At 43.0% G+C, this 107,956-nt stretch overlaps 1 protein-coding gene and 1 long non-coding RNA gene across 2 annotated transcripts; one reads left to right on the top strand and one right to left on the bottom strand.

The window, feature by feature from the left end:
* Positions 1–34,989: 34,989 nt before the first annotated feature.
* On the top strand, positions 34,990–97,382 carry LOC106610666 (uncharacterized). Its single transcript, XR_001329946.2, has 3 exons — positions 34,990–35,118; positions 95,852–95,898; positions 96,011–97,382. It is a non-coding gene; the product is annotated as an uncharacterized lncRNA (long non-coding RNA).
* Positions 36,414–45,593, bottom strand: ythdf2 (YTH N6-methyladenosine RNA binding protein F2). The gene is made up of 6 exons (XM_014210108.2): positions 45,374–45,593; positions 45,127–45,151; positions 43,701–43,777; positions 41,453–43,081; positions 39,173–39,241; positions 36,414–37,628 (listed from the first exon to the last, which is right to left on the bottom strand). Exons 1-6 carry the CDS (start codon positions 45,398–45,400, stop codon positions 37,605–37,607), a joined length of 1,851 nt encoding a protein of 616 aa, XP_014065583.1. The 5' UTR covers positions 45,401–45,593; the 3' UTR covers positions 36,414–37,604.
* Positions 97,383–107,956: the final 10,574 nt, after the last annotated feature.

Below are 107,956 nucleotides of genomic sequence, written 5' to 3' on the forward strand. Positions count from 1 at the left end.
CCCGGATCTATAGAGAGGGGGAGAGCCCGTTGGCCCTCCCCAAACTTGAACCCAATCGACCCGTGCTAAGAATGGCCCGGCTAAGCCACTCTTGCCCTACATACACAGGGCAGATTACGCCCTGTGCATAATCCCACAGACACCAGAGGCATGTGCCACTGTCACCACTCCTCACCCTGCTGCCGACACACACACCCACATGGACACAGGCACACACATATATACACACACATGGAAGCACACACACACGCACCCACCATACACACACACCGACACTCCCCCCTCCCCACGTCTCTTTCTTCCCTAGCAACTCCCTCCCCAGATACCCCGCCCTGGTTTTAACCTACAGGCTGGTTTCCTCACCTAAACCCTGCACGGAGCACCAGTACTGGGATTAGGGTTAATCTGGACCTTGTGTCATCCAATATCCCATCCCTCCCTCCTCAACCCCATCCCTCCCTCCTCTTTGGAAAGAGGCTTTGGGTGAAATCCTTTTTAGTGACTCACTCCCCTCTCCTCACACAGACTCTGAGCCTGCTGTTAGGGTCAACTTTTCCTCCCAGGCCAAGCCAATCACTGTACAGCTGACCCGCTCTAGTAGAAATCATACAGGACATGATACAAATAGTAGATGGATTTCTTATCTGTATGAAATACACACAGACCATGGGATTTTGTGCACAAACTATGATGATTGTGTGGTAAAATGTTGCACCAACTTAAATACCATGTGGGTTTAATACCACAGAATGAGTGTGTGTGTGTGTGTGTGTGTGTGTGTGTGTGTGTGTGTGTGTGTGTGTGTGTGTGTGTGTGTGTGTGTGTGTGCGTGCGTGCGTGCGTGTGTGTCTGCTTGTGTACACAATTCCGATGGACCACACATACCAAGGAATTTCAATGGTCTAGAAATTCCTCCTGCACCCAAACTGCCCAACCCCCAGCGCCCATTACCCATCCATCCTTCCATGCTCTCTCCGTACGATCGCCCCTGGGACAGAGGAACCTGCTAGGCCTGAGTAAGAAGAAGGAAGTGCACAGTGATGTGGGGAGGAGAAAAGAGGAGAAGAGAGAGAGGGAGCTACAAAAGACTATATCGTCCTTTTTGGTATTTTTGTCTTCGGAAATAAATTGCAAATTCACCCTGAAGCAGAGCTCCGCATTGAGTTGGTAGCGAGGGTGAGAGAGAGAGAGAGAGAGAGAGAGAGAGAGAGAGAGAGCCAGAGAGAGAGAGAGAGAGAGAGAGAAAGAAGGAGAGAGAGAGAGAGAGAGAGAGAGAGAGAGAGAGAGAGAGAGAGAGAGAGAGAGGATGTAGGCCAGTGTTTTTGTGTTCAATTCTTTAGGGGCAGAAGAAGAAATACCCTTGAGCTTGAACACTCATAGTAAAAAATGAGAGAATCTCTATAGTGGAATCCCTACAGAGAGGGGGAGATGAAAGTGTATCATAAAATACTAATGGATTGGGGCTCATCATACCAATGCAGCAAAACAGTACCAATCAAATGCAGTTGACCCAAAGACATTCCAAATCCACCAGCTCAGATGTTCATACAGTATAGCGAGATAGTTTGTGCAACTACCGTTATTGAGAAGTAGGAAATGACAAACATATGAAAGACTTTGAGGAAAAAGCAGAGCGAGCGATAGGACAAGGGAGGAGAGGGATGAGCATGGATGGACAGAGAGAGATAGATAGTTAATGGATGAAAATTATTTGCCGTCATGTGGAGTCTGATTCCAATCAATCAGGGTCGACCGTGTCCCCAGTGCCCTCTCCGCTTTTCTCCTCTCCTCTCCTCAGGACTGGTAAACGGTATAGTGGAAGGAGCCTCAATCTATCACACACACATGCACACACACACACACACACATTCGCACACACACAAACATGCACACGCGAGCATGTACAAACGTACACACACGTGCACAAACTCACACACTGTACAATCACACACACGCACACACACACACACACACACACACACACACACACACACACACACACACACACACACACACACACACACACACACACACACACAAACATGCACACGCGAGCATGTACAAACGTACACACACGTGCACAAACTCACACACTGTACAATCACACACACACACACACACACACACACACACACACACACACACACACACACACACACACACACACACACACACACACACACACACACACACACACACACACACACACACACACACAGAGAGAGAGAGAAAAATAAACAATACTCATCCTAACAGTAAAAGACACATGCAGCCCTGTGCTATAGACTGCAGCATATGCCTCATTCCCTCAGTGCATGATTATTCACACATGCATGACACGCATAGTGATGGTACATGGTCACATGACCACATCTTCTGTACAATATCCAGTAGTGGATTCAGGGATTTCAGGCCTACTACCGTATGACTGTACAGTACATCCCCTTCATTGCAAGATGCCAAAATACACAATCGCAGGGTGAAACTGTACCATCCCTGTGTGACTGGTAGATACTGTACACTCTGGTTTTGTTTCTCCGCCACCTATCACACCGTGACATTCATTCATATCTGTAGCTAATAAATGATATGTACAGTAGGCTTTTGTTTTGGTTTAGCCAAGACATGCCCCATGTCGCTCTAAAATTAGCCTAGTAGAGCATACTCTTGAACAATATAGGCCTACTATATTTTAAAAACACATTAGCATACTTGAAAACCACTGTCGGTGGTAGCTACTGGCAGCACACCCAGCGCTTTTATGTTATGGCTTTTTAAAAACGAACAGTCATAAAAACAGCATCTCCAATACCAACTGGTGCAGACCTAACTGAGTTATCAATGTTATGTGGGCCATTGAATTAAGCGGCGCTTATTATAAAAAAATTACCACTTTTCTTTGTGCTTCACTAGGCTGCAAAATTGATTTACCTTATCCCCACAATCACGATGACATATTGTTATTATTAGTAGTAGGGACGTTATTCTATGTTTAACTCCGAAAAGACATCCTCCATGAACCATGTATTGTAATTACAAATTTTATACATACCGTTTTATGGAAAAGGTATAATGTATTGCCTATGCATAACAATGTAAGCTGTAATTGCACAACAATTTCTAGATAATATATGCCATTTAGCAGACGCTTTTATCCAAAGCTACTTACGTGTATGTGTGTGTATGTGTGCATACAGTACATTTTACTATGGGTGGTCAGAGAAACCAAGGCCACTACCTAGGCTTTACAAGCGCCAGGCTCTACCAACTAAGCTACAAAGGACCAGACAAACAATCGAAAATGTTATTTCAGCATTTTGAAAAAGCTGATAATACATTTAAATGATTAAATATTTTTATTCAACGCATAATCAAATCCTGTGCATTTGTCAATTTTTTTACACAGATTCTTTAATATTATGTAATTACACTTGTGCCGATAATATCAATAACCTTATAATAACATCAGTTATTGGCACAAATGTAATTCCGTATGATATTGTCCAGCAGAATAATACTGAATAATACGTGAAGATTAGAAAATGGTGCAAAATCACAAGTAGGTCACTAAGCGATTTATTTGAGAAAAAAGAGAGGGGATGGAAGAGAGAGAGGAGGGGGGGGGAATTGGGTCATGCTGAATGCAGAATGATGCAGAGGCAGAGAGAAGTTTGGGGAAGCTCTCTCAGAGATGCGATATGTGTCAGTCAAGCGGTTGGTCCCCCTCAACATCAGTGGTGTGTATTCGATAGGAACCAAACTAAACCGAACAGAACAAAACCAGGAGGGATCTACCTCAACAGAAACTCTCGATCTCGTAGCAAAAGGTTTTCCATTTTGAAACATTTTGCTACGGCCTGCATTATTGAAGACACCCCAGTATCCTCTCTGAGCGTTGTGTTACGGCGTGATTGGGCAGGGGAGGTCTTTCTCACCTTAATGCAGGGGAGAAGCTGTGTAAGATTTAGCTAGCTGTGTGGAGACCATTTAGGCCACTATAAGCAGATACGGATGCTATAATCACCAGCTCCAGACTGGTAGTAGTGTAGCCTATTTCTACTATCTGGTGTCTGTATCTTCATCTTTTTCTTCCATGTTAACAGTGAATAGCTTTAAGAGTAAAACCCAAACCCAAGTGGGACCAAGTGGCACATTAAACTGTCCTCTAAAAATATTTACTATTTGATAAGTACGAACGAACACACACACACACACACACACACACACACACACACACACACACACACACACACACACACACACACACACACACACACACACACACACACACACACACACACACACACACACACACACACACACACACACACACACACCACTCAGTCAGTCTGTAACTCTAGTGCTCTCGCTAATGAAACTGAAACTGATATTCTGGTCATTGGAGCACATCAGTGTCTAACCCACTGAGAGTCAAGGTCATCGATCTGTCCACAATGAACGGCTCTATCACGCACTGGAATTGAAATGAGTGTGCGCACGCACGCACACGCACACGCACATACGCACATTACCATACGCACACACACACACACACACACACACTATATCAAAACTGAAAAGGCATAGCTATTTTCCCCTGTTTGATATAGACTGCGGCTGCTTAGCTCTGTAGTTAAAAATACAATAGAGATGCGTCTCCCGTTCTAGTGTGTTTGTTTAAATCAGTGAAATCTTCAACACTATGTGTATGTATGTCATTGTGTGTGTGTGTATGTGTGTGTGTGTGTGTGTGTGCGTGTGCGTGTGCGTGCGTGTGCGTGTGTGTGTGTGTGTGCGTGCGTGTTTACGAGGAGCTGTGTGTGTGTGTGCAAACAGAGCTCACCATGAGTAGGCGGTGCACACGTGTGTTCGTGCTCCAGCAGACACAATACCACATGCTGCCATCAGCCATTTTGCCGAGCTGCTCTATGGCGTATGCCAGATAGAGGAACACGGCTACTCTCACCTCCCCCCTCCTACCGTACTGCTCGCTTCAAACACACAAACACACATACAGTACACACACACATCACACATGCTTTATTCATACATACACACACACACAGACACATTTACATTCTGCACACACACTCACAAACCCACACGCTTTAAAATGTCGTCCTATCCACCTACACATCCATCTGTATCAGACATCATAGCAGAATGTGACATAGCGTATAATGCAAGGCCATTCCCATTGTACTCTCCAGTCAGATACAGCTAGTCGAGCTTATTTGGGCAAGGGGACAGTGCACAGCGTCTGTCAATGCATTAGTGATGTCGATAAAGCTTCTGTATTTGCATTGCCATATAGGCTCATAGATGTGTAGTCCAGAATCATCTGCAATCAGTACAACTACAAAACTTGATAACATAATTTGACATTTCTTTATGGATATAAATAAATAATTTGCTGGCCTGTTGTTAAACTGAAAGATTAATATCAAAAAGCTAAGTTTTTCATGCAGGAGAGCATAAGGAATAGTATCTAGGATGAGTTGAGAAAATATTTACGTTAATATTTGTACAGCACAAGCCACATGAACTGCAGTTTGATTGGCACAATACTATAGCTAATACAGAGCCTTCAGAAGGTATTCATACCCCTTGACTTCTTCCACATTTTGTTGTGTTACAGCCTGAATTCAAAATGTATTTTCTCATCCAATATAAACACAATATCCCGTCATGACAAAGTGAAAACATGTTGTTAGAAATGTTTGCAAATTTACTGAAAATGAAATCAAGACATATCTCACACCCCTGAATCAATACTTTGTAGAAGCACATTTGGCAGTGATTACAGCGGTGAGTCTTTCTGGGTGAGTCTCTAAGAGAAAGACATAAATATCTCATTTACAAAAGTATTCACACCCCTTTGCTATGACACTCCAAATTGAGCTCAGGTTGATCCAATTTCCTTTGATCATACTTGACATGTCACTACAACTTGATTGGAGAGTCCACCTGTGGTCAGTTCAATTGTTTGGACAGGATTTAGAAAGAAACACATCGGTTTATATAAGATACCACAGTTGACAGTGCATGTCAGAGCAGAAACTATACCATGAAGTGCAAGGAACTGTCCATAGATCTCTGAGATAGAATTGTGATGAGGCATATATCTGGGGAAGTGTCCAAGAGCACAGTGGTCTCCATCATCAGGAAATTGAAAAAATATGGAACTTCCTAGACTCTGCTTAGAGCTGGCCGTCTGACCAAACTGAGCAACCGGGCAAGAAGGACCTTGGTCAGGGAGGTGACCAAGAACCCAATGACCACTCTGAAAGAACTGAGTTCCTTGACTGAGATGGGAGAACTTGCCAGAAGGACAACAGTCTCTACAGCACTTTACCAATATGGGCTTTATGGGAGAGTGTCAGACGAAAGCCAATCCTGAGAAAAAGGAACATGATAGCACTCCTGGAGTTTGAAAAAAGGCACCTGAAAGACTCTGAAAGCATAAGGCAAATGATTATGTGGTCTGATGTTACAAAAACGTTACTCTTTGGCCTGAATGCAAAGCACTATGTCTGGAGAAAACCAGGCACAGCTCATCACCCGTCTAACACCATCCCTGCCGTAAAGCATGGTGGTGGCAGCATCATGCTATGGGAATTATTTTCAGAGGCAGGGACTGAGAGACTGGTAAGGATAGAGGGAACAATGAATAAAGCCAAATACAGGCAAATCCTTGATGAGAACCTGCTTTAGAGTGTAAATGTCCTTAAACTGGGGTAAAGATTTACGTTCCAACAAGACAATGACCCCAAGCATACAGCCAAACGATGGTGGAATGGCTTCAGAACAAGAATGTGAAAGTCCAGCCAAAGCCCAGACTTGAATCCAATTGAAAATCTGTGTTAAGACTTGAAGATTGCTGTCCACCGCCACTCCCCGTCTAACTTCACAGAGTTTGAGAAAAACTGCAAGGAAGAATGGGAGAAAATCCAGAAATCCAGATGTGAAAAGCTGATACAGACATACCCAAGACGACTCAAAGCTATAATCGACACTAAAGGTGACTCTACAAAGTATTGACTCAGGGGTGTGAATACTTACATAAATTAGATATCAGTATTTAATTTTCAATAAATCTGCAAAAATGTCTAAAAACATGTTTTCACTTTATGGGGTATTGTGTGTAGATGGGTGAGATTTTTTGGGGTTGTAATCAATTTTGAATTTAGGCTATAACACAACAAAATGTGGAATAAGTCAAGGGGTATGAATGCTTTCTGAAGGCACTGTAGATTAACGTCAAATCTGTCGCAAAATCAACATGTAATATTAAACTATAGACCTATTTGCTGAAAGGATGCAATCACACAATAATGGTTTAGCTTTACATAACATCTTTATATATAACCATGGGCATTTAACATGCATTCATTTCCTTAACGGCTTAGAGCCAACAGATTTCCTAAAATACTACAGGATTTCACAAAAAACAGTTGTCATGTCAAGATGAAGAAACAAAAAAGAAATAAAAAGAGCCACATACAGGATTATAAATATATTCAATTAAATGAAAAGGGCGCTTACAAAATAATTGTTTTGGAATAGAACACAGACAGGTGTCTAGCTATGCCAGCAGCTGCCCACAAAAAAAAACATGTGATTCATAAAATGAATTAAATAAAATCTGTTCTTCCTACGAGTAGTCGATTACTTACAAAATGGCTGACAGAAATAGACTGAAATCTGTGTAATGCCACATTAACACGTATAACAGGGGCTGGAGAAGCACCAGTCATTTGTAATGAGACCATAATCCGGCCCAAATGCTGCCTATGTGCTAATCTCTCCATCAGATTACCAAACCAGTTAAAATGGAGGAGGTGATAGCAGGGAGATGTGAAAGAGAAAAATACCAAATCTCCTCCTCCTCCTCTATGTAACACACACACACACACACACACGGGCTCTTACACACACACATACACACACACGTACGCAAGCATGTGCACGTGCACACGTATACACACAACACACACACACACACACAGACACACACACGTGTGTAGGCCACATTATGTAGGCCACGTTATGTAAGTCAGACACACACACGCACACACACACACAAAGTATTTACCCAACAAAGTCCTTTGTAAACATACACCTCTCGCTGACATGCATTCACACACCTAAATTAGAGAATGCACATATTTACTCTCTTCATAAAATGGAATAAGAATGGCTAAAACGCTCTTCAAAAACCAACACATTTGAACTTGGACATCAAATAATCCAATGCTCAGTCCCCTTCTTAACAACTTCCAAAAAAACACATGCTTTCCCTATCAGCCCACTCCAAACCTCGAGGCAACATTACAGTGTTGTTCATGTGAAAAGTCCTCAACGTTCCCTGTGCTTCGCAGCTATTCCATGTGTGACTTGATACGTTCACCATTAAAACCTGACGGCGTCTGACTGCAAGGCCGCTCAGAATCTCCTTTAGATCTTACCGTCATCTTTCTCGATACCGGTGTGTGTGTGCAATGTGTAGCGTATGTTTATGTGTTCGTGTTTCTGCACACACGTATAAGTGTGTGTGTGTGTGTGTGTGTGTGTGTGTGTGTGTGTGTGTGTGTGTGTGTGTGTGTGTGTGTGTGTGTGTGTGTGTGTGTGTGTGTGTGTGTGTGTGTGTGTGTGAATACGAGTAAAATGGAGAGTGATTGAGAGAGTGAAAACAGTAGTGAGCTTTCTCTACCTTATATCTCCGTTTCCTAAAGATTCGACCCCTGGTGACAGCCTGAGGAGAAACATAGAATACAGCTTCTCACAAAATTACATAGAATAAAACAAAATGGTGGTGGCTGAAGAAGCAGTTGAATTTGCTTTAATATCTACCTCACAGTTACAGGCTCTCTTTAGGGACGATGCGATATTTTCAACGGCACAAATTAGAAGTCATTTCATTTAATCGAAATACACGCAATTCAGCGTGATGAGGAGAGATTTTCTCCTTGCCAAAAATGTAGATCAAAGGCTGTGGGGGAAATGTGTCTCAAATTGCTACGGGGCAAAAAAGCATGCCGTTTAGCCTGCACAGGGTCGACATATTCTTCGAACATATCACACTACCAATGACCAAACAAATACTGCTTTTTCCACCACCACCACCTTCACACATCAACTGTTCATTACATGTGGAAGGAATCGTGGATGTTTGTTCTGTTTGCATGTGTCTATATGCAGAAATCAAAATAAATTGTTCAAATAGTCAAAGGGTGGCTATTTGAAGAATGTCAAATATAAAAGTGTTTAACACTGTTTGGGTTATTACATGATTCCATATGTGTTATTTCATAGTTTTGATGTCTTCACTATTGTTCCACAATGTAGAAAATAGTAAAAAATAAAGAAAAACCCTTGAATGAGTAGGTGTTCTAAAACTTTTGACCGGTAGTGTACATCACGCAAAGCAGCCACAACTGTCAGTAAGAGTGTCCATGATTGAGTCTTTGAATGAAGAGATTGAGATAAAACTGTCCAGTTTGAGTGTTTGTTGCAGCTCGTTCCAGTCGCTAGCTAAAAGGTGCTTTACAAATGTAATAAACATGCAACAATTTCAAAGATTTTACTGAGTTACAGTTCATATAAGGAAATCAGTCAATTGAAATAAATTCATTTGGCCCTAATCTATGGATTTTACATGACTAGGCAAGGGTGCATACATGAGTGGGCCTTGGAGGGAATAGGCCCACTCACTTGGCAGCCAGGCCCACCCATTGGGGAGCCAGGCCCAGCAAATCAGAAGTTTTCCCCCACAAAATGACTTTATTACAGACATAAATACTCCTCAGCACCGGCTCCCCTCGCCATCCTGCAGGTTAAGAAGGCGGATGTGGAGGTCCTGAGCTGGCGTGGTTACAAGTGGTCTGTGATTGTGAGGCCGGTTGGACGTACTGCCAAATTCTCTAAAACGACATTGGTAGAGCTTATGGTAGAGAAATTAACATTCAATTCTCTGGCAACAGTTCTGGTGGACATTGTTGTAGTCAGCATGCCAATTGCACGCTCCCTCAAAACTTGAGACATCTGTGGCATTGTGTTGTGTGACAAAACGGCACGTTTCGTATTGTCCCCAGCACAAGGTGCACCTGTGTAATGATCATGTTGTTTAATCAGCTTCTTGATATGCTACACCTGTCAGGTTTATCTTGGCAAAGGAAAAATGCTCACTAACAGGGATGTAAGCAAAATTGCGCACAACATTTGAGAGAAATAAGCTTTTTGTGTGTATGTTACATTTCTTGGATCTTTTATTTCAGCTCATGGAACATGGGACGAACACTTTACATGTTGCGTTTATGATTTTGTTCAGTGTATTATTTATTATAATACAGCAAATGAAGTAAACAAGCAGCTGTTGCTGGATATGCACCGCTGCAATATATCATTTCTAAGGACGGGAAAATCTTACTACATTTGCACACACTGTACATAGATTTTTCTATTGTGTACGTTTGTTTATCCCATGTGTAACTCTGTGTTGTTGTTTTTGACGCACTGCTTTGCTTTATCTTGGCCAGGTCGCAGTTGTAAATGAGAACTTGTCTTCAACTGGCCTACCTGGTTAAATAAAGGTGAAATAAAAAAAATACAAACATTTAAAAAAGGGAAAATGTCAAGAAGGCCTTGTTCATCAGTGCATTGGTGTTTGGCACAAAAATGTATATCATTTATTCAAATGTGCTGCATTGCCTGTCTGATACGAAATACGATACCTTTTAGGCATATTCTCAGCCTGGTCTGTTTTTTGGGGAATTAATGGACAATAAGGCTTCACACTAAAAACAAGTCCCCCCGACCAATTATGAAAATATATAGAGTTATAACACAATTACATTGGAGCAATTCCGCGGTAACACAATGACACAGAGATGTTTCACTTTAAAAGTATGCCCAACAAAAAACATTGATTTCAAAGTTAAACAAACAATACACTTTTTCCAAAAACTCTGTGAAATATCTACTCTAAAATAAGATTCAAAGATGTCTGCAGAAACGTGTCAGCTATGATGTGACACCTTGAGTTTGAAAAATAAATCTCTTTTGGATATGGAACTACACTAAGGGAAGTGGATTAACAACCGGTAACAGAATGATGGTAACAGAATGACACCATGGGTCCCTGATCTGTATTATACAAAAATGCATAATTATGAATGTCATTCTCTTCATTGTGATGTATCCTGAATAGGTACACAAAGGTAGAAAAATGGAATATCCTCCTTTGCATGTTTGAGTATTATTCTACACACTGGCTATCATTCGCCCCCCAAAAAGACACAATTTGGTTGGTTCAGACTGGACCAAATCTGTACCACTCATAGATAGCTATGTTTCACAATTGTGTAGTAATTCTGGTATTAGATTTACATGTTTTAACCACTTAATAAATCATAAACCAAATTGCTATCAGTAATAACGCTGTACCTAATTGGTAGGTCTACCTTTACTTGTTACTTCTGTGAACTTTCATTATCCTCCCTCCTCATGAGGGATAGAAATGTGAAAATATCTTAAAGATACGTGGGGTTTTGGTAACAGAATGACAAGACACTAGGCAATAGTTCTTAAAATTACAGAAGGCAAATCATTTCTGCAAAACTAAATATAAATGTTGATATTAGTTGGCAAGGGTGTTTACTTCAACATTATTGTGTTTTGATGTATTTATAATACCTTTTAAGACTTCTGTTAGATGTTTACTAAGACACCTTTTCCATCTGTTTGACCAGATATGAAAGCCTTTGCTTATTCCTAATATTTTGGATGGAAAATGGTTGAAAAATGTATCTATGCCTTAATTTCTCAGATATATAGACTCTTAGCTTTCATTTAACACCCAATTTCATGTGCTCCTATGAACTTCACATGGTATTGGTCATGGGGCTTTTTACATGGAAACGCCCATCGCTAATATGGATATTTAGGATTGACAAAATACTACATAACAGTGGATCCGTAAATGGGGAATCTTGGCCACTATTTTCGAGCTACGGTTTAGCACGGTCCAAAACAATGTGCTAGTAACTGATGTATTAGGATGAACAGAGCAAGGAGCAAATAGCTGAGAGGGAGGGATGGAGAGAGGGAATGAGTGAGGGGGGGAAGGGAGGTGGTGGTGCCCAAGCAGATCGGGGAGCTGCCTGCCCCCCTCTCACCCTCCCTGCCAGCCTGCAGCCGGCTGCCTGTTTCCCGTGATCAGCTGATCGGCGTGGATGATGGAGCGAGCAAGGGTTCAGAGGTCATCCCCTTGCATTGTCAGACGTCCCCGTCCCCCGTCCCCTGTCCCCACCACACACACACACACACACTCCCCTCTGCAACATTTACATACATTTAACAACATTGCGTGCGCCCCCCTGTCGCCCCCGCCTTTAATAATCACTGGGGCTCGGAGTGTGTGTTTCCAGGAAAGAGAGGGTCTCTCCCCCCCAGCTTTAGCATAGCATTAGGGCCTACCGAACACCACCAACCCCCCGTGCCTGTGTAATCCCTGCCAGCTGGCCCCGTTGGCTAATCCCTCAGCACAGATCAGCTGGGCCACGCATCTCAACCCGGACGGGACAGGGACAGGGGCAGATAGGGGCGGGACTGTGTGCGTGGAGTGAGGGTGGGGGTGGTGTCGAAACAGAGAGCATAAATTGAAGCCCCATGCCTAGGCTGCGTGCAGTGTGTGTGTGTGTGTGTGTGTGTGTGTGTGTGTGTGTGTGTGTGTGTGTGTGTGTGTGTGTGTGTGTGTATGTATGTGTGTGTGTGTGTGTGTGATTGTGTGTGAGCGAGTCGCCTGTACCTCTGTTTCCCTCCTCTTCCCTTGGATCCTTATACATATATACCTTTCTCTGGGTTTATATATGTATATATATGTATATTTTATATTTTGGGCATTTTTTCTCTTGGTTTGTCTTGTGAGCAGAAACCAAATGGATTTTTTTGGCAGGGAGAATTGGGGAGGATTTTTGTGTTTTTAGGGGGGTAACGACTGAAATCTCCCCATCGTCCCCTTTCCTAGCCTTTCCCTTCTAACCCTGACTGTATGCGTGACACCTGCCTGCATCCCATCCCCTCAAACCCCCTCCAGCAGCACCCTGCACCCTGCACCCCTACCCCAGCCCCCGTGCACCCCTCTACTCCCGTCCCAGATGGTGCTTCACAGGACGGAGATGCGCCACAATTGAAGGACCCAAGGATATGGAGGAAATACTCTGCTCGCTGACAATTTTTTTCTCCATTAGGATATTATCTGAAGCGACAGTGTTCTTCTTGTGTCTGATATTCAATCTAAACTCAAGGGAATCGAGCACACTGGTCAAGATTTAAAGAAAAAGGAATTGTATATTATCACTAAGTGCCTCTGCAGATATGGACGTATGAGAGTCTTGGCGTATTCGCACCATTCTCATTTTGGTTTGATATCACATGTATTTACTCATTTATTTATTTATTTGTGTGTATGTAGTCATTTCATTGAGTATGGTGCTTTAAAGTATCTTGGTATTTCACTTTTGCGTTTTTCTTTCTGTAAATGTCTTTAAGAGCTATACATGCTTGCGCAAGGAGAGAGAGATAGAAAGAGAGCGAGAGAGTGAGGGAGAGAGAGACGAGATGGAGGGAGGGAATAGGATGGAGAGAGAGAGAGCCACACAGCTGTAACTAACTGTGATAGAGAAATGCTTGGTGTGGGTCTAACAGCTTACGAACACCTTTACATGAACCACAGGCTACAATCCTATCGCTAAGGATAATGGATATAGCTTATAGCTTAGCATCTCTGTCTAGCCATTTCATATACAGTGTGTGTTGTCATCCTTTGTTTTGCTACTACGAGCAAGGTCTGACTGCAGGAATGAACTAGCAAGCAGGTACCAGGGCTGCTCTCTAGCTGTATGATACAAAAAAAGGTACATTTCTCTCTCTCTCTGGTGCATGATTTACTGTAGCAGTAGCATGCTAAAATAGTATTTGTAATTCCATATGAATGTTTCTTTGACTGTGAATGGATGTTTTTTTCTGTACGGGTGTTGTAGGAATTGCTTCTTCACATACATACACATATGCATACACCCACCATCACACTCACCACATATGTTGCAGGCAGCAGCATAGGCATACATATAGATGTTGTATCTCTGCATGTGTGTGTGTGTGTGTGTGTGTGTGTGTGTGTGTGTGTGTGTGTATAGTAGCGAGTCCATGTTTCCTCCGTGTTCCAAGGGGCTGCATGTATGTATGTGTGCGTGGGATTATCTTGTGAGGCGCTTCCGACTTGCAAAAAGGACGTCGCATAACAGCACCAGAGCCAAGAGGAAGAGAAGGACAGGTGAGGAAGAGAGGAGAGCGGGATGAGAGTTGATGGACTAAAACAGAGAGGACGGACTAGAAGCTCTAGGTCAAGCACAGTCGGGCACGTACAGGGGGTGCAAGACTACAGGGGGTGGAAGACTCTACAGGGGGTGCAAGACTCTACATGCAGGCATCTACATGCAGACAAGACTCTACGCAGGACTGAGAAGAGAAGAGGGGCGGAAAGAAGAGCGAATGTAAAGCAAAAAGACCAACTGAGAGAAAGGGATAGTAAGCGATAGGGACGTAGCCTAGGAAGACAGGACGAAAGGGAGAAGAGGAGAAGGTTGGAACTTGGGTTTGAGCTCTTTGTGTTCACAGTGGACCTTGATTTAATTTCAATACAATTAAGGCACGCGGTGAATGCCAAGAGAGAAGCCATGGACGTCACACACTTACTCACCTGAACCAAAGATAAAGAGATAGGCGAGAGAGAGAGAGAGAGAGAGAGAGAGAGAGAGAGAGAGAGAGAGAGAGAGATACGTACGTAGACCACCGCCATGGCCAAGTGGACAGAGGGATCATGCCAGGGTAGCCGCGGACCATGTGGCGAGAAGTAGAAATCAAATGGCAGTGTTTATGCATGTGTGCACATGCCTCCAAGGTACATGTGTCCCATCTGAGAGAGAGAGAGAGAGAGAGAGAGAGAGAGAGAGAGAGAGAAAGATAGGTACACCCAAATTATGCCTTATAGCTTCCGTGTTCCAACTAGAACGAATTCTCACCGGATTCTGAATGACAGCAGGGTAGCCTAGACAACTGTGGCCCTAGCTGTTGGGACACTTATAGTTGAAAGAATTTAGTAAACCAGTGCAGTACCGAAATTGATTTAAAGGAGAACTGGTTGGTGAATCTATTTATGTTTGGCTGATAGAAACTTATCTCCAGCTAAAGCCTATGCAGGTATCTGCCCATATCCTTGCAAGTTAAATCCCACTCAGCAGATATGCCCTTGCATTTTGGATTATGAAATACTGAAATTATAACCTCTATTTTTGTAAGTATCCTTAATAAAGCAGCAACATCGAGAGAAACACTAGTGTTTGTTACATTTTGTACATTTTTCAAATGCCAAATTGGACATGGTTCCAAGAAAGCAAAAGCCTGGAAAGGTCTTATTTATTATTTCCCAATTCAATGCATAAATACATTTCAAAATATAACTGACATGCAAAAAGACAGAGATTGAGGGGTGAAATGATATGAAAATGTTGCAGGCGAAGCCATTCACATAAGCGATGCCAAAACAAGCAAAATCAGATATCAAATGGTAGGCTACAAAACATTTTCATGTACACATATTTTGTGACCTTTAATATCATCAGTAGCCTACGAATTACAATATGTTTTTGCATTTAGGCCTACCTGTGATCAAAAAGCCACGTAGAAGGTCGATATTTGTGAGACGCCAGACAGACAGAAAATATAATCGAACCTTCATCTGCATGCATGAGATTAGATTAAATCTAAATACGTGATAGCATACAATTCCATTATAAATGTGTGCTTTATTTAAAATGGTAAGCAATTTAAATAAGCATGTTCAAATGATCAAATCAGGAAAAAAATTGGTATTTAAGATTGTCCTGACCAATTTATATAAAAACAATATCTAAAGAAATCCACACACACTCTATTTCACATGCACGCACACACACACACACGCACACATGCACACACACATACACACTTGGAGTATATGCAGTATAAGCAAATTCAAAGGAAACTGGAGAGTGTGTCATTTTACAGTGTTTTCTCTCTTTTTCAGATCTTAAACGTTAAAATCTTTTTATTTTTGACTTTAAAAAAAATGTAACCTTTATTTAACTAGGCAAGTCAGTTCAGAACAAATTCTTATTTACAATGACGGCCAACTGTGCGCCACCCTATTGGACTCCCAATCACGGCCGGATGTGATACAGTCTGGATAATTGTCTGGACCAACATAAAAACAATACTTAAAGTATTCCACAAACACTCACACACACACTCACACACACACACACACACACACACACACACACACACACACACACACACACACACACACACACACACACACACACACACACACACACACACACACACACACACACACACACACACACACACACACACACTCCTAGAGTATATCATACAACATCAAAAAAAAATCCAATGCAAGTCAATGGTCTGCTTCAGTATTCTCCCTCTTTCTCTAATATACCGGTACTCTAGGAGTGTGTGAGCGAGTGTGCGTGAATTTCTTTAGATATTGTTTTTATATATATTGGTCCAGACAATTATTAAGATTTGAACATGTTTAAGATCTGTGAAAGAGAGAAAATCTGTAAAATGACTCTTTCCAGTCTCCATTGAATTTGCTTATATTGCATATACAGCATGTGTGTGTGAGAGTGTAGATTTCTATATAAGTATTCACACCCTTTTACTTTTTCAAAATGTTTCTTAAATTGAGATTTTGTGTCACTGGCCAACACACAACAACCCATAATGTCAAAGTGGAATTATGTTTAACGAAATCTTTACAGATTAATTAAAAATGAAAAGCTGAAATGTCTTGAGTCAATAATTATTCAATCTCTTTGTTATGGCAAGCCTAAACAGAGCTTGCCAGCTTGTAGTCTTAAAACCCAGAAATAACCTCTGATTCGTTCAGCCTTCCCTATGGGAAAAATGAACGTGGAAAGAATATGGTTTTGGAATAAACGCTGGAAATAAGGTCTGATTTTAACACAGGTTTAGGAGATGTTATACTTTTGGTTTTAAGCGATAATAGCAATCAGTTAAATGACATTTATGAATTAGGAAGCCTTTATGTGATTTATGTGTTTTTTATTATTACATAATTCTTCAAAATTCACAAAAAGTGATGTTAACTGATGATTATCTCATAGAACAAAACGTATAAGATCTCCTAAGATTGTGTTTAACGCAGACTTTATTTTCGGCGTTTATCCAAAAACCCTACAAAAACTGCATTAATTTTCCTCATATGCTTTGTCCAACGAACCATGGCGGAGTTAGTGCCTACAGAAAGATGCCATTACTGTTTCTCTCTATAAATTCAGGAGTAAAAATGTGCTTAACAAGTCACATAATACGTTGCAGGGACTCAATAACAGTGTTTAACATTATTTTTGAATGACTACCTCAACTCTGTACCCCACACATCTGTAAAATCCCTCAGTCGAGCAGTGAATTTCAAACACAGATTCAACCACAAAGATCAGAGAAGTTTTCCAATGCCTTGCAAATAAGGGCACCTACTGGTAATGGGTAAAAAAAAATAAAAAAAATACAGACATTGAATATCCCTTTGAGCATGGTGAAGCACTTTGGATGGTGTATCAATACACCCAGTCACTACAAAGATACAAGCTTCCTTCCTAACTCAGTTGCCTGAGAGGAAGGAAACCACTGAGGGATTTCACAATGAGGCCAATGGTGACTTTAAAACAGATACAGAGTTTAATGGCTGTGATAGTAGAAAACTGAGGATGGATCGAAACAACATTGTAGTTACTCTACAATACTAACCTAAATAACAGAGTAAAAAGAAGGAAGCCCTTACAGAATAAAAATATTCCAAAACATGCATCCTGCATCCCAATCCAATTCGCATAGCTCCCCAACAGATCCACAGATGCCGCAATCTCAATTGCACTCCACACTGCCCTTTTCCACCTGGACCTGCATGAGAATGCTGTTCATTTAATACAGCTCAGCGTTCAACACCATAGTGCCCTCAAAGCTCATCACTAAGCTAAGGACCCTGGGACTAAACACATCCCTCTGCAACAAGCTCCTGTACTTCCTGACTGGCCACCCCAGGTGGTAAGGGTAGGCAACAACACATCTGCCACGCTGATCCTCAACACCGGGGCCCCTCAGGGGAGTGTGCTTAGGCCCCTCCTGTAGTCCCTGTTCACCCATGACTGCATGACCAAACACCACTCCAACACCAACATTAAGTTTGCAGTTGACACAACAGTGGTTGGCCTGATCAACGACAACGATGAGATAGCCTATAGAGAGATCAGAGACCTTGCAGTGTGGTGCCAGGACAACTACATCTCCCATATTGTGATCAAGACAAAGGAGCTGATCATGGACTACTGGAAAAGGAGGGCCGAGCACACCCCCATTCACATCGACGGGGCTGTAGTGGAGTGAGTTGAGAGCTTCAAGTTCCTTGGTTTCCACATCACCAACAAACTATCATGGTCCAAACACACCCAGACAGCTGTGAAGAGGGCACGATAATGCCTATTCCCCCTCAGGAGACTAAAAAGATTTGGCATGGGTCCTCAGATCCTCATAAAGTTCTACAGCTGCACCATCGAGAGCATCCTGACTGCTTGCATCACTGTCTAGTATGGCAACTGCTCGGCATCTGACTACAAGGCGCTACAGATGGTAGTGCGTACGGCCCAGTACATCACTGGGGCCAAGCTTCCTGCCATCCAGGACGTCTATACCAGGCGGTGTCAGAGGAAGGCCCTAAAAATTGTCAAAGACTCCGGCAACCCTAGTCATAGACTATTCTCTTTGCTACCGCACTGCAAGCGGTACTGGAGGGCCAAGTCTAGGTCCAAAAGGCTCCTTAACAGCTTCTTCCCTTGAGCCATAAGACTGCTGAATATTTAATCAAATGGCTACCCGGACTATTTGCATTTTTCATATTATTTCATATTTTCAAGCATGGTAGGCCTGTCATTGGCAAGGACTCTGGAGTTTTTTAGGATAAAAATCAATGGAAGGGAGCTAATCACAGGCAAAAGTCTAGAGGAAAATCTGGTTCAATGGGAGACAAAATCACCTTTCAGCAGGACAATAACCTAAAACACAAGGCCAAATATTACTGGAGTTGCTTACCAAGAGGACATTGAATGTTCCTGTATGGCCTAGTTACAGTTTTGACTTAATCGTCTAGAAAATCTATGGCAAGACTTGAAAATGGCTGTCTAGCAATGATCACCAACCAACTTGACAGAGCTTGAATAATTAAAAGAATTCTAATTTGCGAATATTGTACAATCCAGGTGTGTAAAGCTCTTAGAGACTTACCCAGAAAGACTCACAGCTGTAATCGCTGCCAAAGGTGAATCTAACATGTATTGACTAAGGTGTGTGAATATTTATGTAAATTAGATATTTATGTATTTCATTTTCAATAAAATTGCTAACATTTCTAAAACATCTTTGCACTTTGCCATTATGGGTATTGTGTGTAGAAAAAAAATCCACTTCAATCAGTGTAGATAACGGGAAGACAGGTTAAAGAAGGATTTTTAAGCCTTGAGACAATTGAGATATGGATTGTGTATGTGTGCCATTCAGAGGGTGAATGGACAAGACAAAAGATTTTAAGTACCTTTGAATGGGGTATAGTAGTAGGTGCTAGGCGCATCGGTTCGAGTGTGTCAAGGACTGTAACACTGCTGGGATTTTCACGCTTAACAGTTCCCTGTGTGTATTAATAATGGTCCACTGCCCAAAGGACATCCAGTCAACTTGACACAACTGTGGGAAGCGTTGGAGTCAGCATGGGCCAGCATCCTTGTGGAATGCTTTCAACACCTTGTAGAGTCCATGCCCCAACGAATTGCCCCAACGAATTGAGGCTGTTCTGAGGGCAAAAGGGGGTGCAGCTCAATATTAAGAAGGTGTTCCTAATGTGTTGTACACACAGTGTTGTACACACAGTATTCAGACCCCTTGACTTAAAATTAAAATGCATTACAGCCTTATTCTAAAATGCGACACTCCTCATCCACGCCCCATGAGAGGATCTGCAGAAAAGAATGGGAGAAACTCCCCAAAAAGCTTGTAGCGTCATACCCAAGAGGACTCGAGGCTTTAGTCATTGCCAAAGGTGCTTCAACAAAGTAAAGGGTCTGAATACTTATGTAAATATGACATTTCAGTTTTTTTATTTGTAAGAAATTAGCAAAAATGGAATACTTTCTGAAGTGGAAAGTATTCAGACCCCTTGACTTTTTCCACATTTTTCTACGTTACAGCCTCATTCTAAAATTAATTAAATCGTTTTTTTTTTACCTCATCAATCGACACACAATACCCCATAATGAAAAAGCGAAAACAGGTTTTTAGAATTTTTTGCACATTTATGAAAAATTTTAAACAGAAATTCAGACCCTTTGCTATTAGACTCGAAATTTAGCTCAGGTGCATCCTGTTTCCAGTGATCATTCTTGAGACGTTTCTACAACTTGATTGGAGTCCACCTGTGGTCAAGTCAATTGATTGAACATCATTTGGAAAGGCACACACCTGTCTATATAAGGTCCCACAGTTGATGGTGCATGTAAGAGCAAAATTCAAGCCATGAGGTTGAAGGAATTGTCCGTAGCGCTCCGAGACAGGATTGTGTCGAGGCACAGATCTGGGGAAGGGTAACAAAAAATGTCTGCAGCATTGAAGGTACCCAAGAACACAGTGGCCTCCATCATTCTTAAATGGAAAAAGTTTGGAACCACCAAGACTCTTCCTAGAGCTGGCCACCCGGCCAAACTGAGCAATTGGGGGAGAAGGGCCTTGGTCAGGGAGGTGACCAAGAACCCGATGGCCATTCTGACACAGCTCTAGAGTTCCTCTGTGGACATGGGAGAACCTTCCAAGAGGACAACCATCTCTGCAGCACTCCACCAATCAGGCCTTTATGGTAGAGTGGCCAGACGGAAGCCACTCCTCAGTAAAAGGCATATGACACAGCCCGCTTGGAGTTTGCCAAAAGGCACCTAAAGACTCTAAGACCATGATTTTCATGAGAAGCCAAAATTGAACTCTTTGGCCTGAATGCCAAGCGTCACATCTGGAGGAAACCTGGCACCATCCCTATGGTGAATCATGGTGGTGGCAGCATTATGCTGTGGGGATGTTTTTCAGCAGCAGGGACTGGGAGACTAGTCAGGATCGAGGCAAAGATGAACGGAGCAATGTACAGAGAGATCTTTGATGAAAACCTGCTCCAGATCGCTCAAGACCTCAGGAAGGTTCACCTTCCAACAGGACAACGACCCTAAGCACACAGCCAAGACAACGGAGGAGTGGCTTCAGGACAAGTCTCTGAATGTCCTTGAGTGGCCCAGCCAGAGCCCGAACTCGATCGAACATCTGTGGAGGGACCTGAAAATAGCCGTGCAACAAGGCTCTCCATCCAACCTGACAGAGCTTGAGAGGATCTGCAGAGAAGAATGGGAGAATCTCCCCAAATACAGGTGTTCCAAGCTTGTAGCGTCATACCCAAGAAGACTCAAGGCTGTAGTGGCTGCCAAAGGTGCTTCAACAAAGTACTGAGTAAAGGGTCTGAATACTTATGCAAATGTGATATTTCAGTTTTTGTAATTAATTTTATATTTCAAAAAAAAAAAATTTGCTTTGTCATTATAGGGTACTGTGTGTAGATTGATGAAGAGGGAAAAAACGATGTAATCAATTTTAGAATAAGGCTGTAACATAACAAAATGTGGAAAAAGTCAAGGGATCAGAATACTTTCCGAAGGCACTGTATATATTGAACCAGGCAATATATATACCAAAAATGTAAGATCTGAACATGTTTAAGATCTGAGAAAGAGAGAAAACATGAAATTACTCCCTCCCCAGTCTCCGTTGACTTGCATTGGATTTGCTTATACTGCATATACTCTAGAGCTGTGTGTGTGGATTTCTTTAGATATTGTTTTCATATGTATATATATTGGTCCGGAAAATCTATATAACAAAAATGATTAGGATCGGATCATTTGAACATGTATTCTCATGACTTGATTCGTAAAATGTGTAGAAAACAGTAAACCCCATGTGTCCAAAAACTATAGTACAACAACAAAAATTCGGAAATGTTTTCCACTAATTGTTCTTTTGACAATTCACATCAAATGTTTTCATAAAAAAAGACCAATTAGTGAAAATAAGATCAGAAGTGGGCTGCCTGTCTAAACACAGCTTTAGATGATCAGATAAAGGCCTATTGACACAGCACAGTGGGTCAACTGAACGTCAGCATATCGTGCTATTAGGGATTTCCCTCACCAATGCAAAACTAAAGGATAAGGATGATATTTGAAGATAAGGTCTCATGGGACAGAGGACCATTATTTGCCTAAATGCAACAATACAAGTAGCCTAGGGCACAAATAGAATATAGTTTTTGTTACAATCTTCAATAGCCTATATATCATAAATATTACATCCAGGTTAATACTTCTAATAGTGTCTTCAAAATCAAAACAAAATTGGCTTAAAAAATAACCTTGATAGGCCATTGGTTTTGATGAAGTTGCTTAGCCCAGAAGAATCGTGATGAAAATTAAGATAGGCCTTGTCGAATTTGCGATAAAGCAGAATATAAGTGAAGTGTGACGTTTAAAATCACAAAAATTGCCCTAAATAATTAAGAATGAATTGAATTGTAATAATGAAATATAGCTTTGAGAATATATTGGAGATGTAACATCCTATTTTCAGTTCTCCTATACGTTCTAATCAAATACTATGTCATATCTTCGTTTTTTTTTTTTTACTTTTGAAGAAAAAATGTTGTAGATTACTGAATCTACAACACCAAAATGTTATCAAGCCAAGGTCTATTCTTACACGAAGAAAAAAGTATAATTTAGTGATATAAATAAGGTTCGGGGTTAGACATGACGAAGCGTTACTAATGGAAGAAGTAGATGGATGCCTTTATGATAATCAGGGACACGTGTCGTTGCTGAGTGCAAAAAGAACTCGCGCGTTAAAAAGGACTATTGACTAAACAGCTATAAAATCTTCTCACCTGACCTTGTTTTAAAAAGTAAAAATAAGAATGCACCTTGACTTATGAGTTATTTAAACATTTCATAACAACCACTTATTTTACAATGTTTATTTGCAACAACAAAAAAGTTTAGCATATTCAATAGAGATCAATCAGAAAATGTTTTTTTTTTTAAGATGGTCTCTGATAGCCTACAATTGATTTTAGAAAGATTGACCCTTCAACCAAAGAACCATATAAGTAAACGTGAGTTTTTTCATTTCCAGATTTTGGATTGAATTATAATTTCTCTGTAATGTCCAGAGTTCTCAACTAACAAGGACATGTATTGTCTATAAACGTATAGTCTGTATTTAATATCAAGACTAAGCTATAGATAAACGGAGATACTGTATATGGTTTCAAAACAGAGATAGGCCTATATGGTTCTTTGTAGCATGGGTTGGCTATGTGGATAACTTGGATTTTCTTTTGTGTCTTATGTCATTAAAATGTTTGTAGTTCTGTACCTGTCTGTTAATGTTATGTATTTTTCGATTTTATGTAGTTCTGTCCTTCAGCTGTAATTGTCAATTAATATGTATTATTTCATGTTTTGTGTTTTGTGTGGACCCAAGTAAGAGTAACTGCAGCTTTGGCTGTAGCGAATGGGGATCCTAATAAAATACTAAATACCATGTCACAATTTAACAAATAAATAGCAACCATGATGAAGCAGTTTTGTTTACTTCATGATTTGAGAACACACACAAACACACACAATAAACTATCGCCATCATAGAGATGGTAAGAAAGGAAAGCCCCTTTAAGAGGACAACCCCTAAGAGGAAATATTCAACCAAATAAAATTCCATAACCTACAAGAATATGAGAAAAAGTGGTGCATGTATAGCTAAAATAGTTTGAGAAAAAAAAGAAAGGACAGCGCAAAGAGAGGGGCACAAAGGCACCCTGGTAGGCTCAGTAGGAGCAGTAGTAATAATTTGACAGAGGAAGAAGTGAACGTGGCAGCTTTTACCACAGGCTAGGTTTTTCTTATGCATACTGCTTTATTCTTTATTATGTGCTCTTAAGATATGAGTGCAGACCTTCCCCACTTCAATTCTCCCATCTTCCCCCATCACTCCCTATGGTCCCATTTCCTTTATTTTCCTTCATCTTCTCATTGGGCCCCGTTCCCTCTCTCTTTCATTGCCTTTCATTTGCATCCCACAAGGGGCCAAGGGGTCCCCAGAGAAGCGCAGATAAGGGTCATCGAAGGCCCCCTCGGGCTACATGTTTCACGCACCAACCGTAGACTCCTCGACACGTGTCACCAACCCCCACCCACTCTCACCCTTTCCCAATAAGCCCCCACCCCCTCACAAGTAACCTCAATCCATCAGTGAGACTGGAGAACGTTGCAGACTAGTCTCTCATTGACCACTGTAGATGAGTGATTATTCATGGCTGATATCATGAGCCTATGGTGAAAATGTGTCATCAAGAACGTCATCAAACGGAATAAGGTGAAAGCGTTGGTGCCTTTAATGCAGATGCACTATGTAGCTACATGGTTTAGGCTCACGTTAGCCAATGAGAGTGCTGACAGGCAGCACACTTGCATTGGAACCAACATCCTCTTGCTTCCTTGCTCACCATAATCCACACAGTCAGATGTGCCATTGTCATTGTAAGACACCTAGGGGAATCCCAAGAAACTGCTTTCCTGTATAGAATGAAAGAAGGCAATACACAGACAAGTTCAAATAAATCATAGGCACATATTCACACATACAGTATGTGGTCAATATTTGTTTCCAGGGCTATTTCTCAAAGCTTGTGTGTGTGTGTGTGTGTGTGTGTGTGTGTGTGTGTGTGTGTGTGTGTGTGTGTTGACTGTATGGTTTGTAATAACGTCATATGATAGCTCAATCCGTGGTGAACAATTCAGAAGTGAAAAGAGACATATTCAGTAGCCTACAGGCCCCAACATCCCTGTACTTTTATACATACTAGGGCGGCAGGTATCAAAAAGGTTGCTGGTTCGAATCCCTGAGCTGACTAGGTAAAAAATCTGCCGATGTGCCCTTGAGCAAGGCACTTAACCCTATTTGCTCCTGTGTATTGCTCTGGATAAGAGTGTCTGCTAAATGACTCAAAGGTAAAATTGTACTGCACTCAAACCACATTATCTGAACTCCTATTTCATGTCTTAATTTGTAATACTCATGATTTCATAAAGTGGAAAATGTTGGCCTGACTGCTGCATGGCCATAGAGAATACATGGCTAAGGCTGTTTCATCTCCATCACTCGCAGTTCTTCTGAGCCAGCTACAGGGCATCAGTACTGTACCAATATTGTGTATAAACCCTGGATGACTGACAGGGGGCGCTCTATTGAAGCCACAGCGCAGCCATCTTGGTACCGCTCCATGGTAAATAATATTTTTGAAGTTATAGAAATGCATTTATTAATGTCTACATTTGTTTTTGACACGTTAATACTACTACAGACACATTAATGCATACTTTTAAATTAGAGTATGTGAGCTAAACATAACAATTTAAAATGAAAAAATATATTGAAAAAATGTCTGGGTGGGGAAGCAGCAATCAGCAGTAGAAACAATAACAAAGGGGCCTCCACACCCCTGGTTCGGTAAAAGCTGAGGGATGGGGCTGGAGAAATGTAATCACTCTCAAATTCATAGACAGAGCTACAGATGCAAGGATTGATCATCCATGATATAAACATTATGATTATTAACCATGTTTTGAGGCTATATAGTGTTTGTTTACAAACACTGGAGTAAAACAAGCTTCTATTTTGGGTCCTGATAGGGTACGACAGTTGAGCTAAGTTCATGGGTCATTTCTAAGTTATATTCTTCAAGAATCAATGGGTACATTAATTTATAAGTCCAAAAATCAGTGTAGCAAATGCTGATTGCCCCTGTAAAGTATGTACTAATGTTATTTTTACTAGGGAAGTCAGTTAAGAACAAATTCTTATTTATAATGACGGTCTAGGAACAGTGGGTTAACTGCCTTGTACAGGGGTAGACCGACAGATTTGTACCTTGTCAGCTCGGGGATTCAATCTAACAACCTTTCGGTTACTGGCCCAAAGCTCTAACCACTAGGCTACCTACCGAAACTGTCTCCAATACAATAAAAATATGCTTAATTGCAGAGTGACATTATACATAGTGGTCGGCAATTCATTGATCAGAACGGTCTCCAATAAATTATATTTTGCCGCCACCCAGTGGCCATTATGTATATTTTCACCCACCATTTTCTATGCATTTCACCCGATTAGAGGCTGTACCATAGAATTGTCAAGATAGACATTGCATCATTGTATCTGTCCCATTAGGTGACTGTGAGAGCATGGACAGCACCATTGAGGCCATCTCCATTTTTAAGTAGTAAATGTTATTATTTTACTACTTCTATGAGCTGGCAAACAAACTGAGCATAACCCATAGGAAGTCACCCAGTTGACTACTTCAAAAGGGTGAAAGTCCTCAATTGTCATGCCCATGCTAAAACGGCTTTTGGGTACTAGAGCCCTCTATCTATCTCTAAAAACTGAATGATTCTGAACACTATCCCAAATCACAACTTCTGCAGACAAGTTTCAAATTCTCACTGAAGTTTCTAGCCACAAGCTAGCTGGGAAGGGCTCATCAGGGGTCCTCACTAGCTTCCATAGCCACAAAGTCATAATTATGGCTAAACCCCACCCATTTCTACAATTTCTCAAGTAAAAATTTGATTTAAAACCGAACCCTAACCATAACCTTAACGACACTGCTAACCTTATGCTTAGCCCTAAGATTACATTTAGACCAAAAACCAATGTTTACCTTGTGGCTGTGGAAGCTAGTGGAAACCCTCATCAGGATGACTGACTGAACCAAATCCGTTTGTCTCCACACTTTCTCAGCTGTGCAATATACAGTGAGCTCCAAAAGTATTAGGCCAGTGAGACATAGCCTACACGGTGCACTCTTATATATACATATAAATAAAGACATCGCATACAGTGCAATCCGGAATCCTTGGGACGTCCCTACCCTAAACCCTAACCTTACCTTAACCATAACTATAAACCTTACCCAACCCCAACCTTCACTCTTACCACAACCATTTTAAATGTCAACTTCAATGGGGTAGAGACATCCCAAGGATCCTGAGTAGCACGGATCGATTTCTATTAGAGAAGCAGTTTCTGCCTATGTTCATACTGTACTGTCTTTGGTAATACGCCATGAAAGTACTTCCTACTTCCTGTTGCAAGTTCCGTACCATTTTTCAATGGGCTTCAAGCCTATATAATATAATTCATAAAACAGCGGTCATTTAAGATTCACTACATTACCAAAAGTATATGGACACCTGCTCGTCGAACATTCCAAAATCATGGGTATTAATATAGAGTTGGCATGGGGGGCATTGTCATGCTGAAACAGAAAAGGGCCTTCCCCAAACTGTTTCCACAAAGTTGGAAGGACAGAATCATCTAGAATGTCATTGTATGCTGTAGCTTTAAGATTTCCTTCACTGAAACTAAGGAACATAGCCCAAACCATGAAAAACAGCCCCAGACCATTATTCCTCCTCCACCAAACTTTACAGTTGGCACTATGCATTGGGTCAGGTAGCGTTCTCCTGGCATCCACCAAACCCAGATTTGTCTGTCGGACTGCCAGATGGTGAAGCGTGATTCATCACTCCAGAGAATGCATTTCCACTGCTCCAGAGTCCAATGGCGAAGAGCATTACACCACTCCAGCCGACGCTTGGCATTGCGCATGGTGATCTTAGGCTTTTGTGCAACTGCTCGGTCACTGAAACCCAATCCATGAAGCTCCCCAAGAACAGTTCTTGTGCTGACATGGCTTCCAGAGGCAGTTTGGAACTTGGTAGTGAGTGTTGCAACCAAGGACAGACGATTTTTACTTGCTACGTGCTTCAGCACTCTGCGATCCCGTTCTGTGAGATTGTGTGGCCTACCACTTTGCAGCTGAGCCGTTGTTGCTCCTAGACATATCCACTTCACAATAACAGCACTTACAGTTGACCAGGGCAGCTCTAGCAGGGCAGAAATTTGATGGACTGACTTGTTGGAAAGGTGGCATCCTATGACGGTGCCACGTTGAAAGTCACTGAGCTGTTCAGTAAGGCAATTCTACTGCCATTGTTAGTATATGGAGATTGTATGTCTGTGTGCTCGATTTTAGATTTTATACACCTGTCAGCAACGGGTGTGGCTGAAATAGCCGAATCGACTAATTTGAAGGGGAGTCCACATACTTTTGGATATATAGTGTGTATACCGTGCCTTCAGAAATTATTCATACCACTTGAATTATTCCACATTTTGATGTTACAGCCTGAAATCAAAATGGATTGAATAGATTTTTATTCTCACCCATCTACACACAATACCTCCATATTGACAAAGTGAAAACATGTTTTTAGATATTTTGCAAATTTAGTGAAAATGAAATACAGAAATATCAAATTTACATAAGTATTCACACTCTTGAGTCAATACATGATAGAATCACCTCTGGCAGCGGTTACAGCTGTGAGTCTTTCTGGGTAAGTCTCTAAGAGCTTTGCAAACCTGGATTGTACAATATTTTCCCACTATTCTTTAAAACATTCTTCAAGCTGTGTCAAATTGGTTGTTGATCATTGCTAGCTAGATAACCAATTTAGATTTTCAAGCAGATTTAAGTCAAAACTATAACTCTATCAATAACTATATCAAGGAACATTCACTGTCTTCTTAATAAGCAATTCCAGGGTAGTTTTGGCCTTCGGTTTTAGGTTATTATCCTGCTGAAAGGTTGATCAATCTTCCAGTGTCTGGTGGGAAGCAGACTGAACCAGGTTAATCTCTTGGATTTTGCCTGTGTTTAGCTACATTCCGTTTCTTTCTTTCTTTATCCTGAAAATCTCCCCAGTCCTTAACGATTACAAGAATACCCATAACATACAGTGCATTTGGAAAATATTCAGAGCCTTTACTTTTTTCACATTTTGTGACGTTACAGCCTTATTCTAAAATGCATGAAATAGTTTTTTTCCCTCATCAATCTACACCCAATTCACTATTATGACAAAGCATAAAAACAGAAAAATCACATTTACATAAGTATTCAGACACTTTACTCAGTACTTTGTTGAAGCACCTTTGTCAGCGATTACAGCCTTGAGTCTTCTTGGGTATGATGCTAAGCTTGGTGCATTTATTTTTGGGGAGTTTCTCCCATTCTTCTCTGCAGACCCTCTCAAGCTATGTCAGGTTGGATTGGAAGCGTCGCTGCACAGCTATTTTCAGGTCTCTCCAGAGATGTTCGATTGGACTCTGGCTGGCCCACTCAAGGACATTTAGAGACTTCCCCCTTCCTGCGTTGTCTTGGCTTTGTGCTTAGGGTTGTTGGAAGGTCAACCTTCGCCCCAGTCTGATTTCCTGAGGTTTTCATCAAGGATGTCTCTGTACTTTGCTACTTTCATCTTTCCCTCGATCCTGAGTCGTCTCCCAGTCTCTGCCGCTGAAAAACATCAGGTTCTTCACCTCCCTGACCAAGGCCCTTCTCCCCCGATTGCTCAGTTTGGCCGGGCGGCCAGCTCTAGGAAGTCTTGGTGGTTCCAAACTTCATCCATTTAAGAATGACGGAGTCCACTGTGTTCTTGGGGACCTTCAATGCTGCAGAAATGTGTTGTTAGCCTTCCCCAGATCTGTGCCTTCGACACAATCCTGTCTCGGAGCTCTACGGACAATTCCTTCAACCTCATGGCTTGGTTATTGCTCTGACATGCACTGTCAACTGCGGGACCATATATAGACAGGTGTGTGTCTTTCCAATCATTCCCAATCAGTTGAATTTACCACATGTGGGCTCCAATTAAGTTGTAGAAAAATCTCAAGGATGATCAATGGAAACAGGATGCACCTGAGTCTCATATCAAAGGGTCTGAATAATGATGCAAATTATGTTTTTTATTTTTTTATTTAGAATAAATTTGCTAAAACAATATATATATACAGTTGAAGTCAGAAGTTTACATACACCTTAGCCAAATACATTTAAACTCAGTTTTTCACAATTCCTGACATTTAATCCTAGTAAAAATTCCCTGTTTTAGGTCAGTTAGGATCACACCTTAATTTTAAGAATGTGAAATGTCAGAATAATAGTAGAGAGAATGATTTATTTCAGCTTTTCTTTCTTTCATCACATTCCCAGTGGGTCAGAAGTTTACATACACTCAATTAGTATTTGGTAGCATTGCCTTTAAATTGTTTAACTTGGGTCAAACCTTTTGGGTAGCCTTCCACAAGCTTCCCACAATAAGTTGGGTGAATTTTGGCCCATTCCTCCTGACAGAGCTGGTGTAACTGAGTCAGGTTTGTAGGCCTCCTTGCTCGCACACGCTTTTTCAGTTTTCTATAGGATTGAGGTCAGGGCTTCGTGATGGCCACTCCAATACCTTGCCTTTGTTGTCCTTAAGCCATTTTGCCAGAACTTTGGAAGTATGCTTGGGGTCATTGTCCATTTGGAAGACCCATTTGCGACCAAGCTTTAACTTCCTGACTGATGTCTTGGGATGCTGCTTCAATATATCCACATAATTTTCCTTCCTCATGAAGCCATCTATTTTGTGAAGTGCACCAGTCCCTCCTGCAGCAAAGCACCCCCACAACATGATGCTGTCACCCCCGTGCTTCACGGTTGGGATGGTGTTCTTCAGCTTACAAACCTCCCCCTTTTTCCTCCAAACATAACAATGGTCATTATGGCCAAACAGTTCTATTTTTGTTTCATCAGACCAGAGGACATTTCTCGAAAAAGTACAATATTTGTCCCCATGTACAGTTGCAAACCGTAGTCTGGCTTTTTTACGGCGGTTTTGGAGCAGTGGCTTCTTCATTGATGTACGGCCTTTCAGGTTATATGGATATAGGACTCGTTTTACTGTGGATATAGATACTTTTGTACCTGTTTCTTCCAGCATCTTCACAAGGTCCTTTGTTGTTGTTCTGGGGTTGATTTGCACTTTTCACACCAAAGTACGTTCATCTCTAGGAGACAGAACGCGTCTCCTTCCTGAGCGGTATGACAGCTGCGTGGTCCCATGGTGTTTATACTTGCGCACTATCGTTTGTACAGATGAACGTGGTACCTTCAGGCATTTGGATATTGCTCCCAAGGATGAACCAGACTTGTGGAGGTCTACAATTTTTTTCTTAGATCTTGGCTGATTTCTTTTGATTTTCCCACAATGTCAAGCAAAGAGGCACTGAGTTTGAAGGTAAGCCTTGAAATACATCCACAGGTACACCTCCAATTGACTCAAATGATGTCAATTAGCCTATCAGAAGCTTCTAAAGCCATAACGTCATTTTCTGGAATTTTCCAAGCTGTTTAAAGGCACAGTCAACTTATTGTATGTAAACTTCTAACCCACTGGAATTGTGACACAGTGAATTATAAGTGAAATAGTCTGTCTGTGTACAATTGTTGGAAAAGTTACTTGTGTCATTCACAAAGTAGATGTCCTAACCGACTTGCCAAAACTATAGTTTGTTAACAAGAAATTTGTGGGGTGGTTGAAAAACAAGTTTTAATGACTCCAACCTAAGTGTATATAAACTTCAGACTTAAACTGTATATGTTTTCGCATAGTCATTATGGGGTATTGTGTGTAGATTGATGAGGATTATTATTCTTTTTTAATCCATTTTAGAATAAGGCTGTAACATAACAAAATGTGGAAAAAGTCAAGGGGTCTGAATACTTTCTGAATGAACTGTAATGCAGCCACCACTATGCTTGAAAATACAGAGAGTGGTACTCAGTAATGTTTTGTATTGGATTTCCCCCTAGCATAACACTTTGTAATCAGGAAAAAAAGGGAATTGCTTTGCCACATTTTTTGCAGTATTACTTTAGTGCCTTGTTGCAAAGAGGATGCACGTTTTGGAATATTTTCATTCTGTACAGGCTTCCTTCTTTTCACTCTGTCAATTAGGTTAGTATTGTGGAGTAACTACAATGTTGTTGATCCATCCTCAGTTTTCTGCTATCACAGCCATTAAATTCTGTAGCTGTTTTAAAATCACAATTGGCCTCATGGGGAAATCCCTGAGTGGTTTCCTTCCTCTCTGGCAACTGAGTTAGGAAGGACGCCTGTATCTTTGTAGTGACTGGGTGTATTGATACACAATCCAAAGTGTAATTAATAACTTCACCATGCTAAAAGGGACATTCAATGTCTGCTTTTTGTATTTTTTACCACTCTACCAATAGGTGCCCTTCTTTGCAAAGCATTGGAAAACCTCCCTAAATGTTGTGGTTCAATCTGTGTTTAAATTCACTGCTCGGCAGAGGGACCTTGCAGATAATTGTATGTGTGGGGTACAGAGATGAGGTAGTCATTCAAAAATCATGTTAAACACTGTTATTGCACACAATGAGTCCATGCCATTTATGTGACTTGTTAAGCACATTTTAACTCCTGAACGTATTTAGGCTTGCCATAACAAAGGGGTTGAATACTTGTCTCAAAACATTTCAGCTTTTCATTTTTAATTAATTTGGGAAAATTTCAAAAAACATGATTCCACTATGACATTATGGGGTGTTGTTTGTAGGCCAGTGACAAAGCATCTCAATTTGATCCATTTAAATTCAGGATGTAACACAACAAAATGTGGGGAAAGTCAAGGGGTGTGAATACTTTTAAATTATATTTGTTTATTTATTTGCTCATACCCGATGCCTTTTATCAAAATATTTCACGTTCAAGAAGTATGACATCACCGAAAGTTAGAGAAGTCTATTGAACTACAACTCTTGCAGCCTTCTTAGCCTGCTCGAGTTGAGGACTCACAGGGTGGTAAAACCTGTTAGTTACAGGCCGTTTGATGTGCTTTATATGAAATTAAAGCGTTGTTTTTACTGAACGTTGCCAGGCGGTACTTTTTGAGAATGCAAAAAAAAATACTTTTTTTGTGGACTGGCAATGTGTAGAAAGTGAGACATATACACTTGGTTGGAGCTGTAGTTCATGAGTGTAGTTCTAATGAAAAAGTGGTAACTTTAGATGGAGGTTATGTATTTTTCTGAATTTCATTTAGCTAATTTCAATAAATTACCAGAATTTTCTAAAAACATGTTTTCACTTTGTCATTATGGGGTATTGTGTGTAGTTGTAGAAAGGGAGTGAGCAGTAGATTATATTTTTTTACATTTTGACATGACTTATTATCCCTCTTTTGAGGCATATTTTGAGGGGTATATGGAGGGGTATTTTGAAAACACAGTATAAGTGAAAGGATAAGTGGAAAACTATTTAACTCATATTATAATTAATTATAGGTCATATTTCGTAGAAATCTGGAAACACTGGAGAGTTACTTTAAAGGTCGAATTTGGCCAAAAAGCTAAAACAGCTTTAAACTGTATAACTGATCAATGCACCATCATACCAGGTCATTTAATGCTCAATTTTTTTAGTATGAAAAAGATATTTGGCTACGGAAGTGCAATTTATTACAAATCTCTACAGCTTCCGTCCAAAAACAAATCCTGTGAAATAACAACACATACTGTTACATACTGAGTTACTGCAGCGAATCCCAAACTCGGTCCTCGGGACACCAAGGGTGCACGTTTGGGTTTTTGGCCTAACACTACACAGCTGATTCAAATGATCAAAGCTTGATGATTAGTATTTATTTGAATTAGTGGTGTAGTGCTAGGGCAAAAACCAAAATGTGCAACCCTTGGGGTCCCAAGGTCAGAGTTTGGGAAACCCTGAGTTACTGGTTAGTTACAGGTGACTAGCTTTGCTAATGAACTAGCTACTTTGGTCTTGGTGCGCATGACCAGAATGACACATTGATGAACCACCAAACCACACCCCATTTCTGTTCGAAAATTGAGTAAGAGGACTGCTTTTTGTGCCCAAAAGTCAACCGTTAAAGCTAATTTCCTGCAATTCTACACATTTTGCCAATGCTTATGACATGTTCGTATGCTATCTGGGGGGCCCCAGACCTCCAGGGGATTTTAAGTATTTTTGGGGCGGCCGAATCGACCTGTTCTAAATATTGGGGGGGGGGGGAAGAACATGTCCCCACATCCCCTGTGACAATTTTGCCTATGATTTGAAGCCCAGGGCGCGTTCGAGTGGTAAGGCTAAAGCAACCGACTATAGACGAAAGTCGAGGAGTGAAGTTGGGGGAGGTGCATCTGCGACGAAAGTCGTCGTTATCCAACAGCAAGGATCAGACCATCATGGCAGTGTTGCCATTGTTTATACAAGTTTTCTTTATAATAATAATAATCATCTCTCTAACCCACTTATCAAAGCTTCACAAACTGAAATTGAATGTGTAGATGTATGTGTAAAAACGGTCCTCTTTCTCAATTTTCGAACAGAAATGGGGTGTGGTTTGGCGGTTCATCGTTGCGTCATTCTGGTCATGCTCGTCGCGACCGTAGTAGCTCGTTCAATCACTTAAAAAAAAAAAAATTAAGTTCATGCAGTCGACATGTAGGCACATCGGACAAATTTGTGCCCCATAATGCAACACTTTTAAAGGCGGTGTCACATCGAGTCACCGACCTGACAAAACTGATTTGCTTGAACGTGCCCCCATTCTTAGCCTACAAAAAAAAAATCAAGAACTACCACTTTCCTAACGTATTATCCTGCCGCGTTCACGTTGAATAACTCGGGAGCGCGGAGTTAAAATGAACCAAAGTTATATGCGTAGAGCTTCCTATCGGGTGATTCTGGTACCTCCCAAGTGGGAAACTCTGGATTTGACTCTTACACCCAGGTTAGCAAGTCGGAAATGTCAGTTTCAAACATTACGTGAACACGGCACTACTGCGCAATGATTCCGTGGTAGCAAACCATTCACGTAAACGCATGAGATCAGGCGACTTGCGAGGTTAGTGAATATGCTCTTGTACCCAATTTTCTTTTAACATAAACAATGCACACAAAGGCCGTGGTTACGGACCGTTCCAATTCAGATCTCATGACAAGTTATTTTACCAATAATTGGACAAAAGATCTGAATTGGGCTGCTAAATAGGCTACATCAGGAAGTGTTAAAGGCTAGAAGCATAATCCGACCCGTGAGCTGAATGGATGGGTCGGTGAGGTATCGCTCCTCTGACAAAGAGGAGTCTTGATTTTCAGATTCATCACCAGTATGTGTTGAGGACACCTACATGATGGGACTCGCATTGAGAATACATTTAGTGACAATAGACAAAATATTTATCAAAAATAATTGGTATGCAAAACCTATAGAAGGAAGATTACTTCACTGGAGGTAAAAAAAATGATCTAACACTGTCAAATTCATTCCACAGACGGCTGGGTATTTGTGGGTTTTCACTCCACCCTTGTCCTTGATGGATGAATTAAAGGTCACTAATTAGTAAGGAACTCCCCTCACTTGGTTGTCTTGACACTCGGCCAGCCGTGGAATGAGTTTGACACCCTTGATCTAACACATAGGTTGGAGAGCACTTGGTCTTTTACCTTTTTGAACTGACATCTGGGTCTTTAACACTGTCAGAATAGTTTTCACATCATTTGAGTATGGTAATCATTGATCTAACATGTTTTGATAAGCAAGACTTCCAGCAGGCCAATGTTTTACAGGTCAAATTTGACAGATCAGTGATAACGTCAAGGTAAGACTGATTCATTTTCAGTGTTTGAAGTAATATAATTATGGCTAAATGAGAACTCATTTCAAGGGCCATAATGTGAGTGATGAGTTAAACGTAGCATACTGATGATCCTAAACAAAGTCCGGGTGACCCTGCACTTAAGGGAATTCAAGATACGGAAAGCATGTTTCTCATGTCTGTGCTAATGCAATACACCGGTTGTTTTTCTAATATATACAACAGCAAGACGGCATCATAAAATAAGCCTACATCTTCAGCATTGCCAATTACAATATCCAAATCTCCCTCGACTGAAATACCCAAAATGTAGGCTGAAATTCACTCCACTGCCTCCAGTTACATACTTGACAGTGACCCGAGTTGTAGTAGTTACAGATGCAGAGTTGAGCACAATGACAAGATCACAACAAGTATGACAACAGCAGCACATAGAAAACACCTACAGATACCACTCAAGATTCTACTGGCCTAATACATGAACACTGTCCTTACCAAAAAACCCCATAGCTTAGTTTCAAGAAGAGAAAATAGCAAGCTGGACTTTTGAGGAGCATCTTTATTATGCCACAGATAAAAGCCAGTCGTTTTTGAAAGAGGACCTTATTTTTTTTCACCAACATTGACATTCTGCAAGGGTAGTGGTGGTGTTATGGTTGAGCAGCCAGCAGGGGAGGGGAAAGAAGGGGGGACATTGTGGATGGGATAAAGGTGGTTAGTGGTGCAAGAGGGGTGTTTGGGGTAGAATTAAGTGCGAGGGTATAGGGCTTAATTACCAAGTAATAAAACATTCATTTACCCTTAAATACAGAAAAAGGAAGCACACAGCATGACAAGAAGTGCTTACAGTAAAACGAGGGGAACGCACATGTTCTTGCTGAGTATACCACATTTATTACTTTGAACTGATTAATAGAAAGAGTTGGGGCGAGGCCACTTTGTCAGCGCGGTCTTTAAGAAGACGGAAGGGGAGGAAGAAACAAAAATGGCAAGAGAAAAGCAACATTACTGAACAGGTCCAAGAAAGAGGACTGGAAACAGGGCCCGTTTTGTACAATTGTACACTATAAAATAATTATACAATGACCAAGGCTCTAAACGTAATAATGTTTTTACTTTCAATTCCCCCAAACCTTACCCCCCAAAAAACAGGGTCATCTCGAACATTCATTTCAGTTCTCCTTTTTTTATGACAGAAGCATTGGAAACAAACTCCTTGCAGGGTGAGATGACAGTACCCACAACGACAAATATCCACTGAAGAGACCCCGTCTGCGTCCTGATTGGATCCATTAATCTTCCACAGGATGGAGGGGTTTACTAAGAAATTAAACAAATGGCCCGCCTTGACTTTCGGGCACTAATAGTAGCCGACACTAAACATTTCCACTAGAATTTTGCGTAAGAAGAATTACAGACTTGCTCTCGGACTGTAAAAACAGATGATTTTGTAAAAAAGAAAAAGCATATGTAGTGGAATGGGGTTGGGCAAAAGAGATTCACCTAAGGATGCTATGCATTATGTTGTAGTCCTATGAATAATAATTTATTTTACTACAAGTTCGAAGTAAGTCTTTTAAAGTAAAAAGAAATCAAGAAAGTCTTCATTTAGTCGTTTTTTTTTTGTCCTTGGTTAATTTCCCCCCTCCATTTTGCATTTCTTGAAAGATCTGAATGTGAGATGGGGTGGAAAGTGGGGGATATTGCAGTCTTTTGCCCAAAGCAGTAACTGTTACTTGACACGTCCTTGGCGCTCCTGTGGGACACAAAGAGAAAAGAAGAGTTCAGTTTGGGGACTCACATCAAAACACAACACACACTTCAGAGATTTTGGGGCTTTTCAGAATGTTGTAGATCCAATTTTAATGTAACCTGTGGGCATAATTATTATACTCCATCAATGGATTTAAGAGAGGGGAGTTTGTCAATCTTTAAGTTTAAAAGCAAGCCACATGTCTGCTGGTGCCGAGCATCTCCTTACCACCAGGTCCCACCAAGTAGTTCTACAACATGCAGTTCTGATCACCTTTTCAGACATTTGCAATAATCCTCCACAGCAAGACATGGAACATTTGTCCTCATTCAGTAAAGGGCACATTGAGCACAAAATGTCAAAGTACATCTGCATTTTGATCATTTGAGAGAAAGGGAATTTAACTTGATGAAATGTCCTGATTCCAAAACAAAGGTGGCTGTCTAACAGGAAAACAGTAGGTTTTTAGACGCTAGACTGGAAGTGTAATTTTTTGCCAGCGTGAGCAGAAAGCGAGAAACTTGTGTCCTCGGGCATTATCCATGCATAGAATTCTTGAAAATAAAAACAGAATTGTCATTGGAATGAGTGTCTCACACTACAAAAAGTTACACATCTAGCGTAGCAGGCCTGTTAGGCTGGGTTTACTCGCCACTTGTTCTCCAGTGCAAAATGTCACTGACGTGTCTGTAAAGTTACTAATTCTGGCATACCCCAAAATCTCTGCAGTGTATAGTGAAATGTTATTTTAAATACATAAAACTTTTATTTATTCAGGGGAGCCCAATTGAGACCATGGCCTCATTCTCAATGGCGCCCCGAGTAAACATTTCCACAAACAGGGTGAAAAATTAACATTACAAATAAAATACAAATTAAACAAAGCACAACTTCAACAAATACACTAGAATCGAGAATGAATTCACTGAGGATTTGAGTTAACACCAGAATCCTAAAAATTGCCCTAGCAACACCAGGGAATCGAGATGCAAGGAATTTTATAGGTTATTCCGACAATGGACGGCACTAAAATGAAAGGATTTCCCTAAATTGGTCACAAACAGAGGGACCTCAGAGTTAAACAAAGCGGGTTTGGTAGCTCATTTGTATACGTTAGCAACGAAGTTAGGTACACTGAACAAAAATATCAAACGCAACATGTACAGTGTTGGTCCCATTTTTCATGAGCTGAAATAAAAGATTTAAGATACTTTCAATATGCACCAAAACCTTATTGCTCTCAAATGTTCTGCACAAATGTGTTTACGTCGCTGTTAGTGAGCAATTCTTTGCCAAGATAAATCAATCCACTTGACAGGTGTGGTATATCAAGAAGCTGATTAACCTCAGCAGGATTGGAGTCGTTAAGTGCCTTGCTCAAAGGCACAGCCATCACCTAGTCAGCTCGGGGATTCAAACCAGCAACCTTTCGGTTACTGGCCCAACGCTCTTAACCACTAGGCTACCTGGCCTAATAAAGTATAAATCCATACAAAAAGGTTGGTCCAAGAGAACGAGGGGTAGGTGGGAGCGCTAGGGCATGTTACCTGAAGTCTGTAATGACTCCTGCTGGGGTTTGGGTTGCTGGGGTACGGCTCGCTTCCCTGGACCTCCACCTGGTAACACAAAACACCAGGCTTTAGTTTGGAACAAAACAGGAAGGATGTGAGGCCTCAATCGATCTCAGGCATACATGCATCAACTTAACGAACTTACAAAAATGGACTTTGCAGTCTCAAAGTGGATGGATGAAAAATGTGTCAACTATAATCGCTCTCTAAAACAATCTTTTGTTTCATTGTTACGTTACACAGCAAGGATCATTCATCATTTGAGTTGTCAGTATATCACCTTCCTAGCGCACATGACGCTCAGCTCTACTCTGAAGCCTGAACCTAAGTGCATGTTGATTTTCCATCAATACCAGTCAGTAGTCAGTGGTTATCACCAATCTGGATCAACATGTAAGCCACAAAACTATGATTAACACGCATCTCTTGTTTTTCTAGTTAAGTGGAAGCTATAGTTAATTCATTGATAAAATACCAGTTATACATTGATCTTTGACAACTAGTAAATATTGAGTCTTTTCCCAATATTTACAGGGGAGTTTCCCTGAGAAATACACCCAGGTGCAGAGCAGTTTCCTTGCGGCAGTAAATAATGCAGACTGTTTTGCACACATAGCCTCAGTCATGCAATGTGAAGTTACTGATGGGAAAGGACTCTACGCCTCAAGTTCCAAAATAAAATGTTATTACAGAGCACCATGTAAGGAAGCATGATTTGTGTTTCAGCAAAATAAGCTTGAAGGAAACAAGGCAGAATGTAAATTTGCAACATATTGTTGCCACAGCAGACAGGACTGTCTAATATAACCCAAAAACTAGGCCTATGTTTTGATGTAAAGAAAGCTGCATCTGCATCTCAGACCTGACAAACAAGCACTGTAGTCAGTATGACAAAACAGGGTCAGTAATAGTGTTACAGAACTACAGTGAGTGTACCCCTTTCTGACAATCTATTATGATATACACAGTTTGGCAATGAGTCAGAAATTGAGCTAGCCTATAGGGCCGTCAAATTCAAATCTGTACCTCAAAGCCAGTTCCACTGCTTTCCCCCCCATTCCTCCCTTCTAACCAGGAACTGATTTAGATATGGGACACCAGGTGGGTGCAACAAATTACTAGGTGTAAAAAATATATATATATAAAAAAAACTTTCAAAAACTGTAGTACTCCAGACCTTGTAGGATAAGATTTGAATATGCCATCATCCTACTTACACTGCTTTTGATAACATGGCCTTCAATATATCATCTTCAAAACAAGTTGTCGCACTGCTGTGAGTGGAAGTCATCAACATTAGTACATTGAGCAAGCATTTGTTCCCAACATCACAAAGGATTAACATATATTATTTGTATTCTTTTTTTTTTAATTGAACCTTTATTTAACTAGGCAAGTCAGTTAAGAACAAAATCTTATTTACAATATACGGCCTACCCCGGACCAATTGTGCGGGGTAGTGGCAGGGACTGTAGTGGCACCTCTTGCACTGAGATGCAGTGCCATAGACCACTGCGCCACTCGGGAGCCCATGGCCATTTAGACTGAAGGGCCAATGTAAACATGCATTTCATATGTGAATAGAAGCCTTTGTAAAAGACAGAGCATAATAATGAATATTCTAATTATTTTGGGAGTCAATAGAAAAGGTCAACAACAAAATGCATTTTGGTGGGCACAAGGGTGACTGCTGGCATTTAGCATTTGGTTTACTTGATTCTTGCAAAAACCTTTCTGCTCCCCCTTTTTAAGTTGTATATAATGGGCAGTGGCCTTACTGGCCTAGAGCATTGGTTTGGTGAGCCAAGCATCTGAACCATTTCCTAAATAACTTCAGAAACCCCATCTCAAAGAGGGCATAATTTTCAACTGTAAATGCCTATGCAAAAGTAATCAATTCCTAATAACATTTCCGACAACAAAAATGTGACATTGCTCATTGATTAAATATACCGAATTGGAAATATACATTCAATACAGACACTACTGATCAACACTAGTCAGCATTTATTGAATATATATATACAATTTACTGTATTTTGTTCATGGCATATCTACATTTTCTGTTGGAATGGCACATTGTAAGATTAACACATACATAATGACTGATGAGCTACATCAACTTAATACCCAACAGAATTTTAGCTCTCCAGATGCTCTCAGAACCCTCACACACACACACACACCTCCCCCCATCACACAACCCAAGGTGTAGGCCTATGCATTTCCCCAGGTGGGTGGAGGGTAGGCCGTTACCTTTTTCACACACTCCTCCTCCTCCTGGCGCTTCTCGTAGTGGGAGAAGTCGTCGAAAATGGAGGTGGTGTGCTTGTAGCCGGCGATGATCTTCAGCACCTGCCGTGCCTTGTCCAGGGGCACCTCCTGCGTGTCCCGCGAGTTGGTCACTGGCTTGTTCTCATTGTTCTCCAGGCGGATGTGCCGTAGCTGGCTGTTGGGAACGTCCTTAACAAAGATCCAGCGCACGTCAAAGCGCCCCTTCCACTTGTCCTGCGACCACACACCGGCGCAGGTGTTGTAGTCCACGGGCGAGCGCATCTCCGCCACGCCGCAGAAGTGGCCACTGCCGTTGACGCTGAAGAGCAGGTAGAGGGGGCCCTTAGCACCCAGCGAGCGATAGGCGGCGTCCAGCCGCTTATTGCCGTGCTCTGTGCTACACCAGATGTTGTACTTGATGGAGCGGTGGATGTCGTCCTCAGAGTAGCTCTTGATGATGAACACACGCCCCTGCTTGGGGTTCCAGTCAAAGTCCTTGGGGTTGTAGTTGTTGACCAGGCGCAGCTTCTCCAGCACCGGGTGGGGCTCCGAAGGTACCGGTACCCCGCCCACGCCAGAGTTGGGGGGAGACTGCCCCACCCCGCCATCCCCAAAGCCATTAGCGCGGTTCCGTGGAGGGACCCAGCGAGTGGGCTGAGTGGTGGGCGGGGGGCCCTGGGAGACCTGCAGCTGCCCCCCCATGCCCTGCTGCCCGTTCGGGGGAAACTGGTGCTGCCCAAGCTGGGCCAAAGGGGCCACCAACTGTCCGTTGCTGAGCTGTAGTTGTGGGGTCCCTCCGGCCATGGTGCCGGGCTGAGGGGAGGCCTGGTTTGGCGGCTGCCCATTGCTGGGGATAGGCGCATGCTGTGGGGTGGACGCTTTAGGCATGTTCCCCTTGTTGTCCCAAGTGCCGATGTCCATGTTGTGTTTGATGGGCGGAGGGGGCAGGTTGGTACCCGCTATGCCCCCTTTGGTTTTCAGCTTGGGCTGAGGCTTGGCAGGCTTGCCAGCAATGTCTGCCCAGGATGCGGGTTTGGCGGGGGCAATGGGGGGCAGTGGCATGCTGGGAGCTCCACCAGACACCTGGCTGTGGCCCAGGGGTCCCCCAGGGAGGCCAGAGCCCACGACCTTGGGCGCCCCCATGTCCCCAGCACCACCGCCAATCTTAAGCCCCGCCAAGCTGTCCAAGCTGTTCATGCCGGGGGCCTTGTTGAGGGGCTCGTTCTGGGTGAAGGGGGACTGTCCGTCAATCATGGCGCCCCCTAGCGAGCTGGGCGCGTAGGCGTAGCTGCTGCTGTAGCCAGAGCTCTGCGTGGACTGTCCCTGAGAGCTGTTGTTGCCCCAGGCTGAGAAGTCGATGCCACTGGGGAAGAAGTTAAAGCCGTGCTGGCCCAGGAAGGGGTTGCTGCCCAGCGGGCCGGGTTGGCTGAACATGGCGTCGGGCAGGAAGTGGTGCTCCCCGTTGCTCAGCTGTCCATACGAGGCCAGGTAAGGCATGGGGGGGTCGCCGCCGGTGGACCATGCTGCCTCGTTCAGGGAGTACGAGAATCCTATGGAAGGGCTGTAGTAACTTGGCATGTAGGAGTCTGACATGGCCGTATACGCATTGCTCTGGGAAGAGAAGAACACTAGTTAGACTGCTGACTGTATTTCAATCATTACATCCTTTTCTGAATCTCCCTCAGCCTCTGCCTAGACTAGGACAACTGGCCATTTTCACACCAGTGAACTGCTTTATGAAGAGAAACAGTGGCATTGCTACGCAACAAAAGGATGCAGCATTCCTTTGACTGGAGGAATACAGGCTCCATTATTTCCATTGTGGCCCACTTTTCTGGGAAGTGCCCACTCTACCAATGATAGATGCCAACCGAGGCCGTTACGACAAGATGAATGGCAGCTTAATTATGAATTGGAATTCTAGGCAAATGGACTACGTAGTAAACTGGGAGAGAAGAGTCTTCATGCTAAATGCCCTGGATCGGACACATGATGAATTGCAACAGTATAAAAGTAATTTACTGTAAAGGTATACAGCAAAATATCCCTGTTTTGCATGTTTACCATCGTAATCTATGAGTCAGAGCTTGTTGATCATCCTGATAATTTCTATTAAAACTGAGGCGGTTTTAAAATGCTACTTGAACAAATGCTATGAATAAGGCAGCGTAAGCAGGCAAATGTTAGGAGCAGTGTGTGGCCTAGTAAAACTGATAGAAGTGGTACTCACCTGTCTGGCCTGAGTGTTCAGGTAAGGCTCAAACTCATCATTCAAAGTATCCTTTTGGGTCACAGCTCCGTTTTGCACTGGAAAAAGAGTAGGCAGCAATGTAAGACATCTGGATATATCTGTTTGCATGAGGTGGAAATAGTTACAACTAGTCATAGGCCTACATATTTGTGGCTGGTGGTGAGTAGGATGACAATAAGAATCAGGAAGTCCTTACATTTAATAATACATCTCTAGTATGGCACACCTTTAGTTCACTGCCACAAATTGCACAATATGCTGTTTTAATGCACTGAAATGGGTAGCATTGGATTGGTTGAGTTGGACAACAGTTGTCTTTCATGTTGGCTAGACCTATAGCTACTGTCCCACCTTTAAAACAAGTAACTGTAGGCCATAGGCATCGGGTTGTATCAGGTGCTGCGGTATATGTTAGATATATAGAATCTGTCAAAAAATAACGTAACTGCAGGACTATCGCTACATGCGAAACGGCCTGTTTATTACAGTGTATCAGTTGTATAAGTATCTTGACAGCCACCAATGGGAATGGAAATAGGCGATGAGGTGCTGCTGTACTATATTGTTTCTAGCTGCAATTTTGGACGAACAAACTCAATCGATTGGTATTTAACATCAGTGATCGGGGTCATGACATAACTTTAACTTGTGTCCGACGTGTGTCAGTTCGCCCTGACATGAGCAGAATCTGAAAAGGAACAGCCAAACTGGAAAACAGGCCTGGCTAGTAAACAAAGTTGCCTCAAAATATTGAACTAAAACATTTAAACTTAAATGGTACGGTGAGAACAGCATGCTACGCTACTGGTACGGTGAGAACAGCATGCTCGAAGACGTGTCATTGGCAGGCAATTCACGAGCGCGAAGAATCCTTTAAATCGCGTGGTTAGCCAGCTAGCGTTAAGGAAATACAAGGAACAACCGGTTTAGTTTGCGTGGAAGGTTCCAATGAATAAGGTAGTCGCTAGCACTTAACCAACGCTCAAGTTAGCCACTAGCTAGCTGTCTGACTTGGGAAATGTATAGCGAGCTAGTTTGCAAATGTAGAGTTATCCCAGTTAGGTAGCACAATCTAACTACCAAGCTAGCCAGGCTAACTAGCGAACGTTCAAGCTAGCGCGGACGGATTTCATCAAAATACAAAATTGTGTATTAGCACAACTGACAGTAAATGTAATAAAACTAAAATATTAGCTAAGTAAGTACTACCAACTTATCGGAAATTTGTTCACATGTCCAATCAACTATAGAAGCGAAATTGGCACTTTGGTGATACTGGCCTGCTATCTGGCTGGCTAGCGAGCCATCATCACATTTGCCCACGCAGAAGAGGGTTTCCGTACACACCACACGAAAAAAGATCCGCATACAGAGCCAGCAAACTTGTCATGTTACGATGACTTACCTTTGTTTCCTTGGCCTTTCGGTCTCTGGATTGGGTCCAGGTGATTCATGAAGGTTTGATTTATGAGAAGAGAGGAAGGGAAAAATAAATGAAGAAATGTATATTCACCAGTCAGTCCTTTAGCAGGTGGTCAGGCCTACTGCACTACAGAGAGTCACTGCCTCTGGAACAAGCTAACGTTATCCTAACTAGCTACGTCTCGATGGAAATTTGGTCTCGTAAATATTCAGAAGGTGACTCTCTTTACCTGTTCAAGAAGGCTGCTGGCTGACATGTCTTTCTCCCTGGAGCCTTTTTGTATTTTAATTCGTTTTTAATTTAAGTGGGAGGGTATATGAAATGTCTATTTGAGAGTTAGCCAAGTGCCCCTGTCTCTCTACAGAGCTTAGAATCTACACAATGGCGGGCTGCAGCTCTCAGCGCCGAGCGACATCTCAACATGGCTGAGAGGCCGGGTTTTTCCGATAGCGTTTATTTATGACGGAAATGCGCCCCTTAACGGCATGGAGGAACTATATTATGCAGGTAGGCTTTTAAAATAGGCTATTGGACATATTGTTATAATACAGTCGTCGGCAAAAGTTTTGAGAATGACACAAATATTAATTTTCAAAGTTTGCTACTTCAGTGTCTTTAGATATTTTTGTCAGATGTTACTATGGAATACTGAAGTATAATCACAAGTATTTCATAAGTGTTAAAGGCTTTTATTGACAATTACAAGTTGACATTAGCCGGCACAGAAAGAAAAAAAAATGTATGAAATGTATGCATTCACTACTGTAAGTCGCTCTGGATAAGAGCGTCTGCTAAATGACGTAAATGTAAAATGTAATATTTGCAGTGTTGACCCTTCTTTTTTAAGACCTCTGCAATCCGCCCTGGCATGCTGTCAATTAACTTCTGGGCCACATCCTGACTGATGGCAGCCCATTCTTGCATAATCAATGCTTGGAGTTTGTCAGAATTTGCGGGGTTTTGTTTGTCCACTCGCCTCTTGAGGATTGACCACAAGTTCTCAATGGGATTAAGGTCTGGGGGGTTTCCTGGTCATGGACCCAAAATATCGATGTTTTGTTCCCCGAGCCACTTAGTCATCACTTTTGCCTTATGACAAGGTGGTCCATCATGCTGGAAAAGGCATTGTTCGTCACCAAACTGTTCCTGGATGGTTGGGAGAAGTTGTTCTCGGAGGATGTGTTGGTACCATTCTTTATTCATGGCTGTGTTCTTAGGCAAAATTGTGAGTGAGCCCACTCCCTTGGCTGAGAACCAACCCCACACATGAATGGTCTCAGGATGCTTTACGGTTGGCATGACACAGGACTGATGGTAGCGCTCACCTCGTCTTCTCTAGACAAGCTTTTTTTCCGGATGCCCCAAACAATCGGAAAGGGGATTCATCAGAGAAAAAGACTTTACCCCAGTCCTCAGCATTCCAATCCCTGTACTTTTTGCAGAATATCAGTCTGTCCCTGATGTTCTGAGAGAGAGAGAGAGAGAGAGAGAGAGAGAAAAAAAAACACTTTTTGGCTAGTTGAGGATTTGATGATTTGTTGTTTTAATTTATCTTTGTTTGTGTTTCAGCCTGTCCTCCTGAGGTACTCCACCCTACCTAGGTCCTGGAGAAGGGAAAAGGTAGATCTGCCCATGGGTGTACATTCCCACGTAGATAACCCATTGTTTTGTACACTAGGTTAGCCGGGCGGGTGTCACCCTTGTATTTTCTTGGAACCAGGTAGGACAGTGGGTTAGGGTGTAGAGTGTGTTAAGAAGGATTAGTTGTGTAGAAGAGGAGGGACCTTTTGTTTATTTTCATTACTTGGACCCCGATCCCAAACATTCTCTTCTCTTACCTTCCCTGGTTTTATTTACTATTTTCCCTGGGTGTTTTATGTTGTTTGCTTAATTACTTTACTAAACATCCCCCGAGGGCTAACATTGAGTTCTGGTTATTTCCGCTCATTACACCCCACATTTCTTCCCCATCCATCTAGTTTACCTTGTGTGCGTAGGGACAAGCATTTACGTCTCCTCCTCAGACGAACTTCACCCGAGGGGAGAACGTAACACTCATCTAGAAGTGACAAAAGCATGGATTAACTTTTCTGCATAATTTCTGGGCAGAAAGTCTGTCCTTGAAATAGTCTTGATATGTTCATCAAAAGAGAGATCAGGGTCCAGAGTAACGCAGAGGTCCTTCACAGTTTTATTTTTGACGACTGTACAACCATCAAGATTAATTGTCAGATCCAACAGGAGATCTCTTTGTTTCTTGGGACCTAGAACTAGCATCTTTGTTTTGTTCGAGTTTAAAAGTTGAACATTTGGCGTTATCCACTTCCTTGTATCTGAGACACAGGCTTCTAGGGAGGGTAATTCTGGGGCTTCACCACGTTTTATTGAAATGTACAGCAGTGTATCGTCCGCATAGCAGTGAAAGTTAACATGTTTCCGAATGACATCACCAAGAGGTAAAATATATAGTGAAAACAATAGTGGTCCTAAAACAGAACCTTGAGGAACACAAACGTACAGTATATTTGTCAGAGGATAAAACATCCACAGAGACAAACTGATATCTAAAGCAGGCCAGAACTTGTCCGTGTAGACCAATTTGGATTTCCAGTCTCTCCAAAAGAATGTCATGATCGATGGTGTCAAAAGCAGCACTAAGGTCTAGGAGCACGAGGACAGATGCAGAGCCTTGGTCTGACGCAATTAAAAGGTAATTGACCACCTTCACGAGTGCAGTCTCAGTGCTATGATGGGGTCTAAACCAGACTGGAGCGTTTTGAATACATTGTTTGTCTTCAGGAAGGCAGTGAAGTTGCTACGCAACAGCTTTTTCAATTTTTTATGAGAGGAATGGGAGATTTGATATAGGCCGATAGTTTTTAAAATATTTTCTGGGTCAAGGTTTGGCTTTTTCAAGAGGCTTTATTACTGCCACTTTTAGTGAGTTTGGTACACATCCGGTGGATAGGGAGCTGTTTATTATGTTCAACATAGGAGGGCCAAGCACAGGAAGCAGCTCTTTTAGTTGGAATAGGGTCCAGTATGAAGCTTGAAGGTTTAGAGGCCATTACTATTTTCATGAATGTGTCAAGAGATATTGGATTTAAAAACTCCCTTGATCCTAGGTCCTGGTAGTGTTGTGCAGCTTTGGAGAAATACGCAGATTTAAAAAGGAGTCCGTAATTTGCTTTCTAATGATCATGATATTTTTGTTAATGAAGTGCTGAAGTGAAAGCCATCCAATGCTTTTTAGTTAGCTTTGTGATAGTATCAACAATACATGTAGGATTGTTCTTAATCTCCTCAATTAAGTTGGAAAAATAGGATGAACGAGCAGCAGCGAGGGTTCTTCGATATTGTACGGTATTGTCTTTCCAAACTAGTCGGAAGACTTCCAGTTTGGTGGAGCGCCATTTCCGCTCCAATTTTCTGGAAGCTTGCTTCAGGGCTCGGGTATTTTCTGTATACCAGGGAGCTAGTTTCTTATGACAAATGTTTTTTGTTTTTAGGGGTGCGACTGTATCTACGGTATTACTCAAGGTTAAATTTAGTTTCTCAGTTAGGTGGTTAACCGATTTTTGTACTCCGACATCCTTGGGTAGGTAGAGGGAGTCTGGAAGGGCATCTAGGAATCTTTGGGTTGCCCTGGAATTTATAACACAGCTTTTGATGATTCTTGGTTGGGGTCTAAACAGATTATTTGTTGTGATTGCAAACATAATAAATTGGTGGTCCGATAGTCCAGGATTATGAGGAAAAACATTCAGATCCACAGTATTTATTCCACGGAACAAACTAGGTCCAGAGTATGACTCTGGCAGTGAGTAGGTCCGGAGACATGTTGGACAAAACCCACTGAGTCGATGATTGATCCGAAAGCCTTTTGGAGTGGTCTGTGGACTTTTCCATATGAATATTAAAGTCACCAACAATTTGAATATTATCTGCCATTATCTGCCAGTGAGGAACGCTGTATACGGCCCAGGAGGTCTGTAAACAGGAGCTATAAAAGTGATTGAGTAGGCTGCATAGATTTCATGACTAGAAGCTCAAAAGATGAATGCAGTCTTTAAATGTTTTTTATTGAAATTTGCTATCGTAAATGTTAGCAACACCTCCACCTTTACGGGTTACGTGGGGGATGTGGTCACTAGTGTAACCAGGAGGAGAGGCCTCGTTTAACACAGTAAATTCATCAGGCTTAAGCCATGTTTCAGTCAGTCCAATCACATCAAGATTATGATCAGTGATTATTTAATTTATTATAACTGCCTTGGAAGTGAGGGAACTAACATTAAGTAGCCCTATTTTGAGATGTGAGATATCACAATCTCTTTCAATAATGACAGGAATGGAGGAGGTCTTTATTCCAGTGAGATTGCTAAGGCGAACACCGCCATGTTTAGTTTTGCCCAATCTAGATCGAGGCACAGACACGGTCTCAATGGGGATAGCTGAGCTGACTACAGTGACTGTGCTAGTGGCAGACTCCACTAAGCTGGCAGGCTGACTAACAGCCTGCTGCCTTGCCTGCACCCTCTCTCATTGTGGAGTTAGGAGGCCCCAACTTAAAAGTGTGGGCCCTCCTCTATAACCATTGAGTACATTTTACACTAATGTACTCAATGGTGCTCCATTTCTGAAAAGATTGCACATGCTCAAAAACTTGGCGCATGCCGTACATGTTTCCCGTTATAAATCAGACCTGTAGTAAAACTGTGCATGTGAACGAGCATTATAATGCCGTGTTCAAGTGCTAGTCGGAACTAGGAAACTCAGAAATGTCCAACTTGCTAACTGGTGGCCGTTGAATGCGGCACGTGTATAACTACACTGAACAAAAATATGAATGCAACATGCAACAATTTCAAAGATTTACATTTACAGTTCATATAAGGAAATCAGACAATTGACATTAACTCAATAGGCCCTAATCTATGGATTTTACATTACTGGGAATACAGATATGCATCTGTTGGTCACAAAAAATGGTAGGGGTGTGGATCAATCAAATGTATTTATAAAGCAGATGCCTCAGAAACCCAGCCTAAAAAGCCAAACGGCAAGCAATGCAGATGTAGAAGCATGGTGGCTATGAAAAATTCCCTAGAAAGGCAGGAACCTAGGAAGAAACCTAGAGAGGAACCAGGCTCCGAGGGATGGCCAGGTGGAGATTATAAGAGTACATGGCCATTAAGGCCAGATCATTCTTTAAGATGTTCAAACGTTCATAGATGACCAGCAGGGTCAAATAATAATCACAATGGTTGTAGGGGGTGTAACAGGTCAGCACCTCAGGACTACATGTTGGCTTTTCATAGCTGCGCATTCAGAGGGCGAGACCACAGGAGCGGTAGAGAGGGAGAAGGAGAGAGAGAGGAAGAGAGAGAGGGTTGAAAGTAGCAGGACCGGGGCAAGGTAGCATGTCTGGTGAACAGGTCAGGGTTCCATAGCCACAGACAACAGCAGAAACTGGATCAGCAGCATGACCAGGTGGACTGGGGACAGCCAGGAGTCATCAGGCCAGGTAGTCCTGAGGCATCGTCCTAGGGCTCAGGTCCTCTGGGAGGGTAGAGAGAGAGAGAGAAAGAGAGAGAGATGGTAGAATTAGAGGGAGCCTAGTTAAGTTCACACAGGACACCAGATGAGACAGAAGAATTACACCAGACACTGTGGCCCTGTCCAGCGATACCCCGGACAGGGTCAACCAGGATATAACCCCACCAACATTGCCAAAGCACAGCCCCCACATCACGAGAGGGGTATCAATTGACCACCAACTTACTACCCTGAGACAAGGCTGAGTATAGCCCACGAAGATCTCCATCACACAAGCCTGGGGGGGGGCAAAACCGGACAGGAAGATCACGTCAGTGACTCAACCAACTCAAGACGAGTACAGCAAAAAAGCCTGGCATGATGTGATGCACCACTCCTAGGGGCGGCATGGGAGAGCTCTAGTAAGACAGTGACTCAGAGACAGCAGGGGTGGTTCATCACTCCAGTGCCTTGCCGTTCACCTTGGCACCCCTGGGTCAGACTACACTCAATCATAGGACCTACTGAAGAGATGAGTCTTCAGTAAAGACTTAAAGTTGAGACTGCCTGCCTCCTGCTGTTTGCTTAGAAATTCAAATCAAATATTATTTGTCACATACACATGGTTAGCAGATGTTAATGCGAGTGTAGCGAAATGCTTGTGCTTCTAGTTCTGACAGTGCGGTAATATATAACAAGTAATCTAACAATTCCCCAACAACTACCTAATACACAGAAATCCAAAAGGGGTGAATGAGAATATGTACATGTAAGTATATGGATGAGCGATGGCCGAGCGGCATAGGCAAGGTGCAATAGATGGTATAAAATACAGTATATACTGTACATATGATGAGTAATGTAAGATATGTAAACATTATTAAAGTGACATTATTTAATGTGGCATTGTTTAAAGTGACTAGTGATCCATTTGTTAAAGTGGCCAGTGATTGGGTCTCCATGTAGGCAGCAGCCTCTCTGAGTTAGTGATTGCTGTTTAACAGTCTGATGGCCTTGAGATAGAAGCTGTTCTTCAGTCTCTCGGTCCCAGCTTGGATGCACCTGTACTGACCTCGCCTTCTGGATGGTAGCGGTGTGAACAGACAGTGGCTCGGGTGGTTGTTGTCTTTGATGATCTTTTCTGCCTTCCTGTGACATCGGGTGCTATAGGTGTCATGAGGGCAGGCAGTTTGCCCCCGGTGATGCATTGTGCAGATCGCACCACCCTCTGGAGAGCCTTGCGGTTGAGGGCGGAGCAGTTGCCATACCAGGCTGTGATACAGCCCGTCAGGATGCTCTCGATTGTGGATATGTAAAAGTTAGTCAGAGTTTTGGGTGACAAGCCAAATTTATTCAGCCTCCTGAGGTTGAAGAGGCGCTGTTGCGCCTTCACAACACTGTCTGTGTGGGTGGACCATTTTAGTTTTTTTCCGTTGATGTGTACGTCACGGAACTTAAAAAACGTTCCACTTTCTCCACTGCTATCCCTTCGAATGTGGACAGGTGGGTGCTCCCTCTGCTGTTTCCAGAAGTCCACGATCATCTCCTTTGTTTTGTTGATGTTGAGTGAGAGGTTGTTTTCCTGAGTGCCCTCACCTCCTCCCTGTAGGTTGTCTCGTCGTTGTTGGTAATCAGCCCACTACTGTTGTGTCGTCTGCAAATGCGGTCATTGGTGAACAAGGAGTACAGGAGGGGGTTGAGCACGCACCCTTGCGGGGCCCCAGTGTTCAGGGTCAGCAAGGTGGAGATATTGTTTCCTACCTTCACCACCTGGGGACGGCCTGTCAGAAAGTCCAGGACCCAATTGCACAGGGCTGGGTCGAGGCCCAGGGCCTCCAGCTTGATGGTGAGCTTGGAGGGTACTATGGTGTTGAATGCTGAGTTGTAGTCAATGAACAGCATTCTTACATATTCCTCTTGCCCAGATGGGATACGGCAGTGTGATGGCGATTGCATCGTCTGTGGACCTGTTACGGTGGTATGCAAACTGGGGTGGGTCTAGGGTGGACGGTAAAGGTGGAGGTGATATGATCCTTGACGAGTCTCTCAAAGTACTTCATGATGACAGAAGTGAGTGCTACAGGGCGGTAGTCATTTAGTTCAGTTTGTATTTTTGTTTATTATGGATCCCCATTAGCTGCTGCCAAAGCAGCAAATCAGTGGGCTTTGTGTTGATTGAGCCATCTGATTCAATAAATAAAGGAGCCAAGTTGGCTTTTTTCCCCAAAATTTCATTTAAGGTGCCCCAAAGCTTTTTACTATCATTCTTTATATAATTTATCTTTGTGTCGTTTATTTTTATTTAGTTTAGTCACATGATTTCTTCATTTGCAGTACTTTGCCAATCAGTTGGGCTGCCAGACTTAATTGCCTCATCCCTCTCAACCATACACCTTTTCAATTCTTCATCAATCCAAGGGGATTTAAACCGTTTTTACAGTCATTTTCTTAATGGGTGCGTGCTTATTAGTAACTGGAATAAGTCGTTTCATAAATGCGTCAAGTGCAGCGTCTGGTTGCTCCTCATTACACACCACAGACAAGCAAATATTCTTTACATCATCAACATATGAATCACTACAGAACTTCATGTATGACCTCTTATACACTATATTAGGCCCAGCCTTTGGAACTTTGGTTTTCCTAGATATGACTATTATATTGTGATCACTACATCCTATGGATTTGGATACTGCTTTAAAGCAAAAATCTGCAGCGTTAGTAAAAATGTGATCAATACATGTTGATGATTTAATTCCTGTGCTGCTTGTAACTACCCTGGTAGGTTGACTGACCTGATCCAGGTTTTAGACACTTTTTACAGTTTGAAGTTTTTTCCTGAGTGGGCAGCTTGATGATAGCCAGTCAATATTTAAGTCACCCAGAAAATATACTTCTCTGTTGATCACATACATTATCAAGCATTTCACACATATTATCCAGATACTGACTGTTAGCACTTGGTGGTCTATAGCAGCTTCCCACAAGAATGGGCTTTAGGTGGGGCAGATGAACCTGTAGCCATATTACTTCAACAGTATTTAACATTAGATCGTCTCTAAGCTTTACAGGAATGTGGTTATGGAATGTGAGTATAGACAGCAACACCGCCCCTGTTGTCATTTCTGTCTTTTCGGTAGATGTTATAACCATGTATTGCTACCACTGTATCATCAAAAGGTATTATCTAAGTGAGTTTCAGAGATAGTCAGAATATGAATGTCATCTGTTACAAGCAAGTTATTGACTTCATGGACCTTGTTTCTTAGGCTATATATGTTAATATGGGCTATTTTTAGAACTTTTCTGGGTTGCTTGATTGTTTTTAATGCTTTACTGGGAAGCTTATCAGAGGTAGACTTACTCATGTTATTTACATTGGAGCTGAAAGTGCAGGGTGAGCTGCATAAAGTGGTATTTCTAATATTGCACACCGCCTCAGTGCTAACAGTGCAACTGCAATGATTACTGCTTACAATAGCTGTAGGATAAACAGATGTATTTCGGTGCAATTGGGGGTACATAAATTAAATGACTTACATTGTGTTTGCCAATGCCCCTAAGATCATGTACATTTGATGCAGCATTATGACGACTCATTGTCACAATGGTAGGGATTAACTGAGCTGGTCCTGGATCATTTACCAGTCATTGTTTCAATGCAGCCTTGAAATGCGTTTACAGAGTCCAGGAGCCAAGATGATTTGGATGGACTCCGTCATTCCTGTAGAGTATCTTCTGTTTTCAAAATGTGTCAAAGTTATCAATAAAAGTGACTCCAGCAGAGCTACAGTAGTCTTTTAGCCAGATGTGTAATGCCAGCAGTCTGCTGAATCTTTCACACCATGGCCCAACTATGGTACTGGACCTGAAATTATTGGCCATTTTTTGGAGTCTTCTAATGCTAAAATCAGTTCTTTAAAATCCAGTTTCAAATGTTCTGAGCTAGCCCTCCTTATGTCGTTTGACCCCACATGGACTACGACAGTGTCAGCTCCGGCATCTGTCGTAGAACAGTCGGAAGCAGCCTTGTTATGTCCTGTACTCATGCTCCTGGGTAGCACAGGGTTTTTGCCTTGGGGACCGAGATGTTTCTCACCACAGAGCTGCCTATGATGACAGCTGGTGATGTTGAATGGGCCGGTCTCTCAGGCAGCCTCACGGTCTGGTGAGGCTGGGAGCTCCGAGGATCTGAACCCGAGGTAGAAGCCACCGGAGAGGGAGACAGAGCCGAGGACGATGACGCAGGTACCTCCGGATCCGATCTTGATTGGGAAGTCACCACGGACGAAGGTGCCAGAACCTCTGGATCCAGGGCGGCAAAGCTGTTACTGGTCTGTGTCAGTTCCGGGTTCAACATCTCCATGGAGACCCCGGTTGCCAGAGAACGCCTTCTTTGACTTCCATGGCGAGTGACTAACCTCCATGGCTGGTTGGTTGGGTCGAGATCAGCTCCGTTCTCCAGGGAAGGGGGAGACCCCTTCGTGGATAGAACCCTGCCTAGCACCGGTCAGTCGGTTGTGGAGAGCCGAGACGGTGGTGAAACTTCCGCCAGACCAGAGCGGCATCCGGCTACTGGGGTGGAAGAATAAGAAAAAGTAGGTGGGCGTGGGTTCCCCAGTATAAGAGTACATGGCCATTAAGGCCAGATCATTCTTTAAGATGTTCAAACGTTCATAGATGACCAGCAGGGTCAAATAATAATCACAATGGTTGTAGGGGGTGTAACAGGTCAGCACCTCAGGACTACATGTTGGCTTTTCATAGCTGAGCATTCAGAGGGCGAGACCACAGGAGCGGTAGAGAGGGGAGAAGGAGAGAGAGAGGAAGAGAGAGAGGGTTGAAAGTAGCAGGACCGGGGCAAGGTAGCATGTCTGGTGAACAGGTCAGGGTTCCATAGCCACAGACAACAGCAGAAACTGGATCAGCAGCATGACCAGGTGGACTGGGGACAGCCAGGAGTCATCAGGCCAGGTAGTCCTGAGGCATCGTCCTAGGGCTCAGGTCCTCTGGGAGGGTAGAGAGAGAGAGAAAGAGAGAGAGATGGTAGAATTAGAGGGAGCCTAGTTAAGTTCACACAGGACACCAGATGAGACAGAAGAATTACACCAGACACTGTGGCCCTGTCCAGCGATACCCCGGACAGGGTCAACCAGGATATAACCCCACCAACATTGCCAAAGCACAGCCCCCACATCACGAGAGGGGTATCAATTGACCACCAACTTACTACCCTGAGACAAGGCTGAGTATAGCCCACGAAGATCTCCATCACACAAGCCTGGGGGGGGCAAAACCGGACAGGAAGATCACGTCAGTGACTCAACCAACTCAAGACGAGTACAGCAAAAAAAGCCTGGCATGATGTGATGCACCACTCCTAGGGGCGGCATGGGAGAGCTCTAGTAAGACAGTGACTCAGAGACAGCAGGGGTGGTTCATCACTCCAGTGCCTTGCCGTTCACCTTGGCACCCCTGGGTCAGACTACACTCAATCATAGGACCTACTGAAGAGATGAGTCTTCAGTAAAGACTTAAAGTTGAGACTGCCTGCCTCCTGCTGTTTGCTTAGAAATTCAAATCAAATATTATTTGTCACATACACATGGTTAGCAGATGTTAATGCGAGTGTAGCGAAATGCTTGTGCTTCTAGTTCTGACAGTGCGGTAATATATAACAAGTAATCTAACAATTCCCCAACAACTACCTAATACACAGAAATCCAAAAGGGGTGAATGAGAATATGTACATGTAAGTATATGGATGAGCGATGGCCGAGCGGCATAGGCAAGGTGCAATAGATGGTATAAAATACAGTATATACTGTACATATGATGAGTAATGTAAGATATGTAAACATTATTAAAGTGACATTATTTAATGTGGCATTGTTTAAAGTGACTAGTGATCCATTTGTTAAAGTGGCCAGTGATTGGGTCTCCATGTAGGCAGCAGCCTCTCTGAGTTAGTGATTGCTGTTTAACAGTCTGATGGCCTTGAGATAGAAGCTGTTCTTCAGTCTCTCGGTCCCAGCTTGGATGCACCTGTACTGACCTCGCCTTCTGGATGGTAGCGGTGTGAACAGACAGTGGCTCGGGTGGTTGTTGTCTTTGATGATCTTTTCTGCCTTCCTGTGACATCGGGTGCTATAGGTGTCATGAGGGCAGGCAGTTTGCCCCCGGTGATGCATTGTGCAGATCGCACCACCCTCTGGAGAGCCTTGCGGTTGAGGGCGGAGCAGTTGCCATACCAGGCTGTGATACAGCCCGTCAGGATGCTCTCGATTGTGGATATGTAAAAGTTAGTCAGAGTTTTGGGTGACAAGCCAAATTTATTCAGCCTCCTGAGGTTGAAGAGGCGCTGTTGCGCCTTCACAACACTGTCTGTGTGGGTGGACCATTTCAGTTTTTTCCGTTGATGTGTACGTCACGGAACTTAAAAAACGTTCCACTTTCTCCACTGCTATCCCTTCGAATGTGGACAGGTGGGTGCTCCCTCTGCTGTTTCCAGAAGTCCACGATCATCTCCTTTGTTTTGTTGATGTTGAGTGAGAGGTTGTTTTCCTGAGTGCCCTCACCTCCTCCCTGTAGGTTGTCTCGTCGTTGTTGGTAATCAGCCCACTACTGTTGTGTCGTCTGCAAATGCAGTCATTGGTGAACAAGGAGTACAGGAGGGGTTGAGCACGCACCCTTGCGGGGCCCCAGTGTTCAGGGTCAGCAAGGTGGAGATATTGTTTCCTACCTTCACCACCTGGGGACGGCCTGTCAGAAAGTCCAGGACCCAATTGCACAGGGCTGGGTCGAGGCCCAGGGCCTCCAGCTTGATGGTGAGCTTGGAGGGTACTATGGTGTTGAATGCTGAGTTGTAGTCAATGAACAGCATTCTTACATATTCCTCTTGCCCAGATGGGATACGGCAGTGTGATGGCGATTGCATCGTCTGTGGACCTGTTACGGTGGTATGCAAACTGGGGTGGGTCTAGGGTGGACGGTAAAGGTGGAGGTGATATGATCCTTGACGAGTCTCTCAAAGTACTTCATGATGACAGAAGTGAGTGCTACAGGGCGGTAGTCATTTAGTTCAGTTTGTATTTTTGTTTATTATGGATCCCCATTAGCTGCTGCCAAAGCAGCAAATCAGTGGGCTTTGTGTTGATTGAGCCATCTGATTCAATAAATAAAGGAGCCAAGTTGGCTTTTTTCCCCAAAATTTCATTTAAGGTGCCCCAAAGCTTTTTACTATCATTCTTTATATAATTTATCTTTGTGTCGTTTATTTTTATTTAGTTTAGTCACATGATTTCTTCATTTGCAGTACTTTGCCAATCAGTTGGGCTGCCAGACTTAATTGCCTCATCCCTCTCAACCATACACCTTTTCAATTCTTCATCAATCCAAGGGGATTTAAACAGTTTTTACAGTCATTTTCTTAATGGGTGCGTGCTTATTAGTAACTGGAATAAGTTGTTTCATAAATGCGTCAAGTGCAGCGTCTGGTTGCTCCTCATTACACACCACAGACAAGCAAATATTCTTTACATCATCAACATATGAATCACTACAGAACTTCATGTATGACCTCTTATACACTATATTAGGCCCAGCCTTTGGAACTTTGGTTTTCCTAGATATGACTATTATATTGTGATCACTACATCCTATGGATTTGGATACTGCTTTAAAGCAAAAATCTGCAGCGTTAGTAAAAATGTGATCAATACATGTTGATGATTTAATTCCTGTGCTGCTTGTAACTACCCTGGTAGGTTGACTGACCTGATCCAGGTTTTAGACACTTTTTACAGTTTGAAGTTTTTTTCCTGAGTGGGCAGCTTGATGATAGCCAGTCAATATTTAAGTCACCCAGAAAATATACTTCTCTGTTGATCACATACATTATCAAGCATTTCACACATATTATCCAGATACTGACTGTTAGCACTTGGTGGTCTATAGCAGCTTCCCACAAGAATGGGCTTTAGGTGGGGCAGATGAACCTGTAGCCATATTACTTCAACAGTATTTAACATTAGATCGTCTCTAAGCTTTACAGGAATGTGGTTATGGAATGTGAGTATAGACAGCAACACCGCCCCTGTTGGCATTTCTGTCTTTTCGGTAGATGTTATAACCATGTATTGCTACCACTGTATCATCAAAAGGTATTATCTAAGTGAGTTTCAGAGATAGTCAGAATATGAATGTCATCTGTTACAAGCAAGTTATTGACTTCATGGACCTTGTTTCTTAGGCTATATATGTTAATATGGGCTATTTTTAGCACTTTTCTGGGTTGCTTGATTGTTTTTAATGCTTTACTGTGAAGCTTATCAGAGGTAGACTTACTCATGTTATTTACATTGGAGCTGAAAGTGCAGGGTGAGCTGCATAAAGTGGTATTTCTAATATTGCACACCGCCTCAGTGCTAACAGTGCAACTGCAATGATTACTGCTTACAATAGCTGTAGGATAAACAGATGTATTTCGGTGCAATTGGGGGTACATAAATTAAATGACTTACATTGTGTTTGCCAATGCCCCTAAGATCATGTACATTTGATGCAGCATTATGACGACTCATTGTCACAATGGTAGGGATTAACTGAGCTGGTCCTGGATCATTTACCAGTCATTGTTTCAATGCAGCCTTGAAATGCGTTTACAGAGTCCAGGAGCCAAGATGATTTGGATGGACTCCGTCATTCCTGTAGAGTATCTTCTGTTTTCAAAATGTGTCAAAGTTATCAATAAAAGTGACTCCAGCAGAGCTACAGTAGTCTTTTAGCCAGATGTGTAATGCCAGCAGTCTGCTGAATCTTTCACACCATGGCCCAACTATGGTACTGGACCTGAAATTATTGGCCATTTTTTGGAGTCTTCTAATGCTAAAATCAGTTCTTTAAAATCCAGTTTCAAATGTTCTGAGCTAGCCCTCCTTATGTCGTTTGACCCCACATGGACTACGACAGTGTCAGCTCCGGCATCTGTCGTAGAACAGTCGGAAGCAGCCTTGTTATGTCCTGTACTCATGCTCCTGGGTAGCACAGGGTTTTTGCCTTGGGGACCGAGATGTTTCTCACCACAGAGCTGCCTATGATGACAGCTGGTGATGTTGAATGGGCCGGTCTCTCAGGCAGCCTCACGGTCTGGTGAGGCTGGGAGCTCCGAGGATCTGAACCCGAGGTAGAAGCCACCGGAGAGGGAGACAGAGCCGAGGACGATGACGCAGGTACCTCCGGATCCGATCTTGATTGGGAAGTCACCACGGACGAAGGTGCCAGAACCTCTGGATCCAGGGGCGGCAAAGCTGTTACTGGTCTGTGTCAGTTCCGGGTTCAACATCTCCATGGAGACCCCGGTTGCCAGAGAACGCCTTCTTTGACTTCCATGGCGAGTGACTAACCTCCATGGCTGGTTGGTTGGGTCGAGATCAGCTCCGTTCTCCAGGGAAGGGGGAGACCCCTTCGTGGATAGAACCCTGCCTAGCACCGGTCAGTCGGTTGTGGAGAGCCGAGACGGTGGTGAAACTTCCGCCAGACCAGAGCGGCATCCGGCTACTGGGGTGGAAGAATAAGAAAAAGTAGGTGGGCGTGGGTTCCCCAGTATAAGAGTACATGGCCATTAAGGCCAGATCATTCTTTAAGATGTTCAAACGTTCATAGATGACCAGCAGGGTCAAATAATAATCACAATGGTTGTAGGGGGTGTAACAGGTCAGCACCTCAGGACTACATGTTGGCTTTTCATAGCTGAGCATTCAGAGGGCGAGACCACAGGAGCGGTAGAGAGGGAGAAGGAGAGAGAGAGGAAGAGAGAGAGGGTTGAAAGTAGCAGGACCGGGGCAAGGTAGCATGTCTGGTGAACAGGTCAGGGTTCCATAGCCACAGACAACAGCAGAAACTGGATCAGCAGCATGACCAGGTGGACTGGGGACAGCCAGGAGTCATCAGGCCAGGTAGTCCTGAGGCATCGTCCTAGGGCTCAGGTCCTCTGGGAGGGTAGAGAGAGAGAGAGAAAGAGAGAGAGATGGTAGAATTAGAGGGAGCCTAGTTAAGTTCACACAGGACACCAGATGAGACAGAAGAATTACACCAGACACTGTGGCCCTGTCCAGCGATACCCCCGGACAGGGTCAACCAGGATATAACCCCACCAACATTGCCAAAGCACAGCCCCCACATCACGAGAGGGGTATCAATTGACCACCAACTTACTACCCTGAGACAAGGCTGAGTATAGCCCACGAAGATCTCCATCACACAAGCCTGGGGGGGGCAAAACCGGACAGGAAGATCACGTCAGTGACTCAACCAACTCAAGACGAGTACAGCAAAAAAGCCTGGCATGATGTGATGCACCACTCCTAGGGGCGGCATGGGAGAGCTCTAGTAAGACAGTGACTCAGAGACAGCAGGGGTGGTTCATCACTCCAGTGCCTTGCCGTTCACCTTGGCACCCCTGGGTCAGACTACACTCAATCATAGGACCTACTGAAGAGATGAGTCTTCAGTAAAGACTTAAAGTTGAGACTGCCTGCCTCCTGCTGTTTGCTTAGAAATTCAAATCAAATATTATTTGTCACATACACATGGTTAGCAGATGTTAATGCGAGTGTAGCGAAATGCTTGTGCTTCTAGTTCTGACAGTGCGGTAATATATAACAAGTAATCTAACAATTCCCCAACAACTACCTAATACACAGAAATCCAAAAGGGGTGAATGAGAATATGTACATGTAAGTATATGGATGAGCGATGGCCGAGCGGCATAGGCAAGGTGCAATAGATGGTATAAAATACAGTATATACTGTACATATGATGAGTAATGTAAGATATGTAAACATTATTAAAGTGACATTATTTAATGTGGCATTGTTTAAAGTGACTAGTGATCCATTTGTTAAAGTGGCCAGTGATTGGGTCTCCATGTAGGCAGCAGCCTCTCTGAGTTAGTGATTGCTGTTTAACAGTCTGATGGCCTTGAGATAGAAGCTGTTCTTCAGTCTCTCGGTCCCAGCTTGGATGCACCTGTACTGACCTCGCCTTCTGGATGGTAGCGGTGTGAACAGACAGTGGCTCGGGTGGTTGTTGTCTTTGATGATCTTTTCTGCCTTCCTGTGACATCGGGTGCTATAGGTGTCATGAGGGCAGGCAGTTTGCCCCCGGTGATGCATTGTGCAGATCGCACCACCCTCTGGAGAGCCTTGCGGTTGAGGGCGGAGCAGTTGCCATACCAGGCTGTGATACAGCCCGTCAGGATGCTCTCGATTGTGGATATGTAAAAGTTAGTCAGAGTTTTGGGTGACAAGCCAAATTTATTCAGCCTCCTGAGGTTGAAGAGGCGCTGTTGCGCCTTCACAACACTGTCTGTGTGGGTGGACCATTTCAGTTTTTTTCCGTTGATGTGTACGTCACGGAACTTAAAAAACGTTCCACTTTCTCCACTGCTATCCCTTCGAATGTGGACAGGTGGGTGCTCCCTCTGCTGTTTCCAGAAGTCCACGATCATCTCCTTTGTTTTGTTGATGTTGAGTGAGAGGTTGTTTTCCTGAGTGCCCTCACCTCCTCCCTGTAGGTTGTCTCGTCGTTGTTGGTAATCAGCCCACTACTGTTGTGTCGTCTGCAAATGCAGTCATTGGTGAACAAGGAGTACAGGAGGGGGTTGAGCACGCACCTCGCGGGGCCCCAGTGTTCAGGGTCAGCAAGGTGGAGATATTGTTTCCTACCTTCACCACCTGGGGACGGCCTGTCAGAAAGTCCAGGACCCAATTGCACAGGGCTGGGTCGAGGCCCAGGGCCTCCAGCTTGATGGTGAGCTTGGAGGGTACTATGGTGTTGAATGCTGAGTTGTAGTCAATGAACAGCATTCTTACATATTCCTCTTGCCCAGATGGGATACGGCAGTGTGATGGCGATTGCATCGTCTGTGGACCTGTTACGGTGGTATGCAAACTGGGGTGGGTCTAGGGTGGACGGTAAAGGTGGAGGTGATATGATCCTTGACGAGTCTCTCAAAGTACTTCATGATGACAGAAGTGAGTGCTACAGGGCGGTAGTCATTTAGTTCAGTTTGTATTTTTGTTTATTATGGATCCCCATTAGCTGCTGCCAAAGCAGCAAATCAGTGGGCTTTGTGTTGATTGAGCCATCTGATTCAATAAATAAAGGAGCCAAGTTGGCTTTTTTCCCCAAAATTTCATTTAAGGTGCCCCAAAGCTTTTTACTATCATTCTTTATATAATTTATCTTTGTGTCGTTTATTTTTATTTAGTTTAGTCACATGATTTCTTCATTTGCAGTACTTTGCCAATCAGTTGGGCTGCCAGACTTAATTGCCTCATCCCTCTCAACCATACACCTTTTCAATTCTTCATCAATCCAAGGGGATTTAAACAGTTTTTACAGTCATTTTCTTAATGGGTGCGTGCTTATTAGTAACTGGAATAAGTTGTTTCATAAATGCGTCAAGTGCAGCGTCTGGTTGCTCCTCATTACACACCACAGACAAGCAAATATTCTTTACATCATCAACATATGAATCACTACAGAACTTCATGTATGACCTCTTATACACTATATTAGGCCCAGCCTTTGGAACTTTGGTTTTCCTAGATATGACTATTATATTGTGATCACTACATCCTATGGATTTGGATACTGCTTTAAAGCAAAAATCTGCAGCGTTAGTAAAAATGTGATCAATACATGTTGATGATTTAATTCCTGTGCTGCTTGTAACTACCCTGGTAGGTTGACTGACCTGATCCAGGTTTTAGACACTTTTTACAGTTTGAAGTTTTTTCCTGAGTGGGCAGCTTGATGATAGCCAGTCAATATTTAAGTCACCCAGAAAATATACTTCTCTGTTGATCACATACATTATCAAGCATTTCACACATATTATCCAGATACTGACTGTTAGCACTTGGTGGTCTATAGCAGCTTCCCACAAGAATGGGCTTTAGGTGGGGCAGATGAACCTGTAGCCATATTACTTCAACAGTATTTAACATTAGATCGTCTCTAAGCTTTACAGGAATGTGGTTATGGAATGTGAGTATAGACAGCAACACCGCCCCTGTTGGCATTTCTGTCTTTTCGGTAGATGTTATAACCATGTATTGCTACCACTGTATCATCAAAAGGTATTATCTAAGTGAGTTTCAGAGATAGTCAGAATATGAATGTCATCTGTTACAAGCAAGTTATTGACTTCATGGACCTTGTTTCTTAGGCTATATATGTTAATATGGGCTATTTTTAGCACTTTTCTGTGTTGCTTGATTGTTTTTAATGCTTTACTGTGAAGCTTATCAGAGGTAGACTTACTCATGTTATTTACATTGGAGCTGAAAGTGCAGGGTGAGCTGCATAAAGTGGTATTTCTAATATTGCACACCGCCTCAGTGCTAACAGTGCAACTGCAATGATTACTGCTTACAATAGCTGTAGGATAAACAGATGTATTTCGGTGCAATTGGGGGTACATAAATTAAATGACTTACATTGTGTTTGCCAATGCCCCTAAGATCATGTACATTTGATGCAGCATTATGACGACTCATTGTCACAATGGTAGGGATTAACTGAGCTGGTCCTGGATCATTTACCAGTCATTGTTTCAATGCAGCCTTGAAATGCGTTTACAGAGTCCAGGAGCCAAGATGATTTGGATGGACTCCGTCATTCCTGTAGAGTATCTTCTGTTTTCAAAATGTGTCAAAGTTATCAATAAAAGTGACTCCAGCAGAGCTACAGTAGTCTTTTAGCCAGATGTGTAATGCCAGCAGTCTGCTGAATCTTTCACACCATGGCCCAACTATGGTACTGGACCTGAAATTATTGGCCATTTTTTGGAGTCTTCTAATGCTAAAATCAGTTCTTTAAAATCCAGTTTCAAATGTTCTGAGCTAGCCCTCCTTATGTCGTTTGACCCCACATGGACTACGACAGTGTCAGCTCCGGCATCTGTCGTAGAACAGTCGGAAGCAGCCTTGTTATGTCCTGTACTCATGCTCCTGGGTAGCACAGGGTTTTTGCCTTGGGGACCGAGATGTTTCTCACCACAGAGCTGCCTATGATGACAGCTGGTGATGTTGAATGGGCCGGTCTCTCAGGCAGCCTCACGGTCTGGTGAGGCTGGGAGCTCCGAGGATCTGAACCCGAGGTAGAAGCCACCGGAGAGGGAGACAGAGCCGAGGACGATGACGCAGGTACCTCCGGATCCGATCTTGATTGGGAAGTCACCACGGACGAAGGTGCCAGAACCTCTGGATCCAGGGCGGCAAAGCTGTTACTGGTCTGTGTCAGTTCCGGGTTCAACATCTCCATGGAGACCCCGGTTGCCAGAGAACGCCTTCTTTGACTTCCATGGCGAGTGACTAACCTCCATGGCTGGTTGGTTGGGTCGAGATCAGCTCCGTTCTCCAGGGAAGGGGGAGACCCCTTCGTGGATAGAACCCTGCCTAGCACCGGTCAGTCGGTTGTGGAGAGCCGAGACGGTGGTGAAACTTCCGCCAGACCAGAGCGGCATCCGGCTACTGGGGTGGAAGAATAAGAAAAAGTAGGTGGGCGTGGGTTCCCCAGTATAAGAGTACATGGCCATTAAGGCCAGATCATTCTTTAAGATGTTCAAACGTTCATAGATGACCAGCAGGGTCAAATAATAATCACAATGGTTGTAGGGGGTGTAACAGGTCAGCACCTCAGGACTACATGTTGGCTTTTCATAGCTGAGCATTCAGAGGGCGAGACCACAGGAGCGGTAGAGAGGGAGAAGGAGAGAGAGAGGAAGAGAGAGAGGGTTGAAAGTAGCAGGACCGGGGCAAGGTAGCATGTCTGGTGAACAGGTCAGGGTTCCATAGCCACAGACAACAGCAGAAACTGGATCAGCAGCATGACCAGGTGGACTGGGGACAGCCAGGAGTCATCAGGCCAGGTAGTCCTGAGGCATCGTCCTAGGGCTCAGGTCCTCTGGGAGGGTAGAGAGAGAGAGAGAAAGAGAGAGAGATGGTAGAATTAGAGGGAGCCTAGTTAAGTTCACACAGGACACCAGATGAGACAGAAGAATTACACCAGACACTGTGGCCCTGTCCAGCGATACCCCCGGACAGGGTCAACCAGGATATAACCCCACCAACATTGCCAAAGCACAGCCCCCACATCACGAGAGGGGTATCAATTGACCACCAACTTACTACCCTGAGACAAGGCTGAGTATAGCCCACGAAGATCTCCATCACACAAGCCTGGGGGGGGCAAAACCGGACAGGAAGATCACGTCAGTGACTCAACCAACTCAAGACGAGTACAGCAAAAAAAGCCTGGCATGATGTGATGCACCACTCCTAGGGGCGGCATGGGAGAGCTCTAGTAAGACAGTGACTCAGAGACAGCAGGGGTGGTTCATCACTCCAGTGCCTTGCCGTTCACCTTGGCACCCCTGGGTCAGACTACACTCAATCATAGGACCTACTGAAGAGATGAGTCTTCAGTAAAGACTTAAAGTTGAGACTGCCTGCCTCCTGCTGTTTGCTTAGAAATTCAAATCAAATATTATTTGTCACATACACATGGTTAGCAGATGTTAATGCGAGTGTAGCGAAATGCTTGTGCTTCTAGTTCTGACAGTGCGGTAATATATAACAAGTAATCTAACAATTCCCCAACAACTACCTAATACACAGAAATCCAAAAGGGGTGAATGAGAATATGTACATGTAAGTATATGGATGAGCGATGGCCGAGCGGCATAGGCAAGGTGCAATAGATGGTATAAAATACAGTATATACTGTACATATGATGAGTAATGTAAGATATGTAAACATTATTAAAGTGACATTATTTAATGTGGCATTGTTTAAAGTGACTAGTGATCCATTTGTTAAAGTGGCCAGTGATTGGGTCTCCATGTAGGCAGCAGCCTCTCTGAGTTAGTGATTGCTGTTTAACAGTCTGATGGCCTTGAGATAGAAGCTGTTCTTCAGTCTCTCGGTCCCAGCTTGGATGCACCTGTACTGACCTCGCCTTCTGGATGGTAGCGGTGTGAACAGACAGTGGCTCGGGTGGTTGTTGTCTTTGATGATCTTTTCTGCCTTCCTGTGACATCGGGTGCTATAGGTGTCATGAGGGCAGGCAGTTTGCCCCCGGTGATGCATTGTGCAGATCGCACCACCCTCTGGAGAGCCTTGCGGTTGAGGGCGGAGCAGTTGCCATACCAGGCTGTGATACAGCCCGTCAGGATGCTCTCGATTGTGGATATGTAAAAGTTAGTCAGAGTTTTGGGTGACAAGCCAAATTTATTCAGCCTCCTGAGGTTGAAGAGGCGCTGTTGCGCCTTCACAACACTGTCTGTGTGGGTGGACCATTTCAGTTTTTTTCCGTTGATGTGTACGTCACGGAACTTAAAAAACGTTCCACTTTCTCCACTGCTATCCCTTCGAATGTGGACAGGTGGGTGCTCCCTCTGCTGTTTCCAGAAGTCCACGATCATCTCCTTTGTTTTGTTGATGTTGAGTGAGAGGTTGTTTTCCTGAGTGCCCTCACCTCCTCCCCTGTAGGTTGTCTCGTCGTTGTTGGTAATCAGCCCACTACTGTTGTGTCGTCTGCAAATGCAGTCATTGGTGAACAAGGAGTACAGGAGGGGGTTGAGCACGCACTCCCTGCGGGGCCCCAGTGTTCAGGGTCAGCAAGGTGGAGATATTGTTTCCTACCTTCACCACCTGGGGACGGCCTGTCAGAAAGTCCAGGACCCAATTGCACAGGGCTGGGTCGAGGCCCAGGGCCTCCAGCTTGATGGTGAGCTTGGAGGGTACTATGGTGTTGAATGCTGAGTTGTAGTCAATGAACAGCATTCTTACATATTCCTCTTGCCCAGATGGGATACGGCAGTGTGATGGCGATTGCATCGTCTGTGGACCTGTTACGGTGGTATGCAAACTGGGGTGGGTCTAGGGTGGACGGTAAAGGTGGAGGTGATATGATCCTTGACGAGTCTCTCAAAGTACTTCATGATGACAGAAGTGAGTGCTACAGGGCGGTAGTCATTTAGTTCAGTTTGTATTTTTGTTTATTATGGATCCCCATTAGCTGCTGCCAAAGCAGCAAATCAGTGGGCTTTGTGTTGATTGAGCCATCTGATTCAATAAATAAAGGAGCCAAGTTGGCTTTTTTCCCCAAAATTTCATTTAAGGTGCCCCCAAAGCTTTTTACTATCATTCTTTATATAATTTATCTTTGTGTCGTTTATTTTTATTTAGTTTAGTCACATGATTTCTTCATTTGCAGTACTTTGCCAATCAGTTGGGCTGCCAGACTTAATTGCCTCATCCCTCTCAACCATACACCTTTTCAATTCTTCATCAATCCAAGGGGATTTAAACCGTTTTTACAGTCATTTTCTTAATGGGTGCGTGCTTATTAGTAACTGGAATAAGTTGTTTCATAAATGCGTCAAGTGCAGCGTCTGGTTGCTCCTCATTACACACCACAGACAAGCAAATATTCTTTACATCATCAACATATGAATCACTACAGAACTTCATGTATGACCTCTTATACACTATATTAGGCCCAGCCTTTGGAACTTTGGTTTTCCTAGATATGACTATTATATTGTGATCACTACATCCTATGGATTTGGATACTGCTTTAAAGCAAAAATCTGCAGCGTTAGTAAAAATGTGATCAATACATGTTGATGATTTAATTCCTGTGCTGCTTGTAACTACCCTGGTAGGTTGACTGACCTGATCCAGGTTTTAGACACTTTTTACAGTTTGAAGTTTTTTCCTGAGTGGGCAGCTTGATGATAGCCAGTCAATATTTAAGTCACCCAGAAAATATACTTCTCTGTTGATCACATACATTATCAAGCATTTCACACATATTATCCAGATACTGACTGTTAGCACTTGGTGGTCTATAGCAGCTTCCCACAAGAATGGGCTTTAGGTGGGGCAGATGAACCTGTAGCCATATTACTTCAACAGTATTTAACATTAGATCGTCTCTAAGCTTTACAGGAATGTGGTTATGGAATGTGAGTATAGACAGCAACACCGCCCCTGTTGTCATTTCTGTCTTTTCGGTAGATGTTATAACCATGTATTGCTACCACTGTATCATCAAAAGGTATTATCTAAGTGAGTTTCAGAGATAGTCAGAATATGAATGTCATCTGTTACAAGCAAGTTATTGACTTCATGGACCTTGTTTCTTAGGCTATATATGTTAATATGGGCTATTTTTAGCACTTTTCTGGGTTGCTTGATTGTTTTTAATGCTTTACTGTGAAGCTTATCAGAGGTAGACTTACTCATGTTATTTACATTGGAGCTGAAAGTGCAGGGTGAGCTGCATAAAGTGGTATTTCTAATATTGCACACCGCCTCAGTGCTAACAGTGCAACTGCAATGATTACTGCTTACAATAGCTGTAGGATAAACAGATGTATTTCGGTGCAATTGGGGGTACATAAATTAAATGACTTACATTGTGTTTGCCAATGCCCCTAAGATCATGTACATTTGATGCAGCATTATGACGACTCATTGTCACAATGGTAGGGATTAACTGAGCTGGTCCTGGATCATTTACCAGTCATTGTTTCAATGCAGCCTTGAAATGCGTTTACAGAGTCCAGGAGCCAAGATGATTTGGATGGACTCCGTCATTCCTGTAGAGTATCTTCTGTTTTCAAAATGTGTCAAAGTTATCAATAAAAGTGACTCCAGCAGAGCTACAGTAGTCTTTTAGCCAGATGTGTAATGCCAGCAGTCTGCTGAATCTTTCACACCATGGCCCAACTATGGTACTGGACCTGAAATTATTGGCCATTTTTTGGAGTCTTCTAATGCTAAAATCAGTTCTTTAAAATCCAGTTTCAAATGTTCTGAGCTAGCCCTCCTTATGTCGTTTGACCCCACATGGACTACGACAGTGTCAGCTCCGGCATCTGTCGTAGAACAGTCGGAAGCAGCCTTGTTATGTCCTGTACTCATGCTCCTGGGTAGCACAGGGTTTTTGCCTTGGGGACCGAGATGTTTCTCACCACAGAGCTGCCTATGATGACAGCTGGTGATGTTGAATGGGCCGGTCTCTCAGGCAGCCTCACGGTCTGGTGAGGCTGGGAGCTCCGAGGATCTGAACCCGAGGTAGAAGCCACCGGAGAGGGAGACAGAGCCGAGGACGATGACGCAGGTACCTCCGGATCCGATCTTGATTGGGAAGTCACCACGGACGAAGGTGCCAGAACCTCTGGATCCAGGGGCGGCAAAGCTGTTACTGGTCTGTGTCAGTTCCGGGTTCAACATCTCCATGGAGACCCCGGTTGCCAGAGAACGCCTTCTTTGACTTCCATGGCGAGTGACTAACCTCCATGGCTGGTTGGTTGGGTCGAGATCAGCTCCGTTCTCCAGGGAAGGGGGAGACCCCTTCGTGGATAGAACCCTGCCTAGCACCGGTCAGTCGGTTGTGGAGAGCCGAGACGGTGGTGAAACTTCCGCCAGACCAGAGCGGCATCCGGCTACTGGGGTGGAAGAATAAGAAAAAGTAGGTGGGCGTGGGTTCCCCAGTATAAGAGTACATGGCCATTAAGGCCAGATCATTCTTTAAGATGTTCAAACGTTCATAGATGACCAGCAGGGTCAAATAATAATCACAATGGTTGTAGGGGGTGTAACAGGTCAGCACCTCAGGACTACATGTTGGCTTTTCATAGCTGAGCATTCAGAGGGCGAGACCACAGGAGCGGTAGAGAGGGAGAAGGAGAGAGAGAGGAAGAGAGAGAGGGTTGAAAGTAGCAGGACCGGGGCAAGGTAGCATGTCTGGTGAACAGGTCAGGGTTCCATAGCCACAGACAACAGCAGAAACTGGATCAGCAGCATGACCAGGTGGACTGGGGACAGCCAGGAGTCATCAGGCCAGGTAGTCCTGAGGCATCGTCCTAGGGCTCAGGTCCTCTGGGAGGGTAGAGAGAGAGAGAGAGAGAGAGAGATGGTAGAATTAGAGGGAGCCTAGTTAAGTTCACACAGGACACCAGATGAGACAGAAGAATTACACCAGACACTGTGGCCCTGTCCAGCGATACCCCGGACAGGGTCAACCAGGATATAACCCCACCAACATTGCCAAAGCACAGCCCCACATCACGAGAGGGGTATCAATTGACCACCAACTTACTACCCTGAGACAAGGCTGAGTATAGCCCACGAAGATCTCCATCACACAAGCCTGGGGGGGGGGGGCAAAACCGGACAGGAAGATCACGTCAGTGACTCAACCAACTCAAGACGAGTACAGCAAAAAAAGCCTGGCATGATGTGATGCACCACTCCTAGGGGCGGCATGGGAGAGCTCTAGTAAGACAGTGACTCAGAGACAGCAGGGGTGGTTCATCACTCCAGTGCCTTGCCGTTCACCTTGGCACCCCTGGGTCAGACTACACTCAATCATAGGACCTACTGAAGAGATGAGTCTTCAGTAAAGACTTAAAGTTGAGACTGCCTGCCTCCTGCTGTTTGCTTAGAAATTCAAATCAAATATTATTTGTCACATACACATGGTTAGCAGATGTTAATGCGAGTGTAGCGAAATGCTTGTGCTTCTAGTTCTGACAGTGCGGTAATATATAACAAGTAATCTAACAATTCCCCAACAACTACCTAATACACAGAAATCCAAAAGGGGTGAATGAGAATATGTACATGTAAGTATATGGATGAGCGATGGCCGAGCGGCATAGGCAAGGTGCAATAGATGGTATAAAATACAGTATATACTGTACATATGATGAGTAATGTAAGATATGTAAACATTATTAAAGTGACATTATTTAATGTGGCATTGTTTAAAGTGACTAGTGATCCATTTGTTAAAGTGGCCAGTGATTGGGTCTCCATGTAGGCAGCAGCCTCTCTGAGTTAGTGATTGCTGTTTAACAGTCTGATGGCCTTGAGATAGAAGCTGTTCTTCAGTCTCTCGGTCCCAGCTTGGATGCACCTGTACTGACCTCGCCTTCTGGATGGTAGCGGTGTGAACAGACAGTGGCTCGGGTGGTTGTTGTCTTTGATGATCTTTTCTGCCTTCCTGTGACATCGGGTGCTATAGGTGTCATGAGGGCAGGCAGTTTGCCCCCGGTGATGCATTGTGCAGATCGCACCACCCTCTGGAGAGCCTTGCGGTTGAGGGCGGAGCAGTTGCCATACCAGGCTGTGATACAGCCCGTCAGGATGCTCTCGATTGTGGATATGTAAAAGTTAGTCAGAGTTTTGGGTGACAAGCCAAATTTATTCAGCCTCCTGAGGTTGAAGAGGCGCTGTTGCGCCTTCACAACACTGTCTGTGTGGGTGGACCATTTCAGTTTTTTTCCGTTGATGTGTACGTCACGGAACTTAAAAAACGTTCCACTTTCTCCACTGCTATCCCTTCGAATGTGGACAGGTGGGTGCTCCCTCTGCTGTTTCCAGAAGTCCACGATCATCTCCTTTGTTTTGTTGATGTTGAGTGAGAGGTTGTTTTCCTGAGTGCCCTCACCTCCTCCCTGTAGGTTGTCTCGTCGTTGTTGGTAATCAGCCCACTACTGTTGTGTCGTCTGCAAATGCAGTCATTGGTGAACAAGGAGTACAGGAGGGGGTTGAGCACGCACCCTTGCGGGGCCCCAGTGTTCAGGGTCAGCAAGGTGGAGATATTGTTTCCTACCTTCACCACCTGGGGACGGCCTGTCAGAAAGTCCAGGACCCAATTGCACAGGGGCTGGGTCGAGGCCCAGGGCCTCCAGCTTGATGGTGAGCTTGGAGGGTACTATGGTGTTGAATGCTGAGTTGTAGTCAATGAACAGCATTCTTACATATTCCTCTTGCCCAGATGGGATACGGCAGTGTGATGGCGATTGCATCGTCTGTGGACCTGTTACGGTGGTATGCAAACTGGGGTGGGTCTAGGGTGGACGGTAAAGGTGGAGGTGATATGATCCCTTGACGAGTCTCTCAAAGTACTTCATGATGACAGAAGTGAGTGCTACAGGGCGGTAGTCATTTAGTTCAGTTTGTATTTTTGTTTATTATGGATCCCCATTAGCTGCTGCCAAAGCAGCAAATCAGTGGGCTTTGTGTTGATTGAGCCATCTGATTCAATAAATAAAGGAGCCAAGTTGGCTTTTTTTCCCCAAAATTTCATTTAAGGTGCCCCAAAGCTTTTTACTATCATTCTTTATATAATTTATCTTTGTGTCGTTTATTTTTATTTAGTTTAGTCACATGATTTCTTCATTTGCAGTACTTTGCCAATCAGTTGGGCTGCCAGACTTAATTGCCTCATCCCTCTCAACCATACACCTTTTCAATTCTTCATCAATCCAAGGGGATTTAAACAGTTTTTACAGTCATTTTCTTAATGGGTGCGTGCTTATTAGTAACTGGAATAAGTTGTTTCATAAATGCGTCAAGTGCAGCGTCTGGTTGCTCCTCATTACACACCACAGACAAGCAAATATTCTTTACATCATCAACATATGAATCACTACAGAACTTCATGTATGACCTCTTATACACTATATTAGGCCCAGCCTTTGGAACTTTGGTTTTCCTAGATATGACTATTATATTGTGATCACTACATCCTATGGATTTGGATACTGCTTTAAAGCAAAAATCTGCAGCGTTAGTAAAAATGTGATCAATACATGTTGATGATTTAATTCCTGTGCTGCTTGTAACTACCCTGGTAGGTTGACTGACCTGATCCAGGTTTTAGACACTTTTTACAGTTTGAAGTTTTTTCCTGAGTGGGCAGCTTGATGATAGCCAGTCAATATTTAAGTCACCCAGAAAATATACTTCTCTGTTGATCACATACATTATCAAGCATTTCACACATATTATCCAGATACTGACTGTTAGCACTTGGTGGTCTATAGCAGCTTCCCACAAGAATGGGCTTTAGGTGGGGCAGATGAACCTGTAGCCATATTACTTCAACAGTATTTAACATTAGATCGTCTCTAAGCTTTACAGGAATGTGGTTATGGAATGTGAGTATAGACAGCAACACCGCCCCTGTTGGCATTTCTGTCTTTTCGGTAGATGTTATAACCATGTATTGCTACCACTGTATCATCAAAAGGTATTATCTAAGTGAGTTTCAGAGATAGTCAGAATATGAATGTCATCTGTTACAAGCAAGTTATTGACTTCATGGACCTTGTTTCTTAGGCTATATATGTTAATATGGGCTATTTTTAGCACTTTTCTGGGTTGCTTGATTGTTTTTAATGCTTTACTGTGAAGCTTATCAGAGGTAGACTTACTCATGTTATTTACATTGGAGCTGAAAGTGCAGGGTGAGCTGCATAAAGTGGTATTTCTAATATTGCACACCGCCTCAGTGCTAACAGTGCAACTGCAATGATTACTGCTTACAATAGCTGTAGGATAAACAGATGTATTTCGGTGCAATTGGGGGTACATAAATTAAATGACTTACATTGTGTTTGCCAATGCCCCTAAGATCATGTACATTTGATGCAGCATTATGACGACTCATTGTCACAATGGTAGGGATTAACTGAGCTGGTCCTGGATCATTTACCAGTCATTGTTTCAATGCAGCCTTGAAATGCGTTTACAGAGTCCAGGAGCCAAGATGATTTGGATGGACTCCGTCATTCCTGTAGAGTATCTTCTGTTTTCAAAATGTGTCAAAGTTATCAATAAAAGTGACTCCAGCAGAGCTACAGTAGTCTTTTAGCCAGATGTGTAATGCCAGCAGTCTGCTGAATCTTTCACACCATGGCCCAACTATGGTACTGGACCTGAAATTATTGGCCATTTTTTGGAGTCTTCTAATGCTAAAATCAGTTCTTTAAAATCCAGTTTCAAATGTTCTGAGCTAGCCCTCCTTATGTCGTTTGACCCCACATGGACTACGACAGTGTCAGCTCCGGCATCTGTCGTAGAACAGTCGGAAGCAGCCTTGTTATGTCCTGTACTCATGCTCCTGGGTAGCACAGGGTTTTTGCCTTGGGGACCGAGATGTTTCTCACCACAGAGCTGCCTATGATGACAGCTGGTGATGTTGAATGGGCCGGTCTCTCAGGCAGCCTCACGGTCTGGTGAGGCTGGGAGCTCCGAGGATCTGAACCCGAGGTAGAAGCCACCGGAGAGGGAGACAGAGCCGAGGACGATGACGCAGGTACCTCCGGATCCGATCTTGATTGGGAAGTCACCACGGACGAAGGTGCCAGAACCTCTGGATCCAGGGCGGCAAAGCTGTTACTGGTCTGTGTCAGTTCCGGGTTCAACATCTCCATGGAGACCCCGGTTGCCAGAGAACGCCTTCTTTGACTTCCATGGCGAGTGACTAACCTCCATGGCTGGTTGGTTGGGTCGAGATCAGCTCCGTTCTCCAGGGAAGGGGGAGACCCCTTCGTGGATAGAACCCTGCCTAGCACCGGTCAGTCGGTTGTGGAGAGCCGAGACGGTGGTGAAACTTCCGCCAGACCAGAGCGGCATCCGGCTACTGGGGTGGAAGAATAAGAAAAAGTAGGTGGGCGTGGGTTCCCCAGTATAAGAGTACATGGCCATTAAGGCCAGATCATTCTTTAAGATGTTCAAACGTTCATAGATGACCAGCAGGGTCAAATAATAATCACAATGGTTGTAGGGGGTGTAACAGGTCAGCACCTCAGGACTACATGTTGGCTTTTCATAGCTGAGCATTCAGAGGGCGAGACCACAGGAGCGGTAGAGAGGGAGAAGGAGAGAGAGAGGAAGAGAGAGAGGGTTGAAAGTAGCAGGACCGGGGCAAGGTAGCATGTCTGGTGAACAGGTCAGGGTTCCATAGCCACAGACAACAGCAGAAACTGGATCAGCAGCATGACCAGGTGGACTGGGGACAGCCAGGAGTCATCAGGCCAGGTAGTCCTGAGGCATCGTCCTAGGGCTCAGGTCCTCTGGGAGGGTAGAGAGAGAGAGAGAAAGAGAGAGAGATGGTAGAATTAGAGGGAGCCTAGTTAAGTTCACACAGGACACCAGATGAGACAGAAGAATTACACCAGACACTGTGGCCCTGTCCAGCGATACCCCGGACAGGGTCAACCAGGATATAACCCCACCAACATTGCCAAAGCACAGCCCCCACATCACGAGAGGGGTATCAATTGACCACCAACTTACTACCCTGAGACAAGGCTGAGTATAGCCCACGAAGATCTCCATCACACAAGCCTGGGGGGGGGGGGGCAAAACCGGACAGGAAGATCACGTCAGTGACTCAACCAACTCAAGACGAGTACAGCAAAAAAAGCCTGGCATGATGTGATGCACCACTCCTAGGGGCGGCATGGGAGAGCTCTAGTAAGACAGTGACTCAGAGACAGCAGGGGTGGTTCATCACTCCAGTGCCTTGCCGTTCACCTTGGCACCCCTGGGTCAGACTACACTCAATCATAGGACCTACTGAAGAGATGAGTCTTCAGTAAAGACTTAAAGTTGAGACTGCCTGCCTCCTGCTGTTTGCTTAGAAATTCAAATCAAATATTATTTGTCACATACACATGGTTAGCAGATGTTAATGCGAGTGTAGCGAAATGCTTGTGCTTCTAGTTCTGACAGTGCGGTAATATATAACAAGTAATCTAACAATTCCCCAACAACTACCTAATACACAGAAATCCAAAAGGGGTGAATGAGAATATGTACATGTAAGTATATGGATGAGCGATGGCCGAGCGGCATAGGCAAGGTGCAATAGATGGTATAAAATACAGTATATACTGTACATATGATGAGTAATGTAAGATATGTAAACATTATTAAAGTGACATTATTTAATGTGGCATTGTTTAAAGTGACTAGTGATCCATTTGTTAAAGTGGCCAGTGATTGGGTCTCCATGTAGGCAGCAGCCTCTCTGAGTTAGTGATTGCTGTTTAACAGTCTGATGGCCTTGAGATAGAAGCTGTTCTTCAGTCTCTCGGTCCCAGCTTGGATGCACCTGTACTGACCTCGCCTTCTGGATGGTAGCGGTGTGAACAGACAGTGGCTCGGGTGGTTGTTGTCTTTGATGATCTTTTCTGCCTTCCTGTGACATCGGGTGCTATAGGTGTCATGAGGGCAGGCAGTTTGCCCCCGGTGATGCATTGTGCAGATCGCACCACCCTCTGGAGAGCCTTGCGGTTGAGGGCGGAGCAGTTGCCATACCAGGCTGTGATACAGCCCGTCAGGATGCTCTCGATTGTGGATATGTAAAAGTTAGTCAGAGTTTTGGGTGACAAGCCAAATTTATTCAGCCTCCTGAGGTTGAAGAGGCGCTGTTGCGCCTTCACAACACTGTCTGTGTGGGTGGACCATTTCAGTTTTTTTCCGTTGATGTGTACGTCACGGAACTTAAAAAACGTTCCACTTTCTCCACTGCTATCCCTTCGAATGTGGACAGGTGGGTGCTCCCTCTGCTGTTTCCAGAAGTCCACGATCATCTCCTTTGTTTTGTTGATGTTGAGTGAGAGGTTGTTTTCCTGAGTGCCCTCACCTCCTCCCTGTAGGTTGTCTCGTCGTTGTTGGTAATCAGCCCACTACTGTTGTGTCGTCTGCAAATGCAGTCATTGGTGAACAAGGAGTACAGGAGGGGGTTGAGCACGCACCCTTGCGGGGCCCCAGTGTTCAGGGTCAGCAAGGTGGAGATATTGTTTCCTACCTTCACCACCTGGGGACGGCCTGTCAGAAAGTCCAGGACCCAATTGCACAGGGCTGGGTCGAGGCCCAGGGCCTCCAGCTTGATGGTGAGCTTGGAGGGTACTATGGTGTTGAATGCTGAGTTGTAGTCAATGAACAGCATTCTTACATATTCCTCTTGCCCAGATGGGATACGGCAGTGTGATGGCGATTGCATCGTCTGTGGACCTGTTACGGTGGTATGCAAACTGGGGTGGGTCTAGGGTGGACGGTAAAGGTGGAGGTGATATGATCCTTGACGAGTCTCTCAAAGTACTTCATGATGACAGAAGTGAGTGCTACAGGGCGGTAGTCATTTAGTTCAGTTTGTATTTTTGTTTATTATGGATCCCCATTAGCTGCTGCCAAAGCAGCAAATCAGTGGGCTTTGTGTTGATTGAGCCATCTGATTCAATAAATAAAGGAGCCAAGTTGGCTTTTTTCCCCAAAATTTCATTTAAGGTGCCCCAAAGCTTTTTACTATCATTCTTTATATAATTTATCTTTGTGTCGTTTATTTTTATTTAGTTTAGTCACATGATTTCTTCATTTGCAGTACTTTGCCAATCAGTTGGGCTGCCAGACTTAATTGCCTCATCCCTCTCAACCATACACCTTTTCAATTCTTCATCAATCCAAGGGGATTTAAACAGTTTTTACAGTCATTTTCTTAATGGGTGCGTGCTTATTAGTAACTGGAATAAGTTGTTTCATAAATGCGTCAAGTGCAGCGTCTGGTTGCTCCTCATTACACACCACAGACAAGCAAATATTCTTTACATCATCAACATATGAATCACTACAGAACTTCATGTATGACCTCTTATACACTATATTAGGCCCAGCCTTTGGAACTTTGGTTTTCCTAGATATGACTATTATATTGTGATCACTACATCCTATGGATTTGGATACTGCTTTAAAGCAAAAATCTGCAGCGTTAGTAAAAATGTGATCAATACATGTTGATGATTTAATTCCTGTGCTGCTTGTAACTACCCTGGTAGGTTGACTGACCTGATCCAGGTTTTAGACACTTTTACAGTTTGAAGTTTTTTCCTGAGTGGGCAGCTTGATGATAGCCAGTCAATATTTAAGTCACCCAGAAAATATACTTCTCTGTTGATCACATACATTATCAAGCATTTCACACATATTATCCAGATACTGACTGTTAGCACTTGGTGGTCTATAGCAGCTTCCCACAAGAATGGGCTTTAGGTGGGGCAGATGAACCTGTAGCCATATTACTTCAACAGTATTTAACATTAGATCGTCTCTAAGCTTTACAGGAATGTGGTTATGGAATGTGAGTATAGACAGCAACACCGCCCCTGTTGGCATTTCTGTCTTTTCGGTAGATGTTATAACCATGTATTGCTACCACTGTATCATCAAAAGGTATTATCTAAGTGAGTTTCAGAGATAGTCAGAATATGAATGTCATCTGTTACAAGCAAGTTATTGACTTCATGGACCTTGTTTCTTAGGCTATATATGTTAATATGGGCTATTTTTAGCACTTTTCTGTGTTGCTTGATTGTTTTTAATGCTTTACTGTGAAGCTTATCAGAGGTAGACTTACTCATGTTATTTACATTGGAGCTGAAAGTGCAGGGTGAGCTGCATAAAGTGGTATTTCTAATATTGCACACCGCCTCAGTGCTAACAGTGCAACTGCAATGATTACTGCTTACAATAGCTGTAGGATAAACAGATGTATTTCGGTGCAATTGGGGGTACATAAATTAAATGACTTACATTGTGTTTGCCAATGCCCCTAAGATCATGTACATTTGATGCAGCATTATGACGACTCATTGTCACAATGGTAGGGATTAACTGAGCTGGTCCTGGATCATTTACCAGTCATTGTTTCAATGCAGCCTTGAAATGCGTTTACAGAGTCCAGGAGCCAAGATGATTTGGATGGACTCCGTCATTCCTGTAGAGTATCTTCTGTTTTCAAAATGTGTCAAAGTTATCAATAAAAGTGACTCCAGCAGAGCTACAGTAGTCTTTTAGCCAGATGTGTAATGCCAGCAGTCTGCTGAATCTTTCACACCATGGCCCAACTATGGTACTGGACCTGAAATTATTGGCCATTTTTTGGAGTCTTCTAATGCTAAAATCAGTTCTTTAAAATCCAGTTTCAAATGTTCTGAGCTAGCCCTCCTTATGTCGTTTGACCCCACATGGACTACGACAGTGTCAGCTCCGGCATCTGTCGTAGAACAGTCGGAAGCAGCCTTGTTATGTCCTGTACTCATGCTCCTGGGTAGCACAGGGTTTTTGCCTTGGGGACCGAGATGTTTCTCACCACAGAGCTGCCTATGATGACAGCTGGTGATGTTGAATGGGCCGGTCTCTCAGGCAGCCTCACGGTCTGGTGAGGCTGGGAGCTCCGAGGATCTGAACCCGAGGTAGAAGCCACCGGAGAGGGAGACAGAGCCGAGGACGATGACGCAGGTACCTCCGGATCCGATCTTGATTGGGAAGTCACCACGGACGAAGGTGCCAGAACCTCTGGATCCAGGGCGGCAAAGCTGTTACTGGTCTGTGTCAGTTCCGGGTTCAACATCTCCATGGAGACCCCGGTTGCCAGAGAACGCCTTCTTTGACTTCCATGGCGAGTGACTAACCTCCATGGCTGGTTGGTTGGGTCGAGATCAGCTCCGTTCTCCAGGGAAGGGGGAGACCCCTTCGTGGATAGAACCCTGCCTAGCACCGGTCAGTCGGTTGTGGAGAGCCGAGACGGTGGTGAAACTTCCGCCAGACCAGAGCGGCATCCGGCTACTGGGGTGGAAGAATAAGAAAAAGTAGGTGGGCGTGGGTTCCCCAGTAGCTTATGTAGGTTTGCTACTTGCTTGGTGAGAGTAGCTGCTTCGCGCCTGTAGTCCTCCGCAAGCAAGCAGTTGCTACATTGAAAGTCAACGCACTCCACATTGTCCCGGAACAAAGCAAAGTAAACGCAGCTCCTGCAATGTTGGAAACGTTCAATAGCGGCCTCCATTTGAGACCGCCTAGCCAGCTTGGCTAACTGGGGTTTCGCGTCTCTATACGGAATCTGGCAGGATCCTGGGACAGATAGCAGCGCTCACAGTAATTTAGCCCAACAGAGCCGCAGGATTCAAAATAAAATAAATTATATGGTCAGCTTTTAAACCGAGGTCTTTAGTTCAGGTTTCAGTGTTCGACAGCGTTCAACAACAACAGACATACGTTGCGCTCTGATGACGCCAGTGTCAGGTGATTGTAGTCTATAAACTTTGCCTTCTTGGGTACAGGAACAATGGTGGCCATCTTGAAGCATGTGGGGAGAGCAGACTGGGATAGGGAGCGATTGAATATGTCCGTAAACACACCAGCCAGCTGGTCTGCGCATGCTCTGAGGACGTGGCTACGGATGCCGTCTGGGCCAGCAGCCTTGCGAGGGTTAACACGTTTAAATGTTTTACTCACGTCAGCCACGGAGAAGGAGATTGGGGGGGGGGCAGTTCTTGTTAGCGGGCAGCTACGGTGGCACTGTATTATCCTCAAAGTGGGCAAAGAAAGTGTTTAGTAGACCTTGCCACATACAGTACGTCTCGTGTCTGAGCCGTTGAATTCTGACTCCACTTTGTCCCTGTACCGGCATTTCGCTTGTTTGATTACCTTGCGGAGGGAATAACTACACTGTTTATATTCAGCCATATTCCCAGACCTCTTTCCATGGTTAAATGCGGTGGTTCGCACTTTCAGTTTTGCGCGAATGCTGCCATCCATCCACGGTTTCTGTTTAGGGTAGGTTTTAATAGTCACAATGGGTACAACATCTACATTGCACTTCCTTATAAATTCACTCACCAAGTCAGCGTATAGGTCGATGTTATTCTCTGAGGCTGATCGGAACATTTCCCAGTCCGCGTGATCAAGAAAATCTTGAAGCGTGGATTCCGATTGGTCAGACCAGCGTTGAATGCTTCTAGTCACTGGTACATCCTGTTTTTGTTTCTGCCTAGAAGACAGTAGGAGCAAGATGGCGTCGTGGTCGGATTTGCCGAAGGGAGGGCGGGGGAGGGCTTTGTATGCATCGCGGGAGTTAGAGTATTAGTGGTCGAGTGTAGTGCAATCAATATGCTGATAGAATTTAGGTGGCCTTGTTCTCAAATTTGCTTTGTTAAAAGCCCCAGCTACAATAAATGCAGCTTCAGGATAAGAGACTGGACATTGTCGAGTAGTATTCTCGGGAGCTGTGGGCGATGTGCACGTCTACGGAGCCTGACCAGGAGGCCGCTCCTGGTCCATATGCGGCGACGTTGTCTTGGGTCGGCTTCTGGGTTTAGATCCATTGTCCTGGGTGGTGGTCCAAACAGAGGATCTGCTTTGGGAAAGTCGGATTTCTGGTCGTAATGTTGGTAAGTTGACGTTGTTCTTATATCCAATAGTTCTTCCCTGCTGTATGTAATAAGACTTAAGATTTCCTGGGGTAACAATGTAAGAAATAATACATAAAAAAACGAAATACTAAATAGTTTCCCAGGGACTCGAAGCGAGGCGACCATCTCTGTCGGCGCCATCTTTGTTTCTGAGGACAATAAAGCCTGCGTCTTGTGACCATAGGTATGTACCACAGCACCATATCGAAGAGATAGGTAGGAGCAAGTCCATGTAGTGCTTTGTAGGTTAGCAGTAAAACCTTGAAATCAGCCCTTGCATTAACAAGAAGCCAGTGTAGAGGCTGAAGTAATATGATCACATTTTGGGGTTCTAGTCCAGATTTTAGCAGCCATATTTAGCACAAACTGAAGTTTATTTAGTGCTTTATCCAGGTAGCTGGAGAGTAGATCATTGCAGTAGTCAAATCTAGAATTGACAAAAGCATGGATTAGCTTTTCTGCATAATTCTTTGACAAAAAGATTCAGATTTTTGCAATGTTGCGAAGGTGGAAAGAAAGCTGCCCTTGAAATATTCTTGATATGTTTGTCAAAAGAAAGATCAGGGTTGAGAGTAACGCCAAGGTCCTTTACAGTTTTATTTGAGACGACTGTACAACCATCAAGATTAATTATCAGATCAAACAGCAGATCTCGGTTTCATGGGACCTAAAACTAGCATCTCTGTTTTGTCTGAGTTTAACTTCTTACATCTAGGCGTTCCGCTAGCGGAACCCCGTTCTGCCAGCGGAACCCCTAGCCAACAGCCAATGGGACCGCATGGCGTGAAATACAAAAACAACTAAAATACCACAATTCAATTTTCTCAAACATATGACTATTTTACACCATTTGAAAGATAAACCTCTCCTGAATCCAACCACTTTATCCGATTTTCAAAAAGGCTTTACAGTGAAAGCAAAACATTAGATTATGTTAGGAGAGTACATAGACAAAAATAACCACACAGCCATTTTCCAAGCAAGCATATATGTCACATAAACCCAAAACACAGCTAAATGAAGCACTAACCTTTGATGATCTTCATCAGATGACACTCCTAGGACATTATGTTCTACAATACATGTATGTTTTGTTCAATCAAGTTCATATTTATATCCAAAAACAGCTTTTTACATTGGCGCGTGATGTTCAGAAAATGTATTCCCACCAAAAACAATTTACAAAAATACTCATCATAAACGTTGACAAAATATATAACAATTATTTAAAGAATTATAGATAGACTACTCCTGGATGAAACCGCTGTGTCAGATTTTAAAATAGCTTTACGGAGAAAGCACATTTTTCAATATTCTGAGTACATAGCTCGCCATCACTGCAAGCTATACAGACACCAGCCAAGTTCGGGGTCACCTAAACTCAGAATTAGTATTCTAAATATTCTCTTACCTTTGCTGGACTTCATCAGAATGCACTCCCAGGACTGCTACTTCCACAAAAAAAAATGTTTTTGTTCGAAATAATCCATATTTATTTCCAAATACCTCCGTTTTGTTTGTGCGTTCAGAGCACTATCCAAAGGCATAACGCGCAAGCACGGTACCAGAGACGAAAAGTCAAAATGTTCCATTACCGTACTTAGAAGCATGTCAAACGCTGTTTAAAATCAATCTTTATGGTATTTTTAATGTAAAATTGTGATAATATTCCAACCGGACAATAGCATATTCATTCAAGAAGAAAAAGAAGGAACGGAGCACTCGTGGGATCGCGCATATCCAATCCCTTTGTCCACAGGCAGTCCACTCAATGACTGAGCTCCAAGTATCTGCCCAGTGACAGGAGAATGCTGAAAGAACTTTCTGAATGGTGTTGACAGCCAATGGAAGCCTTAGGAAGTGCAACGTGACCCCACAGAAACTGTAGTTTCGATAGAGAATCAAAAGAAGAACTACAATTCTCAGAGTTTCCATTTCCTGGTTGGATTTTTCTCAGGTTTTTGCCTGACATATGAGTTCTGTTATTACTCACAGACACCATTCAAACAGTTTTAGAAACTTTGGAGTGTTTTCTATCCAAAGCTAATAATTATATGCATATTCTAGTTTCTGGGCAGGAGTAATAATCAGATTAAATCGGGTACGTTTTTTATCCGGCCGTGAAAATACTGCCCCCTATCCATAACAAGTTAAACAATTTAAAGACAATGCTACCAAATACTAATTGAGTGTATGTAAACTTCTGACCCACTGGGAATGTGATGAAAGAAATAAAAGCTGAAAAAAATCATTCTCTCTACTATTATTCTGACATTTCACATTCTTAAAATAAAGTGGTGATCCTAACTGAACTATGACAGGGAATTTTTACTCGCATTAAAATGTCAGGAATTGTGAAAAACTGAGTTTAAATGTATTTGGCCAAGGTGTATGTAAACTTCCAACCTCAACTGTATCTATTTGTGACTTAACACTTCTTTTACTTAAAACTGCATTTTTGGTTAACTGCTTGTAAGTCAGCATTTCACTGTAATACACACAACCTGTTGTTTTCGGCGCATTTGACAAATAACATTTGATTTGATTTTAGTTATGGTCAGGCCTTAGGGGTCCTTGCCTGCCCTACCGTAACTCGTTGCCTGTCCAAATAAAATATTGAAATATTGATAATTTATTTCATGAGACGCACACCGACAGAAAGAAACATCAATCTCAGATAAAGCATCCGATCAAGCGAAACAGCGTCCTGTATCTGATGCTGTCTGTACGAAAAGAGTATGGCATGTCATACTATTTCTGCCCAGACAGGATCAGATACATGTGCTACATTTAGTAAGGCAGAGGGTTGCTGTTGAGCTCGCTCAGATGCTTTCTCCAGTGATTGTTTCAGCAGAGAGGAAGAGGCGAAGCGAGAGGGCTCACTCTTGCCAACATCTGTCCAGAATACACACAATATGTTTTTTATGGGCATATTATGCAGACCTAAGCTTGTAGCCTGCCTTTGCGACGACTCCCATTGTTAGGGCGGAGACATGAGCATCTCGTCATTATATAGGTCCCACAGTTGACAGTGCATGTCAGAGCAAAAACCAAGCAATGAGGTCGAAAGAATTGTCGTAGACCTCCAAGACAGGATTTTGTCGAGGCACAGATGGCTAAGGCTAGCAAAACATTCTGCAGAATTGAAGGTCTCCAAGAGCACAGTGGCCTCCATCATTCTTAAATAGAAGAAGTTTGGAACCACCAAGACTCTTCCTAGAGCTGGCCACCCGGCCAAATTGAGCAATCAGGGGAGAAGGGCCTTGGCCAGGGAGTTCCTCTGTGGAGATGGGAGAACCTTTCAGAAGGACAACAATCTCTGCAGCACTCCACCAACCAGGCCTTTATGGTAGAGGCCAGACGGAAGCCACTCCTCAGTAAAAGGCACATGACAGGCCGCTTGGAGTTTGCCAAAAGGCACCTAAAGACTCTGACCATGAGAAACAAGATTCTCTGGATTGAGGGAAAGATGAACAGAGTAAAGTACAGAGAGTTCCTTGATGAAAACCTTCTCCAGAGCGCTCAGAACCTCAGACTGGGGCAAAGATTCACCTTCCAACAGGACAATAACCCTAAGCAGTCAGCCAAGACAACGCAGGAGGGGCTTCGGGACAAGTCTCTGAATGTCCTTGAGTGGCCCAGCCAGAGCCCGGACTTGAACCCGATCAAACATCCTATGGAGAGACCTGAAAATAGCTGTGCAGCGACCCTCCCTAATCCAACCTGACAGAGCTTGAGAAGATCAGCAGAGAAAGAATGGGAGAAACTCCCCAAATCAGGTGTGCCAAGCTTGTAGTGTCATACCCAAGAAGACTCGAGAATTTTATCGCTGCCAAAGGTGCTTCAACAAAGTACTAAGTAAAGGCTCTGAATGCTTTTTATTTTTAATACATTTGAAAAAATATATAACAGTTTTTTCTTCGTCATTATGGGGTATTGTGTTTAGATTGATGAGGGAAAAAAACGATTGAATTCATTTTAGAATAAGGCTGTAACGTAACAAAATGTGGAAAAAGTAACGGGGTCTAAATTATTTCCGAATTCTCTGTATCTTTTCAAAATGTCAAAGAAATTAATCAACTTACCACAAAATAATTTTGTTGAAATATCTTCAAAAACTGTGATGACATAGAGGACATTTGTTTTGTGGAGCAAGAGCAGTGTCAGCCAGGGAAAGTGTTGGTAAAATAATTTGGTGACATCTTGTGGTCTTAATGTGAGTTAAAGTGTGTGTGTGTGTGTGTGTGTGTGTGTGTATGTGTGTGTGTGTGCGGGGGGGGGGGGATATTGTACTCTAATAGTTCTTCACTGTATTTGAAAAATCTTTCCAATATTCTCCTGGCCTCGATAATCGCCAAGCTTCGGTGTGAAAGAGAAACATATCATGATCTGATGAACCCCTATATCCAGTGGAAAGTCAGAAAAAACAGCTGTCTGTCCCGAGCTCACTGGTGCAGGAAACTCTAGGCAGACAGACGGAGTAGAGAGATTAATAGGATTTGAAAGTACCAGAATTTTCATCAGGATATTTTCTTCTATTTTTATTTGTCGGCTTAAGGCCTATGTATTTTACTTAGTTTAAGATGGAAGTTATAGGCCTACATTCCGCCAATGGATCAAAGTGGAGGCTATCAATGTGTCCATATGGCAGAGGCTGGTGCTCTTGCCTTAGTTTACTTTTAGATTTTTATAATTTTTCATTCAGATTTTTGATTAACCATGTGACATTGATTTTGAAAAACTAAACATTATTATTGAAATTAAACTGTTCCATGAAAATGCGCATATAAAAAATAATAATCATAACTGGCACGCAGATCGGTAGAAATGGTAGGATAAATTGTAAGCTTCCCCAAAATTGAAACTCACTAGCTGTCTATGGCATCTTGCCCTCAACATAACATGTTACTACTTTACTCAAAAACAAAATTTCAACATTTTATCTCTAAAAAAGTTGATGATTTATCTTAAAACCTGTTTGGGATAGGGGGCAGTATTTTCACGTGCGGATGAAAAGCGTGCCCAGAGTAAACTGCCTGCTACTCAGGCCCAGAGTCAAATATTTGCATATTATTAGTATATTTGGATAGAAAACACTCTGAAGTTTCTAAAACTGTTTGAATGATGTATGTGAGTAAAACAGAACTCATATGGCAGGCAAAAACATGAGAAAAATCCAACCAGGAAGTGGGAAATCTGAGGTTTGTAGTTTTTCAAGTGATTGCCTATCCAAACTACAGTGTCTGTGGGGTCATTTTGCACTTCCCAAGGCTTCCACTAGATGTCAACAGTCTTTAGAACCTTGTTTCATGCTTCTACTGTTACTGGGGAGAGAATAAGAGCTGACTCACCAAGTGGACTGCCTGAGGCCAATGAGTTGTTTACTGCGCAGTCACGCAGGCGCGCTGTTCCTTCTTTTTCCTCTGTAATGAATACGCTATTGTCCGGTTGGAATATTATCAAATATTTATGATAAAAAGACCCTAAGGATTGATTGGAAACATCGTTTGACATGTTTCTACGAACGGTAATGGAACTTTTTGACTTTTCGTCTCGGGTTTTGCGCTCGCGCATTATGCCTTTGGATAGTGATCTGAATGCGCGAACAAAAGGAGGTATTTGGACATAAATAGGGAGTTTATCGAACAAAACGAACATTTCTTGTGGAAGTGGGAGTCCTGGGAGTGCATTCCGACGAAGATCAGCAAAAGTAAGTGAAGATTTATAATACTATTTCTGAGTTTTGTTGACTCCAGAACTTGGCGGGTAACTGTATAGCTTACTTTGATGGCTGAGCTCTGTACTCAGAATATTGAACAATGTGCTTTCGCCGTAAAGCTATTTTGAAATCTGACACAGCGGTTGCATTAAGGAGAAGTGTATCTATAATTCTTTCAATAACTGTTGTAAATTTTATCAACGTTTATGATGAGTATTTTTGTAAATTGATGTGCTCGTTCACCGAAAGTTTTGGAGGCAAAACATTTTCTGAACATCACGCGCCAATGTAAAATGGGGTTTTTGGATATAAATATGAACTTTATCGAACAAAACATACATGTATTGTGTAACATTGAGTCCTGGGAGTGTCATCTGATGATCTTCAAAGGTTAGTGATTAATTTGAGCTGTATTTCTGGTTTTTGTGACGCCTCTCCTTGCTTGGAAAATGGCTGTGTGGTTTTTCTTGTCAAGGTGATGTCCTAACATAATCTAATGTTATGCTTTCGCCGTAAAGCCTTTTTGAAACCAGACAATGTGGTTCGATTATCAAGAAGTTTATCTTTAAAATGGTGTAAAATAGTTGATTGTTTGAGAAAATTGAATTATGAGATTTTTGTTGTTTTGTATTTCGTGCCCTGCTATTCCATTGGCTATTGGCGAGGGGTCCCGCTGGCGGAACGGGGTTCCGCTAGCGGAACGTCTGTCCTCAACAGGTTTTAAGGCTTCCCTACATGTATATTGGATTATTTCTAAATGACCAAAAATTTGATCAACAATTGTTTTGATGGAATGACTTAAAAAATGTTTATGAAACAGAGAACATTTGTAGTTGATCAAGACTAGCGCCAAGGAAATGTAAAAATGTTTTGGGGACATCTTATGGTTGTTGTTGAGAATTAAACGGGGCGTCTTACCCAAGGGGGAGTGTCGCCCCAAAGTACCCTATAAATGCTTACAATGGAACAGTCAACAAGTTATGGACCATTATAATGTGATAATGTGAGCACTGCTCCTCTCACTACAAATACGCTCTCAAGCCCCCTGCCAATTTGTGTGTTTGTTTCTTTGTTATTTTTCCCTTTACCAAACCTTCCCGTAGTTGGCAATATCACAACTGTTATTCTCCTGTTACAAATTATTGGCACCCTTGATGAACATGAGCAAAAAATACTATATAAAATAAATATAAATAGTGAGATATATACTGGGTGTAGAAAAGATTAAGAGCACCTTGCTAATATTGAGCTGCATTTAACAAGTGACATCAATAAGGGATCATAGCTTTCACTGGTCATTCTATAATATAGAAAAAGCAGGTGTTTATAATGTTTTCTACACTCAGTGTATTGTATGCTCCAAAAAATTTAGAAATTATATTATGGTCATTTTGCTGTTATGGGTCTATTTTGCTTGTAAAGGTCAATATCATCATCAAGTACCAGTAAATTCTTGCCAAAAACCTGGTTGCCTGCTGTATGCCAGGAGGCTGACACTTGGCTGCAAGACAATAACCCCAAGCACACATTAAAATCCATAAAGAAATGGTTAATTGACCACAAAAATCAACATTTTGTAATGGCCATCTCAGTCTCTTGAACCACATTGAAAACAATCTCATTAAACATTTTGGAAAAGGCCCAGTGTCATTATCCTTACAAGGTTGCCAATAGTTTTGGCCCCAATATGAGATTTTTTTTTTTTACTTGCGAAATTGTATTAGTATAAAATAATAGAATTTTCCCCTTTGTTTAAGCATGCAATATAGCTCAGTATTTGTATTATTTATTATTATTTAGTCTTTTTTGCTCATCTTTATCAAGGGTGCCAATAATTATGGACCTGACAGTATGTGAAATCACCACATCAAATCAAAGTTTATTTGTCACGTGCACCGAATACAACAGGTGTAGACCTTACAGTGAAATGCTTAATTACAGGCTCTAACCAATAGTGTGAAAATGTGTGTGTGTGTGTGTGTATGTGTGTGTGTGGGTAAGTAAAGAAATAGAACAACAGTAAAAAGACATTTGAAAATAAGAGTAGCAAGGCTATATACAGACACCGGTTAGTCAGGCTTATTGAGGTAGTATGTACATGTAGATATGGTTAAAGTGACTATGCATATATGATGAACAGAGAGTAGCAGTAGTGTAAAAAGAGGGGTTGGCAGGTGGTGGGACACAATGCAGATAGCCCGGTTAGCCAATGTGCGGGAGCACTGGTTGGTCGGGCCAATTGAGGTAGTATGTACATGAATGTATAGTTAAAGTGGCTATGCATATAAGATAAACAGAGAGTAGCAGCAGCGTAAAAGAGGGGTTGGGGGGGGGCACACAATGCAAATAGTCAGGTTAACCATTTGGTTACCTGTTCAGGAGTCTTATGGCTTGGGAGTAAAAACTCTTGACAAGCCTTTTTGTCCTAGACTTGGCACTCCGGTACCGCTTGCGTCCCACCCTAATCAACAGCCAGTGAAATCACGTCGCGCGAAATGCAAAACCTCATAAATGCTATAACTTCAATTTCTCAAACATATGACTATTTTACACCATTTTATAGATACACCTCTCCTGAATCGAACCACGTTGTCCGATTTCAAAAAGGCTTTACAGCAAAAGCAAAACATTAGATTATGTTAGGAGAGAACCCAGCCAGAAATAATCACACAGCCATTTTCAAAGCAACTAGATGCATCACAAATACCCAAAACACAGCTAAATGCAGCACTAACCTTTGTCATCTGATGAAGATTGTCAATCTTAGGACATCATGTTACACAATACATGCATTTTTTGTTCGATAAAGTTCATATTTATATATAAAAACAGCATTTTACATCGGCGCGTGACATTCAGAAAATCTTTTCCCTCAAATGCTTCCGATGAATCAGCGCTACAATTTACAAAATGACTATTCGAAAACATTGTTAAAATGTAATATTGTCATTCAAAGACTTATAGATTAACATGTCTTGAATGCCACTGCTTTGCCAGATTTAAAAATAACTTTACTGGGAAATCACACTTTGCAATAAACGACGTGGTATACCCAGCAAAATAGGCTAGGCTATACATGTTGGAGCCATCTTGGAACGATCAACCATCAAAAATACTATTGTAAATAAAACCTTACCTTTGATTATCTTTATCAGAAAGCACTTCCAGGAATCCCAGGTCCATAACAAATGTAGTTTTGTTCGAAAAAGTTAATCATTTATGTCCCAATTGTTAGCGCGCTCCGAAGGCTACTGAAAATGTACCGTGCTGAGTAGGACTTGTCGTCACGAATGTACCATTTTTTTTAATTTAAGTTCGTTCAAACATGTCAAACGTTGTATAACATAAATCTTTAGGGCCTTTTTCAACCAGAGCTTCAATAATATTCCATGGGGACGTTTGCATTGTCTTTCAAAATGTTTCGAAAGGGGAGGGTAAACATGGGCGGCCGCGTCATAATGGTAAATGGCCCTCCACCTGTGACCACTTTCCACAGCCTCTCTTTCAGTCAGTTTTGATAGTAGGAGACTCAAACCACTTTGTAAACACTGGGGACATCTAGTGGAAGCCTTAGGAAGTGCTAAATGATTCATAAGCCCCTGTGTGTTTCAATGGCAAATGTTTGAAGTGATATCCACACATCAGATTTCAGTTTCCTGTCAGGATTTGTCTCAGGGTTTTGACTGCCATATGAGTTCTGTTATACTCACAGACACCATTCAAACAGTTTAAGAAACTTTAGGGTGTTTTCTATCCAAATCAAACAATTATATGCATATTCTAGTTACTGGGCAGGAGTAGTAACCAGATTAAATCGGGTACGTTTTTTATCCGGCCGTGCAAATACTGCCCCCTATCCCCAACAGGTTTTAACTAACCTCCAGACGAGCTTCAATCCCATACAACTCTCCTTCCGTGGCCTCCAACTGCTCTTAAATGCAAGTAAAACTAAATGAAGGCTCTTCAACCGATCGCTGCCCGCACCTGCCCGCCTGTCCAGCATCACTACTCTGGACGGTTCTGACTTAGAATATGTGGACAACTACAAATACCTACAGTGGGGGGAAAAAGTATTTGATCCCCTGCTGATTTTGTACGTTTGCCCACTGACAAAGAAAGGATCAGTCTATCATTTTAATGGTAGGTTTATTTGAACAGTGAGAGACAGAATAACATAAAAAATATCCAGAAAAACACATGTCAGAAATGTTATAAAATGATTTGCATTTTAAATGAGGGAAATAAGTATTTGACCCCCTCTCAATCAGAAAGATTTCTGGCTCCCAGGTGTCTTTTATACAGGTAACGAGCTGAGATTAGGAGCACACTCTTAAAGGGAGTGCTCCTAACCGCAGCTTGTTACCTGTAAAAAAGACACCTGTCCACAGAAGCAATCAATCAATCAGATTCCAAACTCTCCACCATGGCCAAGACCAAAGAGCTCTCCAAGGATGTCAGGGACAAGATTGTAGACCTACACAAGGCTGGAATGGGCTACAAGACCATCGCCAAGCAGCTTGGTGAGAAGGTGACAACATTTGGTGCGATTATTCGCAAATGGAAGAAACACAAAAGAACTGTCAATATCCCTCGGCCTGGGGCTACATGCAAGATCTCACCTCGTGGAGTTGCAATGATCATGAGAACGGTGAGGAATCAGCCCAGAACTACACGGGAGGATCTTGTCAGTGATCTCAAGGCAGCTGGGACCATAGTCACCAAGGAAACAATTGGTAACACTACGCCATGAAGGACTGAAATCCTGCAGCGCCGCAAGGTCCCCCTGCTCAAGAATACATATACATACCCGTCTGAAGTTTGCCAATGAACATCTGAATGACTCAGAGGACAACTGGTGAAAGTGTTGTGGTCAGATGAGACCAAAATGGAGCTCTTTGACATCAACTCAACTCGCCGTGTTTAGAGGAGGAGGAATGCTGCCTATGACCCCAAGAACACCATCTCCACCGTCAAACATGGAGGTGGAAACATTATGCTTTGGGGGTGTTTTTCTGCTAAGGGGACAGGACAACTTCACCGCATCATTTGACGGGGCCATGTAATGTCAAATCTTGGGTGAGAACCTCCTTCCCTCTGCCAGGGCATTGAAAATGGGTCGTGAAAGGGTATTCCAGCATGACAATGACCCAAAACACACGGCCAAGGCAACAAAGGAGTGGCTCAAGAAGAAGCACATTAAGGTCCTGGAGTGGCCTAGCCAGTCTCCAGACCTTAATACCATAGAAAATCTGTGGAGGGAGCTGAAAGTTCGAGTTGCCAAACGTCAGCCTCGAAACCGTAATGACTTGGAGAAGATCTGCAAAGAGGAGTGGGTCAAAATCCCTCCTGAGATGTGTGCAAACCTGGTGGCCAACTACAAGAAACATCTGACCTCTGTGATTGCCAACAAGGGTTTTGCCACCAAGTACTAAGTCATGTTTTGCAGAGGGGTCAAATACTTATTTCCCTCATTAAAATGCAAATCCTTTTATAACATTTTTGACATGCGTTTTTCTGGATTTTTTTGTTGTTATTCTGTTTCTCACTGTTCAAATAAACCTACCATTAAAATTATAGACTGATAATTTCTTTGTAAGTGGGCAAACGTACAAAATCAGCAGGGGATCAAATACTTTTTTCTCCCACTGTAGGTGTCTGGTTAGACTCTATACTCTCCTTCCAGACTCATATTAAGCATCTGTCACGTCCTGACCAGTATAGGGGTTATTTTGTTATTGTAGTTTGGTCAGGACGTGGCAGGAGGTATTTGTTTTATATGGTTCGGGTTGTATGTGTATGTAGAGGGGTGTTTGGTTTATGTATTCCGTTTTTTTTTGTATTGTTCTATGTTAGTATAGTTCTATGTTCTGTCTAGTCTATTGTAGTTCTATGTTTAGTTTATTGGGGTTGGACCTTCAATTGGAAGCAGCTGGTAATCGTTGCTTCTGATTGAAGGTCCTATAATTAGGAGTTTGTTTTCATGGGGGGTTTTGTGGGAGGTTGTTCTTGTATTGCTGTATGTTGCCTTCAAGTCTGTTTTTCGTCGTTCATCGTTTTTTTTTGTTTTGTTGGTTATAAGTTTAAAAGTTTAATTGTGAGCACTCAACCCGCTGCACCTTGGTCCATTCTTCACGACGAACGTTACAGCATCTCCAATCCAAAATTAAATCTAGAATTGGCTTCCTATTTCGCAACAAAGCATCCTTCACTCATGCTGCCAAACATACCCTCGTAAATCTGACGATCCTACCGATCCTTGACTTCGGCGATGTCATTTACAAAATAGCCTCCAACACTCTACTCAACAAATTGGATGCAGTCTATCACTGTGCCATCTGTTTTGTCACAAAAGCCCCATATACTACCCACCACTGCGACCTGTTGGCTGGCCCTCGCTTCATACTCATCGCTACAAGTCTTTGCTAGGTAAAGCCCCGCCATATCTCAGCTCACTGGTCACCATAGCTGCACCCACCCGTAGCACACGCTCCAGCAGATATATTTCACTGGTCACCCCCAAAGCCAATTCCTCCTTTGGCCGCCTTTCCTCCCAGTTCTCTGCTGCCAATGACTGGAACGAACTGCAAAAATCACTGAAGCTGGAGACTCATATCTCCCTCACTAACTTTAAGCACCAGCTGTCAGAGCAGCTCACAGATCACTGCACCTATACATAGCCCATCTGTAAATAGCCCATCCAACTACCTCATCCCCATACTGTTATTTATTTAGTTTGCTCCTTTGCACCCCAGTATCTCTACTTGCACATTCATCTTCTGCACATCTATCACTCCAGTGTTTAATTGCTATATTGCAATTACTTCGCCACTATGGCCTATTTATTGCCTTACCTCCCTTATCTTACCTCATTTGCACACATTTTCTATTGTATTATTGACTGTGTGTTTGTTTATTCCATGTGCAACTCTGTTGTTGTTTGTGTCGCACTGCTTTGCTTTATCTTGGCCAGGTCGCAGTTGTAAATGAGAACTTGTTCTTAACTAGCCTACCTGGTTAAATAAAGGTGAAGAAAAAAATAATCCTGCAAGTGTAAAGTTCGATACTGATGATGAAGTGACACAGATTGAAAAACAAATCTAAGAATCCAGGAAGTGGAAAGGTCGATACTGATGAAGTGAAACAGACTGAAAAACTAATCTAAGAATCCAGCAAGTGTAAAGGTCGATATTCATGACTTGATACAGATTGAGGCACAATCCAAGAATCCAGTAAATTGAAGGCTCGATATTGATGACTTGACACAGAATGAGACTCAATACAAGAATCCAGCAAGTGGAAAGGTTGATACTGATGATGAAGTGAAACAGATTGAAAAACAATCTAAGAATCCATAAAGCAAGTGGAAAGGTCGATACTGATAACAAAGTGATACAGATTGAGAAAGAATTCAAGAATCCAGCAAGTGGAAAGGTCAATACTGATGACTTGATACGGAATGAGACTCAATCCAAGAATCCTGCAAGTGGAAAGGTCGATACTGATGATGAGGTGATACAGGTTGAGACACAAACGAAGAATCCAGCCAGTGGAGATGTTGATGACTTGATACAGATTGAGGCACATTCCAAGATTCCAGCAAGTGGAAAGGTCGATACTGATGATGAAGTGATAACAGATTGAGACACAATCCATGAATCCAGAAAGTGGAAAGGTGTATCAATGATGAAGTTCTACAGATTGAAAAGCAATCTAAGAAAGAAGCAAGTGGAACTGCCGATACTGATGACATGATACAGATTGACACACAATCCAAGAATCCAGCAAGTGGAAGATCTATATTGATGACTTCATACAATTTGACACACATTCCTTGAGTCCTTGAGTACATACAGTCCTTAAGTACATGTTGAATACAGATAAGAGAGCAAAGATGCCTAAGACTCTGATAGAGATGTACACACACTCCCTGGTATTTCAAGCCAAACAGAAAATTGCTAAATATAGTGGAAAAAACATGGTAGATACACACTAGGATAAAGAGAGCATTCTGGCACTGGGAAAACTGGCTTTTCTACAGCTGGAAAAAGGCAACCTGATTTTCCATGAGGCAGACCTGGAAGAGTGTGGCAATGATGTCACTGAAGCTTCTGTATACTCAGGAGTGTGCACAGGGATATTTAGGAAGGAAAGTGGACTGGTCCAGAAGAAGATGTACTTTTTTGTGATTAATGTTTTGACCCTCTTTCTCTCTTAGTCGAAAAGCTCAGTTTGCACACAGCACTGCATAGGCCCACATAGGCTGTTGCGTGCTTGTGCGCATGCATATGTCAATCACATGCTGTTCTTCTGTTTTTACCATAGTATGAACCGTGGAGAGTGCAGGGCTGATAAACCTGGGCAAAAGAGTTGTAAGTAGAAAAATTGTTATTTCATTAAAAGTAAAAAATAAATAAAAAGCAATCATTCCAAAGTGAATAATGATGATTTGTAAATGTATTGCTCCTTGGTCTCCCCCATCAGATGCCTGTGAGCTCACACTGGACACACGCACAGTACACAAACTGCTCTCACTGCCTGAGAAGAGAAAGGTGACACGGGAGAAAGGGGAGCAGCAGTATCCTGATCACCCAGATATATTTCAGATAGAGCCACAGGTGCTGTGTAAAGAGGAGCTGTCTGGGCGCTGTTACTGGGAGGTAGAGTGGAGGGATGGGGCTGGGATAGGAGTGACATATAAAGGAATCAGCAGGAGGCAGGGAGGTCACGATTCAAGTCTTGGATGCAATGACAAGTCATGGAATCTATTCTACTCGCATACATTTTTTTTATACCCATCACAATAATAAGACCACTAGGATACCTACCTCCTTCTCCCACTCCAACAGAGTAGGAGTGTATCTGGACAGGGTGGCCGGCACCCTTTCCTTCTACAGTGTCTCATCCAAAACACTCACCCACCTGTACACATTTTATGTCACATTCACTGAACCCCTCTACCCAGGGTTTTGGTTTCGGCTCGACTCGTCAGTGTCCCTGTGACGGGTAGAACAGCTTCCTCTGTCCTGGAGCAACACCTGAGTCTTTAGGGAAGTCAAACTCCTGTTCAAACGCAACCATGTGTCATTGTCACCTGTGCTCCCTCTCCGGCCTCTAGGTCACCAGGCTGCTCGTTATGCTGCACACCTGTCAGCATCGTTACGCGCATCTGCACTTAATGACACTCACCTGGACTCCATCACCTCCTTGATTATCTGCCCTATATACTCCCTTTGGTTCCTTCCCCAGGCGTCATTGTTTCTGTTTCATGTCTGTGCGTTGTTCGTGGTTCTTTTTAGGTTTCATTTATTCACTCCCTGAACTTGCTTCCCGACTCCCAGCGCACACGTTACAGTCATGATGGAATAGGTTTCACTTTGAACTCAACCACACACACGTACACACACTCAAGTCAAGAGTTGAAAACTGTCAGTGAAGTCAAACTCCTGTTCAAACACAACCATGTGTCATGATGGAATAGGTTTCACGTTGAACTTGACCACACACACATAAACACACTCAAGTCATGAGTTAACATCTGTTTATGTACTGTACATAATCATTAATATACTCCAATGTAGTTGACCACTGTAGTTGACCATATACTCCACTGTAGTTGACCACTGTAGTTGACCACTGTAGTTGACCACTGTAGATGAATGTATTCCATCGTAGTTGACCACACTGCACTGTAAAAACATTTAATTTGGAGGGATCTCAAGCAGGGATCTCATCATTTCTTATCCTTGGTTTTTATAAATGTTTATGCTAATGTTTAATTATGTCATTGTTGTAACTGTAATTCTCTTTCTCTATGAACTCAATACACTGAATGGAATATCCTGTACATGTCAGATTTATTGAGCAAAATTGAGTTGAATAAAAGATTTACAAATGTTACTTGACTTAAAATATTGTTTTGTTATAGCATGCTAATACCGGTTGTTTATCAATTTGATTTGCTTGATAGCGAGTTCACTAATTTTAAAATGCATATCTTCCATGCCTCTCTTGACCTAGTCACTGCTCTGTACATGGTTGGATACACTTAGAATGTAACACTCAAACTTCATCATTCCTAAACTCCAGCATTGTTTGCATTATATTTCGAACCCCCATTTTATCATCCCAGGTTCATCATTCATCTCTCTTCCTTTCTTCAAGCGGTTCAGATAACATTACCTCCTCTTTTTCCAACCTTGCGTATCACTACTGTGAAGTCTTTAAATTATCTTCTTTTTTTTCAAATGGAAGGAGGCTGACAGAGGAGCGCTTTGTTTCTCACTCTTGATATCTTTAATTGCTGGTAAAAGACACACACACAGACAGTGTGTTGTTGAGTACTTGGTGACTGCAGTTCTTATAACAGGATCTCCATAAATGGTGAAGTAAACTAAAACATGCAGGCCTATGAGATACAATAATAAACGTATAATATAATAAAAAGTCAGAAGTATGTTGAAGATTTAAGCTTTTGCTTTGCAAGCCCCACAATAATATGACAAGGGAACAACATTCCCACCTCTTTCATTGTCAATAATACAATTTTGTCCATATTCTTGATGAAGAATGTTAAAAAACTCGCTCACTTGAGACCACAAAATCAACCAAATAGTGCTGCTAATAGCTCTATGTTGAAAACACTGTGATTTAAAAAAAAATCTCAGAGATTCAGTTATAAAATAAATTAAGTTCATTATCATTTATACACACATTCTACCTGGTTTAAGTCATTTAAGTTAACACAGGAGTATTTTTTTTCATCAAAAATAAATAAATCATTATAATTGTATTTTTCTTTTATTAATTACTCAGACACCCGAGACCCACTCAAAACCTTCCAAATTTGCGTCGCAAGCCACCAGTTGAGAATCGCTGCATTAAAATACCTGCGTGACATACCTGGAAAAGACACACACACACAAACAAACATGGTCCTGTGTCTTGGTGAATACTTGGCGACTGCAGTTTTTACCACAGAATCTGGGTATCAAGAAATAAAAACATGTTTCACTTTTCACGAAACCCATACTAATGTGAGCATAGCTAGAGCATAACCATGTTAACCAATGGACGGAGCTAGCATAGCTAACTGAGGTGAAATGCGAAATGTCCAGTTACTGGACAGAAGTCCAATTAAACCATCAAAAAACACGCTAACATAGATAACGAGCATAGCACTTTAGAGATTTACAACTTACAACAAGTTATACAGTATATCTAAAAAAATATTGAAATACAATGGAAAGCTTGGTGCACAATACATAGCTACCTCCAGCAATGGTAAAGTAACTAAGCTGAGAACGCAAAAGACCCAGGATGTAACCACAGAACTGCAGTCCCATATTGCTCCAGTAGAGATCACTCTGAACACATGACAACATGAAATACAAATCATTTTGGTGAGTCACTCAACGCAACAGGGACATTTCTAACCCTGTTAATTTATTTATTTAACTAGGCAAGTCAGTTAAGAACAAATTCTTATTTACAATGACGGCCTACCCCGGCCAAACCCTAACCCGGAGGACCCTGGGCCAATACACCAGTCTGTTCACAAGCTGCTCTGTTGCTCCATCAACAGTGTGTAGCAACATCTCTCCATAAATGCATACTGTTATTAATACATATGCATGTTGTGATGTAGCCCGATATAGTCATTTTGTTGTTACATTTTAAATTTTATTTGTAGTGTTTATCGCTTAAGGAGATCGGACACACATTCAAACACTCTCTCTCTCTCTCTCTCTCTCTCTCTCTCTCTCTCTCTCTCTCTCTCTCTCTCATACAAGTACATATGTATTGTGAGTGCAATAAAACAAATATTAGGATTAATATGCATATGCCACCATGTGATCACATTATAGCAATAAAATAGAAATAAAAACAACGGAGTGGGTGCGGTTCTGTATTTTCTGGAACAGGTATTTTCTGGACTAATGATATGGAGATTTCTGCACCTGTGCAGCAGGATCCGTTACCGCTTCCCCCTTCGAGTCCTTTCACCTGCTGCTCAGTGCTCAATCTGTGACTCCGCTGCCGCTTGTACATGAAACACAGTTTGAACAAACTTAGTTCTTTGTCTGTCTAACAGTAATCTATTGCAAACATAAGCACGACACAACAGGCAGCCTACATGCAGCTATTTAGGCATTACTGCATGCAAGACACTGACAGGCAGTCAATAGCAAACATTGGCTATTAAGAGCCAGGAGGCAGAGTTATTTGTTCAGCAACACTGGCTCTACGGCAGCGTAACAATAAAGATTACACCATCACACAAAACGCTTATAGTTTTGCCCCAATGCAATGTGTAGACTGCGTCTTGTTTGTGTTACGGCAATATCTATTACAACAGATAGCCTTCATATTTTTTGAATGTTAGTTCAAATCGGCGGTTTTTATTTCAGCACAAAACAACACCGGCAACAGACCAACAAACAACAACAAAATAAATACTGCCACTGCCACAGAGGTGAGTAAACCGCCCCATCCATGCAAGGCCTCAAACTACCTACCTTGGGTACTCATAACAGCAGGCCCCCATTTCTAAGGTGTGTGTCTGTTTGTCTTGATTTGACTCCCCCCTGCACTGCCTGTGAATTCTGAAACATTGCCTACTCAGATTTTTTTTTTAACTACAGTAGGCAAGGCCTACTTTCAGTAGCCTACACACTTCAATACAAAACATCAACTGTCTGTTCACCTGTTCAATTCTACTGTATGTTATAAACTGCGCTCATTTCACATGCATAGAGAAAAAACTTGAAATTATAATAGGCAGAATTAAATGAGAGATGCACATGGTTGTATGGCTTCTTCGGGAATATGAACTCATCATGGCCAGGAAAGGTGAGGAATTGATTCTGCATTGTTTATGATATACACTGAGTGTACAAAACATTAGGAACACAGGCTCTTTCCATAACATAGACTGACCAGGTGAATAGGCTACAGGTGAAAGCTATGGTCCCTTATAGATGTCACTTGTTCAATCCATCAATTAGTGTAGATGAAGGGGAGGAGACAGGTTAAAGAAGGATGTTAAGCATTGAGACAATTGAGATATGGATTGTGTATGTGTGCCATTCATAGGGTGAATGGACAAGACAAAATATATAAGTGCCTTTGAACAGGGCATGGTAGTAGGTGCCAGGTGCACCGGTTTGAGTCAAGAACTGCAAAAAACAGTTTCCAGTGTATATCAAGAATGGTCCACCACCCAAAGGACATCCAGCCAACTTGACACAACTGTGTGAAGCATTATAGTCAACATGGTCCAGCATCCCTGTGGAATACTTTCCACACCTTGTAGAGTCCATTCTCCGACGAATTGAGTCTGTTGTGAGGGCAAAAGCTGGTGCACCTCAATATTAGGAAGGTGTTCCTAATATTCTGTACACTCAGTGCACGTATTATGTTTATTAATGAAATATTGTCTACTTGAGAAATGTGACATTTACAGTAGGCTATTCAGACGTAGTTTACAAACGTCAATGGAGAAGGTGAACAGTCTGTTCTACTGTTAAACTGTGCTTCGGGTCGGATCGCATAGAGCAAAATACTTTAAATAGCTTATCGATTTACTACAGTGAAGTGGGTCCAATTAAATGAGAGATGGGACAAATGGTAGCCTATATCCTAACTTATTATAGGCCTATAGGCTATTTCGCGAGTATGAAACCATCACATTCAGAAAATGTTCTGCAATCGTGGAAATGAAATAAAAAATACGAAATAGACGCCAATGAGCATCAATCAGAATGACTTTTTCCTCACAAAAGGGCTTTATTACAGACAGAAATACCCCTCAATTCAGAGGAATATTGAAGCTATATTGGGGAACACAGATTAGATTAACAGATTTAAAAAAAAAAAATTTAGTTGGCTAGGCCTTATTTATTTAATTTGACTCTCAGCTTCCGATAAAAATGTGATGTTGCATCAACCAAAAGTTTGACAGAGTTGTGGAATGACAATGTGTTGTCATTCCATGTCCCGACCACAAGATGGCCTCTTTGTCGCAATGGACAGAACATGACCAGCAGTGCTTGCAGCTTGTGCAGGGTCCCATATGAGAGACGATTTTGAGAGACCCTTTCAATTCCACCACACACACACACACACACACACACACGCACACACACACACACACACACACACACACACACACACACACACACACACACACACACACACACACACGGCCCTCATTAGTGGGATTGAACAGTGAATGTGGTTTATATTCATCTATGGAGCAGACTTCTCAGACTATCCTTCCTATATCCATCCATTGTACCTCAGGTTAATGAGAGCATTGGTGTATCACTGCTACATACCCTCAGCTCTCTCTCCACTACAATGTCACCCCCACACACACCCACACACCTGCCTCTCCATACAAAAGGCCTGCTCGCATTGACAGACAATATTGATCCTTGTCAGTCTGTCTTTCTCTTCTTGTTGTCACAAATTGGATCTTAGGATAAAAAGGTGACAGTTATATCATTTGGGATTGAAACCTGCAGATATGTGCCAATGCATAGAAAGGTTTACACTACAGAACGCATTATACAATTGGTCAAATTTAGACCATTTAGAGGTAAAGAAAAATGTCTGAAATAAAATGTTGTTGAATTAAACAAACAGGGCCGTCGATAAATGTTTGTTCAGATTTGAGATTTTCCACATCGTAGATCAATACTGTCCATGTCTATCTTTACCTCGTTTATTATCTTGCTATAGAGTTTGTTTAACTTCACCACACATTTTCTCTTCCTCTCAGTCTTTTTAAAGTTGCCAATCACTGTCTAGGGAGGTGACATCATCGACCGGGAGTTGTATGAAGAACTCCGGTTACCACTGATCGTTTTCAGGGGTCAGAGTCAGACGGCATGTGATTGGCACATAAGATGTCTAGGGCAGGGGGCCAGGAATAACCCCACCCAACCCCACTTGTATAAGGAGGGGGGAGTGAGGTGTAAGCCGTGGTTCATGGGGCCGCTTCGACAGGTAGGCCTTATATTTAAAATTCCATGTGCACCCGTTCCCAAAAGTCTGTGTGTCCCGCATAGGGTGACGTTACCTCTTCCCGGCCTGCTGCTAACACAAAAGAACTGGAGGGACTGAGTTGAAATAGGCGCTCTTCACGTATGAAAATAGTATGTGAATAATTAGAGTCGATGTATAATTCAAACCCTACTTATACAGATATACCACGTATGTTAAAACCACATGCACCAGGAAGCGAAGGCTGTGGAAGAACCGAGACTCCAAACTTGGCTTGTCTCATTGAACATTTCCCAAACAGTAGCACGTACATGCACAGCGTCACATTGCTCCTTTCAACTCCCAATCATTTTCTGTGTTTGACTTTTTCCCAAGGGTTTTTGTGACTGGCTTGGATTAAACAGGTGGTGTAGTGTGGAGCTGATCTGGCACTTTTACCGGCTAATAAAAATAGCTGCGGTCTCCATGATGTCACCTCAAAGTAAATCACTGTCTCTAAGCTCTCTGGGTTGACTGTCTGTAGCTGCTCTGGGTAGGGGACATACCTCCCTAATTATCCACCTCTTCTTTCCTATAGTCTCTCTCTCTCTTTTTACTCCCTCTCTCTGTCTCTCTCCCTCACTATTTACAGCAGGTGCCACCCCTCACCCAACCTCGCTCGTTATGCGGCTGGTCACTTCATATTTTTCTCTCGCTCTCCTTTTCTCACATTACTCATTCCTATTTGTGTCCCTCCCTCCCTTTGGGTTTCTCTCAATGACTTGATCGCTCTCCCTCCACCTCTCAGCTTGCATTCTAGTGTTTCACCAGCCTTGCTACCCTTCGAGTGCTTCACTCTGCATGCCATGTGGTACATAGGACTAACCGTCAGAACACCTTGGAGAATCAGGGTGATTCAGGAAAGGATGCAGAGGCAAGAAGAGAGATACTTGGGGGCCTGGGTGCACAAACAACTCTGCCATCTTGAACCCGCTTGGTTAGAAAGGCACCGTCTAAAAGCGCCCCCCCCCTGACATCACTCCGCCATACCTGGCATTCTGACGCGGATTCCGATCGCCTGTAAATCAGACGCTGTTTGACCATGTGACATGCCACATTTGTGTGGCACCCCCAACCCACCTCCCCCCGACACCCGTATTACGCCCCCACCCCCATTTCCCTGCCTCATTCCCCTATCCATGTCTTCTTCACTGGGAGCTGACCACCAACCTCCACAGTCCCCCTCTGAACCTCGATCTCCCCCTCTGGAAGAATGTCCGTTGGGAAGGTGACAATCCCCTGTCCCCACAGCAGTGTATATGACATGAGCGACCCGGTGGCAGCGCTGCATGCACGCCAAATGGGGGGGACTGGGATGCACGGCCATACAGTGGGAGGAATGTGGCACCCGCCAGCTACTCCTGTCAATCTGTTAATTGGCATTCTGTCCATTTGAGAGGGTTAGTCTTTAATAAACAGACAGAGTGAGGGGAAAGTGGCTGTATTTGCCGACTGCCTGGGTTCGCATTGGACACATTGAACACTGGTCTTGCATTGGACACTGGCCTCACAATCAATCAACTTTATAGCCATCAAAATACCCTTGTTTTGTATACTGCTTTGTCTTGCAGTGCCACATTTCACTGTGGTGACTGAGTTCATATCTTCTATTACTCCCTCAGGCTATCATCTGGAAATCAAATCAAAATCAAATAAAATTTTCACCTTACCGTGAAATGCTTACTTACAAGCCCTTAACCAAAAATGCAGTTCAAGAAATAGAGTTAAGAAAAAATGTACTAAATAAACTAAAGTGAAAAAATAAATAAAAGTAACACAAGAAAATGACATAGCAATAAACGAGGCTATATACAGGGAGTACTGGTACCGAGTCATTGTGCAGGGATACAGGTTAGTCTAAGTAATTTGTAAAGTGACAGCGAGTAGCAGCAGTGTAAAAACAAAGGGGGGGGGGGGGGGGGTCAATGTAAATAGTCCGGGTGTCTTATGGCTTGTTGGTAGAAGCTGTTGAGGAGCTTTTTGGTCCTTGACGATACCGCTTGCTGAGTCTTTGACAATTTTTTGGTACTTCCTCTGAGACCGCCTAGTTCAGGGAAGTCAGGAACCAATATACTCAGTCAGTTAGGAAAGCAAAGGCAAGCTTTATCAAACAGAAATTTGCATCCTGTAGCACTAATTCCAAAAAGTTTTGGGACACTGTAAAGTCCATGGTGTTACGATTGTGTGGAGAGACGGACCAAGGCGCAGCGTGTTCTGAGTTCCACATCTTTATTTTTGTGAAACTTACAAAACAAAAAGGTAACAAACATCGAACCGTAACATAAGCGGTGCAGCATGCACTAACTCAAAATAAGATCCCACAAAAACCAGTGGGGAAATGGCTGCCCAAATATGATCCCCAATCAGAGGCAACGATAAACAGCTGCCTCTGATTGGGAACCATACCAGGCCAACACACAAAACAACCTAGATAACCCACCCTAGTCACAACCCACCCTAGTCACACCCTGACCTAACCAACATAGAGAATAAAAGGCTCTCTATGGTCAGGGCGTGACACATGGAGAATAAGAGCACCTCCTCCCAGCTGCCCACTGCACTGAGGCTAGGAAACACTATCACCATCGATAAATCTACGATAATCGATCATTTCAAGAAGCATTTTTCTACGGCTGGCCATGGTTACCTCTACCCCGGCCAACAGCTCTGCACCCCCCGCAGCAACTTGCCCAAGTCCCCCCCCCCCTCGCTTCTCCTTCACCCAAATCCAGACAGCTGATGATCTGAAAGAGCTGCAAAAACTGGATCCCTACAAATCAGCTGGGCTATACAATCTGGAACCTCTCTTTCTAAAATGATCCGCCGAAATTGTTGCAACCCCTATTACTAACATGTTCAACCTCTCTTTTGTATAGTCTGAGATCCCCAAAGATTGGAAAGCTGCCGCGGTAATCCCCCTCTTCAAAAGGGGAGACACTCTAGACCCAAACTGTTATATACCTACAGTGGGGGGAAAAAGTATTTGATCCCCTGCTGATTTTGTACGTTTGCCCACTTACAAAGAAATGATCAGTCTATAATTTTAATGGTAGCTTTATATGAACAGTGAGAGACAGAATAACAACCCAAAAAATCAAGAAAAACGCATGTCAAAAATGTTATGAATTGATTTACATTTTAATGAGGCAAATAATATATTTGACCCCTCTGCAAAACATGACTTAGTACTTGGTGGCAAAACCCTTGTTGGCAATCACAGAGGTCAGATGTTTCTTGTAGTTGGCCACCAGGTTTGCACACATTTTGTCCCACTCCTCTTTGCAGATCTTCTCCAAGTCATTATGGTTTCGAGGTTGACGTTTGGCAACTTGAACCTTCAGCTCCCTCCACAGATTTTCTATGGGATTAAGGTCTGGAGACTGGCTAGGCCACTCCAGGACCTTAATGTGCTTCTTCTTGAGCCACTCCTTTGTTGCCTTGGCCGTGTGTTTTGGGTCATTGTCATGCTGGAATACCCATCCACGACCCATTTTCAATGCCCTGGCTGAGGGAATGAGGTTCTCACCCAAGACTTGACAGTACATGGCCCCGTCAAATGATGCGGTGAAGTTGTCCTGTCCCCTTAGTAGAAAAACACCCCAAAGCATAATGTTTCCACCTCCATGTTTGACGGTGGAGATGGTGTTCTTGGGGTAATAGGCAGCATTCCCCCTCCTCCAAACACAGCGAGTTGAGTTGATGCCAAAGAGCTCCATTTTGGTCTCATCTGACCACAACACTTTCACCAGTTGTCCTCTGAATCATTGAGATGTTCATTGGCAAACTTCAGACGGGCATGTATATGTATTCTTGAGCAGGGGACCTTATGGGCGCTGCAGGATTTCAGTCCTTCATGGCGTAGTGTGTTACCAATTGTTTTCTTGGTGACTATGGTCCCAGCTGCCTTGAGATCATTGACAAGATCCTCCCGTGTAGTTCTGGGCTGAACCCTCACCGTTCTCATGATCATTGCAACTCCACGAGGTGAGATCTTGCATGGAGCCTCAGGCCGAGGGATATTAACAGTTCTTTTGTGTTTCTTCCATTTGCGAATAATCGCACCAAATGTTGTCACCTTCTCACCAAGCTGCTTGGCGATGGTCTTGTAGCTCATTCCAGCCTTGTGTAGGTCTACAATCTTGTCACTGACATCCTTGGAGAGCTCTTTGGTCTTGGCCATGGAGGAGAGTTTGGAATCTGATTGATTGATTGCTTCTGTGGACAGGTGTCTTTTATATAGGTAACAAGCTGCGGTTAGGAGCACTCCCTTTAAGAGTGTGCTCCTAATCTCAGCTCGTTACCTGTATAAAAGACACCTGGGAGCCAGAAATCTTTCTGATTGAGAGGGGGTCAAATACTTATTTCCCTCATTAAAATGCAAATCAATTTATAACATTTTTGACATGTGTTTTTCTGGATATTTTTGTTGTTATTCTGTCTCTCACTGTTCAAATAAACCTACCATTAAAATTATAGACTGATCATTTCTTTGTCAGTGGGCAAACATACAAAATCAGCAGGGGATCAAATACTTTTTTCCCCCACTGTATATCCATCCTGCCCTGCCTTTCTAAAATCTTCGAAAGCCAAGTTAACTAACAGATCACCGACCATTTCGAATCCCACCGTACCTTCTCCACTATGCAATCTGGTTTCCGTGCTGGTCATGGGTGCACCTCAGCCACACTCAAGGTCCTAAATGATAGTACTGTGCAGCCATCTTCATCAACCTGGCCAAGGCTTTCGACTCTGTCAATCACTGCATTCTTATTGGCAGACTCAATAGCCTTGGTTTCTCAATGACTGCCTCGCCTGGTTCACCAACTACTTCTCAGATAGAGTTCAGTGTGTCAAATCGGAGGGCCTGTTGTCCGGACCTCTGGCAGTCTCTGTGGGAGTGCCACAAGGTTCAATTCTCAGGCCGACTCTTTTCTCTGTATATATCAATGATGTCGCTCTTGCTGCTGGTGATTCTCTGATCCAACTCTACGCAGATGACACCATTCTGTATACATCTGGCCATTCTTTGGACACTGTGTTAACAAACCTCCAAACGAGCCTCAGTGCCATACAACACTCCTTCCGTGGCCTCCAACTGCTTTAAAATGCTAGTAAAACTAAATGCATGCTCTTCAACCGATTGTTTCCCGCACCCGCCCGCCCGACTACATCACTACTCTGGACGGTTCTGACTTAGAATATGTGGACAACTACAAATACCTAGGTGTCTGGTTAGACTGTAAACGTTCCTTCCAGACTCACATTAAGCATTTCCAATCCAAAATTAAATCTAGAATCGGCTTCCTATTCCGCAACAAATCCTCTTTCACTCATGCTGCCAAACATACCCTCGTAAAACTGACTGTCCTACTGATCCTTGAC

The sequence above is a fragment of the Salmo salar genome, chromosome ssa09 (assembly GCF_905237065.1).
Source record: "Salmo salar chromosome ssa09, Ssal_v3.1, whole genome shotgun sequence".
Classification (NCBI taxonomy): domain Eukaryota; kingdom Metazoa; phylum Chordata; class Actinopteri; order Salmoniformes; family Salmonidae; genus Salmo; species Salmo salar.

Excerpts from the sequence above, each read along its gene's own strand:
- ythdf2 (XM_014210108.2), bottom strand. The coding sequence starts at position 45,400 with ATGTCAGCCAGCAGCCTTCTTGAACAG. Across the intron at positions 45,152-45,373 it reads CCAGCAGCCTTCTTGAACAG|AGACCGAAAGGCCAAGGAAA; the intron begins GTAAAGAGAGTC and ends GACCCAATCCAG. Across the intron at positions 43,778-45,126 it reads GAAAGGCCAAGGAAACAAAG|TGCAAAACGGAGCTGTGACC; the intron begins GTAAGTCATCGT and ends CTCTTTTTCCAG.